This window comes from Osmerus mordax, chromosome 1, assembly GCF_038355195.1.
Source record: "Osmerus mordax isolate fOsmMor3 chromosome 1, fOsmMor3.pri, whole genome shotgun sequence".
NCBI lineage: Eukaryota > Metazoa > Chordata > Actinopteri > Osmeriformes > Osmeridae > Osmerus > Osmerus mordax.
Window position 1 is genome coordinate 15,803,198 of NC_090050.1, and position 140,546 is coordinate 15,943,743.

The 140,546-nt window shown below is 45.5% G+C and overlaps 9 protein-coding genes across 12 annotated transcripts; 6 read left to right on the plus strand and 3 right to left on the minus strand.

Annotated features, from left to right (window-relative positions):
* Positions 1–40,704: 40,704 nt before the first annotated feature.
* LOC136954553 (calcium-binding protein P-like) lies at positions 40,705–43,196 on the minus strand. The gene is made up of 3 exons (XM_067248440.1): positions 43,130–43,196; positions 42,935–43,031; positions 40,705–41,185 (listed from the first exon to the last, which is right to left on the minus strand). The coding sequence occupies exons 1-3, from the start codon at positions 43,194–43,196 to the stop codon at positions 40,705–40,707; spliced, it is 645 nt and encodes a 214-aa protein (XP_067104541.1).
* Positions 43,197–44,105: 909 nt separating this feature from the next.
* On the plus strand, positions 44,106–63,696 carry iqsec1b (IQ motif and Sec7 domain ArfGEF 1b). Of its 2 annotated transcripts, XM_067232427.1 has the most exons (15): positions 44,106–44,252; positions 48,175–48,433; positions 48,836–50,112; positions 50,860–51,021; positions 51,838–51,960; positions 52,641–52,807; positions 53,181–53,320; positions 54,369–54,398; positions 54,526–54,651; positions 54,774–54,873; positions 55,086–55,247; positions 55,614–55,784; positions 56,994–57,043; positions 58,267–59,695; positions 61,345–63,696. In XM_067232427.1, exons 1-14 carry the CDS (start codon positions 44,188–44,190, stop codon positions 58,819–58,821), a joined length of 3,387 nt encoding a protein of 1,128 aa, XP_067088528.1. In that variant the 5' UTR covers positions 44,106–44,187; the 3' UTR covers positions 58,822–59,695; positions 61,345–63,696. The 2 variants fall into 2 exon arrangements, with proteins under 2 accessions (XP_067088528.1, XP_067088538.1); XM_067232437.1 differs by lacking the exons at positions 56,994–57,043; positions 61,345–63,696 and having other exon boundaries at positions 58,267–58,400.
* A 659-nt stretch (positions 63,697–64,355) lies between these two features.
* acad9 (acyl-CoA dehydrogenase family, member 9) lies at positions 64,356–69,814 on the plus strand. Its single transcript, XM_067244204.1, has 18 exons — positions 64,356–64,599; positions 64,793–64,886; positions 65,011–65,112; positions 65,192–65,298; positions 65,379–65,479; positions 65,685–65,763; positions 65,902–66,076; positions 66,193–66,266; positions 66,376–66,451; positions 66,542–66,612; positions 66,708–66,827; positions 66,907–67,035; positions 67,188–67,267; positions 67,360–67,486; positions 67,619–67,696; positions 68,211–68,339; positions 68,719–68,791; positions 69,067–69,814. Exons 1-18 carry the CDS (start codon positions 64,417–64,419, stop codon positions 69,165–69,167), a joined length of 1,899 nt encoding a protein of 632 aa, XP_067100305.1. The 5' UTR covers positions 64,356–64,416; the 3' UTR covers positions 69,168–69,814.
* Positions 69,815–79,892: 10,078 nt separating this feature from the next.
* On the plus strand, positions 79,893–90,190 carry efcc1 (EF-hand and coiled-coil domain containing 1). Its single transcript, XM_067242491.1, has 8 exons — positions 79,893–80,579; positions 80,739–81,178; positions 87,340–87,482; positions 87,596–87,731; positions 87,938–88,103; positions 88,671–88,829; positions 89,086–89,155; positions 89,353–90,190. Exons 1-8 carry the CDS (start codon positions 79,893–79,895, stop codon positions 89,478–89,480), a joined length of 1,929 nt encoding a protein of 642 aa, XP_067098592.1. The 3' UTR covers positions 89,481–90,190.
* A 407-nt stretch (positions 90,191–90,597) lies between these two features.
* On the plus strand, positions 90,598–94,361 carry ap5b1 (adaptor related protein complex 5 subunit beta 1). The gene is made up of 3 exons (XM_067242516.1): positions 90,598–90,925; positions 91,044–91,817; positions 91,941–94,361. The coding sequence occupies exons 1-3, from the start codon at positions 90,785–90,787 to the stop codon at positions 93,879–93,881; spliced, it is 2,856 nt and encodes a 951-aa protein (XP_067098617.1). The 5' UTR covers positions 90,598–90,784; the 3' UTR covers positions 93,882–94,361.
* A 236-nt stretch (positions 94,362–94,597) lies between these two features.
* On the minus strand, positions 94,598–96,442 carry c1h1orf50 (chromosome 1 C1orf50 homolog). Its single transcript, XM_067242517.1, has 5 exons — positions 96,306–96,442; positions 95,935–96,050; positions 95,768–95,854; positions 95,503–95,634; positions 94,598–95,164 (listed from the first exon to the last, which is right to left on the minus strand). The coding sequence occupies exons 1-5, from the start codon at positions 96,352–96,354 to the stop codon at positions 94,979–94,981; spliced, it is 570 nt and encodes a 189-aa protein (XP_067098618.1). The 5' UTR covers positions 96,355–96,442; the 3' UTR covers positions 94,598–94,978.
* Positions 96,443–97,175: 733 nt separating this feature from the next.
* On the plus strand, positions 97,176–102,772 carry p3h1 (prolyl 3-hydroxylase 1). 2 transcript variants are annotated; one of them, XM_067236475.1, is made up of 15 exons: positions 97,176–97,634; positions 98,421–98,573; positions 98,705–98,894; positions 99,190–99,321; positions 99,420–99,559; positions 99,680–99,769; positions 99,857–99,909; positions 100,057–100,178; positions 100,261–100,388; positions 100,467–100,562; positions 100,739–100,889; positions 101,053–101,170; positions 101,268–101,343; positions 101,465–101,605; positions 101,732–102,772. In XM_067236475.1, exons 1-15 carry the CDS (start codon positions 97,176–97,178, stop codon positions 102,359–102,361), a joined length of 2,679 nt encoding a protein of 892 aa, XP_067092576.1. In that variant the 3' UTR covers positions 102,362–102,772. The 2 variants fall into 2 exon arrangements, with proteins under 2 accessions (XP_067092576.1, XP_067092584.1); XM_067236483.1 differs by having other exon boundaries at positions 97,199–97,634; positions 101,053–101,179.
* A 9,233-nt stretch (positions 102,773–112,005) lies between these two features.
* On the plus strand, positions 112,006–121,323 carry cldn19 (claudin 19). Of its 2 annotated transcripts, none has more exons than XM_067238977.1 (5): positions 112,006–112,832; positions 116,931–117,095; positions 117,607–117,691; positions 117,770–117,916; positions 120,371–121,323. In XM_067238977.1, the coding sequence occupies exons 1-5, from the start codon at positions 112,610–112,612 to the stop codon at positions 120,405–120,407; spliced, it is 657 nt and encodes a 218-aa protein (XP_067095078.1). In that variant the 5' UTR covers positions 112,006–112,609; the 3' UTR covers positions 120,408–121,323. The 2 variants fall into 2 exon arrangements, with proteins under 2 accessions (XP_067095078.1, XP_067095076.1); XM_067238975.1 differs by having other exon boundaries at positions 120,931–121,323.
* Positions 121,324–122,967: 1,644 nt separating this feature from the next.
* LOC136954883 (claudin-16-like) lies at positions 122,968–124,822 on the minus strand. The gene is made up of 5 exons (XM_067248441.1): positions 124,754–124,822; positions 123,950–124,085; positions 123,594–123,755; positions 123,293–123,375; positions 122,968–123,201 (listed from the first exon to the last, which is right to left on the minus strand). The coding sequence occupies exons 1-5, from the start codon at positions 124,787–124,789 to the stop codon at positions 122,968–122,970; spliced, it is 651 nt and encodes a 216-aa protein (XP_067104542.1). The 5' UTR covers positions 124,790–124,822.
* Positions 124,823–140,546: the final 15,724 nt, after the last annotated feature.

Sequence of the window (140,546 nt, forward strand, 5' to 3'; positions counted from 1 at the left end):
TCTCTCCCACTCACTGTGGCATCCCCAGGGATTCAGGGGCTTGCAGCCCTCCAGTACCAGGGAACGCGCCCCAAACCGCCATACGACCAGGTTGGGGAGGGACACTTTAACCTGATTCCCGCTCCCCACTGTTGCGACTCGTTTGCCAATCAGCACCCCGCTCCTCAAAAGCTGGGCCGACCAGGCTCAGAGGGGAGGAGAGTCTTGAGCCAGAGGGAGACGAGAGAGAGAGAGAGAGATACAGAGAGAGAGAGAGAGATACAGAGAGAGAGAGAGAGAGAGAGAGAGAGAGAGAGAGAGAGAGAGAGAGTGTTGAAGAAAGTGTCCACAAGAGAGAGAGAGAGAGAGAGAGAGAGAGAGAGAGAGAGAGAGAGAGAGAGAGAGAGAAAGAGAGAGAGAGAGAGAGAGAAGGCGAGAGCCAAGAAACGGCACAAATCCCATTCGCTGATAAAGTAAAGGATTGTTTCTTGTGCCTCACACACAGGCATGATAAGAGTTTTTATTCAGTGTTATTATTGGTGAAATTAAACGTGCGTGACTGCACCTTTTACCGTGTTCAGCACATTATACACACACACACACACACACAAAGGTGCAGATGTGGATGTACCTCACTTACACCCATCGGAAAAGATCTCATTGCTTTGCAGTATAATGTAGCCTACAGTATATTTTCAATAACAAGACGGTAAACAACCATATTGATTTCACCTTCCCTGTAAGGTTGTGGAGGTTAGTCCTTGCTAGCTTCCAATCAGGACTTATAATTAGCTAATGACAACTAGCTCGTTGCATTGTGCTTGTTACAGACACTCTTTCAGATAGCCTTATAATAGAGGTGCTCTTTCTCATCATCTTCCCCATGCTGTGATTGCTGTTGACCAAACAGGAAAAGATAATCAAGCATTGGCATGAGGGCAACGCTGTGAGTGGATTGGTGGCTCTGCATGTATTCATTCAGGATCCATGCTGATCCATACAGGCACCTGGGATTCAGGGAGCAGTCACTCAACTCAAACCCCTTCCTAATTGTCTACCAGAGGCAAGGCTGTGTTTCCTGGTTACAAGAGAGCTTCTCCTGAACTCACCATATAGGGTTTAGTTGAGAGGATGTACTTCATCATCAGTATATGTCACTGTATACACTTCATTCTATTCAATAACATCTCATGAGAAGATATGTTGCTGACTGTGCATGGTAACAAGTCTGGGCGATTCGTTAGAATGTAGCACAGTTTTAGGCTGAAAGTGCTCCTGAGGAACACCAGACATGTGACGCCTTCACTGCCCTTTTGGGATATTTGATCAGTTGTGTAGCCATGGTTACTGCGGAGACATCTTGGAGTGGTTTTAGTGCTTAAAGATGCAGCTGTGTAATAAAGTTCAGCAGAAATAGAGGCTTTTATAAATGTATCAATAAAATAGTGCGTTGATACAGTACATCTTAATCTGTGTTTTATATGGGATGTGACTCGCATCCAACACATACACAATGTGTATATTTGAATGTATTAAGTGGATACTGGTGTTTTATATTTCTAGTACAGCTCCACATCACCCACAGCTGCCACTAACCAGTCAGCTTGGCAGAAACAGAGGTACTGACTGATGCTCGTCTACACCCACCACACACAGTAGACCAAGCCGGGCCTGCATTCCAGCTCCAGCCGCACACACATACACACATACACACATACACATACACACACACACACACACAGATATATACACCACACATTTTTAATGTTTCTGTTGGCCAAGTCCTTCTCCTCTCCGTTCTGTGATTCTTGTTTTCATTCGCTGAACTTCCTCCCCTGCTTACTCTGGCCCAGTTTACTTCCTCTTACTTTGTTGATGATTTTTTCCGTGATTTGGCTTAGTCAGCCTCTACTAATAACTGACTATACCACATTCATTTAAATAACGGGACAGACGGGTTCACAGAAGGCATGACAGACTTTAGTAAATGAAATGATTTGCCGTGACAGTATTTTTTAGATCCATTTGAGAACCTTTTCAACAAATGCAACCAGATCCACAGGGGCAAAGTTGATATCAGAATAGAGGAGCAGGGGAAATGGCAGGCCTCATTATTTTCTGTTGTCCCCAAGTGCATGAATTTAAAGGTCACTTTCAAAATTCAGAGACGCGGCAAGTGAATTGCGCGTGAGGTTGGGATGCGCCTGGCTTGGGTCGACCTTTTCCATCAAATAGTATACAGAATCATGAGTTCCTTTAAAGATCTCTTTGACGGGTTGCAGTAGGAAGCGTTCCGCGCAGCCCACGGGACCCAGCCTTCAGAGGTGCGCATGCAGCCGTCAGCATGCAGTACAGTACGGCACAGAGACGCCAGGGGGAGAGGGGGAGAGGGAGGGGTGCACATGAGTAACATCACAACCACCCTGACAGGCAGGAGCATCAGCGCAGCGCACAAAGACACATGCCTGCTCCATAGACCCAGACAAGAGAGGAAGCAGCGTGTCTGACCCATGTGGGGGGATGGGAAGCTCTGTGTGGTGTGTGTGTGTGTTGTGTGTGTGTGTGTGTGTGTTGTGTTTGTGTCGTGTGTGTATGTGACTCTATCCATGTCATTCCCCAAAAATGTGGGTGAGCATCACCTAAAAAAATCTTCTGATCACTGACCACACTCTCTACTGCATGGGAGTCTTGGATAATATGTCCATATATCCAGTCTGGCCACTATGAGAAATGACTCGTCACACCTGTTTGTCCTCGCCACGTGAAGTTAAGGCCCTGTTTCCAAGGCAACCAGTCTGGTACGTAGCATGTTCAGTCACATACCTAGAACATGGGTGAATACTTATTTATTAAGGTATCTTAATGAATGCTTGAGAATTTCAAGTGGAAATTCCTTTCTTTATTCCTGTACACAAACCCTGGTGTATAATTCTTATACAGGGTTCTTAAGTTGATTAGGCTTGCAGGAATGAGGAGATGGAATACCATCTCAACTATTTGGTTTACTGATGGACCTATTGTACTGCGTATTTTTGAGTTGGGACAAATTGTACTTCAAACTGCAATGAGTTTCACATACATGTGAGATAGAATGTTCTTGTTTATTGGTTTGTGATGTATTGTGTATTTGACTCCAGGCTATGGCCATCTAATTCGATATGTGAGTCAAGGTACGTGAGTGTGTCCATTTGTTAGTGCAGCTGCCAGTGTTTGTCTCAACAGCCCACACCCAATCTGCCTGTGTGTGTGTGTGTGTGTGTGTGTGTGTGGGAGGCCCATGGCAATAAGTAGTAGAGTGGAACAGACCACCACTGTGAGCTGAGAGGGCATCTTGGTATTTATAGCATATTCTGGTGTCACATCTTGTTTACTGTGCCCCTGGCCCCAACGTTCACCACACTGTTGATGAGTGAGGTCATCTCCGCCAGGGTCCATGGCTGAGGAACTGGAATCTACAAAGGCCTTTGTTCTCCCTGTTTCCTGTCCTGTCTGCACACGCTCCGTAGAAGGCTGTGAGCGCGTCCGCTGGGGGCTGAGGGATGGTGGGTGGAGAGCCACACACAGCCTCAGTCCAGATTGATGGGCAGGTTGTGTTAGCGAGTGAGCGATGATGATTCCCTTCTCGAGCAAGGCCACACGCCTGCCAGAGGAGCCAAGGCCAAATTGGATTAGGTCCCATCTAGATTAAGTTGTTCGTGCTGTTGACCTCAGGAATTGTTCAATTGTTATTCAATTCCAAGCCACACAGTCCTCTTGGCTTATACCTATACACATCAGACAGCTGTCCTGTTCCAATCATGTTCCATGTAACCTCACTGATCATGTACATCTCCCTATCATCCAGGCTACTTTCATAATTTGTGGTGACTGTTTCTCCACAACATCTAGATGTGAACCATAACTAGGAGGCCTTCCAGAGATGTGGTTATTTCCAGTCAGTAGGAACAGTGGGAATTATGGTTGACCTAGGTTATTGCTCTTTCTTTGTTCATTTAGTAGTGACTGTTTCCAGTCACATTTTGACTGCGGTGGAATGGAGATAACTATAATTAACTCTAATGATAATGGAGCCGTTTGCAGTTTCGATTAGAATCATTGTAATCATCATTACATTGTTGTCTGGCTGTGACATGGCATTAATAGGATGTGGTGACAGTGTAGTACATACGGGCTGTGATGGCAGAACACTCCAGTCCTGACAGGGAAGAGGAGCTTCTGAAACAGAGCCCTTGAAACATGCACAACCTCCTGACTACAGATCTGATGCTGCTGGTTGACAGCACAGTATTGCTACTGCCGTGATCAATGGTCAACCAATTGGAAATAATTGGATACAATCTATCATCATGTGTTGTGGCTCTAGCGTAAACCATTGCTTTTACAGAATGTTTTGAGAGTGCTTCTATAGCATGATCCACTGAGGAATTTGCTGTATACATTGTCTCTGTGCAATAGGTTGGAATGAAGTTTGTACATGCTTTGGACCCTTCACAATCTACACAATCTGATCAGATAGAAATGTGATTCACATTCACGGGATATTGATTTGAGCCTTTCTTCAACAAGGGTTTTCCTTTGGGACACGTGTTGTGTTTAATGCAAGGACAGTGCCCTCTGCTGGTGATATTGCTGATCTCTGCTATTTCCTGGCCATCACCAGCTTCCTCTCGTCTGTTCTCACACCCTCAGAGGAACTGGCAGCAGCAGATCACCAGATCTCACCAGGCCATTTCTAAGCACGTTACAAGTTCATTCAAAGCCTTTTTTCAGTGTTTTTTGGAAAGCATTTATCTTTTTTTTCCCTGCGAAATAGAAACAACAATCAGTCTACTTGTGTACTTTTAGTAACCCTAGCTTGACTGTCAAGCTTTGTGGAAGTAACACATCCTTTCACATTGTCCATGGTGGATGTTTGAAAAGGTAAATGTCCAGATCGAAGACCACATGAGGTGGCAGCCAGATGGGGGAGACAGTGACCATCAAGACTGAAGGACAACATTTTAGGGTTAGGGTAAAAAATAGCAGCAAACTAGAGACACCAACGCAAGTGCTTTACCATTGCCTGGTGTATCTGTATCTATCCTCTCACACTCTCCCTCTCCTCTTTCTCTCTGTCTCTCTCTTTCTCTCTCTCTCTCTCTCTCTCTCTCTCTCTCTCTCTCTCTCTCTCTCTCTCTCTCTCTCTCTCTCTCTCTCTCTCTCTAATGCTAGCCCATTATTCATACACACAGTAGCCCTCATCCTGTGGAAAGCACTTGTGTTGGAAACAGATAGAGAAGTGAGACATGCATCCTAATGGCCAAATGCTGAGCTCGGCATCTCTGCTGGCTGTATCTAATGCCAACCCAAGATTTGTGCTGTGCCACCTGTAATGACCTGGTCTAAATTTGAAGTCGAGATACGTGTTCTCTTGTTGGTTTGCAAAGCAGTTCATCAGTAGTCCTGTCCTCAATTTACCAGAATGAACTTCATCATCATCTTCATCATGATCTTTATAAACCACTTCCTATTTGAAATTTTTTACACGGCTACCTGTCATGCTGTGAAAGTTTGTTTGTAAGGCTGTGAAAAAGTAGAATCATATCACAACAACTAACTGGTAATAACCTTTCCAATGAAGTGTAATCACGATGCTCTCCACCATATTGCAACTGTCTGTAATCCAATACGCAGCGCTCGCTAAGCTGGTTATGAAATGTGCTGTTAGACTTCCTCAGCCTGGGGATTAGGAGTGGATAGAAACCCCCAGCCTGGGAGAGGCCAACATGTCCTGCATGCACCAGCTCACACGAGCACAGCTCAATCCAGGGCAAAGCCCTGAAGGGTCTCCCTCTTACCTGCAATGAAATGGAGACTTGATTGGCAGTGTTACACCCCCCCCCCCCCCCCCCCCCGTGTGTGTGTGTGTTTGTTTGCGTGTGCGATATGTTCCTTTGGGACTTCCTCTGGGAGGGAAATGAATCAAACCTATCTTATGGATGGACGGGACGAGTGGTTCAGAAGTAAGTCATCAAAATGACGAGCATGCCTCCGCCATGTCTCCCTGGCTCCCCGAGGCCCTGAGCAGACTAACATCTTCCTGCTGGCTCAGCTCTGTTCCTGTACACTGTGAGAGGAGGGCGCTCAGGGCCCACAGTGTTACAACGTTGAAGAGACCTCTGCTGAATGTTTCACACCCCATAGGCAGACAGCCTACACTTTTACCTGTCACTGTTGTCGTGTCTTCACCTGTCACCAGTGTGTTTGTGAGGCGTGCGTACATGCATAACATTGCCTTGGAGTCCCTGAGTGAGTGTGGAGCTGTTGTGCTACGGTATTATTTTAAAACCTTGCCGTAATATACCCATTCCACAAAGCTGGGTCCAGAAACCCTTCTTACTTGCGGAAATATACAGTACATCCTGAAGCAGCCTGCAATAGCTTTGGTCTTGTAATTCTGTCAGTCGAAGACATGGCTCCCAAACCTGTGTATCCATGTCATGTCGGCTAGAGGAAGCCCATTGTTTTCCGTGGATCCTAACAGAAAAGAGGATTCCCATCCTACTGGGTTAAACGATGTAGCCAGGGCTACCATGTTCCTGAGTGGTAACTTCCTGTTACCCTCAATTATCCTGTGTGTAGGTGACAGCTGCTACCTATATCTGTCTCCTATGACTGACAAGCTCCTAAGGTAAGTCTGCTAGCAGACTCTGTAGCTGCCCCCCTAGACTACTGGCAAACTCAAGAGCTTCAGTTGCCACTGCCTCTCTGACCAATCCCTTAATTAATTTTACATCTGCTTACTAAAACCCTATTAGAGTGTTTGCCAGAATGGCTCATTGGAGTCAGGCGGTCGCTGCCAGCTACTATCCCAATTTAATTCCGTTTCATACCTGCCCATTTATTTGCACAATTGAGTGTATTTGCAGTACAGGGCTCATCCCAGCAGGCTGTGAGGAGCAGGAGGAGCAGGAGGGATGTGATCTCCCAGCAGCCCTTGGAGGAGCCTCGGACCTGCCCGCCACACAGACCGCTGTTACCATAGCTACCAACAGACCAATCCCCTCCTAGCTCTTAAAGAGCATACTACTGCGAACAGATTAGAGGTGCGGAGCACAGCTCCCGGGACTGACAGATAATCCCTAGGATGGCATGGCCAACTCCCTCAGCATGTCCCTGATTGTGAATACACGTACACACAAACACACACACATGCACAAACACAAATGCGGACAGAGCGGCTGAATGCAGGCATGTCTTGGAGAAGACAGTTGGTCTATGAACAAGCTCGGTGCGTTGAAGGGTGAGCAGGCTCCCTGTACAAGCTTCTTTCCCACTTGGCTCCAGCTAATGAGATGTGTGACGCTGGTGACATCACAGGCTGCTGTTTGCCTGCCGCCCCTCGGTGACCAAGCCTGAACGAGCATGTCAAGCCAGTGTGTGAGCGAGAGTGTGTGAGAGTGACAGAGAGAGTTTGACTGCGTGTTAGACTGAGTGCTTCGCTCTTCTGCTCTGCCTCTTCTCCTCTGACCGACTCAACTAAAAAGCCCCGTGCTCTACCATGGCTCAGAGATGCTGGCACTAGTGAGTACCTGTCTAAATGTTTCTTGACTGAGGTTGTAGGTGCAGTGGGACCTTATTTTGTGTTGAGAAGTGTCAATGCTCAGTTGGAAGGAAACCGCCGATGAACATATTCAAAGTGTTTGAGTGATGGTGTGTGAAAAAGTGTTCAATACTTTCCTTCCAGATGCAGGACTGTCACACAGTGTTTCTCTAATCCCTCATCTGTTATTTGATCAAACAAGTCATCTCAGAAACCGTACACAAGTGAGCCTTTGGTAGCAAGAAAACTTCAAACTGTACAAAATATGCATTTGATATAAAATATTATCCAGAAATCTGTCCTCGGAGGAGGCAAACAGCTTCCACAGGGAGTTCTTTCTCTCCTCATACCTACGCAGACACACAGACAGAGATAGGTGGATAGGGCTTGCGTAGTAGTGATGACGTCACACCAGGTCTATTTTTAGAAGCTTTGTGAGGCAGTGTTTTCTAGCTAGAACAATTTAATTGCTTTTAATTGCTTTCTCCAACTCTTACTTACGGCTCAGTTTAGAGACCGCAATCTCAGACTAACACACACAAATCCTGTCATACCCAGTATGCGTAAATATCTTTTCTGTCATGAAGGATAACTAAGAGGGTAACGCATCAGGTGTTTATTTTCTGCTTTGAATAGTGGTTCCTTTTCTCCCGGTGTCTGAGGGAGGAGAGCTGCTCCAGGGGGAACTCAGCCACCTCAGCCCATCTGGCTCCGGTCACATCAGCCTTCAACAGGCTTTTAATTTCCTGTTTATGTTATTGGACAGTCAATTGAGCCACCGAAAAAGTCCTATCATTGTTTGCCTTGAGTCTGCTTCGGTGCCTGTAAAGAGGGAGAGAACCCACGCCACTAGGGGACTGCAGTCATCCCAGCAGGCTGGTCATGTGGCCCTGGTTTAAGGTCCCTGTCAAAGGAGAACTTCCTACTGACAACCCATGCCGTCCTCCCCGTGCTCCCCGGAGCTGCTCCACACAACAGATGACACGCCACCGTGTTTATTTCCAGTTTTTTTTTTCTTCTGTCTGGTTGGTTTGTTGATGAGTACAGTAGCAGGCATGTTTGTAGGGGAAAGGCAGGAGCTAGCTTGTGTGGTTGACAGTGATGTATTGTGGCACTTGGCTCTTACATGTAGCAGGAGGGAACACATACGGGCCTTCTAGAGAGGGGAGATGAACAGCGTTGAAGTCCCCTTGAGGGAACGATTGGATGAACACCCCATTCAAACTGGCTCCTGGTGTTACTGCTACCTGTTAGTTCACACACGGTGCATGTCAAGGTGCTCCCCAGCCATGGAGAAGTCATAGGCTTGTCTCCACCTGCTGCACACAGGGCCACCCATTCCCTCTCCGTGTGATGACCGTCTGAAGTCCTTGTTCTACGTCTATGCAAAAAGAAGATGCTGATATCATTTGATACCCTCAACACTTTGTGGATCTAAACAATGTAACAGAAGTGTCATGCTAGTGTGTGGATAACCCATGGCCCCATGAGAGGCATACTGTTGTAATCGTGTGACAACATACTGCGTGTGTTAGATGAGGTGATGAAGCAATTAATGGAAAGCGGCTCATTTGAGGTTAGTACTAAACGATTCTATTTAAATGGGTGTTAATTGAGCAACTAAGCAGTTTGATGATATGTGGCCCTCTGGTTTATATATTTGATTAGTCTCATATTTTACATGTTGTGGTTGTCTATAACGTGTCTTGAATGAATGAATTGCGTATTTTAGGCATGTGTATGGTGTGTATGTGTGTGTGTGCTTTACATGTAAGTACTATCTCAGCCTGGGGTTAGGTTCCTAACCAGGCAGAAATTACCTTTGTGGAAGTGTAGTCCAGAACCAAGATTCAGGTTACTTTATATGTGTACCTCTAGGTAGATTTGGTCTAACACGGCTCTGGTCTAACATATTTAGTATGAACACACAGACTTACGTTCAGGTAAATACCGTCACTGAAAAGCATCCTTTGCCTTGTCTACTGTTGCATGTTATCACAATGACAAATCAGTCAAGAGATGTCCTCCAGCTTCTTTATAATTCATGAACAAATCACTAAAATATTTAGGAACCCCCAACAGTTAAAGTTTAATGCATTGTTCGCATGGTTGGATGGCACAGCTTGCCTTTGACAGTGTTTTACATCTTTAAAGGCAACTCAAGAAGTCTTGGCAGGCAGCTTAACTCCTTATTTTAGACTCTTTGTTAAAGAGTAAATAACTCTTGAATATCACTACCTACACAAGGTATACATTAAAAGTTCAACAATGAATGTTTTATTTGAACATAATCTGAAAACACCAGTATCAGAACCTGTAACAACGCTGTAAAAACAACTAATGATAAACTAATATCTAATCAATACAGTAGTAGTGAAGTGTGTGTGAACCTTTTCATTCATCACTTCACAAATAGAATGGCATACCGGTAGTGGTTCACAGGACCATAGCTGTGTTTACAAACTAAGCCTTGGTAATTAACAGCAAATATGCATGAATGTGAACCTCTGCAGATGATTAAGAGTAAAGTAACTTTACATAAGTGTTTTCATCATGTGTGTAAACAAGCCATAAATAGCACAGGTTTTGCGTTCGCTCCCCTCTTCCCTCACTGATTGTGGTTAATTGATTTAATTATAAAGTATTCACTCAGGGCAGTGGAGGCTGGGTTTGTGTGAGAGTATAAACTAATGCAAGGGGTTTTCAGATCAAAGACTGCCCTGCCATCAATAGTCAGACAGCATGGTGCAAATAGGCTGGCAGAGGCACAGACAGACATGCTGGCTGACAGGCAGGCAGACAGACAGACAGACATGCTGGCTGACAGGCAGGCAGACAGACAGACAGACATGCTGGCTGACAGGCAGGCAGGCAGACAGACATGCTGGCTGACAGGCAGGCAGACAGACAGACAGACATGCTGGCTGACAGGCAGGCAGGCAGACAGACATGCTGGCTGACAGGCAGGCAGACAGACATGCTGGCTGACAGGCAGGCAGGCAGACAGACAGACAGACTTGCAAGCTGACAGGCAGGCAAGAAGACACATGGACAGACACGCAGACATGCAGAAAGACTGACAGGCAGGTAGGCAGGCAGACATGCAGAAAGGCAGACAGTCAAGCCCAAGGCCAGGAAAACAGGCTGGAAGACAGACACACCGACACATTGACACACCGACACACCGACAGACAGATAGGCAGACAGGCAGACAGGCAGGCAGAATTGCGTCCACATGAAACCCCCAACACACCTCTCATCATCACAATCACTCTTGTCTCGGTCTTTAGCTGCCACTCAAAGTCCCCCTCTCTCATCCCTGGCGTAATATGAGGGGAATAATGTGATGGGCTTTGACATTTATTACACCTCACACCAACACCACTGTCACACTGTACACACCCTGGCTCCCCTGTAGTCCTCTAACAGAGAGTCCTCTAATGCGATCATCCTCCTTTCCTATACAAATCCATGAATCCCCCATTCCAATCCAGCATGTCTTATTTCATGCCTAATTAAATGAGCATGGGTTTGATGACACATCCCAGAGACTGGTTCCCTAATGCTTATGTTCATTGTGTGTGTTTGGACCCAGACCTGCTTGCGACATGGCTAGAATATGTTTGGGGCTTGGCTGGGACATGCTAACTCCCCTCGCCATTCTGCTGCTTCTTAATGTTGCTCTCTATACATTACTGTAATGTCAGTCTGGCTCACTCAGAGAGACTCAGTGTCTCTGTGGCTACTCTGGAATGCCACTGTACTCAATGGAGAGATATAGAAAGAGAGAGAGAGAGAGAGAGAGAGAGAGAGTAGCACAATGGATTCATCATTGGATTTTGACACTGTACAGTAACTAGTAGAGGCAACGTAACCCAATTTTCAGCTTACTGTAGAAGACGTGTGTCATATTTATGAAGCCGGCTCTCAAAAATGTGAAATGTATGTAGATCAATGATTGTTCTGGAAGAAGAAAAGTGCTGCGGGGCTGCTAATTGGCTGTGGGATGATTTCCTCTGCGGAGCGATGAGATTAGGTGGTCCTGTGGGATCCTGGTGCTCTTACTGGGCTGTATTACTGAGACTCCCAGAGTGGGCCAGCCTCCAGGACACTGGCCCTGCCCACCCAGGCCACGCACTTGGCTGACTCAGGCCTCCGGTGAAGAAGTGCAGTGCAGTATATGGGCATCTTGCTCTGCACTTTTTTTCTGGCTGCGGTCCCAACCTCCGATGGTAATGGCACTCATGAAGATGATTGATGCTGCGCTCATGTTGATTCCCGTACATTTGCGTGTCAGCAAAAGCCACTATGCTTTCATGTTTCTGTAATTACAGTACTGGAGCTCTCACAGAGAGAAAAATATTTAAAAAATACAAGGAAAATGCCTTTCAACCCGTTTGGCAACATTATGAATCTTGCTTATCCCCCTGCTCTATGGAGTGCCTGAGTTTGAGCACATAACACTGTCAGACGTCTGCGCCTCACTGCTTGACCTAAATTGAATATCATCTCTTTTTTTCTCTCTTGAAGTGCCAGCTCCTAAAGGCCCTCTCCCAGAGTCCAGCAGCAGTCAAGAGATCAGTCCTTGAACATCATGAATGCAGTGACATTTGATTTACCTTTCATCTTGTTGTGGCATCATCTAATTCACCTACTCCTCACGAGTACTTCAAAGCAGCGATCAGTCCACTGAGCCTCTTGTGTTCTGCTCTGCCAGGGGAATAAAGAACACGTTACAGTAGGCCTCAGCTCTGCTTCAATACTACACTTGTGGGTGTCTTTTCACTGCTGACAACACTGTATCTATCCACCATCTTCCACAGTCACATCTGAAAAGTTAGCATCTTTGTAGCCTTTTCTTACCTGGTTCAAGTCCTTTCAGAACATTCTGGTGAACAATGCATGTGATTCCAGCTCATTCAGAGCTATTGATCAGTATGGTTACTTGTGGTGTGATTGTGTATGTATGTTGGGCTGCAGGGCAGAATCCACTAGAGGGTGCACAGCTCTAAGGCATCTGTAATGGGTTACCCTGGCTTTGGTCAAGCATCACATGACTTTCGAAGCTGTAGCTCCTGACAGGGAATACATGGTAGACCTAGAGATGTCCCGACATCACTGCTAGAGCTGTGATCAAAAATTGAGTTGACATGAGTTGACATTATTTACAGTTGACTGAACTGCAGCCTATTGGCACACTGTACAGATGAAACTATGAGGCTCTTTCCACATTGTTTTGACCGAATTAAGCTCAGAGGAAGTTGCTGCAGAGAAGCATTGTTCAAGCTGAGATGGAGATAAGGGAGCTGATGGAAAGAGAGCGATTAGAACATTAGTAGAAATGTCCTGAAAACCACCGAAGAGGTTCACTGCTCCCAGCAGTTCAAAGACATCCAACTAATTACTATCTTGGGAGTCAGAAACATGCCACAACGGGTCACCACTTTGGCGATATTGTTTTGTCTCTTTGCATAATGTTGTAGTATTGGAGGAGATGTCCGAATATTTACAGTAAATGACGGTAAATCAACAGACTCCACTCGGTGTGCCAATGAGTGGTAAATGTTTTAGGTGTGGCTGTTATCATCCATGCCGCTCATATCTGACCTTTCTCTACATCTTTTTACTTGCCCAGATCTATTAGAAGGGCTTATTGGTTACCACAGGAAGCTAGCCTGAGGAGCTTTAGTCTGCAGCCCTACAGAGCTGCAGTGCCCTGGTCTGGAAGAGACTTAGGCTGTGGTCTCCCACTCTGCAGGTGACAGATAGCCATTACTCACTGTCTTGTCTAAGCCAAGTGAGGACACACTAGGCTGATTCTCATCACTCCATCCTGGACCTCAGCTGGCCCCACATGCCCACACAATAGCTGCAATTACAAGGGAAGCAGTCTCCAAGGTTCAGGCGGACTCTGGGGGGCCGTTAGGGCCGTCCTGGGCTGCTCCCTTTCTTTCTTTTTTGGCTTCCTTGGTATCCTTGCTCGAGGGGAAGATAACCAGTCTGCCCTGCCGCTATCACTTGCTACAGAGGCTATTCTCAGTGGGGAATTAGCAGAGCCTCCTCAATTGGGCGAGATGGCAACACGCTGCTATCTGACAGTAAACACAATATGAAACAGCAGTCCCAGTAATGAACACAGAGGAGAGAAGGGGAGGGAGGGAAGGTGTTGCCCTGAGAGGGTTGTCTGCTTCCCTACTGGGTCTCAATCAGGCCTGTCTGTCTCTAAAAGCTTGTCATCGACCTAGAGCAACATCACAATAGACCCACATGTTCTTTTGCTTGAAGACACATTGCAAATGTTTCAACGGGGGTGTACTCAATTAGTCTGACTCTTGAAAGAACTTGTCGATTGTATGAAGGTCATATTAGTGTACGGTCATTATAATGAGGATAAACTGGATTATATAACCTGTTATGACTCCTGCATCAGCAAAGTCCTGTGGCGATGGGATGGGGCTTTGTTTGTGCAGCTGGAGAATGTAAACAGGCTTGATGTTTCTGAAAATAAGCATTTTGGTACCCTATGCGTTAAAAACCAGAAAATTCTCTTGAAACATGAAACGGGTTGGGCTCTGTGTGTGTGTGTGTTGTGAGGATAAGGGATGTCTAATGTGATCATGTGGTGTACAAGTCTTGTCTGATCCAGTTTTCCCACTGGCATTATACGCAGGCTTAACAATCTGAAAAAAACCAGACATTCTAGCTCTGTTCCTATTTTGAGTTGTGTAAATGTACCTTTTAAAATTTGAAATTACTTTTACCTTGACTAAAGAAACATTTTGTATTCGGTGTAACAAGGGTTATGGATGTTACACAGAATGAAAAGAGAGAAGAAAAGTCTACAAAACCGGTCTCATCAATCTTCAAAGGGATGAGCCCCCACCATTCTAGCAGTTGTTCACACTTTTCCCCCACATCTTTTTGTCCCAGACTTGCATGACTGCTGAAAGCGGCTCTCATCTCGTATTGATAGCTGTAAATAGTGGACTTGGGGTGAAGCCATTCTCTGAAATTGCTAAGCAGCGGTCAAACAGCTCAGCAGGGGCTTAGATAAATGTTGCTGACTGAATCTATTTCACTGCTCTTACAATATCATCCAGTCTCTCTTCCTGGAGCTCCGCGCTGCGTTCTGTAGTGAAGTCGGCCTGTATGACCTGTGCTTGAAAGACCTGTGCTACTCAGACACAGAGAAGGTGGATATCAACTCCATGCTTCCTTTTCCTGTTGAACTTCGGACGCGTTGGTTGAGTCATCATATTGCATAGTGCTTCCCCTCAGTTTCCCCACTCTCACCCCAGCTCTGGGTCTGGTTCAACAGTCCTAGGCTATTGGCTTCTCTCAGTAAAACAGTGTGTCGATTTGTTTAGAACGAGAGCTTCCACCATGCTATTGAGTGGTGGCTAAAAGGCTCCCCGCTCTGTGGCGCCTACCCAGGTGGTGACTGCACTTTCTCTACACTCATTAACATAGCTCCCCCCTCCAGCTCGTTTAGTGGGAGGCCACAGCTGGGTACTTCCAGTGCTGCACCTGGGGTACTATCATGGTGCAGGCTGGCCGAGGCAGGAGATGGAGCACTCGTCCCAATAAGATGTTATCAAATTCTAGTCTGGATAGCCAGTAATACTCTTGCCTATGTCTGATTGCCAAGCTTAGCTCCAGAGGAGTGTGGACATATTATTGTTCATTGTTTTGACAGAGGAGTGAGTATAATACTGTCTGACAAGCATAGTAATCTTCCTGTTAGGTCTGAGGCATTGGCTGTGATGTCTGTAATGGGCTGGTTCATCGCTAAAAGGGGGGTCAAACACTATCCCAGTTAAAAGGGCTTGGGATGGAAGCTCCTTTGTCTATCTTCCTTCTGTACAATCCCATTCTGTTTTTCCATTTCAGTCCCCAATCTTCCTGTAGATTGCCAGAGAGGTGTACCCTGGGTAAAGAAGTGATCAGGCATTGATCGCCCCTCTATGCTTTCTGGAATAGGAAAGCAGACCCCCAGCCCTGGACTGCACATGATGAATTTGGCAGCTCCATCTGTTCAATAGTCCTTGGCCTAGCCCCCCTAAAGAGGATCCCCCCTCCCCCCAGACTGTCAGAGAGACAAAGGAAAGTGTTTACAGGGCTCCTTATTAAGGCAGAGGGACTATGTGGCCCACCTCATGCTCGTGTCTGTTATAGTCCTAAACAAATAAAAGATGGTATACATTTAACTGCCTGCTACAAAATTGCAAATTGATGAAGTGCCAACTAACTCTCACACTTTTAGCCAACCCTAACCGTTGTGGACAATATTAGCTTTTACTGAGAGATGCCTGAGAGACTATCAGGGAAGTATCACAACATCTACCATGCCTTACAGCTCTCTGCCATAAATAAGGGCTAAAGTTTAATTGGCGCATTTAGCATTTGTTTTAAGGCTTTAAATCCAGTACTGGTTCATACTAACCCGATTTAAGTGCATTAAGACAAAATCCTGAGATTTAGAGAAAAAATATATTAAAAAATGACTGAATTGACGAATACAATGACACAGTAATGGAAGCCTTATTTCCTGCCTTGTTCTTATGCAGCGTCCAAGGAGCTACATTTTTTCTCCCCATCAAAGACAAAACGAGTAGGAAGAAGATTCTTCAATTTTTTCTATTCACACAATGTCCTCATAGTATCGCCACCCCTCTCCTCCTCCCCCCCTTCCTCTATGCCAGTGAACATTAGGTACCATGGCTAGACTCTGGGTCAACATGTCCCAGGATGCTGTTGACAGAGACAGTGTCAGTGGTGGATGGTGGAAGAGGCTAAAACACCATGATATTAACACTGATATTAAGCATTCTACTGACATATACCGTACTCTGCCATTACCAATTTGTTAATAAAAAGGTCTGTGTATTTAATACTGCTTTGTTTGTCTACAAATGACTGTTTTAGCTCACTCAATGGTAAGTTCAATTGCTTAGTGGAGAGGCTATTTTTCCATGGCCCTTGTTCAATCGCTGAGTTCATCAAGTTATGCTAATGTGGGGAGCACTCTGAATGGATTCTGTTTGGATAAACTGATTAGCTGACACTGAAATGCAGACAACATTGTTGAGGGGTTACTCCACACCACGGCCATGGCACTCTGTTCTTTTCGTCATATCATGTCTCTCTCAGTTCCTCTCAGTCCCTGCTCCCAAACCAATCACCAACGGTCATCAAGGTCCTATTTGTATTTTTTTTTTCAGTTTGAGTTGCCTCAGCAACCAGTCTGGGCACTGTATGCATTATAGTGAAGTGGTTGGGTGTGTGAGTGTGTATGTGTCTGTGTGTGTGTGTGTGTGTGTGTGTGGGGGGGGGGGTGCGGTGCGGTGCAGGGAGGTGGTTGGGTGTGTGTGAAGGGGGAGTGTGTGGCGGTGTGAGGCGGGCCCCTCTGGTGAACTGCCCACCCCACTGTGCACCATGTGCTGCTGGTGATTAGCGTCTCTCTAGGCGGGCCTGGCTGGCAAAGACTGTGCGGCATCTGATAAAACATAATTGATACAGCCATGGTGGGAGGCCTTTGTGTGCTTTGTCATCTCAGTGAGGCGTGCCGTGGCTGGACCTTGTCTTTGTGGCTGATTAGACAATGGAAGCAGCTGTAACTCAGCTCAGAGCAGCACATGGACAGAAGAGCCTCCTCATCTGTGGACGGACTGACTGAGACTTGTGATAGAGTGAGTTTGGAGGAGCAGGACGAGGAGAAGAAAAGAGCCCGGCCTGGACAGAAGAGGAGGGTGAAGTTTGTGGGGGAGGATTGGTCCTCTAAGCCTCCAGCGCTCTTTCTCTTAAACACACACCCCGTGCCTGGAGCAGCAGAGCAGCCCGCTGACTCGCTCGCGGGCTGACGGCTGCTGTGTGACATCTCTATCAGAGACACCCAGGAAGCTAAGGTGTGACAGACAGAGGACACCTGGAGTCTGGTAACATCCTGGTTAGGAGAGCAACACACCTGCACCAGGAGACCGGACGCTAGCTCAGCTCCCTCTACCATGTGGCTGACTGGCAGACACATGCCCTGACATGGGACTGTGCCATGTGGGGGTGTTTCAGTTAACCCTTCCACATCCTTAACAGAGCAACGGACATACTGTAAACACAGGAGCTCTGATGAATGCCAGCTTTATTATCTCTGGAAGGACCATCATTCCTTTATGGAGCTTTTAACCCATGATCTTTGAAGTCTCTGAGTCCATTAGGAACAATGTTGAAGTTCAAAGCCTTTTGTTTGGATTACTGGCAGTTTCTTTGTCTGCAGCCTTTGACTGGCTTTTACAGAAGGTAAGGCCAAAAATCACCCTCCTACATGACAGTGTTCAATGTTATGAGGAATTCACTCTACACATCTAGCCTGTGGGCTTTTTTCCTCACAATTTCACAACTTTTACTTTTAACTTGTATTCATTTAGCAGACGCTTTTATCCAAAGCGATACAACTGAGCAGGACTGCATGCATGTACATGCTGTAACTGTGTGTCGGGACATTAAGGAGATGACAGTATTTCACAGTCAACTGAGGCAGCTTGACATGACACATATTGTTGGACTAGCCAAGTTTGAATGGACTTGCCAAAGGGACATAACTTAGTAACTTTGATGGAGCTTCCAATCAGTGTCACTCACTGTCCAGTCAGAGGCCCACCCAGTCCCTGTCCGGAACCACGCTGCAGCAGGGCTGAGAGGGGGACAGGGATGGTGTGTCAGCAGGGTCCACCCATCTGAATAGGGGTTTTATTGTGTTACTGTGACCTGATAAGAGACATCAGCTCACTTTATCCCCTCTATTGTGTGTGAGCTCACAGCCGTGAGGCCGGGCTGCATGTGCCCTCCCCCCTCCCTTACAGGATGTCTCTGGGGTTCTAGGGTGTTCTCCTTCTCACACCACTGGTCCACACTCATCCTCTCTATTCATATTCCCAACTGGAATACAATACAATACATAGCTAATTAATTATGTATTGGATGTGTTTTTTTGGGGGGGTGGATGCAGCAGCAACTGCAATTAAATCAGTTGTTGTTCAAATTTGCTCTGGTGAAATGCTAGAGGGAGCTGGCGCATAAAGAACTTAAAATTGCATAGCTTGTTACATCTCAGTTGGTTAGAAAATCAACTGCGTTCATAATCGTGTTATGCATCTATGCACTTGAACTTTGTTTTCATCATGACAATGAACCCATCTGTGGTTTGTCACACAATGTCGTACTTATTTGCTCAATAAATTATCCTAGTGTTAAAGGCCTGAGTTGACAGTAATGTCTATTGTTGTGAGGGCTGGTGAGATGCCCTGGGTGTGGAGGTAGGTGGGCTTTGAAGCAGTGAGTGAAGAAGCTCTTATGGTGTGTTGACATAGAAGCTGTTAGGAGCCCTACTGCCTTCTTGTCACTGGACATATTTCCCTCTCCTTGTGTTTCTCCACCTCCGCTTCATCCACTTTCCTCAGGCCCACCTGACCTAAGACACCAACACACTGTATATGATCACAGTGATGGCTGGGAGCATGATAGCGTCTAAAGGCTTTTTTTTACGGACAATCCCTCTGATCACAAGAGTTTATGCATGCTGTATACAGTCAGTGTGATTAAAGCCTTCCTATCGGATGTTAACAGACAGGCTCTTTGACCCGTCACACTTTAATGTGCACTCAAGGAGTGTGCCCATAGGATTTCAGAGAAGCCATCTGAAGTCATGGAGCATGTTGTTGGTTTTCCTTTGAGCTGCCCTGGTGGGTGGAGCCCGACTCTTCAGAAGTCCCTGACCAATCACAGAGAGAGCTGGTTAGGCTCAACACCCACTTACCCATCTAATGGGAGTGGCTTTAATACAATTTCTTTTATGAGAGAATGCATCACTTTCCATACAGCAGTGCAGAGATGACCTTGCATTTAGAGGAGTGTCTTACATTGGGTGAAATGCAATGTTGCAGTTATAAGGCTTACCTATATTTAATAAGGTGCTAATTGCATTCATGTTCAGCTGTAGTCCAGCAAAGGCCTGTAAATCTGTTTGCCTATTGGGTACACAGAAACACACACACGCACACAATTTCCTCTCTCAGGATGGCTCCAGTTTCATTCACACTCATAGCTGGAGGCTGTTTATTGTGTTAGCTTGTTCTAGGGATTGTAGTGGCAGACATGTCTAGTAGCAGACAGTTTGATCCCAGTCACTCTCTCTATAAATCCTTATCTTCCTGAGATGAAATGGAACCACCCTTGTTTAAGAGTGCCTTTTCTGGGGGTGCCAGTCATCCCTGCGATCCTAATTCTTTACAATCTCTTATCATTGAGGACACATTGTTAGCTGTCCAGCACACTGTTGGCACCTTTATTTTCTTGTCTCTATTTTGTTGTTATTCTTGTTATGTACACCATGTTTATATATAAGCCCTTATTATCTGTGGTATTAGGATATGTGGCCGGTTCTACGTGGTCACAAACTTTTTTAGGAAAATACATTTTCCTATTTTCCACATTGCACACAATCATGTCAGGAGTGGAATGTGGAATGAATGACGTGTGTGTGTGTGTGTGTGTGTGCCAGGCTGGCAGCTGCTCCGAGAAAGGCCACAAAGTCTGACCGTGAGGGGAAATAGACATCTATTCTTAAATGTCTAAAATAATAAAGGCCGGCATCCGTTAGAAGCATGCCAGTGGCTTTGCATAACCATGTGTCAGCAAACCCATAGCATGTTATACCTTGCTTTATAGTTCACTTAACTTCAAGCAATCAGTCAAGCTACACAGTGGTATCATGGTTGGTAAAAAGCAGGACCAGTTCCTATGCAAGCATTGTTTGGTCCCTCAGTAAAAAAGCCCCTGGCAAGCCATGAAATATACATTAAACACTGAAGAAGAAACTGGATCTGTCATCTAAAATGTTATCAGTGGGCAGTATATGACCTCATGGCCTCCTACTGTATCTTATAGATGAAAGGCACCTCTCTCTCCTTCCTGTCACACTGACAACCTTGGTGGGCCTCACTGTATCGCAAATGAAAACATGAAAACATAAAACGTTCATATGGCCTGACCTTGCTAGAGGCTGGCCATCACGGTGGGCTCCATGAGAGCTGACTTGGGTTCAGGCTGAAGATGAGGTTGTATTTCCTGTGTGTTTGAGAACATGGTGGAGCAAGCCGTGCGGCTGCCCAGTAACTGGCAGGATGGTCACTTCCCCTGGGGTCTCCAGGGACATCTGTCGTGCCTGCAGGGGGATCTGGACAAATAATGAGAGAACAGACAGCTCCTGATGTTCTCCGCATCCTCCAGGGCATCCTTCTGCCCTCCTTCCCTCCTTCCTTCCTTCCTTCCTTCCCTCCCTCCCTCCCTCCCTCCCTCCCTCCCTCCCTCCCTCCCTCCCTCCCTCCCTCCCTCCCTCCCTCCCTCCCTCCCTCCCTCCCTCCCTCCCTCCCTCCCTCCCTCCCTCCCTCTCTCCCTCCCTCCCTCCCTCCCTCCCTCCCTCCTTCCTCCCATCTCTGAGGAGGTGTCCCCTGCTTGGATGAGAACCTGGCCTACGTTGGCATAGTACACACAGAGGCTCAAAGCTCAGTGGACGATGGAAGAGAGACCTGTAGGCGATGCAGCTGTTCCCAGTTCTAGGCCCTGAAGACTGCTTCAGAGCCCAGCACATCATGCACACATACACACACGCAAATTGCAGGCTTTGAAGTGAACTTGGAATTTGCATTTTCACTTAATGCAAAATTCATAATTCGTTTTCCATGGGATATTCCTTGTTTGATTTTAAGTGGTTGAGAAGCTATGCTTTAACTGTGGGGTTCTCTGTATCCACTAGTGAAATGTTATGTCTCAAAACAGTTGGTTTTGAGGTGCATGGTTTTTAAATTCCTCTCCAGTAAGTACTGTATCATGTATCTTCTCTCAACAAAGCAATATAATAAAACATGAAAGGTTCTCGGTTTGGTGGTAATATTGTTCGAAGCCCCCGCCCTCTTCTTTAGCCAAAGGCAATATTTTGTGTGTTTATCAGTTCACATGCCTCTTATCATCATTTTACATTTGGAAATAGTCTGCTCTTTTCTTCTTCCCCTCTCTATTATTGTATTCCAGACTCTTTTTCTCAAACCCGTTCCTTGATTGTGACCTGTCAGCTACTGAGTGTGTCCCTGGTCTGGGGGAGTACAATACTTTCAGACCCACAGTGAGATAACTGTTGCGCAGATTCCATAGTTTTTTTTCACAGCCATTTTGGTGAGGCTGATTATGACTATGGGTCGCATATGGGATTTGTCCCCTTGCCTGTGTTCCATGGGTAGACTTGTCACTGATTTCTAGAAAATGGGACAAACAAGCTGGCCAACCTGTAGTCTAGTGGAGATCCCCAGTCCAGCATGTCTAGATGATTTAGTATGTATTGTAGCCAGAAGAGGGCTGGAGAAAGTGATACGCTACAGAGTCAGGGGTTGCAGTGGGCTGCTGGAATGCGACCATGTGCTAGCATTACAGGAGCAAACTGAGGAGTGTGGAGTCTCTGTGTAGTCCACTTAGCAGCTGGCCTTACTTGGTAATGCTGGATCAGACTAGGCTGGGCTCTCTGAGGGGAACAGTTTAGTCTGGCTGCTCAGACTTTGCTACACAGAACACACGGGTGGCTGCTGTAACCCAAACCCCGGGAGAGAGAACTAGTCATTTTTCCACAGAAGTCTGGAAAAAAAGTGGAGTGGGATGTTTGGTGCTCAAGTAAAGGGAGAGAGTAGTGGCACGGTTGGATGTTGGTAGAGGGATCATCTGTCCTGTCATGCTTGCCGTTTTACATTGTGTTCTTCTGGCCTACTCATAGTTTTTATTTCTCAAAAACAAGTCTGAAGTCTTCAGCCAAGCAATGTCTGTGCCATGTGGAATCTAATGTGGAAGTACTGCATTTCAGTGCGGACGATAAGGTAGGAGATCTTGTTACAGGAGTGCTACTGGGAAACCCATCAGACAGTGCTGGTCCACGCAGGCACAGCCAGGGAAGGGTCCTCTTCTCTCTTACGCTGTGTGACACACCTGTGCCAGAGGTCTATTGCTCTCACATGGACCACCACACCGTTTCGAAAGTCAGGTTTATTTTATTATAATTTAATTTTTGAGATTGGATGGTCCACAGTTATAGACTTTCTATAATTGTATTAATATGGATTGATGACAGTTTACACATAGTGTATAAATATTCTGGTAACTTGTATCAAGAAAATACATAGAATACTAATCAGAGACTAATTTGGATTTGGCAGATACTGCCTTGACAGTTTATTTCACAATGCTAATCACCTTCAGTATTGCTTGGTTTGTTTATTCAAGTATAACCTCTTTTCTTAGTTGAGCTGCAAAGCAAGCCTGCCTGGGCTGGTGTATCACAGAGTTACCATTAGATAAGCAGCAGAATAGGAGTTAAAGCAGTAATGGTCCTAACTAGTCATTTCAGTACACCAAGGTTCAAATTAGTGGCCAGGGAGGCTAGAGCTGTCTTAGTCAGCACCAGCCAATTGCAACCCAACATTTTAAAGGTCTGTAATTTAAATCTTTGAGGTTAGCCAACCGCAGTTATGGTTTGGGTTTTCATACAGAACTGTTCCTCTCTCGTACCAAGTCAAACCGTCATTTTATTGAATTTCTGATTCTGTTTTGGTATTTTTCCATCTCTGTTAATTTCCCATGAAGCCCACAGTTCCATGTTTTCCTCTCTAGTTCCATCTTGTATTTGAGGCATGTTGTCAATCCCCAGAGCCAGCACACTCATGGGAAGTCACACACATCCTCACACTGACTCACATGTGCCTTTACATAGTCTCTTTAATGTCGAGACTCACATGCAAACCACAAGGCCAGGGTATTAGAAATGTCTAAATTCGGTAAGGCTATAGTGAGCAGAAACTACAGGTATGAGTTGCTGCCAAGTCTGCTGTGTAGCATTGGAATCACGTGACCTTTGAACTGTAGTGCAGCCTCTCATTTAGGACCGGCTGATAGCAGTCTACTGTCCTCCCAGGCTGCTCCACACACCTTTTTACACTGTTTGTTTGAAATCCCAAAATGGCCCCTTTGATGTTCTTTCTTTTCTACAGAAAAGATAGTCTGTTCAGTTCTCCTAGCCACAGGCGTGTCTCTCCTGGGACGGGACATTCCTGAAAAGTCAACAGTCATACCTCTGAATGTTTCAAATGGTTTTACATCCTGTGTCATGTTCTGCTGTAACCAGCTGTGGTTTTGGTTTGGTAGTAATACTTGTCTGAATGTGTGCTCTATGTGGTTGTGTGTGTGTAAGTCCCCTGCTAAGTACACTCCCTGTTCAGCCCTTCAGTAGTATGTTGGGAGCAGCTGCTGGGAAACAGACAATCTGCTTCACTTGAACCATTTGTAATACATTCTCTTTAAAGGGCCGTCTATGCCTAGCTGGGTATGTCTTTGATAGTGCTTGGTAAGAAACATTTTCAAAGGCTGTTTCCAAAGCTTCCAGGCACTTTAAAAAGACAGCAGTGAAACAGTAGAGCCCAGGGAACTTGATCTGGCCATTTCAAATGCAGGCCAAGGAAGCCGAGGGTATTATTAATTTACTCAGAGACACACAGTGGAGCCAGCCGCCACTGGAGGTGGCCTGTCTGTCTGCGTCCTGCTCTGACGGACGTCTCCCTGAGGAGGGGAATCGTATCTCTGCCGCTCACGGCACGACGCTGGCTTCTCGCGCAGGACCTTAACGAGTCTCCCAGACGCAAGCCACTTCCTGCCCGCCAGACACACTGCTAGGGGAGCAGAGAGGAGTCAACCGTGAGCCCACAACAGACCTTCGCCGTGTCTTCCACGAAGACCCCCTGGCCGACATTCTCCGTTTGCTTCAGTTGACTCTGGAGGCAGACCTAGGCTTGAAAGGTAAAGTCGTTTGGCTCAGCACACCCCGTCCCCTCTAAACTGAGTGGTGTCAGTGGGTCGGATGTTCATGGTTGTCTTGGTCCATGGAGCCGTAAATAGAGGAGTGGAGTCGTGGTGGTTGGCCTGACAGGACTGGACGCTCTTCTGTTTTAGCGGCCGCAATGACTCAGGAGAAAACGTGTTTCCGCTCCTGCTCCAGCACAGGAGAGACAGAGTGAGAGAGAGACAGAGAGAGAGAGAGAGAGAGAGAGAGAGAGAGAGAGAGAGAGAGAGAGAGAGAGAGAGAGAGAGAGAGAGAGAGAGAGAGAGAGAGAGAGAGAGAGAGAGAGAGAGAGCATATGACAGGTCCCTGAGGTAAACAGGAGGTAGTCAGTGTTTACTACACAACACAGCTTTACTGAAATAGCAAGTAGCAGAATAGCAGTGCCTGACAAGCCATCCAGACTGGCCACTGGTTTCCACCGAACTGTGGGTGAGTAAGGCTTTCTGTCTGTCTAATACAGAGATAGTCAGCTTGGCTCTCTGGGAGAAGGAGTTATACAAGGAGGGTTCCTACCCAGGATTGAGGTTATATTTAGCCTCAACATACCAGGTCCCCCCAGTCATGTGGAACACTGTTTTCCTGGTTCGGAGAATATTGCTGTGTTCTCTCTCTCTTTCTCTTTCTCTCTTTCTCTCTCTTGCTCTGGTTGGGCTGTACGTCAAGAAAGTTGTTATCTGTGTTGAATTGATTCAGAAGTGGTGTCCTTTAGCAGTTGCTTTCTTATGCCATTCCCAAGGAATGTCACGCTTTGGTCTTAACTATGTCTGGAATTCTTTTCATCATAATTGAGCTTGTGTCTTCTGGTCTCTTGGTTGTGCTGTGTTATGTAAAGGCTAATCCGTCTCAACTGCTTGTCTCCTGAATGATGGAAACAGCAGTGCATGTAGGTCTTTTGGGAGTATTTTGTATACAGCTGCCTCTACAACACTCCTGAGATGTTTCATTGGATGTCTTCCTGTCTTGTTTTCTCAGTTAATTGAAGTAAATAATAGGCTGGTAGCATTCTCCTGCTGTAAGTTGCAGCTTGGACACTGTGATAGTGTCGTAATTAACCATGTTATTACAATAAAAAAAATTCTGATTATTGTTTTCCATTTGAAATGGATGGTATTTCTTGAGATTGTCCGAGCTAAAGAAAATAGCATGTAGGATCCATTAGTAGGTCCTAAGTACAGCAGTCGTATTGGCTTCATTATCTCTGTTCAAATGGGAGTTTGATGGTCTGGATAACCATAACATATTATGTTTCAATTGTTGAGTTAGATATAAATTCTCACTTAAACAATAATAGCTATAGATAAGATTCTAATGAACGTAATCTCACATAATAATTAATGAATGTTACTTTAATAGATAATTTCACGACTGCAAAGAGAGCTCTACTATAAGTTTGATTTAACTTTAATGGTATGTGCTGTAATAGGCTCCTATCCAGCCCAATGGGGCCCCTGTGTCATGGCCTTGACTTTGAATGGCACAGTGATGGCCGGTCAGAGCTGCCTCTCTGCTCGGTGGTCAGAGACCTCTTCACCACCTGGCCTCTTCTCCATCTCCATCTTTTATGCATTTCCAATGAGCGCTGGCAAGCTCCCCAGCTCATCCAACATTCATGGCCAATGTGACCCCAGTGTTGAGAGAGGGCAGGTCAGTGTGTGGGCCCCACCAGAGCCTGCAGGGCAGCTCCACCAGGGCTAGCCTGCCATGTGGCATCCACAGTGGGCTGACACCACTCTGAGACTGTTAACAGCCATGCGCCACCAGCTAATGAGAGGCTGATAGAGTTGAGCCTGGATGCTTTTCTCTCACACTTTTCTTCTTTTTAAAGGGTTTTAAAACGAAAAACCTGTCATTCCTCTCGGCTTATCTGAAGTAAGACTTCCCAGCGTGTCAAATGAAAGTCCATTACTTTCTCGGCAGGGAGCAAGGTCTCTGCCACCTTAACACATTTTTAAAGGGCCCCATGGCAGCAGTGGGAGGGAGCCCTCTTTATTTCCTGTCTAGTTTATGTAAACCATTCGAATACAGAACATGTGAGAATCCCCAGATGGACATGGGACTGAGGATGCTGGGGTTCTATGCACCACAGAGCAGTACTAACAGCTGCCTGCCTGGCCACATGCTGCTATGTCATTCATCATTACAGCTGTATTATTGCCCCCAAACCACACCTAATTGAGTATTGTTTCATATTTTGGGCACAATCTACTAAAAACACACAGATGGACGGAAAGATATAATAAAGCAGAAACAAGTGTTTATAGACTCATGTAGATTATTGGTTATTATCATACATTGTTCAATGATTGGAATATTATGGACATCATGCACAACTTTACACAGAAGTATCCTTTTCAGGAAAGTGCAAACAGCACACAGAGGAATCCCTCATGCAGCAGAGTCCGGGCCAGCCTTGGGTGGAGTGGTGTGTGTCATAATTCTGATGGGTTTAAAAGTTGAAGCTTTTTCTCATCAAACGCGCCATCTGGAAACCCTGATCTACATCCCTAAAAACTGTCTTCCCAAATGCAGTGTGGCTGAACAAACATGTAACGATGTAGCCAATCACGGAACACAACAGCAGCCCCGCTGTTGCAAAACACCTCCTGCAGCTTTCTGCTCTGGGAACAATTCCACTGACTTGATTCTTTTTACTGCATTATTTCCACAGTTTTTGACTACATTTGTGTTTTCAAATCTGAGCTGTAAAATAGAGTGGAGCAGAGTCTGTGGTTCAGTGCCATTCATCCAATCATCGACATGACGACATGGTCTCAATTGTAATAATAACCATCATGTTAAGCTTCTCTTCTGTGTGGATTATGATATGGAGAATGATCATAATGAAACATTTTATTCATAGTGCACCTTTAATTGGCAATGCAATCTTAGTTTTTTTTCAGTTTTCTTTAAAGAGAGAAAAGTAGAGGTTAGTGAACTATCCTGGACCCCCCTCTCTGCTGTCGTCCCTGTGTCCCTCAGCCCTCCGGGCTGGGCTGCCTGGCACCCACACACCTGCCTCCAGCTCTTTACTATTCATGACTGGAGACTGCCAGGGAAGCCAGCGATCAATTCTTCTCTGAACAGAGTGAACAGGCCCAATCAATCTCAAGCTCATTTGCAATTCCCCTTTGTTAACACACTCTTTTATTGCGATCATCATAATTATTCACATAGCTCTGTTTGACAGGTGATGGAGGCTGTGTGTTCATTTAAAGCTAGATTAACTCCTTGTTTTCTGACTGTTTGACCTCCAACCTCACTGGTCAAACAGGGCTCCTGGCCAGGGACAAACACTGTGGGACTGTGTTTGTTGTAAAATCCTCCCTCACCAAATAACCTCTAGTTCCTATGTATTTATCAATGTTTCTATCTTCCTCCCTCTCTCTCTGTCTCTCGCTCGCTCTCTGTTACTTTGTTTTCTGGCATTGTGTTTAACATAAAACTGTGCAAATATCCCCTAACCGTGCCATTAACACTAATAAGAGACCCTCTCAGGATTGTTTTTGCCCTCCTCTTATATCATCTCTCTGTCTCCCTTTGTGTGTCTCTCTCTGTCTGTCCGTCTCTTTCCGTGTAATGTGCAAACTATCTCTGTCTCTATGGCCTTGTCTCTGTCTCTTTATCTGTCTGTCTTCTGTTGCTGTTTCTCTCTCTCTCTCTTTCTCTCTCTCCCCCTTGGATCAATCAGCAAGTGAGGACGGTGCAGATGGTGCCTGTGTGGTGATTGGGTAAGGGACATTTAGGGAGGTAGTCTGTGGGGGAGGTGTGGCTATGTGTGTGTGTGTGTGTGTGAGAGAGAGAGAGAGAGAGAGAGAGAGAGAGAGAGAGAGAGAGAGAGAGAGAGAGAGAGAGAGCATATGCTTGTGGAAGAGAGAGTGAGTGAGTGAATGAGAGAGAGAGAGAGAGAGAGAGAGAGAGAGAGAGAGAGAGAGAGAGAGAGAGAGAGAGAGAGAGAGAGAGAGAGAGAGAGAGAGAGAGAGAAAGGAGGGATTGAGGAGGAGAAGAGGACGACATGGCCTGGGCAGCTGGTGGACCTCAGCTCCTGGTGGTAATGAAAAGGGTGTGGTCCCCACACACCAATCTATCTTCCCCAGCCATAATGACAAGGATTTTAACATCTAATTAGCTTTTAATGTTAGTATGGCGAAGTTTATAGAGAATTTGGTATCATAGATAGAGATTTGTGGCACAGTTATTAGTTGTGGGCATATGAGGCTGTATATGAGTAGGAAGGAGTTTCAGGGATGGATGAAGAGGATGTTGGGTGTGCCAGCAGTGCAGCCCATAGATTTTCCCCTGTTGGATAGATGGACCAGGAGGACTTATGTGATCTCATCAGAGAGATAGGCCACATAAAAAATGCATTGCAGATTGTTCATTCAAGTGAGCTGATAATAGGTGTCAAGAAGATAATGGAGGTAGTCGTCATTTTATATCCCTTGGCGCAATGTCATTTTAGAGCCGCTTTGTTGCAAGGGAACAATGAACTGTTCATTTGTTCTTTTTTTTGTTGCAAAGCTCATAAGAATTGCTGTCAGAGCTATTGGCAATCGGTCTGCTATCAGTCTCATTGCCTAATCCCTTTTTTAGAAGTTCGTATAATTGAAAGAGACCTTCCAAAAATGAGCTCTGGAAATTCATCTCTATGACTTGGCTTTGAAGCTTTAGTTGTTGTCCTGGCATGCCACTAGAGCAATTGACAATTTCATAGATCTACAGTCTCCTACAGTACACCTTGAAGCACTGTGTCTGTTTCGGGTGGTTTCATCTCAAACTTTAAAATTCAAGATGAAAGAAAAGATATATATGGCTTATTTTTGTTGCATGACAAACAGTATCTGAAGCATACATACACCCTTTATCTATCTATCATGTCCTCCAGACATACCCAGGGAAACAGACTCTCTGTTGTCCACTTCCAATGTTAGGACCCAGGCAGCAGAACCACTGAATCCCCCCCATGGCTGATCTGTGTTGGCTCCAGCCAGTTCTGAGCAAGGGGACTGTTCCCCTGGCCTCTGCTTATCAGAGAAAAGAAGAAGAGTCACACCGTGCCACTCACAGCAGGAGGGAGGTCCCACGAAATTGGCTATTGCACGATGGATAGGCAGAGAGATGGCAGGGTGGTAGTGTTGTGTCAGCAGGGCGGTGGGGGGGGGGGGGGGGGGGGGTGTACCTCTTTCTGGCTTGTAAACAGTTGTTAAAGCCAGTACTCGCTTGATCTAGCGTAAACAAACAGTCGGTAGTGGCAGGCAGGGCGGAGCAGCTCATCCAGGGCAGGGTGGTCTACTGGGGGCTCTCGCAGAGCAGGTACCCGCCTGGCACGCTCTCATCTATGCCATGCTTCATTACCTTGGATGCCAGCTCTGGTAGCCATCAAAGCTCCACTCAGCCCCTCCAGTGCATGTGCTGCCGTGTGTCCTGGATGAGTAGGGGAGCCACAGCACAGCTCACTGCTCCTGCAGACCTACTAGGGAGCATATGTTTAAGTGTTTAGAGCGGGGCGGCCAAGAGGCCTCATTTTTCCAAGTGGAAGACTCCCAGCAGCGGAGAGGCAGCGGTGAGGCAGCAGAGAGGCAGCGGCGAGTCAGGAAAGAGTCGAATCTCACGGAGCAGAGGAGCTGTCAGCGAGCAATTACAAAGGCCACATTTCGGTTTTCCACGGTGATTGTGCTCTACTGGCATGTGCGAAAGACGCTCTCAGACTGTAACGCTTGGAGCCAGTATTTCTTACCTGCAACACTACCCTCTGATCAGTGAGAGGCCCAAAGAGATAAAGGGAAAAAAGGCTTTTGAATTCTTTGAATCAGGACTTGAGTCAGTGGCGTTGTGAGACTGAGGACGGAGGCTGGAGTCTTATTTCTTTTGTCTGGACTGGTAAACACGGTGACAGGCTGTCAGGAGTCTGAGTGGAACACTCCTGTTTGGCTGTGTGGGATCCAGTCATCAGGCAGACGTGTCGTCAGAAGGCCAGCCAGCTAGGAGTTCTCTCTAATGAGCTCCCCGGAGTGGCCAGCCTGAGCGAGACACCTCAACTCTCCCTCCATCGCTCGCTCCCTCTCTCACATGTTCCCACTTTAATTGGTAAGAGAAGAGAGATTGACGATTTACAGGAGACTATTACTTTGTCAAAAATCCCTCCCTGCCTCATCTGTGAGTTAGCTTATCACCCTAATTAGGCACTTGGATTGTTGGCTCGTTCCAAGAAATAGATATCAGTATTGTAGATCTTAAAGATATGGGTAGAGCAGTCCAAACCAATTTCCATTTGGTCTTTTTAGCCAACGCTTGGGTCATGAATTCTGAAAGAGTTTGTCATCAAAGATGGACTAGCTGCGCTGTCAACATGGTCAACATCGAACAGGAGAGCAAAGAAAAGAAATAGTGCTCATGGCTCCCTCTACTGGTCTTTTTCCGTCCGAGCAGGACTGCTCAGCCCTCCCTGATGTCGCCAGGGTCTTAGCAGGGGTCAGAACAGGGAAGGACACAGCTGAGCCCCCCTTGACCCCCACAGCCCCCCATGCCCACAAAACAGACAGGAAGTGACTGGGATCAAGGTAACATTTCAGCCCAATGATCATGGATCAAGCTCACCATTGTCTGATGTTGTGGTTGATTGTAGAGGACCAAGCGTGAGGTCTGTGCTGGTGTCAGGAAACAGGAAGGGATGTACTGTGATGCCTTGTATGGACTCACACAGAGCAATCACGCTCAGATGTGAGCCTACCGTACTCTCTGCTCTGTGTGCAGCAGTCTGCCTCATCTTTTGCGATACAGTCATTGATCGTATTGGCACACTAAGATTCAGATGGACATTCAGATTAACTTTGATATCTGCTTTTACTAACCAGAGGCAGTAAGGCATTATTTTTTTATAGTTTTATGCTTTTCTTGTGGATCTCAAACAATGTAAAAACCAAACCAGCAACCTTTTCGTCTCAGCTTGAATTCCTCAACAGTGCATCATGTGGCCTTACGGTGTCTGAGACTGGAGGCCATCTCTGTGATGGTGTCTTAGACTGCATCATCACAGAACATTGTGAGTGTGTGATCACGTTTCACGGCGAGGCGCTGTGTTCCGTGTTGAGGCAGATATGAGGCGAGGCTGCTTCTCCTGCATCCTCCCCCACCTGGCCAGCTCCTACTGAGGCACTGCGCTACTCCTCCCACCTTGCCTCTCTCCAGTACCTCAGTGAACATCTCACCCCCAGGCTCACTTGTCCGTTCCGTCCGGCGGGACTCCAGTGTTCAAGGATGAATACCCACGGGTGTGAAGAGACTCTTTAAAGTTGAAAGTGAAATTCCTCCATCTGCTGTTGGGTTGGAAGGATGATATGTCACTGGTGTTTGTGTGTGTTGTGTGTGTGTGTGTGTGTGTGTGTGTGTGTGTGTGTGTGTGTGTGTGTGTGTGTGTGTGTGTGTGTGTGTGTCTGTCTGTCTGTCAGACAGTACGTGGAGAACAAGGAAGGGCTTTGGGGAAAGCTTTTAACCATCTGATATTTTTATAACCCAAGCTGAATTTGAGCTAATCGGGGACACCACCTGTCAGAAGAGGCCACTAGTGGGAAATCCCATTAGGTCTAATCCCAGCTGGCTTGGAACAGAGTAGAATACACACCACTCTCCCCTGGCATTTCCTGCGCTGCTTGATTCCGTCTTGTCGTGCGAACACCACTCAGTGCCAGGGTGGTCTGGCCCCAATCCGCTTCCTCCTCCCACTGGAAGGACACCTCTCTTGGATATTCATGCCTCTCCATGCCAGCTGCAAACTGCAACCGCAGCAGTAAGTTTTGGATCGTTGCTTATATGGGAAGAGGACAGCACTTCTGTTGCGACTCATGCAAGTCTTTAGGATTCGAAAAAGGAGTTGGTTTCTGCTGTTCTGTAATGTGTTGCCTCATGAGTTGGGGAGTAGCGAAGCTGACATGCCAAGCCTTGTGTTTATGTAGACTTATATAAGTGGGTGGTCAGACCATGTGTCAGTGTGTCTGCTGTAATGCTGCTTCTGGCTCTGTGGAGCTCTGCGAGGCGAGGAAATAACAAACCCTGACCTTGCAGCACTGCAATAGAGGCCAGGGACATGGCTCCCCCTGTCACACACACAAAAACACACACACGCACACACAGCACACATGCGAAACGGGATATGCACAGACTTCATCGCCAGACCCCCCCAGCTCAGGCTCCCAGTGCAACACAGAGGGGGAGGGCTGGAGAGGGGCGGAGAGAGGCAGAGAGGGGAGGGGCTGAGGCGCGTGTGGAGAGGGTGACAGGGGGAGGGAGAGAAGCTCAAGAGAACAAGTCAAAGTGAAAGAGAGAGACAGCGACGCAGGGAGAGATGCCGAGAGGAGGCGGGGGAGCCAGAGGGCCCAACCCACCGTACTGACGCCGGAGGTGAATCTCCTCTGCTCCTCTGACAGGAGCTGTTTGGGCCAGACTGCCCGCAGGACTTCTCTGCGCTTTGTTGTTGTGGTTTTAGTGTGGCTGCACAGAGCACTTCTGGGGCACGTTCCCGGGCAGATACAGTTCTACCTGAATGCTACTTCTTGTGGTGTGTCTGGCTGTCCGGAACGGGAATAGTACTAGAGGTAGGTGTGTGTGTGTGAGCGTGTGTGTGTGTGTGTGTGCTCCTGCTGCATTGGTCTGCGTTTAAACCCGATGTCTTAGCAAGTGTCTGGCAGAGAGATCTGCAGCAGCTGCAGAGAGCTGCCCACCCCGGGGCTGTCTCTCTCTCTATCTATCTCTCTATCTATCTCTACCCCCCCTCCCTCTTTCTCTCTTTCCCCTCTCTCTGCCTCTCTTCTTTAGTCTGATGTCATACTCATACCTACTGATGTAGCAATGCTGGAGGACACCCAGTAGTTTTTGCCAAGTAAGCTGAACAGACCCATATAACCTTAACCACCACTGGTGTCGTTGTACCTCCTCGTCTCTGTTAGAAGAGGGGTTGCTCTCTCTATCTCTTCTTTGTCCCCTCGCTGTCTCTATGTCCTCACAGTGGCTTGGCAGGGAGGGTCATCGATTTTGTGCTGATGGTTGACAAGGTCTTCAGTCCGTGGATGACTGTGGATGAGTGCTCAGAGGGAGGCAGCCTGGGTGACTGATCTCTTGAACAGAACCTGACAATCAGCATCACATCTAGCTGCTCGCTTCCAGTCTGGACATATTCAGCTGGGGATGCAAATCAGACACAGCGCCTATCTTTTTAGTTGATGTCTCACATTCATGACTGAGCCAATGTGATATATCTGATCTTGATAGACATGTTTTGCTAACCAAGGTCAGACCTGTTTTTTGGCTCCCAGTCTAGTCCTTGGGGGAAGGATTTGCCAGATTATGGAGCATTAATCTGTTTGGTATCAGATAATGCAACTATAATGAAATCCTCTGTGATTGGGATTCTGGACAGATTCAACGGACTTGTTTCCTGTTCACAAAGACACCTTGGTAATGTCTCTACATAATACATTCATGTGTAGTCAGCCATTCAGTTATCTACAGTATCATGAAGTATGACATATTTATCATATCTGTTTTTATGCAGTATTAGCTGGCTGCAAGCTCGGCAAGCCTTACATTTCTTTATAGGAAGTGCACCTCCCTTCACTCTTTATATTAACCGTACAGCATGCAAATAGGCTGTTTCAATGAGAAAATAAATCCTGTACTGTATGTCTTGAATAAACAATGATACCACACCATCTGAAGCACTGAAAATGAATGTTCAGAATAGTGGGTTAGGGGCTCTGAGTAAACGAATGATGACTCATCAGTGTTCTAGTTTAAAGGCAGCATGACTGTGCTGTGTGTGCATTCTGAGCACAAGGCTCCCCTTTTGTGTAATTGTCATTATCACAGCCTGACAGGAGAGGAGAGTAGATTGGGGAGAAGTGGAGAGGAGAAAAGAGGAGAGGAAAGGAGGCAAGAGGAGTGGAGACGAGAGGAGTACATAAGAGAAATAAGGCTAATTGGAGCTCCATTGAGCTGACGAGTGTGGAAGTCCACAGACAGTGACTCATCATGAAATTGCATTTGAGGTGTTCGTTAACGCTGCCCTTGCATTGGTTGTGTCAGCAAATTGTGCAACTTGGAGAATAGGAGCTGATTAGCTGATCGACTACATCTACAGTAAATGTATGTGTCTCTCGCCACGAGCGGTTTGATTCAGATGTTGGTGTTTCAAGGTGTTTCAGCCCATCCCAGGTGAAGACTGGCGTCTTCTGCTGTGGCCATAGTGAGCTTCTGTCCTCCCCTCCTAGCATTGTGAAAGCAGCCTGACACACACCTGCTGTTGTGGATGTGGACGTGTTGTCATTATGAGGATCATGCCTAAAGGGATCCACCATGCAGAGACCAGCTCAGGGGCTTCGTGAAGGCGGGCTAGGACATTTGTTTACCCCTTCCAGGCTCGGCCTATCAGGGGCTGAGGATCGAATTGGTGTCAACAGGTTGCCATAGTCACACCCAACATGTGTCTGGAAAAGCTGTTTGGGGTTATTTTGCTCCCTTCTTACAGAAATGTGTTTATCACTGCCGTAATTACAGCTCCGAGCACAACAACATCTACTCCACACTGTGGAGGAAATGGGATTGCCTATGTGCTTTTGGAGATCACAAGCAGTAGATCAGAGTGAATGATGGGAGGCTGTTTCTTTCCACATACATAAGACAGTGTCAGTTCCAAGCTGCTGTCACATGATGTTGTGGAGGAGAGCTATGAGGAACGGGAGAGAGCGGCTCCTGGCTGAAGGTGTGGAGACGGACAGGTGGCTGACGTTTACTTCTGTCTGGGAGGGACCTAATCAACGTGAAACAACCTCGTTGGAGTCTCTTCCAGAGGCACTATTTTAGTGTGGCTGCTGGGAAGAATAGTAACTAAGACAACAGCCAGACAGATATTGACTATAACTCAAAATGTTTGTCGTCATGTTTCCGTGATTGAAAGATACGTTGAACTTATTCATCCGTGTGTTGTCATTTCTACATGAGGCTGATTCTCACAGTGGACTTCCTGCTTCTTGAACTTTTCCAAGAAAAATGGAATGTTGAGCTGGTTCTTTCCCCTAGACTGGATGGAAAAGATAACTCTACCAACAGGGAGTGTGTATGTGTGTGTGCGTGCAGGCTTCCAGTGAAAAGTAATTACCTTACAACTCATTCACCTCAATGATGGTAAATACTTCACCTTACATTACCGTTCCCTGAGAGGAGCCTGCAGTGTTTGTGGACGGGGTATGTCAGGGTAATCTTGTGGAAGGTAGCAGCTCAGGTTAACAGGGTTTACATGCCAGGTCTGGGAGCGTGCTCACTTGTTTTCTTTGAGTCAGTCCAGGACAACTATAGAGCTAGCCTGAGGCAGGGCGTGCAGTCCAGTGGGTGTGATTTACAGCACCACTCGTGAACTGGGGTTTGTGAGGTTGCACAGGGAGGCTGTAGAAGTGGGCTTCAGTATGTTTATGTGAACTCTGACAGGCGACATCAAGTCCAAAAGTCTACTGCAGTATTCTGGATCTTTTCCTGCTTTGATTGGGATGAACAGTCACTGGTGGAATGATACAGAGCCCAGTCACATGAGCTGGGAATATATCAAGAGACTGGAGAAATAGCGGGCTTTAAAAGTGCTTTCTTGACATTGATAGCCAGTACTAACAATGTGTTTCCTTTTTCTTGAATATTTTTAGCTGACTGACATTTTACTAGAACGGAAAGTTTCCCTGATTTAACTGTGTTTCCAGAACATGAATCTCAGGCATCCCCCTAGCCATGCTGAGACAGTGTTTCCTGTGTCTCCCAGGTCTACTCAGTAATTACTCAGAAAGGAAGAGAGTAGGATAGTTGTGATGCTGTACCAGACTTCCAGTTCTTCTCTGAACATTTATCGATTATGCTTAAGATTATCGTTTAGGCTTATACTCTATTTGAAAATAGGAGTGTGTGGCGTCTCAAACCTGTTACACCCTGTTGAGAGGCAATTGTAAACTTCAGTGGTAACCATTATTTGAGCAATGTGCCAGCATGACTGGCATGTTTGAACAGTGCTCCGCTTGTCAGCTTTGATTTGTCTTGTTACTGAGGTGAAAAGGGAGCCTTTACAGCAGGGCAGGATATCCTTGACAGGCTTGCAAATGCCTGACACTACAACTTGCCCAGACAGAAGACAGCACGTACGGCCTGGACAGTCTTGCTCTGTTTAGGCAGCCGGCAGGGGAAACAGGGGTCACCTCTGAAGAGCTCTGCCCATAGGGAGGTGTCCTGTGTCCTGGGGCTGTCAGGCTCAGAGAGGAAGTCAGCCAAACACCTCTTCACGCCTCCTCCTCCTTTCACCTTGTTTGTCTTTAGGCTAAAGATCCAGCAATACTGAGTCAGACCTTTCAGAATCGGCCAGACACATTAATGTCATTTTCCTGAGAAGCTGCTGTAACCACATATTCACTGAGTTGTAAGGAACATAACCATTGCCAAGGACAAAACATCTTTGTGGATGCTGCTGTGCATGTTGTTCTAATCTACCTCTCCATATTACCATGTTGTTTACACATGTTGCTATGCACAAGACATAGGTCTTGCGTGTTTGTGAACCTTGTAAAAATGTACATTGACAATTCCCAGATGGGTTTAACAATTAGTGTAATTACAAATGTTCTTGATACTCAGAGAAAGAACTTGAACAAATTGATCGTAAACGTAAAACTCAAGACTGCTTTTACAGGCTTTTGTTCTCGATTTCCACCTCATTTTGCTTAGCATGGTTTAAGAAGCCCTTCTTTATATCACGCTATTATATTTGATGAAAAGAGACTCTACATATGAGCATTAAAAGAGCAGTGGTGAACTGCTCCTCAGATCAACATCTAGATAAAGGTCACTTAACTGAAGCCATTAGAAGCCTCCCTGTTTCTGCTATGACAAGGCTATTTACATCATTAGTCTGCATGTGTTAACCATCATAAATTAATGAAAAAGTATGTGTCTGGTTGCCATTTTGTGTATTTTTATAAGCTGTTACCAAGCGGAGACCATCAATGTTGCACGGTATGATCTTTGATGTACAGCCCATTACAGAGTCCATTATAGTTAAGTAATAGATAGTTTAGGGTGTAATCATTCTCTCTCTCTCCCTCCCCTCTCTCTCACTCTCTCTGTCTTTGAAAAACAACTGTGAGACTGAAGGTGTGCAACCATTTATTTGACTTTCATCTGGCCTGTCCCCACACAGTATCTTCTACTCTGGAAGATAAATTAAACATGGCCTCTGTTACTGTTTCTCTCTCACAACTCAGAGGAGGCCAATGCAATTCAAATGTGCCCATAAGCAGCTTTTGCTACTAGCTGTACTTTATGGTTGACAGTTAAGAAACTTAAATTAATTAGATTAAAGTTGACATTCAGAAAACACCTTTAGCCTTTCATCCTATTTATGTCACTCTTACAGCCCTCTCTGGCACACTGAGCTATTTCTGTTCCTTCTTCATATATATAGCTGGCTGGGTCGTGGGGAGTTCCCATGTTTTAAGCACTTCTCCATTTTGCCTACACATAATTTGCTCTTCTCACACAGAAGGAGATGGGTGCTTTACACTTGGTAATAGGCTAGTTACAGTATAATGGAAATATTCAGTTTCAGTATTGGTAAGGGCTTTTGTTGAAATCAAATGTTTCAGGCTATATGCTTTACCTCTAGCCACATAGTCAATCTAGTCTTACTCTATGAGAAGAGGGTGCTATTACTGGAAAAATTACCTAAAATTGTTCTTATTCAGCAACAGTAATCAAGTGTGTCACCAGCCACTCCCTTCGTCTGACAGTGTGGGCTTGTGACATCATTCGAGCACGGAGAAGTTCTCCTTTTTAGAGTTTCACTCTGTCCTGAGAGGAGGTGAGAGCCCCACAGCAAGACAGGCAGGAGAAAGGCTGTCTTTATACCAGGTGCCAAGGTCAACAGTGCCCAGCGCTGGTGCAGACGGCAGGACCAGGAACTGTTCAATAGCCTCAGTGTGTGTGCCATGTGGCATACACACTAATACAGGGCCAGAGGTAGAGAGAGGTAGAGAAAGAGAGAGAGAGAGAGAGAGAGAGAGAGAGAGAGAGAGAGAGAGAGAGAGAGAGAGAGAGAGAGAGAGAGACAGGGTAGTGCCCACTGCCCACTCTGAAAAATCCTGAAAGATCCTCTCACAGTGCAGTAGTGTTTGATGAGAGGTGCTCTATGGAACCAGACTGGACTCTCTGTCCTGGAGAACTGATCTGAACAGTAGGTCTGCTGCTAGCGCTGCTGTGACGGAGTTCACATATTCCTCTACGGTAGGTCCAGAGCTCACTTATCTTCTCCTATTACGTACCATACTCTTGAAGTGTGTGTATGTACAGTATGTGTGTATGTTTGTATATATTATTTGCTAAACATTTTTCTCAGACAACAAATTTCCACATAACAGCTTGGTACTTTTTAGTCATAACGTAATCATTACTTTTCTTTCGAGAATCTTAGGGACTTTCCGCTCAAATTTAATAAAGTGTCGACTAACTCCCTTTGGATTGTCTGTATAGCTATTTGGCAGACCACAGTCACTGCCATGGATCACATCCCCTTGAAACCATAAGGGGTCGCAGACCAATCCATATCACGTCAGTTTCTTTAAGCCCTTAGCTCAGGAGGCTTTCATCCCTCTCTGATGGCTGGGATGGAGATTGGACTGCGGAGGGCACTACCCATCAGTCTGTGTGGCAGAGGCAGTGGAGCATCCCACTGTGTGTCAGCGATGAGTGATGAAGACAGAGAGAGAGAGAGAGAGAGAGAGAGAGAGAGAGCGAGCGAGAGAGAGAGAGAGAGAGAGAGAGAGAGAGAGAGAGAGAGAGAGAGAGAGAGAGAGAGAGAGAGAGTTTAGCTCCATTCATTTGAATTTCCCTGCTCGTCCAAAGTGATGGCTGGTCCTGGATCACATGTCAGACAGCTGACAGTGCTGGGGGCGGGGGTGTGATGTGGACCTTACTTATACCACCACATTCTGGAGCCCTGCCTTCCTTGAGTCATCCTCATCCTATATAGCTCCTCTACCAGTCCACAGAGCATCCAGGGTGACCCCGACACTGGCTGGCTGGCTGCTGGGTGGGTTTCAGTTATTCGATTATGCTGTCCCTTCTTTTTGTTTACGAGGTTCTATCTATCCTGGGGTTTGCTGCAGCCAGAGCCAGCTGTGCTCAACCCTCCAGTATGAGCTGGCCACAGTCCGTCCCCCCGTCCCCCCCACACACACACGCACACACACGCACACACACACACACACACACAGATTGAGACAGTGTCTGAGCACGCTCTGTACGGCTGCTGTTCCAGTGACAGCAGGGTGTTCATGTGCACACTGGAGCAGCTCTCTGGCGCTGTCTGGACTACCAGATGCTCTTCACACCACACTGATTGTTGGCATTACCGGCACTTAATAACAACTTGCAAGTCATTGTCAGTTCTTTGACTGCCGAGACTTTTGTGGTAATAGTCCTTTGTTTTCAGCAGCAGAGGTGTGGTAGTCAGGTGATATTGAGTGGTACTGGAATGCCTTGGTGTGGTTTAACTGAAAAGTCATGTTCAGACTGTGTCTTGGGTCTGTCTGATAACCGTGACAGACTGGGGATTTCTAATGTGTTTTAATGTGTCTTCCTGCGTTCTCAGTAGGCTGTTGCTAACTGCTCAGTCTGAACTAAACAAACATGGAAGATTGAATGATGATGAATCTACTTTACTCTGCTTCGCTACCCAAATGATGTCCTATTTAACTACCTCTGTGTTGTGACTTCTACTGAATGTCTAAATGTACTGGGTGGATTATACTTATTGTACAACAAGGTTCTTATTGTGATGTTTTGGGTTTATGGCATTGGGACTGTACGCTACCAGAGTTTAGAGAAGACAGATCTGAATTATGATGTGTGGATTGTCACGTCCTGTGGCTTAGTGGAGATAGCTGGAGGAACTAGACTTAAGGCCGAGGGGCAGTACTAGTAGAAGATAAATATTAAAAGAAATATGCCATATGGTCATCAACAACAGCATATCAAGGCTTATCTTTTCTATTTTGCAGGATAATTGGTAATCTTGTGTGTGTGAGTCTACATATAGGCATGCGGGCTGTTTGCGTGTTAGTATGTGTATAATGTAATAAGTGGGGTGTACAGTATGTCTGTCGTGAGGTCAGCTGTCTCCACCAGTCAGTTATTACACTAGTGTTCATTCCCTGTCCTGGTGGCAGGCTGGCAGTGAAGGACAGGGGCAGGGAGGAGGATAGGGAGGCTGGCCCAGTCTGGCTGGGGAGGAGGATAGGGAGGCTGGCCCAGTCTGGCTGGGGAGGAGGATAGGGAGGCTGGCCCAGTCTGGCTGGGGAGGAGGATAGGGAGGCTGGCCCAGTCTGGCTGGGGAGGAGGATTGGGAGGCTGGCCCAGTCTGGATGGGGAGGAGGATAGGGAGGCTGGCCCAGTCTGGCTGGGGAGGAGGATAGGGAGGCTGGCCCAGTCTGGCTGGGGAGGAGGATAGGGAGGCTGGCCCAGTCTGGCTGGGGAGGAGGATAGGGAGGCTGGCCCAGTCTGGATGGGGAGGAGGATAGGGAGGCTGGCCCAGTCTGGCTGGGGAGGAGGATAGGGAGGCTGGCCCAGTCTGGCTGGGCTGCTCAGCCCACACGTGGGTGGGATCCCAGGGCTCAGGGATTAGGGGACTGGAAAGGAGCCAAACAGATTTACATGGCATGGCCCGAGAGCTGGTCATACGTCAAGCATTGGCCAAGCGTAAGGTGTGGGTGGAAAAAGAGGAACTCAACTATTTTTTCCATGACCAAATAATAAAAATAGAAAATAAACTCTGTAAACAGGAAATTTTTTCTATCTGGAAATATTGCAAATGTGCTGTAGTGTTGCTGGCGCCTAACGATAACAGTTTAAAGATTGTGTAAACACACAGGTCTCCATGCTGTAGGGGTTCGGAAAACAACATTTATGACTACAATAAATGCTCTGCCAAATGTTCATTTGTTCGTACGCTTGGAGAGCAATTAATAAAGTCTGTAGTATTTTGTTGACAATTACGAACTATATGTTCTGTAAACATGATGGAGTTGAACACAAAGCACTTTAACATACTCCATATACTACAGGTACATGGAGTACTTTTTACGTTGAACCAGGGGTTATTGAGTAGGTTGCTTTATAGATCTTCTACAGAGATGCCCTGCATGGCAAAAGCATTTGTGTTCTGGTGTTTGTAATCAGCATTATGGTTGTTTTCAGACATCTGCAGCACAGGTCCTCCAAACACATTTGTCTCAGTCCCTCTGACTCAGACGGGGCAGATTACTTACCAAGCAGAGCAGAAAATGAAATGCCTGTCAATGCAGCTATTTTGGTCAACACTCCAAAAAAACAGCAGTTTCCTGGAAACGGTGGAAGGCTTCTCTATCAGCCTGAGAGGAGAGGATGTAGAGGGAGGCGCTCCTATTGGTCAGCACTGACTTCTGACCTCACTCCCCCAGTGGAGAGCTGTCACTCTCCCTGCAGCAGCTGGGATGAATGGATGGAGGGATGGATGAGGGGAAGGATGGATGAAGAGATTAGTACAAGGACACAGATGGAGAGAGAGTGCGTGAAAGCCAGTCAGTCTGCTTTTTATATGCCACCCTGTTGGGGATTCAGACAGTGTGTGACATGTGTGTCAGAAACACAGTCTCTTAAAGGGCTGTGTGGTGGTGGGGTTTCTTGAGGAAGACCAGTTTGACTTTCAAAGCAACTGCCAAGACTGTTTCAGTGTCCCTAATATACACCCAATAAACTATTCTTGTAATTCTGATTGTTTTACACTATATGTTGTAATTAGAGGCAAATCAGCTGGGAAATATGACACATGTACCGACTGTACCTCAAAATACCATCTTAGCTATGATCTGTCTTATCTTTCAAGGGACAAAAACCATGACAGACTGCACGATGAAGTCGTAGAAAGGTGACCTGAAATAGACGCTTCCTTACTTCTCTCTGTTCCTCTGTAAATATAGAAACACAGCACCCTGTAGGAATACAGTTGTCTCTGAAGCCACTACAAAACAAATCAGCTGTCTTATAATCACTTAATACGTCTAGGCTTTACTGACGTCACACCACTCCTAAAGGATTGCGGTGTTGACAGAGAGGAGCAGTGCTAACAAAACCCTGAGCGAGATCCCTCTGACAGACATCCACCAGCCAGCTGCCTGCATGCCTCCGTCTCTCTGCACCCTGAGACAGATGTGGAGCGTGCCGCCGCGAGCCGCCTCTCAGGCTCACCTCCACTCCTCCGCGAGGGGGCTGCCTCTCAGGCTCACCTCCACTCCTCCGCGAGGGGGCTGCCTCTCAGGCTCACCTCCACTCCTCCGCGAGGGGGCTGCCTCTCAGGCTCACCTCCACTCCTCCGCGAGGGGGCTGCCTCTCAGGCTCACCTCCACTCCTCCTCGAGGGTGCCGCCTCTCAGGCTCACCTCCACTCCTCCGCGAGGGGGCTGCCTCTCAGGCTCACCTCCACTCCTCCGCGAGGGGGCTGCACAGGGAGAGGTTAGGGGTTGAGTTTTGTCTCCCCAGGGAGAGAGGCTTAGCTCCCCAAGTAATTGCAGACAGGCACCACCTGTCTGCAATTACTTGCAGACAGGTTCAGACGGATGTGGAGTGCTCCACTCCCTGTCAACTCCCCCCAGAAGGGAGCCATTTTGCATATCTTTTTTAATGTTCTGCCATGATGGGCCATATGAGGTACATTCTGGCCCGGCTCCATGCACAGTTATAGCCAAGCTTTCACAGTATGATAGCATCTCCACTCTAGCGGACCTACGCCCATTGTTTTGGTAATGATGTCATTATGTGGAAATGCGTAAACCCCAAGCCACCCTCTTGATGGGCGGAAATGGGGGGAGGGTCAATCTAAATATCAGCACGCAGAGATTGTAGAGATCCGACTGACGATGGCCGTGTGTTCATTTTCAAGTCACATTATCTGCAGCTGTCGCATGATGGAACGTCATTTTTGTTCAAATGACTCAATATTTTGACTTTTCTCTTCAGTCTCCCTGCTATAGCTGTGTTTGTGATGGAACATCTGGCCAGCATATCCAGTATGTATCTCAGCTCAGGTCTGTGGTGTTGCGGAGCCCATGTGGCTGGGCCCCGCAGTGGGGACCCTGGTCTCAGGTTTCTGTGGTGGGACTTCCACGGCCGCAGGAATGGCAGCTGAAGTGTTAAACAAGAGAGGGGCTGCCTCCCACTTACTCCCAACCGCCCGCATCCTCCCAGCTACTAATAACCCGCCTTGCTTGGCAAAAGCTTCCCACTCACATTCCTGTGGGTCCTGGAGTCCCTTGTCCAGCCCTGTGACCCTGTCTCCACTGGCAGCACGCACCCCGCTCCGAGCTCAGAACCTCCTCATCCTGGGTCATCACCTACGCTGCCAGACGACCCAATTTCCTTCTGGAAGAATTCCTTCCCTCTCTTTCTGGGCAGCACGCCCCTCCGAGCCGGCTCAGAGAGGAGGGCCAGGAGGAGGAGGAGAGGGAGTCTACAGAAGGAGAGGAGAGCCTTCACTGCTGGGCTGAGCTGGAGGAGTCGTGTTGGGAGCGGTGCTGTTCTGGGGCTGGGTCTGGGCTTGGGATGGAGCTTCAGTGATCTGCTCATGCTGGTCATGCTGTAGAAGTTCAGACAGGAAAATGTGGTGTTTACATTGTGCGTCAGACAGGAGTCAATCCTTGCTGGAGCTGGAACTAAACAGCGGGTAAGCAGTGTGTGTGTATGTGTGCGGTACATGTGTGTGTCTGCTTGTGGGGAATACACAATGAATTTTTTCCAGACAGGCATGGAGCGTGCCTGTGGATGTGTGATGTACAGCAAATATCAGGTCCTTACTGAGGCCCTGCTGCCAAAGTGCCTGAGACCAATAGAAATAAGGAACCAAGGACATTTTCCAATAACCTTTATTAGATATTAAATTCCATTTATTAAAAAGTGGGTAGCGCCCGGACGCAGCGTGTGATGAAATTATAAAGAGGGAGCTTTGTGTAAACAAAGGGGGCTTTATTTATGATGCCTTAGCTTTTCCTGCTCCATCAGTAGGCTGCAAGTTGATTTTCCTGCTGCGTGCTGCGCATGTCAATGCAGCTTAGTCACATTTAACTGTTCATTTATTAATACGCTCTAACTCACACTTAATCAACTCATTTGTGAGAGTAATTAACTTGTGAAAGGTTCGATGGTGTAGCAGGTGGAAAACATTCAATGTGGATAGTGACAAACATCAGTAAATCAATGGAAACAGCCTGAGTGTCTGTGTGTTTCTGTGTGTCTGTGTGCATGTGTGTGGGTGTGTGTGCACGCATGTGTGTGCATGTGAGTGTATGTGTTTATGTTTTTCGTAGACAAACCCAGTTTTAGCCCTGCCATTTCCTGTCAGATGATTTACTGTAATCCACTAGTTCAGATTTGGTCTCTGATTTAAACCGTCTTCAGCATGACCCTTATCTGCTAATTTCCATTGGAATTGCTCTAATATCATTAGTGACTATTTATGGCTTTTAACAGAAAGATAAAGTTATAAATCAGTAGTAATGCACAACTGACATCATTTGACAAACATGATCCATTCAGTGCAAGTTCTTCGTCATGTCATGGTGGTTTGATATCTGACATACATAAGTATCGACTGTACACTGCCGACTTTGATAAAGACAGCCTTGACAGTAGTGCACACCGATACCTTACAGGGGGACAAACCCCTCTCTCCTGAGTCAGAGAGAGAGAGACAGAGAGAGAGAGTGGGTGTGGAGGGGGTGAGGTCAAGCACAGTAAGGCGTGCAGTAGAAGAAACAGCTGTGCTATCACGGGGACATCTTCAGTAAAAAGGCACGATAACCCCCTGCCTCCTTCCAGGTGCCAGCCAGACGCTCATCCCCCTCAATGTCTGAAAGGCCTTCATCTGAATCCCGACCTTAGACCTCAATACTCTTTCTTTCCTCATTCAATTTCATATAAAACACCCAGAAGAAACCCTTCTGCCTCTGAATATTCTAATGACAGTGGTATCTGACCAGCCTATTCACTCTCCTTTGCCCCTTTTTCTGCATTTAAATGGGATTTTAGAACGTTATTAATTTTCAAGAGGCTTCATGGCTGCTTGGCTCTAGAGAGGTGATGGGTCCCCCGAGCTCTCTCTCTCCCCCCCTCTCTCTCTCTCCCCCTCTCTCTCTCCCCCTCTCTCTCTCTCTCTCCCCGTCTGTCTGTCTCTGTTGAGATTGATTCTATCTGCCAGCCAAGGAGAGTGACTACATTCGTAACGGCATCTTCAACAACAGAATGTGACAACCAGCATGGTTTAAACAGGGCCCCGTCAGACAGCCCACAGCGCTTCAAGGCTCTCCATCTCTTAACATGTGTCTTACGGTAAGGTAGAATAACGCACAGTGGCTCCAACAACAGAAGCAGCAGCCAGCAGGAAAGGAAATGAAGGACAGTGGGGCCAAAACCAGCCTGATGTGCTGCCGGGCTTCAACAGTCACTAGCTCCATTCACACCGTGAAGATTCCCCATCTCCTCTACTGACACTATTATAGCTCGGTCTCCTGTCCAATTAAGAACCCTCTTTCTTCCTCATTAGACACATTTATCTTCAGTTCCTTGGTGTAGTTGGTCTAATGGGTTCTGCTTGGGTTGTGAGCGCCTTGCTGAGGGCTCCTGGAGATGGGTCAAAGGTGTGCCCTCATGCCAGGTCCTGTCTGTTTCCCTGGGACATCTGACTTCTTCTCGATCGGCCCTTTTCTTTCTCTGTGGTTCAGTGGAGAAACACCTTACTCACCTACCACATCTAATAACTTAAGCTCTATTGCATAACAAAAGCTGGGATAGAAAAGAAAGCTGGCGCTAACTCTAATTCTGGCTTGCGTAATGCTCCATAATGAGGTTTTATTAACACTTTCATTTACTACGCATAGCATTTACAACAACATAAGAACTAGAGGTCAAACCATAACATGACCTGCAGGCTTCTGATTTACTGGCGGACATAAAACCTTCCTATTACACTTTTTTATTCAGCTTTTATTATCTAACCTTGACACACAGTGAAACAGTATTGTTTTGCAAGGTGAGTTGTGAGATGTTGTTTCCATCCATCATTTAGGCAGCCTGTGGAAGAAGTCTCTCTACTAATAATAGGTTTCTGCAGAGAACGGTGAAGCATAGAAACTGAATAGAAAATAACTCATCAAAATCATCCTCGAAAACAACTCTGGCCCAGAGCTAAGATAGTGAACTGTCAGGAATAATACTTAAAATCCCACTGTGACCTCACGTCTGTCGTTGGAGGTAAGTTAACCTGACATAATGTTGTCATGTTAATGTTGTACTTTACAGACTAGTATTCAGAAGACAAAGTCTGTGATGCAAGGAATCCTAACTGACACCTGGGAACCTAACCTAACTGACAACAGCAAGCACTGCCCTGGGACCAGCTTCCTATTTGCTGACTCGTGTCATTATTACACATTGGTGCATTTCATAGTTGAACAGCACTGTCCATCATACTGATGATCATTGTGATTTCTCACAGTTTTTTTCTTGTGATAACCCACTCACTGCACGCCACACAGAATGGCATTCTGGGATTTGTCTTTTTGTTTTGTGATTAGGCAACGGCTTTATCCCTTTTAGCTGCAGTACACAAGCCTCTCACAAACACTGAGCCCTTAAGTCCTGGACCGTTTGGTTGAAACCCTGTGGGAATCATGCGACATATTTTCTGGCCAAGGGTCCGTTTTTTGTAGTTTTGTTAGATCTCAACATGGTACACAGCATTTACTGAGGCACGAACAGAGGACTGAATATGCTGTCAAAGCACTAACCTCAAGAATTCCGGAACATGTTAGAACAAGCCCTGACCTTACCTGGCAGGAAACACACATTGTTGTTGTTTGATAAAGACCATATGTTGATGGCCCTGTGGATCAGGTACATAGACAGAGCAGATCCAGATGCATAAACAAAACAGTTTGGCTAGATGGCTAGATGGCTGTTACTGGAGGTCCCCACCCAACTTGACACATGGTTCATTCCTTAAAAGGAGTTTATTATTGAATTGCCTAAAAGCACCTCTACTCAGAGCCACACTGTCCCAGGCAGAGCTCGGAAGCATGCTGGTGCAGCGGAACAGCTCCACCAGCTGATTTATGGATCTGTGCGGCGCTGCGTTTGGAGATTTACAGCTTGATGGAGATTTAGCAATGATCAACATGTCTCCTGTAGTGTTAGAAAGCCTAAATACAGATGTTTTATACGCTATTACAGCGCCCTGAAATGAATAAGGCTCAACTGATCCTTGAATCGGTGTACACGTTTGATGTGAGCGTTCGGAGAGTGTGTTCGAGGAGGATCTTGTGTGTGTGTGCGTGCGGCTCGAGTCGTTCATACTGGTCCTATAATTGTCCTCGGCCCCTTTATACCTGTGTACGGTGCTAAAGTTCACCCTGTGTACCACGTGCCTAGCTAAGAAACAATACTGCAACAACAGCTTGGACTTTGACTCAAGCAGGCTGGCCGATCAACGTAAACACTATCTTCACGGCACTGTAGTAAGCCATGCTGGCGCTCTGCGAGGTGTGTGTGCAGTGGGGTCTGATGTAGCGTGTTCTGTCGGTTTCTCGTTGCAGTGTGGAAGGCGACGCGCCCGGCATCGAGGCGGCCAGCTCTCTGGAGAGCAGCGCGGTCTACGGTCGCCCTCCGGTCAGCCACGGCCTCGGCCCTGACCACTTCAACGCCCACTTGTACGGACAAATCCAGCGGCCACGCAGGCCCAAGCTCCAGCACTCGCAGTCCATCCTCCGCAAGCAGGCCGAGGAGGAGGCCATCAAACGCTCTCGCTCGCTCTCCGAGAGCTATGAGCTCTCCTCAGACCTCCAGGACAAGCAGGTAGGACAGGGCTTCTTTGTTCTTTGATAGCGTGGGTTTTTACACTGACGAGTCAGTTTATCCAATTAAACTCGGTTACACTCGCCTGACTTTGATTCATTGAGACCTTTTTATGCACCCTATTGTTCACGAACTAATGATTGATATTCTGAATAGCATCCTTACAATCCAATCCTTAACTCCAAATCATAGCTTTGATTCGCAGCAAAACTGTGAATACGTGGTTTAACACACATCTCCTTGAGAAGAATTGTATCTCCTTTCATTGTATTCTATAACAGATCCTGTATTTATCAGAGTATCACCCACTGTCAGGAACATAGAGGGAGACTAAAAAGCATTAGTCATGGCTTGTAATACTTAAGTGTGGTATTCTCATCACATCTGTCTGCTGTCTCTTAGGTGGAGATGCTAGAGCGCAAGTATGGGGGCCGTTTTATAACCCGCCATGCAGCGCGCACCATCCAGACCGCCTTCCGCCAGTATCAGATGAACAAGAACTTTGAACGTCTCAGAAGTTCTATGTCCGAGAACCGTATGTCCAGACGAATCGTCTTGTCCAATATGAGAATGCAGTTTTCCTTTGAAGGACCTGAAAAAGTCCACAGCTCTTACTTTGAGGGAAAGCAGGTCTCCCTGACAGACGACGGCTCTAAGATTGGCGCGCTCGTGCAGTCAGAGTGTGGTGACATGGGAGTACCTGCCATCATGAAGTCACCCGCAGCCCAGAATGACTTCACAGACGCCATTACAGAACTTGAGGATGCCTTCTCCAGACAGGTCAAGTCTCTGGCAGAGTCTATAGACGACGCCCTGAACTGTCGCAGCCTGCACGGGGACGATAGCCTACCGGAGCCTGCCAGGGGCCTTCCCGACATGGAGAGGGAGGTGACCTACAAGGTCAAACCGTCCCACAGCTCCTCCGAGCACCGCAAGCTGGACGAGATGACGGCCTCGTACAGCGACGTGACCCTCTACATCGACGAGGAGGAGCTGTCCCCGCCCCTCCCGCTGTCCCAGTCTGCCGACCGGCCCTCCAGCACCGAGTCGGAGCTGCGGCTGCGCTCGCTCAACTCCTCCCAGGACTACTGGTCTCTGGCCCACAAGGACGACAAGGGCGACACGGACACCAGCTGCCGCAGCACGCCCTCTCTGGAGGGCCAGGAGCAGAGGCTGCGGGTGGACCACCTGCCCCTGCTCACCATCGAGCCGCCCAGCGACAGCTCCGTGGACCTGAGCGACCGCTCCGACCGCAGCTCCCTGAAGAGGCAGAGCGCGTACGAGCGCAGCGCCGGCAGCCAGCAGGCCAGCCCCAAGCACATCAGCCACGTCCTGCCGTCTCGGGGGCCGTCCCGGGACGAGGAGGCGGCGGCGGGGGCGCCGCGCCACCGCCACCGCCAGCTGGAGAGCCACCTGGCCATCAACGGCACGGCCAACCGGCAGAGCAAGTCCGAGTCGGACTTCTCCGACGGCGACAATGACAGCATCAACAGCACGTCCAACTCCAACGACACGATCAACTGCAGCTCCGAGTCGTCGTCCCGGGACAGCCTGCGGGAGCAGACCCTGAGCAAGCAGACCTACCACAAAGAGACCCGCAACAGCTGGGACTCGCCCGCCTTCAGCAACGACGTCATCCGCAAGAGGCACTACAGGATCGGCCTCAACCTCTTCAACAAGTAGGTGCCGCGCTGCTCTCGGAGCGCCACTCGCGCCCCCCTCCTCACACACAGAGCGCCACTCGCGCCCCCCTCCTCACACACAGAGCACCACTCGCGCCCCCCTCCTCACACACAAAGCGCCACTCGCGCCCCCCTCCTCACACACAGAGCGCCACTCGCGCCCCCCTCCTCACACACAGAGCACCACACTAAGTCTACGGCCCAGTGCTTTACTGGCATACCTATGACAATCTGCAATCAGGGCTCGCGATCAACTCTCTGCGAAAGACTGGGAAAGATTAAAGACCAAATTGTTTTATCGTATTTATTTAACGATTGAGCAGGGCTCGCTGAGTTGGACCCTTCCACAGAGTACAGATTAAAGGCATGTCTTAATGAGAGCCCCCTGCATTAAATGTCCTTTTTCTCAGAAGACATGGATGTCGTTAAATAGCACCTTAATTTTTGTTACACAGAGAATTGTATAATATGTGATAACAGTGATTAACGAGTAAGCTCTCTCTTTCTGCCATGCAATTTAGTTTAATCTTCTTCAGATTGTGGATTTGATTTTATGTTGTAGAGGACCACATTCATTGTAATCATTTGTGCTTGGCTTTGCCAGAATCCAGGCAGTCGCCTACCCCTCCCCCACCCCAAATCCTGTTGCTCCTCTGACACACATTTCTAAGAAGGCATCGTTTTAGCAGAGTAATGAATTTGGCAGAAAGTCAACCCCTTCTCCTCTCCTCCCTGTGTCTGTAGGAAACCAGAGAAGGGCGTCCAGTATCTGATTGAGCGAGGGTTTGTTCCGGACACACCTGTGGGTGTGGCTCACTTCCTGCTGCAGAGGAAAGGGCTGAGCCGGCAGATGATTGGAGAGTTCCTGGGAAACAGACAGAAGCAGTTCAACAGAGATGTCCTTGAGTGAGTTGGACTATAATCTATATGCAGCCACAACAAAGAAGAGTACAGAACAGCATGTTATTTATATCTAAAAACCAACCCTGTGTATTATGATTTGTTTAGTCCATGATCTGACTAAACAAACAGCTCTATATTGATATTTCCTTCTGCAGACAATTGAAAGTAGAGATGCTGCTTATAAGTGTGTTTTTCTATGAATAACTTTATCTTCGTGATGTAGCTGGTGAGTCATTCCTGTTATTTCAGTACATAGTCATGGCTCAAATGCTTAAGCAGACACGATCTGCACAAAGAGAATTGATCTGTGTCCAGCACCTCTGCCAGAATTCAAGTAGTCCTGAGCACTTGACCTCGCTGAGGGTTACTGATGGGTCTTCTGCGGCCTTAGTCCTGGCCACTGAGGCTTTGAGTCAGAACACTCTCCAGCAGAATCTATCAAGATTCTGGGAGGATAACACCAGACATGTTTCCTCCGGTTCAATTTGACAGGAATTTTAAAGGGTTCTTTTTCTCGCATCTGTAGATCCGAGCGAGATCTCATCTTTTCTGGAGAGTCGATGCTATCTACGCATCAAAGTCGGCATCGCTGTAACCCACTTATGCCTCGATTGAGTTTAAATGAGATTTTTAGGACTTTACTGTAGCATATTATCACACTGCCAGGAGAAATGTCTCTGTGTGTAGGTGTGTGTCTATACGTCTATTTGTGTGCAACACTATGCTTGTTCCTGTTTTTTCCACTGAGCCTGTGTGTGTGTGTGCGTGTGTTCCTGTGTGTGTACGCGTGCGTGTGTATGTACGTGTGTGTGTGTCCAGCTGTGTAGTTGATGAGATGGACTTCTCAGCCATGGAGCTGGACGAGGCCCTGAGGAAGTTCCAAGCTCATATCAGGGTTCAGGGGGAGGCCCAGAAGGTGGAGCGCCTCATAGAAGCATACAGGTAAGACTAAAGGCATCTCTTGCAGGCCCAGAGTATGTTCTTACAGTCCTGTGGGTTGAATCCATCGAACGATTGGGGAAAACCATCATAGACCCGCAGCAAACTGAGACACTGCTGTTGTTGGCCCTGATTGAATTAATCTCCTAACGACCTAAAAATCATTCTCATGCCCAGAGAGTATGTACTTCGATCTGTGCTGAGTAAGAACAACTTTGCATCAGTAAACACAGCAGTGGCTGATGCATTACAAAGATGTGATGATACAAGTCGAGTTATTGGGTGCAGCCTGTGCCCATCAGTAATATGATCATGGACTCACTGAACGGTAGGTTATATTATTTTCCAGTCGACTGCCTGAGGGCCGGAACCTGTGTTTTGAGACAGAGAAAAACTCCTCAGCCAGTTGGCTAAGATATGAGGAAGGTCATCCTAATGACCACAGACCGCACTGTTGCCCAATATCAATATTGACACCCCTGCGTATAAGAGGAACCAATGGCTCAGGGCAGATATTGATTTACTTGTGGTTGTTCTGATACTGATGCTGTGTGTGGTTTAATGGTCACCATCTGTTCTCAAAGAAAGTGTGTAGATATTTGTGTCATGTTGCTGCTTTTAATAGAATTATCTTCCTCTCTCTATCTATCTCTTTCTCTCTTTCCCTCTTTCTCTCCTCCCAGCCAGCGCTACTGCATCTGTAACCCTGGTGTGGTGCGCCAGTTCAGGAACCCAGACACTATCTTCATCCTGGCCTTCGCTATCATCCTCCTCAACACAGACATGTACAGCCCCAACGTCAAACCAGAGAGGAAGATGAAGCTGGAGGACTTTGTCAAAAATCTCAGAGGTAGAGTAGCTCCTATCACTTCCCAGTTCTGTCAGACAGACCAAGGAGATAGTTGTAGTTGCACTCCCTTCAAATTTAGCATGTGCATCCATGAGTCATGGTTCCCCATTGCAATTTAGGCAATTTATTTTACAACTCGTTTAGTTTCCCTCAATAAAAATAGATTTTGAAGCTTGAGCAGGAGTTCACAGCATGACTAATGAAATTATCTGCCAATTTAAGTAGTTTAAATTGTAAATCGCTCAAAAATCTCTTTGTATAAACATGATGCCACCCCTTTCTCTCTCTCTCTTCCTCTCTCTCACCCTCTCCCCCTCTCTCTCTCTCTCTCTCTCTCTCCCTCTCCCTCTCTGCCTCTCTCTCTCTCTCTCAGGAGTGGATGACGGGGAGGACATCCCTAGAGAGATGCTGATTGGGATCTATGAGAGGATCCGTAAACGAGAGCTAAAGACCAACGAAGACCACGTCTCTCAGGTCCAAAAGGTGGAAAAGCTCATTGTGGGGAAAAAGCCGGTACGTGTGTTCCTACAGTACAGTACAGTGCAGTGCAGTACAGTGCAGTGCAGTGCAGTGCAGTGCAGTGCAGTGCAGTGCAGTACAGTACAGCATGACTGCCTCCACTCCTGCTGCCCTGCCCACTCAGTCCACACAGACACATTCTGAGTTTACACAGCCCACGCTGCAAGGACCGGAGCAACCTATCAACCTATCAGGACCTGTCAAACATGGAAAGGGCTTGCATTATTCATATCTAACTGTCTAAATAAGGAACATCAGAGAGGGGTTTTAACAGAACAGGCTTTTCTAGTTGGAATTTTACTCATGACAGGAGGCCTTTATGCTGGGTGATTCCATTTGTATCTCTGACCCTTAGCATTAGCCCAGAGAAGAAGTGTGCAGAGGTACTTTCCTGTAAATACAGACATGCTGCATGATGAGTAAAACTATCCAGTTGTAAATATCACACAAACAGAGATAAATTGCACGGTGGGTTGTTTACTTTCTATTCCTGTCTTCCTCTCCTCACTCTTTACGTTCTCCCATCGCTTTCATTCTCTATCTCTCGGTCGCTTTCTTTTTCTGTCTACTCATCATCATAATGATTGTGACTTTTCCTTACTGGCGCCGATAATGGCTGCCTCGGTAGGCCCTTCCTGCCAAAGTAAATTCCTTGTCTGTGCAAACTTTCATGGCGAATAAAAACCCATTTGGATTCTGATTCTGAGATGCAAAATATAAGGGGGGGGGGGGGGGGGGGGGCAGCCTGATTCAGACCCAGGCACACAGAGATACTAATTATCCAATGGTGCACATGTACACAAACACTGAGGGATATATAGAGGGTGTGGCAGTGCTGGCTGCTCTGACACAAAAGGTTTCAAAATGTGCAGTGTCAAAGCAAGCCCAATCAGGAAAAGAGCTCAACGGGAACATCGATAAAAACAATAGGTCAAATACCAAGGCAGGAATACATGTCTTTGGACACCGGAGACAATGGTAGACAATAGTAAATGAATCTCTCTCTCTCTTTGTCCCTTACTCTCTGGTTCTCATGTTTTAGATTGGTTCTTTGCACCATGGTCTAGGATGTGTGAGTATTGCTTTTACTTTTCATAAACATACATAGAAAATACCTAATAGGTTTGGCACTTCTAATATGCAGTTATATACAGTATAGACAGTATATCAAAAGTTGACTGGTGTGTTTGGGCCTGCAGGTGCTGTCCTTACCTCACCGGAGGCTGGTGTGTTACTGCAGACTCTTTGAAGTTCCCGACCCCAACAAGCCTCAAAAGCTCGGTCTGCACCAGAGAGAGATCTTCCTCTTTAACGACCTGCTGGTGGTATGTCTCCAGCTGATTTACCGGGAGATAACGGTCTGCTCTGAAGTGTGATGCAGAACGCTCAGGATTGATATTTCATACAAACCTAGATTTTCCATCATGCACTTTTCATTCCTGCCCAGGTCACAAAGATATTTCAGAAGAAGAAGAACTCCGTGACGTACAGCTTCAGACAGTCTTTCTCTCTGTATGGGATGCAGGTGCTGCTGTTTGAGAATCAGTGTAGGTTGAACCGAGGTGTCTCCACTTGACTCTGCACTTGTTAACCGTCATTCTACATGAATTAGTGACCCCATCACTGTTGGCTCCTTCTCATGATCACATGGCCTGTCCCACTCCCCAGATTGGTTAACATGGTCCCTGTAGTAACAATGGCTGTTAAGAAATAGGAGAATAGCAGTGAGATGTCTGGAACCTGTACTGTTTTTTCTCAGATTATCCCAATGGAGTGCGTCTGACATCAGCCATCCCTGGAGCGGACGTCAAAGTCCTCATCAACTTCAACGCCCCCAACCCCCAGGACCGCAAGAAGTTCACAGATGACCTGCGCGAGTCCATTGCTGAGATCCAAGAGATGGAGAAGTACCGAATAGAGTGTGAGCTGACCTCCCTCACTAGGCGCATCATTCAGACATGACAGTAGAAAGACTAAAGTAGAAAAGTACAAGGAAATACACAAAATGTGATAGATTGTAGTGGTAAACACATTCAAGTGGTAAAGAATGTTTAAAATGTCCTGGTTCTGGTCCTGGTCCTGTTCGTGACCTGTGTGTGCTGTCCTAATCGTGACCTGTGTGTGCTGTCCTGGTCGTGACCTGTGTGTGCTGTCCTGGTCGTGACCTGTGTGTGCTGTCCTGGTCGTGACCTGTGTGTGCTGTCCTGGTCGTGACCTGTGTGTGCTGTCCTGGTCGTGATCTGTGTGTGCTGTCCTGGTCGTGACCTGTGTGTGCTGTCCTGTGCAGCGGAGCTGGAGAAGCAGAAGGGGGTGGTGAGGCCCAGCCTGTCGCAGAGCTCTGGTCTGAAGAAGGAGGCGGGCAACCTGAGCCGTGGCAGCCTGGACGACACTTACGCCATGGGGGAGGGGCTGAAGAGGAGCGCCCTCAGCAGCTCCCTGCGCGACCTCTCGGACGCAGGTGAGGTCAGGGGACCAGACCAACTTAGAGCCCTACATTTGCATATAGCACCGTGTAGTCCTCATCCCCTCTGTAGTGATAGGAAACCGTGAGCTAGGTTCTGGCATGATGTTATTCTCACTGAGAGCTGGGAGCATTGTTCAGGTGTGCAGGTGTGAACACCTTCTTCAGGTCTGTTTTGTCCCATAGCCACTGCAGGTGACCAGCCAGGCAACAGGTCTGTCCTTAAGTTACCTCAGCAGCATCTGTAATACAGAGAGGAGTTCAGCAGTGGAGAGCTTCCTGTATGTATGGAGCTCAAGGAGAGATGAATGTTTTCACTAATGGACCTTGGTGTAATTTACTAGGCGCTATTGACTGCTAACCCTGGTCGTGGCAGCAAGGGGAAGAGAAGGCATTATGTAGTTGCTGGAGATAAATGACCATGTCTCTGAGGGCTGGGAGGGGCTTGTTGACCCCAGCAGCCAGGCTCCACAGTGGAGCCACAGCCCCTGACTGGGAGTCAGTCAGACGCACTCCACGGCCTGAGGATACATCTGATGAAGGAACACTCTCCCCTCCTTGCCTTTTCTTCTGTGTTCCAATCAAAACAAATGGTTCTTTTACGTGGGCATTGTCAGCACTAATTTCTCTTGTTTTTCTCTAGTTGTTCTGGCATTTTCAGTTTCTTAACTTTCACAATGACGTGTCTTTGAACGAAAGAAGTTGGGGTTGGAGTTGCCGGTGAATTATTCACTCTGAACTGTTGGGAGGCTTATCTAGAACAACTGTTTGTGTTTCTTGTCATCTGGTACTCCACACATTGCACAAGATCGATACTTATTCATCTTTAGGGAGGGCAATTTGGTTCCTTCTAAGAAATGGCCTTGTTTGAACAGATTGTTTCTCCAAGTTCATTGGATTGACCTATTCTGCAAGGCCAGATCTCTGTTGGAACCATAGAAACGTCCTGCCAGTCCTGACTCATGGTGCTCTGTACAGAGGTCAACCTTGGATGTAGCCCGTGGCCTAGCTGAGTACAGCACTAGTGCACCGCCCTCCCTGTTCCCTGCCTCAACCTCTTCCCCCTCCTCCCCCGTAGAGCTGCAGATAGCTGGCTGTGTGTTGCCGCTCTCCTCCAGAGCACTAGAATAGGCGGAAGGGTCTAGATCCCCCTCTAGATCTCCCAGGTGTGTTGACGTGTCTAATCTGTCTGCATGTCCTGGGCAGGCAAGCGGGGCCGCCGCAGCAGTGCAGGATCTCTAGACAGCAATATGGAAGTAAGTTGGAACCAACCCATGTGTAGCTGCTCTCTGTCATGTTGTGCATTTTGAAACGCAATTCTTACTTTGACTTTTTCCCCCCCGCACCATGTTACTTTGCGGCATTTATTTTTGTTGGTGGTGTTTGGTGTTTTATGATCACCTGCCTGTGTCGGTCGCTGTGCATGCATGGCTGTCTGGAAGGGAAGGCATTAGATTGCCCTCTTAACGTCCACTGGAGCAGCATGTCGGGACTAATACGACTAACTCCCCGGACACTGGGCTCATGGTGGACCTCCATTATACCGGTTTCTTTTGTCGTTTTTAGTCATTTTTCTTCATTCTGGTGTTCACTGGTTGGGGTGCTTTATTTAACTCATTATTTGCTCTGTTTACTTGAGAGCACAATGGCAGTGAAGCTGTGTTAAGAGCCTATGTTACTCAAGTTCATGAAGTTTAAGGGATCATGTCTGAAATATCTGTTGAACTCCCCATTCCCCCCCACATGCCTGAGCCTCCTTTCCTCTCTTTTCCTCTCTTCTCCCATCCCACTTTCACCAGAATGACCAGAAATCCTTATTTATCAGGTTACAGACAAAAACATAGCTCAGAACAGAAATAAGGATGTATAATAAACATCAGGTTTCTCTCACTAGTGTTCAATAACAACCAAGGTGGAGATTGAAGATCAAACCAAGGTGTTTTATTAGAGCCCGTTGAGCCAAGGCTGTACTTTATGAGTTACAGATATTGTTTGTCAATGTTCTCTTATCAAATCACAAAGCTAGGCCCTTCTGACATGAAATTTAATTATCAGGATTCAATTTTGACCATCATATTTGTTCATATTTCCACTAAAACGGAAGCACTGCATCCATTAATCTTGCTGAATGTCAACTGTGAATGGTGTACCTTCTGTTCCAGCTTCTGCATGTTTTGCATGACCTGCTTCATTCCTTTGAAACACACTGGTAACTGGTAGCATCGATTTTCTATTTCTGTGAACTGTGCCTCTTTTCTGAGTATTGTATTCTGTATACTGTATGTGAAAAATGAGCTACAGGCTTTTAGGGACAAACGAGTTTGTGTGTGTGGGTGTGTGTGTGTGTGTTTGTGTGTGTGTGTGTGTGTGTGTGTGTTTGTGTGTGTGTGTGTGGGTGTGTGTGTGTGTGTTTGTGTGTATGCGTGTGTGTCAGTGCAGACTGGAGGATTTGTGATCTCACTGTGTGTGTCTTCCGCAGGGCTCCATCATTAGCAGTCCCCACATGAGGCGGAGAGCCACCTCCAGCCGGGACTGTCCCTCTCGCGGCCAGCAGTCCCTCCCCAACTCCTCCTCGCTACTGGGATCCATCTTCGGCTCCAAGAGGGGGAAGTCTCCGAGCCCCTCGCCCCAGCCCCAGCACCCCACACTCATCTCCCACACCCCCCACCCATCCAACCTTCACCACACTGCCCGGGTGGAGACAGAAACCCAGGCCCAGATGCACCCCCATCACGCCCAGTTCTGCCACGTGCAGCAGAACCCCCCGCCCTATCACCACCACCACCACTACCACCCCCCTGCCCACGTGCAGCACCCACCCCACCAGTATCACCCCCCTGCCCCCCACGGCCAGCAGGCCTCCTACCCCCCTCACTCCACTCATCCCCACCCACAGCATGGCCACGCAGGCCACTCCCCTCACCCACCTCACCCCCAGCACCCCTCCTCACACCACCATGGCCAGCCTGCAGCCCCCTCCCCGGCCCCCAGCAGCACAAAGCCCAAACACAGTGGCATCAGCACAGTGGTTTGAGCTGAAGGACATCAGCGGGCTGCGGGGCTGTTCTTAGCTGGGAAGGTGCTCTCCCTGCTGGAGTAGAAAAGCAACAACAGAAGGCACCTTGACTGAACTCTCCTTCCTCTCACAAACCCTTGAGTAGAAGGTGACTGGGCATGTCTGATGTCCTCCTCCAGGGTATGGGAGAGGTCTCTAGAACCGGACTGGTCCTGTGTCTCATTCTCCTCACAACTGTTTGTTAAGCAGTAGATTGCCAGAACAACTCTGTCTCACCTAGGTGGCTCCTTTAGTGACTCTACTTACCAACACTTGTGTTACTCATCCTTCAAAGAACAGTGAAGCATGCAAAAAGGCCATGGCTACTTTTTCCAATGACTGGGCAACCTAATAGCATTATCAAATAACTGGCTTAGTAGCATTTTCAGAGGCAAATTATGCTTCTCAACAGTTATGTCTATTAAGGTAAACTATTTGACTCAATGGAACAGTAACTAAAACAACACCGGTAGACAGCGAAGTCTGTCACAAAAGTAGTTCCAGTAGTTAATGTAGCTGTAGCTTACAGTCCACTGTGATATCCATTAGCTGTCATAATTGTGCCAATTATCCAAGCATTTACTAATTTACAGTAGTCACAAGATTTGCTTTGTCTATAGCGTGAATATAGTATTTTGTAAATTAATGATAATGATATTAGCAGCAGTTATTGTTATAGACCAAAACAGTCTGAGACATCAACTAAAATCTCAGTGTAATACTCTTACTTAGGTGACATACTGTAGTTTTACTGTTATGAAACCTATCCAAGTGTTTCAGTTGGAATTGATCTGGTTGCCTTTGTATTAGAACTCTGCAGTGGTTCTATCATTTCCTTCACTGCAGATGTACAGTTAGGTCCATAAGTATTTTGACATTGACACAATTTTCATCATTTTGGCTCTGTATACCACCACAATGGATTTGAAATGAAACAATCAAGATGTGCTTTAAGTGCAGACTTTCAGCTTTAATTTCAGGGTATTTACATCCAAATCAGGTGAACGGTGTAGGAATTACAACAAATTTTATATGTGCCCCCCCCCCTTTTTAAGGGACCAAAAATAATTGGACAAACTAACATAATCATAAATCTAATTGTCACTTTTAATACTTGGTTGCAAATCCTTTGCAGTCAATGACAGCCTGAAGTCTGGAACCCATAGACATCACCAGACGCTGGGTTTCGTCCCTGGTGATGCTCTGCCAGGCCTCTACTGCAACTGTCTTCAGTTCCTGCTTGTTCTTGGGGCATTTTCCCTTCAGTTTTGTCTTTAGCAAGTGAAATGCATGCTCAATTGGATTTAGGTCAGGTGATTGACTTGGCCATTGCAGAACATTCCACTTCTTTGCCTCTTTGGTTCTTTCGCAGTATGCTTCGGGTCATTGTCCATCTGCACTGTGAAGCGCCGTCCTATGAGTTCTGAAGCATTTGGCTGAATCTGAGCAGATAATATTGCCTGAAACACTTCAGAATTCATCCTACTGATTTTGTCAGCAGTCACATCATCGATAAATACAAGGGAACCAGTTCCATTGGCAGCCATACATGCCCACGCCATAACACTACCTCCACCATGCTTCACTGATGAGGTGGTATGCTTTGGATCATGAGCAGTTCCTTCCCTTCTCCATACTCTTCTCTTCCCATCATTCTGGTACAAGTTGATCTTGGTCTCATCTGTCCATAGGATGTTGTTCCAGAACTGTACAGGCTCTTTTAGATGTTTTTTGGCAAACTCTAATCTGGTCTTCCTGTTTTTGAGACTCACCAATGGTTTACATCTTGTGGTGAACCCTCTGTATTTACTCTGGTGAAGTCTTCTCTTAATTGTTGACTTTGACACAGATACGCTTACCTCCTGGAGAGTGTTCTTGATCTGGCCAACTGTTGTGAAGGGGTTTTTCTTCACCAGGGAAATAATTCTTCTGTCATACACCACAGTTGTTTTCCGTGGTCTTCCGGGTCTTTTGGTGTTGCTGAGCTCACCAGTGCGTTCTTTATTTTTAAGAATGTACCAAACAGTTGATTTGGCCACACCTAATGTTTTTGCCATATCTCTGATAGGTTTGTTTTGATTTTTCAGCCTAACAATGGCTTGCTTCACTGATGGTGACAGCTCTTTGGACTTCATATTGAGAGTTGACAGCAACAGATTCCAAACACAAATACCATACTTGAAATGAACTCTAGACCTTTTATCTGCTCCTTGTCAATGAAATAACGAACTCCCTTTATGAGGGAATAACATACACCTGGCCATGGAACAGCTGATCAGCCAATTGTTCAAATACTTTTGGTAGGGGGGGGCCACATATAAAATGTATTGTAATTCCTACACCGTTCACCTGATTTGGACGTAAATACCCTGAAATTAAAGCTGAAAGTCTGCACTTAAAGCACATCTTGATTGTTTAATTTCAAATCCATTGTGGTGGTATACAGAGCCAAAATGATGAAAATTGTGTCAATGTCCAAATACTTATGGACCTAACTGTAAGTGTACCTGCTCAGAGTGGGGCATGTGTTGGCCTGGGCCAGGGAGCCGAGCCTGGCTCTGGAGCTCCTGAGGAGACATGGAGCTCCTCCCACTGGGCCTGGCTGCTTGTCCATCGTTGTTTAATTTTTTAAACTATTTTTTTAGAGAATAATAAAACAATAATGAATACTATACAGGTCACTGAAATGGGGCTACGCTGGTGTGCTTCTGCCAGATGTATTTAAGGAAGAGCTTGTTTTGCTCTGAAGACTATTCTTTTTCAGGAGTTCCTGTCGTAGAAAGAGAAGGAGCACATCAACTAGAACCCAGCAACATGACTGTCGCAGTGTCTCGTACGATGCTGGAGCTCTCAGCTGGCTGAGTGTGCTCAGTCCTTCAGTGGTTTCAGTGTGTCTCCTTAACAATGGGACAGTTGTATCGTGTTGCTTCTTCTGTCTACGCAGCGTGTTCTACCAGGACCTCCCTGGACAGCACATACATAGGTATGATTTGGTGATGGCGATAGCCTCCTCTAGCCTCACCATGGGCCACATACAACAGGGCTCCTCTTTTTATACAGTACCATATCACCACCATTCTTACTGTACTTGTTATGGGCTGACAGACACTCTCTCTATGCCCGTCAGTGTGTCATATCTGTTGTGTCACTGGAAGGTGAGGCGTGAGGATGAAGTACTCTTCATTGTAGAGAGGTTTCTTCTATGTCGTGCTGTTTTGAAAGGGATTGACACAGCACTTATCATACATAGCTTGTTTTATCAGTGGAATGAGTCTGTATTGAGAGTTAGATCTGCAGCTAAGATGAAGAGATTTTTTACTCATTGTATGTGCAATATGTATGTACGTACTATTTTGTAATAGAGCGATTACAGTCAAGTGGTTGTTCTGTTTTTGTTTTGTTTAGTTCATATGATTGTGTTAGTTGTGTTTCCCATGGTCTTTATTATTTTTCAGTGATTTCTGTCTCAGTGACGCTCAAGTCTCCCCATTGTTCAGAAGGTACTGTATTTGCCTTCCTGCAGTGACGAAGAATGTCAAGAACATAATCTTGCATGTAACATTGTATTTTGAGACTATTTTCTAAATATTATGTATTCCCAAACTATATCAGTGTTACAGTTGACAATTGTTGAAATTGAATGGTAACATATTTAAAGTGCATCGACTTCATCTAATACAGCAACAGTAGTAATTGAAGTCTTTTATGTACAGTAGCTATGTTGCACCAGGGGATAATCAATTTGATGACTTGACCAAGGTAGCTTACATACTATCTACATATGGTAATTAAAAGCAGCAGTCTTGTTTAATGGAAGCTTTATTTGCCAACATTTTGAGTTAACAATCAACAACAAATTGTGTTATGTCTAGATTTGATATGACATAATGTGTACAGTATCGTCATAGGGAATCAGTGGTTTACAATGTACTACTTAACAAAACATCCAGAATTACTTGTATTATCACATACAATACTTATATTTTTGATAAATTCACAGCCTTGGCCAGAAACTTGCACATTAAAGTAGTCTAGGGATCTCCGCATTGCGACATACAGAGGAATTGTCCATGTCACACTTTTGAAAGGTCATTTAGTAGATTGAAACAGGCTTAATATCAAAATGGCTTCGATTCTAAAAGTTACTCATCTTCCCTTCACTTAGTTGGCAAAATGATCTATGGTAAAACCTTTCAAGAAATCGTAGACTATTCATTGCATGCACACATACTGTTTCAAATGTTATTATGTCATTTTTTTTACTGGTTAATGTTTGTTTAGATTTAGTAATGATGCTTCTTTTCCCTACAGTTTAAACTGTCGTTATACTCAAGCATTTATTTCATCCCCATCCCAGCTGTGAAGATATGACTGTAGTATGCTGCTAAATGTATATAACAAACACGTCGGAGTCAATTTAAGGAAACCATATATCTAAAGGCAATTACATAAAGGGAAGGAATGTGATGGGGTGGGATTGCCTCAAACAGGAGGTGATCATTTGTACATAGTCTGTAAATGATTAGTACTCAATGTCTACAGTTACATTGAAGGTGCATTCCTACAGCCTTCAAGAGATCCATCAACTGCTTTATTTTGCCTCTAACTGTATCGAATTGTGATAGGATCTAGATCTTAACAGCAGACTGTTACATAACTATCACTGCTTCTCTTTCTGTCCTGAGACACTTCTGTTTTCTTACACTCACAGACCATTTTATAACTTAAAGGGAAGAGAGGAGAGCTTTCATTTTAATATGCATTGTTTTTAAGTAGATGAAGAGACCTTATTGATGTAAAACTATTACTGTGACCATGTTGAGAACGCAAAATAAAACAATATACTGTTAAGTCCATGATGTGTTTATCTGTTATTGTCTTATGTTGGGGAAAATCTGGCAATTTTCACAGCTTGTGTGTTTGTTTGTGGGGGGGGGGGGGGGGGGGAGGGGTATACAACTTTAAAGAACATAGCAACTCTATCTATCATAACATTGTCATGAAGTTATTACTTGAGAAATTTGAGGGTTTCATTACCCTTGTTTTTGCAGTCCACTCTCAAAGACAGGTGTTGTGAGTGACTGTGTGCCTCTTTTGTCTGTCTGGCCCTTGAGTTTACGGACTAAATATAGATCTCTGCTGGGAGGGGCATGACCTCATTGTAAGCAGGCCTGCTTGCTGTGTCATCATGAAGGGATTGGCAGAGAGGGTACGGTCATTGACGGTTTTATAACAGTGGACAGACGATTAAAAAAATAAATAGCCTAAAAACCGTTAGGCCTACTATAGAAAACTGGACTACGGTGGAAGAAAATGTTTGTTCGTGTTTAGCCCCAATTCAATTGTATGCTCGCACATTGTGTTATGTCAATATGATATTTTACGTTCCATACCAAATACAAATACTGCCACCAAGTGGTATGAAATAACAGTTGCATGGACCGGCACTTTATTTAACATGTAATTACGTCATATACGTGCGACAGAATGAGGGGAAAGGTCTCCGGATACTTATGTATATCCATTTTCAGAAACTAGCCACTGAAGGGTAGATGAGGGCACACTTTTAGAACAATGAATATCAACAGACTTATCATTCTTTCCAAATCTGTCAAATTTGGAAAGAGTTTGCTTACATCTAATGCACGGCATACTGGAAAACATATCACCTTGTGGTTGCGTCCTCATCGAACCTTCAAAACAAATGCAAGGAATCTTGCCTACGCAAAGGACCTGTTCCTTGGAAAAGTAAATAAAGTAAGAGAACATCTTTGCTAATATTTTTTGTTGTCTCATGTGTACCTGTTGTTTTATAGCTAGCTCGCTAAGTTAAACTGGATTTCAAACAGTGTCATACATGTGATATTTTCTCGGAGGGTTATCACAAACCCTGCGACTTCACTGAAAGGAGAGGTTGTCAAAGTGATCTCAATCAGACAATCTCTTTCAGGAAGAGGTGTTCCCGTATCCAGAGATAGGAAATGAAGAATTGGAGGAGATGAATATGTTTGTTGCACCAGTAGAGAAGTTCTTCAACGAGCAAGGTAAGAGAAAAATGTAAATGTCATCAAGTCAAATTGATGTATCTCACGTTGTGAACATTAGGTCTTAACGACAGAACATGATTACCCTATGATTAATGCAAAATATACTTTTTTTCTTTCTTAGTTGATTCAAAGAGAATTGATCATGAAGCCAAGATTCCACCAGAGACCTTGAATGGGTTGAAAGAGCTTGGGTTGTTTGGGATCCAGGTGCCAGAGGAATATGGTAGGTCATACTGTGAGCATGAGATTGCCATCCTCTTTCCTCACCTTTCAGTGAAGTCACCATAGCGGTGTGTTTCCAGGGGGACTTGGCCTGTCCAACACCATGTATGCTCGCCTCGGAGAGATCATCTCCTTGGATGGCTCCATTGCTGTAACACTAGCAGCCCATCAAGCCATTGGTCTTAAGGTGAACCCGAATGTGCAGTATTATCTTTTCATCACCTTATAATGAGACAGTGAATTCGTAATATTTTGGTTGTTTGTTAGGGGATCCTGATTGCAGGGAGTGAAGAACAAAAGGCTAAATATCTGCCCAAACTGGCCTCAGGAGAGCATGTGGCAGCCTTCTGTCTCACTGAACCTGGAAGGTAAGGCTTGGTACCACCGTGGGATCTCATCGTTACAAATGTCTACTCCTTTGGTTCAACTCCACTCCTTCATTAAGACTGGCTATGGCTTTGAACAGACAGCTTGAGTAATAATGGTGCTGTATCTACTAGCATTGTTACTGCAGTGACAACATAATATCTTGAATTTGATCAGAAATAATATCATGGTGCTTTGTAATTTCAGTGGAAGTGATGCTGCCTCTATACAAACCCGTGGCACTCTGTCTGAAGATGGGACACATTACCTTATCAGTGGTTCCAAGGTGAGGGAAATGAATGCCTGGAGTTGAATCCATGATATATCAGGTTTATTGTTGTGGTTTGCATTGATATCTGCTTTGGTTTGCATGGATTGTACATGGTAATAAAGAGAAAGGGTATATTGCTTGATTTGTGTTCAGATTTGGATATCTAACGGGGGAATGGCAGATGTGATGACCGTTTTCGCAAGGACAGAGGTGGTGGACAAGGATGGTGTAAAGAAGGACAAGATCTCCGCCTTCATTGTGGAGAGGGCCTTTGGAGGGATCACCAGTGGCAAGCCGGAAGACAAACTAGGCATCCGTGGATCCAACAGTAAGACTAATTGGTTAAAAGGACAATTCACTTGTGATATTTCCTCATGAACACTATTTGCTGGGACAGATTGGGTCCCTTTGACTGTCGTCTAACTCTTGTGCTCTTCCTCCCAGCGTGCGAAGTGTCCTTTGACAGCACCCCAGTGCCAGTGGAGAATGTTATAGGAGAAGTTGGAGCTGGATTTAAGGTCACTTTACACGGCCTCTCTGTATCACTTACCAAGTACAGTATTTTAGTATCATGATGATGTCCGACTAAACATTTCCTTTTTGTTTCTATGTGTTCTGTTGTTGCAGGTAGCAATGAATATCCTGAATTCGGGCAGGTTCAGTATGGGCAGTGCAGGTGCTGGAATGATAAAGAAGCTGATAGGTAAGACCACTGTTCCCTGAGTACAGGGATGATGAGGTTGGAAATCTATGGACTTTTGGGACTGTTCTGATTTGATTCTTCCCCTTGCAGAGTTGACGGCAGAGTATGCTGGTACAAGGAAGCAGTTTAACAAGAAACTGAGTGAATTTGGAATGATTCAAGTAAGGAGGGATGGAATCAGGATTATGTGTTGCCCAAATTGAATCATATGAGATAACTAGTGTATGAAATGTTTCTGTCATGTTCCTTGCTATAGGAGAAGTTTGCAGTGATGGCCCAGAATGCCTTTGTGATGGAGAGCATGGCCTACCTGACAGCAGGCATGATGGATCGGCCTGGGGTTCCAGACTGTTCTCTGGAGGCTGCCATGGTCAAGGTGAGACAGATACCACAAGGGCTTCCATCGTGTTATCTTAGAGTTGCCTCCTGGTCAACGTGTGTGTGTGTGTGTGCAGGTGTTCAGCTCGGAAGGGGGCTGGGTGTGTGTGAGTGAGGCTCTACAGGTACTGGGAGGCCTGGGATACACCAAGAACTACCCATACGAGCGATATCTGAGGGATTGTCGTATCCTGCTCATCTTTGAGGTATCACGTTGGACTGCACAATGATTTCATACTTCTGACTAGTAATATTATAAGAGACCACTAGAGGGCATGTTCAACTCGACCAAGAACCAAGCTGTGATTTCAGCTTATTCTGAGAATGGATTTTAATATGATGTTCTGTCCTTTCTCAGGGGACCAATGAGATCTTGAGGATGTACATTGCTCTCACTGGGATGCAGTATGCTGGCAAAATCCTGACCGGGAAAATCAAGTGAGCGTTGAATTCTCCTTGTTTGGAAGACTTGCTTTGGAGACCACTCCAGATGCACTCCTTCACACCCACTGTGTCTGTTCTGCCCCTAGAGAGCTGAAGAAGGGCAATGTTGGTGTGGTTGCGGATATGGTGGGGAAGAGGCTGAGAGAGTTTGCAAACATGCCCAGGGACATGGGCCTTACTGGGGCTGATGGAGTGGTGCACCCCAGTCTTACGGTACACTGCCCACCTGTGTCAATACTTCAGACAATTACGTTACAGAGACTGTGTTTGAACTTTTGATTTAGTTTGAGCTGTTTCTAGAAGCTGTGTTCTGAGAGCTTGGCTGGGTTTTTTCCTTCCTCACAGGAAAGTACAAAGAAGCTTGAACAAAGCGTTATGTTTTTTGGTAACACAGTGGAGAGCTTACTATACAGATACGGGAAGGTAAAGTATTGTTATTTACTTCTTGGTCATACACTTGTATAGCTAGCATTTTTTGACATATTTTTGGGACAAATCTATAAATGAATCCCTCTCAAATATTTAGAATTTCATTAGACAAATGTAGCAGGAACATGAAAGTGTACGTTGTTCCCATAGTGACTGCAGACCTAATTATTCTAAGCCAGTTTAGTACAGTTGGGACCTCTTCTCAACTCCCTCTTTTCCTGTTGGGCTGAGGTAATGTTCATGTGCTGAACAGCTGGACCTAGGTAGGGCCTGTTCCCTAAATGAGTTTCTATTTGGCCATGCTATTGTAATCAGCCCTCCACTGGAGCAGCAATAAACCACTTGCAAACGCTGCAGATTTCGGAATGCTCAATAATGTTCACTAATTCGGTGGTATCTGTGGAAATATCTGTGGACTTGAAAATACTGGTAAGAGTATTGTAGTGCAAGACAGCATACTGTTAATGGGTTAGGGTCAAATGTGCTGTGTGTGTGTTTATGGTGTCAGACTCTAGTTGACGAGCAGCTGGTCCTGAAGCGTGTTGCAGACATCCTCATCAACTTGTACGCCATGACAGCCGTTCTGTCCAGAACCAGCCGCTCCATTAGGATTGGCCTGAAGAACCACGACCACGAGGTACAGGACCACACACACACACCTGGCACCCACAGCGGCACTGTCTCTACTTGGACAGACTCTCCACCACAGTGTACCAGCATGAAGCTGTTGCTCCAACTACTGCACTCTAGACTCAACTGTTCACATTCTAGTTTGTGAGGTACAGGCTGACACAGGACACCTGTACAGTTGTAACTGGATGACAGTCATGCCAGCCAGCCAGCAGGCTGGCCCTCCCACTATTGTGGAATTATTTCATTTTACTGAGATGTGAGACAACAGAAAATGGTTCAAGATAAATGCCAGGATTGGTTTGAAATCAAAAAAACTCATACCTGCTGGTCAATGCTCTTGTCATTTGGAAGAACTTGAAATAAATTGTTTTCTATTTTTCTAGGTTCTGCTCACAAACACTTTCTGCACAGAAGCTTTTCACAAAAACAATTACTTGATGTTCCAGCTCCAGAAAAGTAAGTACAGCACACAATGGTTATTGAAAACAACCCTGTGCAGGTTTTATATGCTAGGTCTTCAGTACCGAACACTTGCATATGCTGCAGAATGTATCCATTGACCCCACAAACCATTAAGTCAAACTTCTGTGTGTGTGTGTGTGTGTGTGTGTGTTTGTGTGATTTCCACACTGCACAAGTCACTTTAATTACTGTGACATGGTGTAGAAAGAACATATTTCAGATGTTTTTCTGCATCACACTAATTCCGCTTGTTTGCCTGTGGGTTGTAGATAGTCCAGAGAACAACGATGCCAACATCAAGAAGATAGCTCAGGCTGTTCTGGAGCAGAGGGCATACATCTGCTCTCACCCTCTGGACAGAACCTTCTGAGGCCTCACCCAGGAGCTCCCTGGCTCCGCCCCCTGTCTTCTGATTGGGTGGAGTGGGAAGCCAGTATTGCACTAATCCAGTTGTGCACGTGCCCTAACTCAGTTGTATACGAAATATATGTAATGTTAATTAAATTATGTATATAACATGTATTACATCCATGATTTTCTCATTGTTCTAAGAATTTTACTGACAATGGAGAGGTGGAAATAACTTGTATAATATATTGGGGTGAACACATGTTGAACACAGTGTTGTTCAAAGCTTTTTATCCTGAGTACTGAGATACTGATCTTGCACATGCCTTTACGTGATTGTGGAAGTGGACAGGAAGTGGATGTTCCTCAGTGGACATGCAGGGTGACATCCTTGTGGGTTCTGGTCTCTACGATGTTGCTGCTGTTCTGGGGCAGGACAGGTGTGGACAGTGCTCTGCTGCTGGGGGCTGCTTTCTGGAAGAGATGCACACCCTTCTCTTCCTCGGTTAGGCCCACAATTGCCCTCTTGTGCTGGAAAGTGTGTGGCCTCCAGAACTCTCTGCAATAATCAACAAGAAAAATAAATCGTACTTTTATATGAACAACTATTCTCCTTCTCTGTTGCGTTTATTTTGTGGGTGTCTTTCATAATAAAGCTTGCCAACTTGCCTGAAGTGGAACTTGCTGTACTGGGAATTGTGTCTTGGTATCATATTGTTATCCTGCATCAGGCTTTGGTCCTGTAAAAGCCCAGGAGCGAATGCGATGTTGGTCTTCCTCTCTGAAGACGGAGGTCTCTGAACCACAGACAGTGAAGGCACAGGCTGCAACAAACACAGACTCACTCAGTCCAAGCTCCAACCTCAGATTTATCTCAATTACTCACCTGACTTAACAATTGTAATGTAATAATCTATTTAGATATATCTCTACATGATGACTTACTTGACTGAAATGTTCCGAGCCTTACCTTGAGGGCCATTCCTGGCTTTCTGAGGGAGTACTTCATGGGCCCATCCTTCAGCAGGTTCTGGAGCTTGGCTGGGAGCTGCCCTGGAGCTCCACCCATGTAGCACCTGAACTCTGGGACCCGCCTGCCAGACACGGTACTGCCGCCTGGGAGCACCTTCCTCCGCCACCTGGAGTACTGCGACCAGGCTGCCTGCTGCTGCTCCTGCTGAAGCCTCTCTCCTGGAGGGGGACACACAGGTCTGTATGAGAAGGTCACCCCACGGGTCTTGCTGAGAGACACACTGTCAAGCTTGAACTGCCCTCATAAATGTACCCTGGAACTAGAACTGTGGTTTAGTCCTTGTCCTGTATAGAGAAGTTCTCACCAGCCAGGTGGATAGAGACAGGGGTACTGAAGTCCTGATCAGTCTGGGTGTAGATCTGAAAGTCCTGGTGGCGCTCCCTCCAGGGCCATCTGTCCCGTGCCAGCGTGGGCCTCAGAGTGTTCTCATGCAGGATGTTTTCCCTCCAGGGCTGGGGGTGAAGGCCAGTATCAGCCTACAGTATTATCTTTAATATAGTCTTACTAGTGTTCTCTAAACCATCAAATCAATAGGATTTTTTTTTTAATATAACATAATGTGTGAGTGTATGGTCATGTACGTTTAGTGCACCATTTTTACATTGAAACCCCTAACTGTTGTAAAAGTTTGCCAATTCAGCGTTTTGTGAAAGTAGGACGAAATAGAAGAAAATGAAGAGCATGCCAAAACTACTGTTCAAAAACGATCAATCCAGTAAGCATTAAGCATTTCACATTATGTGTAACCCTATCCATTAAGCTCAGTGGATCTTCATGGAAGAGAAGCCCAAAAGTAAACACCAGTAAAAACCCAATCTCTTTGCCCCAATGCTGAGGAATGCCCATAAAATATGGCATTTTCATTCTGCTGGGATGTGGGTGAAACCTGACTCTGTGGGTGATGGAGCTCAACTCCTGCCCGTGACATCACCTTTCTCAGTGCCTCCACACGAGCCTCGTCGGGATGTCGTGGGTGCTCGTTGGACTCGATGCTGCTCTTGAAGCCCGGGTATATGAAGCCATCGTAAGTGCGCCAGGCCGACCTGGACCTGGCGTCTGAGGTTGTCATCTCAGACTTCACATCTCTGGGATCCACTGTGGCTGTGTGGTAATGCTGGCTGTAGGTGAACCTCCGAGTTGGTTCCTATCCAGAGGGGTGAACAGAGACATTTGACATCATCTTCTGTTTCGATTCCTCCTCTAGACCAGGGAGTTAGCATGGCGTTACCACAAACCTACTTACCTTGGCCATCTCCTTGCGCAGCAGTTCCCTAGCCTGCTCAGTTGAGTTCATGGTCTGGATACTGTAGTTGTGGGCTGCACTGTCTTTAGCCTGCTCAGCAACTAATACTGCTACCTTTGGCTTCTTTACTTGAAGACTGGCTTGTTGCACCTCCTCAATGTTAGCCTGAAATACATTTGGTTTATTGAATGACATACAGTATTTCCTGATCTAAAAACCTCATGCATATCTTCTGTGGACCCACCAACCTGGATGAAGTCTTTGGTCTGACTGAGCAGCTGCTTGTCGGCAACGTCTTGTTTCCATTGAATGTAGCGTGAGTTGTAGGTGCTGAGGGGTCTGCGTGTGTTCTCAGAGGCATGCATGGGGGAGAACTCAGGCTGCTTTTGGGTCTTTGCCATCAGCCTTTGCTCCCATTTCCCAGGAACTATTCCAAATTCCTTGCTCATGCTGAGAACCATCTCGGCTGAGGGGAACAGGTTGTTCCTCACCACATCTTTCAGCTTCCGCAGTTTACACAGGACGCTTAATCTAAACAGTGATGGACACTTTAAGTGAAGTTCTACTCCTTTTTTAGCAATATATTAGCAGCTAGACATGACAATGACCTGTAAATATATCTCTTATCTCTATCGGTATTTTATTTCTGTAAACATTGCTGTCAGGCTCCTAGATTACATAATAGTGCAGGTCACAGAGGTTAACTGATGGTACTATCTTAGAAGACAGATGAGTTATGGTTATGAGCTAATACCGTGACATGGCTTGGAAGCAGGTATGGGGGACCATGTCTCTGACATAGACCAGAGGCTGTCTCATGATGGCCTCCAGTGGCTCGTGGAGGTGAACGGGTCTCAGACTGATGTCCAGGGTGTCATACAGGCGTTTGGAGAAGCTCAGATCTGAGTTGTAGAGAACCATCACCTGTTCCTCTTCACTCCCCATCAGCCTGCAACATATCACAGCAACCTCAAGTTCCACATAGGAATGTGACCTCTACAATTCAACCCAATAAACAACACAGCTGACAACTGTTAAGAGTGTCTTTGTGGTCTTACTTTATAGGGACTGTTTTCCAGAGCCTTTTGATGGCTTTATGCTTTAGACCTTCAAGGACAAAAAGGTGTATCTGCTTATCCAGCATATGGAATCCAGTAACAGTGTCCAGATCAACACTCCCCCTCTCCGGGGCTGTCATTTTGTAACTGGAAAGGATTCGTTCAATGGTCTCGTTTGACTGGGAGTCCAGCTGGAAAGCTGCCGCGTTGATCTTTTGAATCTCTGACCTCAGCTTGGCCACGACAGACACGTTGTTGTATCTGAAGATGTAAATGATGCGACCAAACGGGGAATATAGCGCTCCGTCGCTGCCGCTCTCCATGTTGAAAGGGCACGCTATTTCAACCTGCACTTTGAGCTGGGAGTTGGCATCTAAGTAATGCCCCATTGGCATGGCGTGATCTGGGGCTCCTTCAACCACGCCTGGCATGGCCGTCAATTTCTTCTCCCACTCATTCCTCTCACTTCCCAGCAGCTGTGGTGGACGGCAGCATTCGATAGGTATGTTGAGCTTCACACATCTCTGGCCATGGAGCAGGCCAGACAGGTTCAGCCTGGCTACGCCGTATGGGTTGTACTGCTTGGCCTTTGCCCTCAAGGGGTTGTAGGTTGTGCGTTTGCCACTGACCAGGATCACACTGCTCAGTTTGTCATCATTGGGCTCGGTACCAAATAGGGCGGGACCGGAGGAAGGCTTCTCCACCTTCCTGTCCCGGTCGTGGACCTCTATCTCCAGCGGAGGGCCTTGGAGGAACTCCTGCAGCTCCCCAGGGCTCAGCAGGCCTGTTAGAATCACATTGACGTCTTTGAAGTAGATGTTAGAGCGGTGTTCTCTGCCTTTAGACCTGTGCACTTTCAAGTTGTGGAACCTGTACTGGCAATACACTGGAAGACACTTCTCCTATGGAAAGAGAACAACATGTGATCTTATAAACATTTATATTGTTTATAAACGTCACTACTGGAAATGTATAATCAAATGTAGCTATTTGAGTGCATTATGTAAGTACTGTAATTACTGTAATTGAGTTGTGTTGTGGGTGCAGTACCTCCAAGACTTGGAAGGGGACAGGAGTGGAGGGCAGGGAGGAAGCAGACAGGATGGTGATGACCAGTGGGTTGAGCTGAGCTTTCAGGTCCTCTGAGATTAGTGGCCTGTCCACAGTTATGTTGCACAGGCCCTCATACACCCCCGACGAACAGGTGACCAGGCAATCAGTCAGCGACCTGTCTCCTAACATTATATATAAAGGGGACTGAAAATCATGTAAACATATACTATAACAATATCTATAGGTATGCCATGTAAATGATATTATTGAAATAACTTATTTCAGTTAACAAGCATAATTGGGTGTGCTCAAGCCTTCGGCGAGAGCACAACCTTTGTTCTCTCACATATATATTATTATTTTTATTTCTTTTTGCCCCCCTAAAACTCAGTCAATATTTGGCCTACATAGACAACGTAGGTGTCAAAAGTTTCGTCTTGGTAGCGATTGAGTTGCTTCTATTGGAATTTACGTTCCGTTGCATGGTTTAAGCTTAAGTTACGTTTTTGTGGCGAAAAGTGAAGCTAACGGTGGCTAATTTGCTAGCCACAGTCACTGACGTTACTAACGTCACTGCGTCACTAACGTCACGAAAACACGCGTGACTACCTTTGCCAGAACATTCGTTTAGCATCTGTTAACTTGGGGGATAGCTAGGCTAACTATAGCTTTACTGCAAGGCAGCTGCAGAAACGCCACAAGAAAAGAGGCCAGGGTGATAACTATTTACTCATTTTACTTTGTGATATGACACACAATTGTGATGTGTAATGTACAATATAAGCTGATATTATTAAGGAAGTACATCTACTTTCGGAAACAGTAGTCTACTATTTCACTGAAGTATTAGCATCATGACATTAGCCTGTGTTGCCCGGGCAACACATACTACAGTGGTCTATGATGTAGCGTTATCTGTTTTCAATCGTTAAAATAAACATTCCTCACATATACATTTTCGTTGTAGGATTTATTCTGACATTAGAAAACGATTTGTTGGTGAAATTACCATTACCTGTGGTTTCAAACCAGTGTAGCTCACTGCAACGCTGTAGCTTACGCGAGACACACTACTGTACAAAAACATCTACACTAAACAGCTGTTTAGGAAGTCAAACGGCGACAGAACATGTTCGGTACTCCCCTTACTTAAATCAAAAGTCTATCTAACTACTAACCTGAACTTCATTGCCACAGCCTAAACGTTGTCAATCTGTTCATGAAAATAATTAATTTCAGCTTAAACCGTACAACGGAACGTTAAATCCAATTCAACCAACGCAATCGCTACCAAGACGAACACAGTAGTAGTCTAGTACTGTACCGTAGTAGTACAATTTACCGGGGCAGCTTCTCCACACAGGGCTATATCGCATTTTGCGTTGTTACTGACAATGATCGCTACCACTGAGCTTTTTATGAATGAGCGATTTTCCACTAAATAAATGTCAAGCTTATTTACGTTTTGGGGGGCATATTTTCAGTTAGCAGATGGTACTGTTTGAATCGCGATTCCATCTTCTACTGCCGGGTAACGTCGTAGAATAATCTTCAAAGGGGGTTCTTTATTAATGAATGAATGCAATGAGTAGGCTAAATGCCTGAAAATATCATGAGAAGGGAAAAACTTAAAATGACGTTTAAGTCATAGAGATTAGGTCAATTTTTACACCGGTCTGCCCAATTTATTCGTTTTGTTTCAACGATGAGGCTGCCTCTTGCAGGGGAAATGAGAAGACATCTATTTCATTCTACACTTCACTCGTATTTTCAGTTGTAAATGAGCAGCAAAAAAAAAATGCTTTTAAATCTATGTCATCTTTATAAATAATAAGTATGCATTTTTATATAAAATATACAGAAATATCAGTTGTAAAAATGTCATTCAAAAACGGACCCCTGTGCAACCGACGCAAGCAAGCACACCCTACAATTTCCCCAGAAATTGTACCCTCTCTAGTTCTATCTCTTAGAACCCCATAATTTAGTACTGTCTGACAAACATTCTCATGTTCTAAACAAATAATGATGGGGTTGGGTAATGGAGAGCCAACTGTGAAATCTCTGTCCCAGCAAAGTTTCTATGTGTAATTTGTCTGGGTCCAGTTTATAGAAGAAAAAAACAAGAATTTCCCCAAATTAAGGCTTTCATCAGGGTCTCCCACTGTGCCTGTTAGAGGAACACATCAAATGCAGTAAGATGCCTTATGCTGGTGCCATACAATAACCAATTAAAGAGCTGAGCAGCGTGGCCCCTCCCAGGTAGCAGCGGAACCCCCAACAGTTACCGTGCCATAATAAACAGGAAACAGTGCCTTCACAACACACTGAACAAAGCTGAGCTACCGTTGACCAACATTTAAAATGCTTGCTGACATTTTTTGCAACTGGCCCTATGTTTCTTGACAGCAACCACTTGTGCAGGGTTAATTGGACTACATTTTAATTGGTCAAAAAAAGGGAAATCATTATAGATTGTTTGACAGTTTACCTGTCAGTAGATGAAGAAGACTGAGCTCCACCAAGGCTGATCCGTTCTTCTGGATGTTCTCCAGATAAGCAGCATTGTCCTGAGTGGGTTTCTGAGGAACCTTCTTTCTGAAAACCGCCAGGTTCTTGTCTTTCACTGAGCTGCTATTCACAGCAGCTGAGACAAATTGATGAAAGCATGGTTTGATGAGTGCCATATTGTATAGTATGAATACATTAAACTCACTCCTCAGTTCTATACAGACTCCCAGCAGCATCAAATTACTTTGAGGCATGGCTATACATGGTTGTTAAAGTGAAGGTGTTCACTTGGACGTTTACTGTGTACTTCTGAGGAACCAAGATTGAGTCTAGTGTGGCATATTGAGTGCAGAAGCAATATGAAAAAGTGATACCATCACACGATAGCAACGACAACATAGTCCTCACATTGAGAGGTTGGGGTTGTCAATGTACAAAACAGATATTAAAAGGGATTTATTGCACTGGAATTATTTTGAGAAAAGACGATTCACCTGTTGCACAGTTCATCTCAGAGAAGTTCTTAAAATCTATTGATGTTGCATCTCCACGTCCCTTAGAAGATAATCTGGTCCTTGGGTTCTCCTTCTCAAAGACAGATCTCAGCTTATACACTATCTGCTTAACACCACCTTCAAATTGACAGGAGTTCATCAGTTGAGGATTTCATCTGAGAAATCAGAAAGTCTGAGGATTTCATCCACAAGAAAAACTGGATTTCACACTATACTTCTGAAACTTATATTTAGATTTTCAAATGAAATCTGAATCTAAGCAGCGATAGACAAAGATGAATGGGACTCAGTTGGGCTGTCAGTATAATGATCTCCTGAAGACAGAAGAACCAACCACATCACCATACCAGATGTGTAACAGGATTACCGTATCTCGCCGCCTCACAGTCTGGGGTAGCCCCTGCCATCACAGATTCCACACAAGAAACTCATTAGCACATTCTCACATTACACAACAATCGTAATGAAGACATAGGAAACGGAACATCCTTTAATCAAACCACAATGTAAGGCAAGGCTGAAAGGAGTAACATCTGATTACTATTGTTTTCGGTCTGTCATCCATTAACAGAGGACATAATCCAATAATAGAGGATTAGTTCAAATAACTCTTAATAGTAATGTCATGGCAAGATAGATATATGGCTGTCAAATTTCCTACCTAAATGATCGGTCTCCTCCCCACTCCTGGTCTGTGGCAGTCTGAAGGCTTTGGGTCGGTCATTTCTGGCTTTGGTAGACACTCTGTCCTTTGTGTCCCAAACTCTAAATGTGACCTTGTGGGACGCTAGTTTAATCAGTAGCTCTCGAGTGACTCTGACTTTGACAGACTGAGACCAGCCCAGCCACACCTGTTCTCCCTCATGCCATGGCTTTAACACCTGCAGAACAAACACATGCAAATGAGGCCCTCCAAAATAGTTTAGACAGTGTTTTCAGTCTACAAAAGTCATTGAATTCCCACAGGAATAGTTAACAGAGGTAGCTGGATAAGTGGAGTTTTGTTTTCCAATGAGCAGGATTACATTCCCATACGAAATCAGTGTCTGTGTGTTGTGAAGTGTAGGATGAGCAAACACAAACCCTTCAAACACAGACATGGTATTTAGATAGGTTTCCATCTGACATTCTAAACCCTCTCTTGTCTTAGTACAGTGACCTTTAGTCCTTCATACATACTTAAGGCAAGTGGAACACAGCCAGACAGTAAGCTGGCCTTCGTTTACAACACTGTTATAAAGCCACAATGTAGTGGTCTACTGTATCATTATCCCTTTTTTTGCACTGCATGTAATCACATCTGCTTGCCACCTTTGCTTCATTGTCGATGTAGATTTTAGCTGCAAGCCCAAACATCACAAGGTCCACTTTGGTTGGCTCTGGATCATCTGGTAGCAAGTTATATTCTATGTGATAGTAGCCTTGAGCTTTGGGAGCCTCAAAAACGCCACTGGACAACACTTTCTTTGGCCTCTTCTTTTCCTTTTCAATAGCAACATGATCCTCATCCTCTCCTACAACAGGAAGCAGCTAAATATGAGATCTGTACAATATAGGTGACATCCATCACAGAATAATGTATCAGTTCAATAATGTATCAAACAGTTCAATTACATTTAAATTTGCATGTTTTTTTTAAGCTAAGGATTTACATAATAAAATGACTTACCTTTTGGAATAGCTATAACAATGCTAATTTTCCATGTGACATTATGTGAATCATCTCTGACTTGCTGTGTGGATTTATCATGATGTGAATTTGACAGTGAATTCTGTATGCCTTGGTCCATATGTTGCACTTCACTTTGGGAATCCAACTGGTCATTTTCTGTGTCACTGTCACGGACTCCATTGTCAGGATAAACTCCAGTGTCAAACTCGGGTGAGTGACAATGTATAGATTCTCTGCTGCTTCCCTTTGAGTCTGAGAACTCACATACTTCTTTGGCTTCCATTAAGAGTGTGTCTATTGGAAACATTTACATAGAACATCGGTACTAGTCTGACAAGAGGAGCATATAGTCTTACAGAAAATACAAAACAAAAAACTAGTTTTTACTAAATAGCCATAACTACTTTAAACCTTCCATACAGATAAGTATACTATTCAGTACTGTACATGCATAATTCGAAGATTTTAAAATACATTTTAAAACTTCCTTTAAACTTTAAAACACATTCCTACCGTTTGTTTTCTGTTCGATACACGTGCTGCTTTGAAAGTGCCAACAGCAGTGTTACAGGCTAACAGATTTTCTGGAAAATGGACAGGTAAAGTTTACTTTGAATCATCCTTCCACAAAACCGTGAATTTAAAGCTACTTCCGCGGCATTAAATAGTTCTATTTGACTTTCAGAGCTAAAAAGACAAGTGTGTTTTGTGCATCAGGACCTCAGTTTACCCCATAACATAAATAAAGTTAAATCAACTGGGTTAGGCTTGTTTAGACTATTTTGCAAATAACTTGTCACCAAATGAACTGGCACATTGCATCTCGTCGCCTTGGCAACCAGCGTCACAATGTAGGGCATGGTGGTAACTCTAACTTCCTATAAAAAACTAACAGTAGTCAGTTGTTTAATAGTGTTAAGCTTGCTGAGTACGTGTCGGTCATTTATTGATATTTTTGCTCTTTCAATAAAGTTGAAAAAGTAAGAAAAAAAAACAGTAGTCAACTGACACAAAAGTTGCTATTGTTTATTACAATGGAATTAAATACGTTGAAGAAGTTATGATACAACAATGGAGTGCAACAATTAATGTTATGTCACAAACGCTTTTTTTTTTTACTTACAATTTTAATTACTTTTTTTCACACCCTTTGGATTAAAGAATGCTCAGGACTGGCTCTTGACGAACACAATAATAAGAGACTTGTAGCCTAATGCAGTTAATTATCTATTTTGGGCATAACTTTACGGGCATAACCTTACAGGCATAACCTCACCGGCATAACCTTACGTTCGACCTACCGTCTACATATTTTGCATAGCCTATATTCTTATTTTATCATGCAGTTGAGGCTGTAACAAATGTCTAAATATAATATTCAATTGTCAATAAATATTTAGATTGAACTCGATTTATACTTTTACGAAAAAAGGTCAATAATGTCCTTTTAATGGGAAAGAATTTGGGGGGCAGTGCTAAACATGACTTCAAAGAAACGCCCCATGTTCATAGAACCACTTAGATACATTCTCAAAGTGAGTGGTCAGAAAAAGCAGGCTTTGGCGTGGGATGCATCAAGTGCTAGTAGACACCCAGTTTTATCATCCAAACACAGTTTAAAGAATATCGTAGGCTACATGCAGAGTTGATAAACAAATAAATATGGATAATGCCGATACAAACGATCCATACAGCCGACCCGCGCGCAGGACACAATGGATAGTAAGTACTTTGGCTTACCATTATGGATTGGATCGAGGAGTCGAGAACGAAATAATAGTTTTGGCCACAGGGTTGGATCAGTATTTGCAGGAGATTTTCCATCATATGGACTGTCAAGGAGACGGCAAAATTCCTGTAGAGGACTTTAATATTTTATGTAAAATCTTAGGACTGAACAAAGACTCAAATTCGGAGGAATGTGCTGGTATATTGGACAATTTGCCAAACGAGTTTACTTTTAGACAATTTCATGCAAAACTATGTGGATACTTCAGCACTAAAGCAGGGTGCCAATACGATAATGGAAGATTACTCGTTGGGAAGGAGAGCGAGCATATAGAAACGCAGATCCGTCTCAGGAGTCCTTTGAGGAGGAGAGAAAGATTATTTTCTGTGGGCGTCGGTGGACGAAGGGGCCGAGGGTCTTCTCCTACCTCGGAAAGACATGCATCGGGTTGCAAACAACTGGGGTCGTGCCCACGGGAATGTTACGAGGAAATAGTGGCACTTGAAGAAGCTGAAGACAGGATAACCAAACTGGAGGAGGAAAATGCAAGTCTCAGAGAATTAGTTGAGGACATGCGTGCAGCTCTTCAGAGCAGTGATGCCCGGTCGTTGGCCTTACAGGTAAGCGTAAATGATTCAATGGAACAAATAGGCTATAGAGTTCACGTCGCTGTCTGCCAGGTACGCTACAGAACGATTTCCTTAGCATCAGCAGTTTTTATTACGTGTTTAATCACTCACTCTGTTCATGCAAGTGACCATATTTATATTTTGTCACAGGTGGGACTTTGGAAAAGTCACTCTAAACACAAACCAGAAGCTGGCTGTTTCATTGTCCACCAGAAACAAACTGCTCAGAAAAAAAGCATGTACGGTTGCACTAAAACCAGCAGATATGACAGCCAGAAGAGCCTGAATAGTTACCTCCACGAGGTAGAGTTGATCTGCAGCTCTCAGGATGGCCAGATTGAGGAGGCCATGCTGTGTAACCAGAAACTGGTGCAGGAGCTGCGGAGCTCCAGGGAGACTGTGGCTGCCCTGGAGGACTGTAACAAGTCCTTGAAGCAGGAGCAAGTGGACATGAGGAGAAAGGTGGAAGAGGCCAGACAGGCAGTGCTCAGTGGCCTGGGCAAGGTGAAGGAGCTGGAGGCCAAAGCAAGCCATGTCCCAGTACTCCAGCAACATGTTCAGCAGATAGAGTCTGAGCTCCTCTACTACAGGTAAAACTGCCCCAGTACTTAAGAGGTCATGAGAGAAAAATTCCATTATTCAAATGCATGATAACAATCCATGATGATGAGGATATGTTACTGTGGTATTTCAGGAGAAAAGCAAGCCTGACCGCTTGTTTTTCTTGAAAGGAATACTGCACAGTGATACTACACAACAAAGGCATATTAAATCTAACATCCTTGGCGTTAAATAAACATGTAGCTCACACCATATGCGGTTTTACCTCTGATAATGTTATGCCTTATGAAAAATAAGATATTGTTTTGGTAACACATTGCATCATAGAGCTCTTAGTGGTTAAAGTCAACCATAATGAATTTTGAAATCTCCATGAATAAAATGACTCCCTATTTACAATTGGCTCCATGCCTGGAAAACTCTACCATGCTATTTAAGTAGTTAACTATTCTTGATGTGGTTTGGTATTCTGATTTTCAGCCTTGTTTTGTTTGGGTTGGTTTAACAGACAATGTGTGTGGTAAGTTGGTCCTGTTTGTGTGCTGCTACTGTTGGGAATTATTAACTTTGAAGAAAGGCCCAACTTATTTGTTCATAATTGCACTGGAAAACACAAAGCCTTGTGTCATGAAAGTTTATTGTGTCTGTCCTTCGTGTTTTGGTCTTGTCTGTTTAATCCTGTCATTAATAATGGCAGAATTGGTATACTGTGTAGATGACTGTGTAAATAGCATGTGACAAGATTCAGAGAAGATTCGTTCTTCATATGCAGGTCTTAAAGACACTCAGAAAACTAAACACAAACGCAAAAAACGGGCTTCTTCTTTAGCTAATGGCACACTGAAACATGTTTTGCAAACACAGTACCACTTTGTAACCGTAAACTTACAAATCTGTGCAAACTTTTAAGGCTGTGCCAATAAGTCTTTATAAGCCCCCGTCTATGGATACTCTTCAGCCAAATAATTTATTCAGTTCCACAATAGGCTCAACTCTCCATTGAGCTAGGACCTAAGCAGGCTGAATGTTCCCATCAATCTGCAGAATACTCTGCCTGCTCAATAATAGACCAACTCACCCTCAGATGGAGCCTAGCAACAAGTCTCCATGAATACTCTCACCAAAGTATTGCTCATTGAAACCCTATTGACAGAATGTGTCAGATATTCTACTCATTGTTTGTCGCCTTGTTCACAGCTCTCAGAGCATGTCGTTGTCTTTTTGAAAGTATGCCAGATCAGGATACAGGATATTGACTCTTAAGTGGACGAGACTGAGGTTTAGAGACAATGAAGCGCAACTAGATGGCACGGATATACCAGCAAGCTGACAAAATCAGCTGGATAGCTTTCACATATTCAGGAGCACACAAATACTGTATGTATTTGTCACTCATATTATTCCCATCTGTTATTTTACTCCATCCACTTGAGTTGTCTGACACTTTACCTGTCATGGACAGGGTTTGTGCAATCTGCCTTTGATTTTCGCTCCTTTCCCACCCGCATCAAATAATGTGTTTGAGTTTCATGTGTACTCAACTGTATTTCAAACAGCAGTTATCTGGAACTTGATAGGGTAATCCGTTTTTAAATAAGCCACATACTGAATTGGCTGCAGTATTTCATATCAGATGTCCAATTTGTGGTACATGATTGGTGCAGTGATGTGTTGCCAAATCGTACCAAAGTGACACTAGCTGCTTTGGATGGTAATACTAGGATTAACTTTTGGGATGCTGTCAGAGAATAGTTAATCACACAGGTTCCACATTCCTTGAGAATAACTGTAAACAGTGTCAACTGCTGAGGGGAGTTTCGTCATGACATACTGCATGCACGTTAGTTGTTGAAAAATGTTGCACTACTACAGCATACTGGATCTGCACTCAAGTTTTCCATGACTGGATGAATTGGAACAGACTTGAAGTCAATGCGGTCTGTAGTCTGAAACTCAAGAAGTGTGAGTCCTATGGCATAAGGTTTAGATCATATGCTAAAAGAGAGCAGAGGGATTCATCTGGGAGGGAGGGAGCCACCCCATCAACAGAGGAATTGGTGGGAACAGGAATTAACTGCTCAGTGTATTACCATGAAAAATGAGAGAGCCAACCGAGTGTAACTTTTAGCTCTGGGTCTTTCTAAACTCCAAAAGGTAGTGAGGATCTAAATCAGTCAGTTCAGCCTATAGAGTGCTGTGGACCAGACCCAGAGACAATGGGGAGCATAGCCAGAGGAACAAAAAGAAAAGAAGGCGGAGGAAAACCCACCATCTGGAGGAAGAAGCAAACACTCAAGTGTTTGTTCATGGAGCGGAGGACATGTTTTTCAAGGCTCACATGAGAGGAACAGAGTCATCCATCTTTTCCCTCCTCTTTGTCTGTGGTTCAACATTCTAGTATGATCCGGAGTGGAAATCCCAAATCACTCCTGGACTATGACAACAACACTGGCACAAGTCTTTTGTCTTGTGTTATTGTCTAAGGTTTTGCCTCCATTTGTGTCTTGGAAGTTCCATAACCATGCCCTTGATATTTTCTGGTACTCTTTACTCTTTTAGTACCGAGCATATTTAAACACACTCTGTGTAGAAGCGACATGTACATATGTGTGTGCCTCTAACCCTTGGCCCTAAGATGCTGGGCTCCGGGGAGCCATGATCTGCAGGGCTTTTTATGCTCTCTACGTGGCGCCTGGGAGAGCAGGAGAAAGGAGGGCCCAGTGGGTCATTTATCTGCCTTCATGTGAGAAAAGCAACACTTGGAAGAGCAGGTGCTGCCATTGCATTCCTGCTCCTTAAATAATACGGGCAGGACTCACTCAAGGGATGTCTGCAACCAAGGGCATTATCTTGCCTTTGTGTTGTTCTTGAACAGTCCTCAAAAACCACACAGCCAAGTGGTCTCCCTTTCAGTTTGGAACCGTTCCCTCCTCTCCTCCCTTCCTCTGGCTTGGAGTTATTCTGACTGTGCAGACATCAGCACTAATACATCATACACAAGAGATTTCTTATATAACATATAACATTACTGCCTTCCACCCTTGTGGATTTTTCCTTTTATGTGTTTTCCTTCACTCATAATTCATCAACACTTGTAACTCTAGAGGTTTGTTTGCACCTTACTTGCTGGCTAGAAATGTAGGGTCTCGAATCCCAAATCTAGATTAAGGCTACTCACACAACTGCAAAGCAAATTTTCCACTGAATGTGCAATTCAGCCCAGAACCAAGTTTTATGTTTCTCAAGAAACCACCCAATATGATAAATCTGACCATGTATCAACAGACTTTTTGTATTTCAGTGGATTAGATGTATCACAGGTTTTCCAAACAAACCCCCTCACATAAACACGTCTTTCTCAGCCATAATATTAGGCCCCCTGCTAAGAGAGCACGATACATCAATCTCAGGTCTGCTGCCTGCCCTCACTTGTAACCTCTGTGGACAGAAGACATGGCCACTCACACTGACGGATAACACCTGAAGAAAGAGAGACATTTCTGCCGAGTGGGGGATGGGAATTTGAGGTCTGAGCAAGGATGGAAGTTCACATCGGCCCTCCCTGTGATAAACACAGGAAGTTCTCTAGTGTCCTGACTCTAACCATAAACAGCTGAACTCCCCCTGGCCTGTAAGCACTGGTCCAGTGTTTTATAAATACGTTTGGATGCAGAATAATTAAATAATAAATAATCCAACCACTATCTTTGCAATGTGCAGCTACTTAGCAATGATTGGCTTAAGGTAAACAGACTATGGCTGTAACAGCTAAATGCCTTTCCTTGATAGTAAATGTAAGATCTAGACAAACATGTCTCTGCATCTTACAGACAGCATGGTTGAACAGTGCAATTCAGGAAATGTTAGATTAATTATCCAATGCTTCACTAATCCAGTAGCCCTGGAATAAGAAATGGTACTCTATTTCAAAAGCCATACCTTTGAAGCCTTTCTCAGGTTTCCTTTAATAGTTTTGTTTATAACTCTGCTTTGAATCTCCAGATTCCAATAATCAAGAACATCAGAAGTATGTCATAGTGAATCAATTTCCACCAGTTTTTTCCTTTAAAGTCAATCACCCTCCACAACGAAGGAACGGGAAAATACCTCCTGTCTTTTGGGGCTGTTTCAGAACACAATGCTTGATAGGTAGGTTTAGAAAAAGCTTGCAAAGTAGAGTTTGCATTGATGTGAACCGCTAAACTATCCCATATGGGTTGTACGATGTTGCTTCCTATTTATGGCTGTTATTGCCAACAGCGTACAGTATGTGCCCCCAGCGTACAGTATGTACCCCCAGCGTACAGTATGTGCCCCCAGCGTACAGTATGTACCCCCAGCGTACAGTATGTGCCCCCAGCGTACAGTATGTGCCCTCAGCGTACAGTATGTGCCCCCAGTGTACAGTATGTACCCCCAGCGTACAGTATGTACCACAAGTGATGGAAAAGTGAGCTCATGGTCTTATATCTAGGGTTGCTTTTTGTATTTTATTTGGATTCCGAATTTCTCTTTAATTTCTCACTCATATGCTGCGTCTTGCTGACTTGTAAAACGATAAAAACATGTCTCCTTTACTGCACTCCAAAACCCCTGCTGCTGCTTTTCCATCATACGCTGGTGGGGGATTAGTTCCCAGTCCATGTCATAGAGCAAGACGGCCAGGCTGTCTACAGTATGTCTCTTGGATCCCACAGTCAAACCACCATCCAGGATGTCTGGCCTGCTCTCAGGTGTCTGGAGAGCTTCACACACTCTCTGCAACTTCAATTCCAGCTCTACTTCTGAGCTCTTTCTCACTACGTACAATGTATACATTTAATTATGGAACTACCTGATGAAGATGACTCCTCAAATAGCATTACTCACATACACAATCATAATCCCACTCAACTAACCTAGCCCATGGTCTTGGCCTGACATCCAGAAAATCCATTATTTTTCCCTCAAAGGGGTACTGACTGTTTGTACAAGCACTTTGTGTCTGCAACCAGACAAAGCTGGCACCATTTTTCTCCCCCATGTCAAAAGCCAGAGCCAGAGGCTTCATGTATATGTCCGTGTAGTGTTCACAAGAGCCTGGCCACAGCTCCGCTCTAACGGCTACTCTGTCAATTAAAGTGCAATTAGTCACACCAGGCTCAGAGTTTGAAAAGGCCCTCGGCTCGCTCATTCCTGAGACCCAGGGTATCCATGACAACCAGCTAGGATCTGTGTTTGTGTGCCCCAGCATCCTCTTCCCTAGGCAGCTGGGGGTCCTCAAGGGCTTGAGTCTACTCCGACAGCTACCTTGACTGTGGCCCCACATTTCAAATGTATCAACCCCTTCTGATTGGTTGTGGAAAGCAGACCTTACACTGCACACAATTCCTTCCTGTGTTTTGTACCTAGAAAGCTGTTATTCCCTCTAGTCTATATGCTGTTGCAGTGTTATGTCATTGGTCTAATGGTGTGCCTCGTGCCAGCAGGATATAAGCATGAGTGCTTCTGGACAGATTTTTTCACAGAGCCAAGCTGAAAAGCTTTTTCTAGATTTTTTCCCCCGCGCAAGACATTGTCATCTGGAAACACTTATTCAGTGTTTCACGAATGCCCCTATCGGATTTCTTACAACACAAAGACCAGACAGCAGAGGAAAGCAGAAAAATTCACGTGATAACAAAATGATTGATCTACATCAACTGCATTCTTACAACAGTTTAAAAATGTAAACTTTGACTACAAAGACACGCATGACTTTAATCAATATGTTTTTTGTCTAGGTTACAAGTGATGTTTCAACTTCATTATGATGTACAATATTTTATACTTATGACTTGACTGTCTTAATTCCATGTCTCCTCCTTAATGCCATCACCATCATTTTATTCTGCTCAGAACTTGTAGTCAAACTTTTGGAAACTTGAGGGGTAATTCTCACACTGTCCCACTTTACTGTGAAAATGTCTTAAAGCTTTCAGTGCTCTAAAGATGCTGTGCCTGGCTTCAATTACTTAATTTAGAGAACTATATCACACAGCCCCCAATAAAATGATCTTGGCGGTTGCAGATGTTACACACTCATGTTTGTAGTAAGTCTTATGTCTCATGTTACACATGCACGTTTTAAAGTCAGACTGTGCTTGGATAGGGTAGAAATAGAATGCATTCTGAATGGATTTGCAGAAACAACATGCTTATTTTTCTCCAGATCTGAGTTGTCCAAACTACAAATCCCATGCAGCACCAGGGCAAGGCAGCAGGTCACGGGCAGACCAGGACAGGAATTCTGCCTGGACTCCCAGCATGACCGGCGGTCTCCTACAGGGCGAGCGGAGACCACACTAGACAACAGTAAGGCATACTGCTCCTTATTCCTTACAGCCTAAACCATCTTATTAAATCTCAGAGTTTTATCTAGTGATGCTGGCCTCTGTATCCTGATGATTTGTGTTGTGTTGTGACAGTGGAGGAGCAACTGTTCCGCTCTGTGGAGGGCCAGGCGGCGTCAGACGAGGAGGAGGACAAGTGGACAGGAGAGCAACAGAGACAGGTGGACGAGGTGAAGAGGATTCTCACCAGGCTGTCCTGCTGTGGGGACAGGTACAGCACACCAGCTCTGACTCCACCTCCCCAAACCAACCCTGCCTCTCACACCTGCAGCGTGCACACAGCCGCACAGGCACAAGTTGGCCTAACTGAGCCTACACGTTTAACGAGTGTAATAACAGGATGGAAATGGGGCTTAATTTGACCTGTTGGGTTTCAGAGGGAGGTTTTAACGAATGGGTTCCCCTGGTTTTCACCAGGTGTGAAGATAAGGCGGTGAAGAAGCTACTGTCCCACTTTGGAGGCTCCAGAAGCGAGGAGAGCCGCAGTGCTGTGGTGGAGCTCCTGGAGAAAGTCACCAGGCTGAACAAGCAGCTGGAGCTCAAGGAAAGTCAGGCTTGCAAGGCTGAGCTCGACATGGACCAGGTAAAGAACACCGATGACCACCATCACTACTGCACTTCCTGATACAGCTGGAGAAATAATGGTTCTTTGGATTATGTTTTGTCTCCCTATATATATATAGTCATTTTGGGGCTCTGGTCATGGTGTAAAGTTGGATTAGAGAGGACTGGTATAAGTTGTTATGAGAGTGCAGGGCTTCAAAGTCAAACCACAGTGAGTGGCACAGCCCAGCGCCCAGCCGGCAGCAGTGGTCACAGCGCCACCCTGTGTGTGCAGCTGTTTCTCACTGAGCTGACCACAAAAATACCCTCTAGCCCTACATGGCACTTTGGAATATCGTAAATAAACCCTCTGGATACAGCTGAGTAGCAGCTCACCAAACAGCAACATGTACAGACGGGGAGGGGACCATGACGTCGTGGGTTTTTTGTATTTTCAAAATGTTCAGCCGCTCAGCTAAACAAACCTATGAGCGAGAGGGCTTATTTACATGGAGGCCTGGCCTTAGTCTGCGTGTGGGGAGAGACCTGTTCTGTGGTCGTGGTTATGACCTGACAACAAGCCTGTTTTTGTCTCTGTGTGTCCCAGATGAAGGACTCTCTGGTGCAGGAGCTACAGCAGAAGGCCGAGGAAGCAGAGATGCTCCAGATGGAGCTGCAGATGCTGGAGACGGAGAGAGTGCGACTGTCCCTTGTCGAGGAGAAACTGGTGGATGTTCTACAGCTCCTGCAGCAGCTCAGGGACCTGGTCAGTCAGACCCTGGGGGCCTATTATGCACCAGCAGACTTCTTTGTTTATAATCAATCAGCAGTTGTATAGAAAAGGTGTTACCTATTTGTGACTTGGTGAAACATTACTATTGCTGAACCATGTGGTGTTCTCTCAATTAAAAGGTGTTAGAGTAGCTGATAGTGTTTCCCTTTCGCTTCTAGATTTTTTTTCCTTGTTATTACATAGCCTGTTGCTAGCGTGGCAGCCAGTAAAAAGCGTTCTCTGGTTTCAGAATGTGTCCCGGAGGTCTCTTGGGAAGATCTTGCTAAGCACTTTGGAGTCCTGTAGCGATCCTCAACATGGTAAGAAACACCACTTTAAACAGCTTTACAGTGAATCAGTAAACTACATATGGTCGCTGTGTGAAACATGATAATGAAGAATTACAAAAGACCCCCAAGTTGTAAAGTTAAAAATAGGTTTCAATTAGATTTTCTTATGGATAGGCTTGCATGTAATGTAATTATCTATATATTCACATCTGTTACCTATTATTTAGGGAAAGCCCACATACTGGAGGTTCTCAACGCTCTGTATCATGAGCTGGCTGCCTGTGAGATTCTGTCTTCTGGAGCACCACAGGAACAAACTAGCCAGTCCCTCAACGCTCTGGTCATCTCCTGTTGATCAAGCTTGCCACCTGCTGGACAGAATATAACTAAGCTCAAAGGAATCATACTGCTTTCCATGTTACCTAAACTATATTTTAACCTTTGTGGTCATGAAACAATGTACATAATGTATTATACACTTAGCTAGCTCTTATTTTCCTCAAGTCTTTATCTGTCAAAATGGTTAGACTTAGAAGATACATTGTCTGTGAGCTACACATGCACTTCAGTTAGTCTTTCATAACTTCTTTATGTTCTCCTTGTCAACATAAGATATTTTATGTGACTGCATTAACATGGTAATCATGTACATGTCTTTTTACAAAATATATTTCAATAACAATGTTATACATTTGCATTATGCATCTTTATTTTCTTAACCTATTCTGGGAAGGGTGGGGGTCAGTTGCTGGAGGTTTTAACTAGGGCATTACCTTCACAATGGTGCTATCCAGTCTGTCCAATCCCACAGTCACTCATCCACACCAGCATGCAAGCTTATTTTCAGTGTGTGCCATTTGATTGTACTCAGCGTTAAAAAGTGAACATTAATTCTTAATGTAATATTGCTTATATGTTTCAAACATAGTGAATATAAGCGCTTTTGACAAATTTGCCTTACAAAGGCTCCTCTTCAAAGATGTTGTGGGAGTATGATTTATTTTCATACATCTGATGTTCTTCTGGACAAACACTCAATCTTGAGTTTCCTTTGTGGTCAATAAAGTGAACGAAATAGAATTGAATCGTAACGTGATGACTTCTACTTGTGTTATATTGTGTTATATTAACAAGATGTGGGACAGTAATACAAGACACTTCAATAGATAATAGCCTAGGAGTTTTATTTTTTCATTAAGTATTCCTTTGGTTTCCAATCTTTGCATTTATAAAGTACGATATCGTTAAAGTCCTGACTGAGTAAGAAGAAATCACTATACAAATGGCACGCTAGGACAAATCAGATTTGCCATTTATTTGCAGGCTGGGCATGTTCCTTCACAATTTCAAAGGAGGCGCCTACACACTCCTAAACAATAGGTGGCGGTAATGCTCCTCATAGTCTACATCTTGGTTGCAATGTACCATTGGATTTAGAAGAAGAAGGTCCATAATGTTGGGATAGTACCGTATGTAAAAACAGAATTGTTGTTTGCTTTTTAAAGAGATATATTTATTTGGGTATGATCCATGTTACAATGTCAGTTAAAGGTGCTCCGTTCGAAGACAAAATACAACATGTATTTAAAGTTCTGAGTGGTTGATAAAGTCGGGATTACATCACCAGTCACTCACTGTTGACAATCTAGCTTGCTAACCATGGCGGCGAATAACTGGCCAGAGAAAATCGTCGCGTTCTTACGCAGTCCGTCTGAGTTTTTGTCCTGCACGACGCCGGAGGCTTTCCTAGCCGAGTTATTGCGCGAGCTGAGAGACGACAGAGCCAGTGACAATGTCAAGGTAAAACATTTAACATCCATATTTAAAAGGGACATAAATTTAGCCTTCCTGCTTTGCTATTCAGGCAGCTTACTAAATATCACGACATTTCAAAAGCATCATTTCCCCTTCTTCTCAGATCCTCCTGCTGTCTCCACTGTGTGAGCACCCTATGCTGTTATGCCCTTCAGTCACAGTGGGTGAGGAAACAGCTCTGGAGCTAATGTCAGTGTTGTCCTATTGTTCGCCCAAGGCTCTTTCACTCCGCTGCAACCTCCTCCTAACCTTAACTTCAGTGCTCCTCTGCTCTTCGTGTGTGAGTACACACTCTCGCGCCTCTCAAGACTTCCTTGACCTCCTCCTTGAGACAGTCCAAGACACTAATGACCACAGAAGTGGGGCAGTGGTACGCCCCCTTCGGGCAACAGCCTGTGACTGCCTCAGGGAGCTGGAGGCCTGCTGCCCAGGTTTGCTGTCCCAACATCTGGAACTCCTGAGTGGTCTGAGGCAACAGGAAAACTCGAGGCTTCACCAGGCCTATTCTTGGCTCCATGCTCTGGGGCTGAGGAATGCTGTGTATCTGCTCACCCAGCAGGCAGGAGCCGGCGCTGGGGAGCTGAAAGCTGTGCTAGGGGGGAATGAGGGTCTCGTGTTGGAAGGTTCCCACACGGACATAGCCCTTTTTTCCCCTCTCACTCTTAGTCCCACTGGCAGGGCCCCTTCCCTGCAGACCGGCCCAGACTGTAAGGAGCTACGGTCTCTGCTCTCCTCGCTTCTAGAGGAGTCCTACCTTCTCACGCCCCTGGCCCAGGCTACACTGCTGAGAGGACTGGTAGAGGTTGTTTCCATGGTGCCGGCTGTTTCCCCAGTGATCTTTAAAGCTCAGCTGCTCCGTCTTCTAGGCACGTCTGAGGTGAGTCGTGAGTCTTTGGAACATGCCAGAACGTCAACACTTGCGACATACTATTCAGATTCAATCATCAGAATATCGTCATGCTGTGTAATCTAATCCTTATCTCCTCCCATCTTCTTGCAGGTGTGCCTACTCCATGCTACTCTGCTGATGAAGGCTGCTTTCACAGATAGCTTGTTCAGTTCTGAGGACGAGGCCTTCCTTCTCAAGCGCCTCGTGGGTTTATCCCAACACCCCCTCATAAGCACACCTGAGAAGCTCTTCTACATGGACTGCATCCTGCACTTTCCAGAGAACCGTCCAATCAGCAGTGGGGATTGGGATGACAGCCTGCCTGTGCTACTGACCCCTCGACTAGCTGCAGCCCTGGTGCCAACGGTGTTCAATGACAGCTCCAGCATGTTGGCCAGACTCAACCTGCTCTCCCTGGTCTACTTGGAGGAAGGAGAGGACGGCGATGGAGAGGGAGGGAGGGGCCTTGCCTACCTGTACGACCACCTGACATCGCTCCTCCGCATTGTGGAGAACCACGGCAGCAGGGAGATGGTGGTGACCTTCTTCCGAGCCTCCCTCCTCTTCCTCCTCCACTTCTCTCACGTGGCGCGCCACTGTGAGAACCTGACCCAGAGACTATGTAGGCTGTACCTCGGACACACCCGGCTGGCCCCACACCTCATCAACCTGGTTGACCGTGCCCAGGAGAGGCTGGAGGAGTCGGACTGGGCCGTGGCTCTCCTCAGGGCTCTGCAGCAAGCCATCACCGAGGCCCCACTGGCTGTGCTCACCCTGCAAACCCTCCGCTGGCACCTCAAGGTGCTGGGACGTGTGGCAGAGGAAGGGGACGTCCCTCAGAAGAGCACCCTTAGCTTCCTGCTCAGTGTCGTCACGTCCCCCACTTTGTGCGTGGGCGGGGATTGGCGTTTAGGGAACGGCCTGCTAGGTGTGTGTCGGCGTCTGCTCTTGCACCCCAGCTTGGATATCCTCCTCAACCCACTGGCTGACCTCCTGCAGCACCTCACCTGTCACTACGGCGACACGGACATCCAGGACCACGCGCGTCTGTACTACACCCTGCTGACCACCCTCTCCAAGGAGAAGCTGGGGGCCGTGTTAGGGCAGGGGCCGGCTCAGGGCGGCCTGCAGGCCAAGGTACGCTCACTTTCTGCAATCATGTCTGAGAGTGAGGAGCTGACTAGCGGTCTGACCGTGCACAGAACACAACTAACCCTGCTGAGGCTGGTCAAGATGGACAACCACCTAAAACCAGAGAGAGAAATGAAGCCCACGCCCAACGAAGAACCACAGCGTGACCTGACCCAAGATCTAGTTTTAGGGGAGATGCAGGAGTACAGAGCCCAGTTCCAGAACGGTGCCTTTGCCTCTGAGATCATCCTAGAATACCAGCTGACCTACACCGGAGTTCACGACCCGAGATTTGATCAGCTCTTCAGCATACACCTGCACTTCGACCTCACGGACCCGCACTACGAGGATGTGAGTGACATCAGTGTTCCGTGCCTGTTCAGAGAGCGGAAGCCTCCGGTGGTGAGGCTGAGACTGAGGCCCAGGAGGCCGTACCCCACCACCTTGAAAGCCAGCGCTGTCTTTACCACCCAGGATGGGCTCTCCTGGCGCACTGCCCTTGCAGACCTTCAGGTTACCTTCCCTCAATTATTTCTGCCCCTGTCTGCCCCCCTGGGGTGGGGAGAAGAACACAGGTATAGGCTCTTCGAGGTCATGTGGAAGGAAATGAGCTCTAGGGATTCAGAGACGGATTTAGCTGACAATGCTTCAAGCCTCTTCTGCTGTGAACTGAGTGACTCATCCTTAGTTCTGATGATAGAGAAGCACTTTCAGCCATTTGTGATCTCAGAAGTGTCTGAGAAAGATCCAGGGAAGAGCAAAGTGCTTTTCTTCCTCCCGCCCAAGTCTCATGTTCTTTTGAAAATCAGCATGGAGGAGGACGCTGTGCAGATCAGTATCGCTACAGACAACTGGAAACTTTTGCCTTTCATTAACTCTTACCTACAGATGATTACCAGAGAGCAGCAGCCTGCAGCTTGACGGGCAAGCAGATCTGTACGGTATAGTAGGTGTTTTAAATGGAAATAACTCACTTTTAACTGTTTTTGTGTTTTCACAGTGCCTTTCTGGTCCAAATTGTAATGTCTTTAACTCCTGCTTTAAAAAAATGTCATGCTAAAACTTGTTGAAATCATGTTTTGTCCATGTATGTATCTTATCGATTTAGAAAATCACTTGTTGCATTCCAAAATGTTGTATTGCACTATTGGAACACATTTGTACATTTATGGTAGGAAATATTGACACTTTTAATCGAATCATGTGTATTTTTGAAGTTACAATCTGCATTCATGAAATGTAGTATGGAATGTTAGTTGATCAAACATTTCCACATGGATGTAACAATTTGGAATCGAGAACTTCAAATCAACATCTGAAGTTTATGTGCCTGTTTAAATTAGGATTTGTCCATGTTTGTTCGAATATAGATTGTCATTTGTCTTCCAAATAAAGTCAGAAAAGTTCAACAATTTTTCTCCTAGCTGTTCCTTTTATGTCAGCATATTGGGCATCAATAAGCTGACAACTAATAATGGACTTTGTTGTTTTTTCTCTGCACAAGCACTAAGTGTCGAGTCCTCTGGAGAAATATAATACCTTCATGATGACTAAAGGCCAATGTCTGCTATAAGCCCATGGAAAGTGTGCTTACTTCACAATGCAAGGCTGGTTAATATACCGTTTAAGCAAGCCTGTAACTTTAAGACACTTAATTGTATTTTATTATTCCTTTCAAACTGTCAGAATAATACCAATCTTGGTTACCACCTTGAAGATTCCTTGTTCATTAAAACAAAAAAGGTAAAATAACTACAAACATAACTTAAGATTAAAGGCTTAAGAAAGTTTGCATTTGCAAATATTCCAGTTCAGTAAAGACAGAAAACCACATACCATAATTGAAACATGTCATTAAATCATGTTGGTGCCAGTGGGATATATTCCAAACAAAGCCAATGATTCTGAGGTAGCCCAGTAATCAAAACCTTGAATTGAATTAAGACCTTAACAGCCACCCTGGGTGGCCACAAACAGCTGCTCCAGTTCCAGTCTGATCCAGCTCCCTATGTTATCCTTCATTTAGTCAGGCCCTCAAAGTTAAGCTCTGAGCAGGGTGGCAAGGCTGCCTGCTGGCTGAGGAGTTTGTCCATAATGCCCATCTCTGCGTCCCTCTTCTGCACCTCCTCCAGTGGGGTCCAGGACATGTCGTACTGAAGCTTGTACGCAGCGATAAACTTGTGAGGGCAACTGGAGCCCCATTCCTAAAAATGAGTTGATAGTTGGTTAAATATTGATCACTCAAATCTTTGAACACATCCATGTTCTCATGGTTGTGCTAGCTACCAGTCAGCTCTGACGAGAACTGGCTCTGTTTTCACCAGGTGGACATAGTTATCTCAACTCAGGGTCACATGCAGACTTTGGACATCCAATTCTTTTAACTCAAAACATATTGTGCAGTGCATGTGTCTGCCACGTTGTAGTGTCTTTCTTCTCACTACAGAGAGCTTATGTACTAAAGCGCTTTACAAATGACAATAATGCATAAAAAAGTTCCTACATTCCTAGTTTATTTTTCTTTATGGTTTATATTACTTACCTGTGGGGAGAGGATGGAGAAGTATTTCTGTCCTGACGGGCGCTCGTAAAGGTAATACATGTTCCCTGGCTTTTTTACAACATTACATGCAGCGTGATGGAGCTCAGCATCCTTCTTAGCGTCTTCTAAAACCTACAAAGAGAGACAGTTCAGCCAGGACCTAGTACAGTAAATACACCCCATGCCTCATAAATCTGTGATGTAAAATCATATTCTGCTCATTCACATTTACCTTATAGGAAACGTTTTAATTTGTCAGGCTTACCTTCCTCGCCTGTTCCTGCAGGTATCTAATCTGATCCGCAATGACAGTTAACCTGTTGCAAGCATTAGCTTTGACAAAATCGTCTCCCTACAAAAAATAAATAAAGAGCATGTTATGACCATGTTTGTATGTGAGTGTAACTTTCTAATACTAATTTATGGGCCTACCTTCTGTACTTGGGTTGCCAGGTCAACCAGATCCATAGGGTCCCCCACCCTGTGGGTCTGGTAAGAGCTGACCAAAGACAGACCATTTGGGTTTGCAGTGTTTTCCACTAACGTCACTGAAAACACACAGAGATACTTTGTTACATGATATCTGGGTTCATTCGAAATAGAACTGCGCTGAATACGTTAGGTTCTAGCCTAATCAGTGTGTTTAAACTAGCCTGTCACCACATGTCCTATCCATTATTGTTTGGCAGAGCGGCTACTAAAAATATATTGTGTGAATGAGGAAATATTAATCAACAGATGTGAAATTAATGTTGAGTCTACTGGCATAGTTCAGGCAATGGAGAGATTTCAAGTAGGCTTACCTTTGGTTGGTTTGTCGGGTTGGTTAGGTAGGGTTACTGTTTTATCCATTTTGCTTTGTTGTTAGGATTCTACAATGATGCACGCTACCCTTTCACTTATGTATTAACACATTTTGTAACCACTGCTTACCTAAGAGTGAAATCAGCCAGTCTTAAAAGGGGAGGTTCAGGGTCTTTCGTCTATTCCAGTCTGTTATTGTACGTCATAGTTTTGCCTTTGTGAAATTAGCACAAATAACATTCTGACATGACAAATATTGATTCTACAATTAAAAATGAATATATAAAATAATATATATGCATACGTATGTACCAAATCAGCTATATATTTCTATATAATTCGTGCCAATAAAGCATTTATTCTACGGCTTTCTCATTGGCCACGTCAAACGACAGACGAGTTGCGCAACAGCCAGTCGCATAATTGTAGTCATATATTTAGCCTACAATTTGAGTTGGGAAGGGATTTATGTAATTTCAATTCACTATGAAATTATGAAGTTACGTAACATTCAAACGTTTCATCAATGTGACCAAACATCGGCGTATTATCTCATGTGCTATGGTGATTTGGACTAATACGGTGCATGCAAAGCCTAGACAAGGAACAGTTAATCGTTCTAGTCATTATCCTTCATTCTATGTATTTTCGTTTAAAGTGCTAATATTGTTTACCTGGTTGGTTTAGGCTGCGTCTAGTCATAGCCTTCTCTGAGCATGCATATAGCATAGCAACTGCCCAATACAGCCTCTTACACTCAAACTCCACCTCCAGAAAACTTTGCAGCCCCCGGCCAAACTTTCAGCCCCATTCTCAACCGACTTCTCAATTCCAGACCACCATCTCATGTAGGGGGCCCATTTTCTAGAATGGAGTGCCGTTTAATGTTTTTAAGTGCTTTCCTCATCCCATTTTGCATGTCCGACGTGCAACTGAGTAGTAATATTATCCTGGAGCCATATGATATTCTATTTGATACAGCGGTGGAAGCATATTATAAGGGGGACTGGATGACGGTTATCCTTAATATGGAGAGGGCGCTTCGGAACAAGGCTGCTATACGAAGGGTGAGGGCACATTGTCGGATAACCTGTGCCAACCAGAGCGCATTTGGTGAACCCCTGCCCGGCTTTGGGGTTCCGATACCTGGTGCTGGCTCTGTGGAAGACCTTGGATTCTTCCAGAAAATTTTGAAAAGGGCCGACTGTGTTCATTCCTGCGAAAGTGAAAAGATTGGGCCATCTACTGTCCACAAAGTCAGCGAAGATGTGGAACTTGAATTTAGAAAGAGGACCCCTTACAATTACCTCCAAGTCGCATATTTCAAGGTAAATCAGCAGCCACAGTCATCCATTGTTTTGAATGAAATGGATGCAGAGAAAACTATTTAATTGCATGCCTTGGGAAATGAGTAGGCTACTATTTGCAATTAACTTTGACCACAACACCATGTTTATGAACGTTAAATCTACGTTATAAAGAATGCTTTTGAATGAGGCCATAAACAGGTCTACTTTCGGCTTCCTTGCACAAGTCTTATCTTACATTTTGCAGGCTATAATTTCATTCAAACCTCTCCCTGCAGGCTACAGTAAGTAGCTTAGTCTACTTCCCCAACCCCCAAGACAAGGCAGCCCGTGCCACGTCTTTAGGTGGAGTCTTGCATGGCAGTCGGAAATTTGGGGAGTCATTTAAAGCCATAGCGCCTTCTTGGCCAAGTTGAAAACTAGAAATTACATAACAACAATGTTGTTGTTGCTAACAATGTATTTACTATTGTCAATATAGACAAGTTTAGATTGAAAGCATCACATAATGTCAAACAGTGAACAACCTTTGCTTTGGCATAGTGTTAATAAAGCCTAACAGCCTAATAACTAATTAATATGCTCAACACCCTGTGCAGTGTTGGCTACCCTTGCCTTAAAGTGGGATAAAGTTGGCTGAAAGTTGGTGCATTTTAACATAGGTCCCGGCAAGATGACAAATGACACCTAGGTTCCAGTACAGATGTGTATGTATTGCAGACAATGCTGTGTGGGTATTTTTGTGTACCCTTTTAAGGGTTCACAACTTAATAGCTTCATAATGAAACCTTACTGTGGTCTGTGTAGATCAATAAACTGGATAAGGCAGTGGCAGCAGCAAACACGTTTTTCTTGGCCAACCCGGACCACATGGAGATGAGACAGAACCTGGACTACTACAGGATGATGGCAGGGGTACAGGAGGAGGACTTCAAAGACCTTGAGGCCAGGCCTCACATGGTGAGATATATACCAATCAGCACAGGCTCACCCCAGAGCCCCAAACTTAATGGGACTCCTGATCCCACCAGTCTTTACTTTGTGGATCAATAACAGTGTATGACGCTCCTGACCTACTGATGTGCTCTTAGGCAGAGTTCCTTGAGGGGAAGCGGGTCTACAGCGCCGACACGTTTGCTCCAGCCATCGACCACTTTGAGGCGGCCGTAGAGGAGTACTTCATCGCTGACAAGGAGTGTCGAGTGCTGTGCGAGGGTGCCTACGACTACGACGGTTATAACTACATGGAGTACAGCTCCGACCTGTTCCAGTCCATGACAGGTACGACAGGAAGTAGAATTAGGATAAGGGACAGTAGGGATCAAAACAACAGAAAGTTCTAGTTAATCTCATCAGTACAGATAAAGGAAAGGAGATGAGGGGAGGAGCACAACACCAATACAGGATTTCTTGGTGATGAGAACAGAGAAGAAGAACAGAGCCAGCTCTAGGATCTCATGAACACATTACTGCCACCTCCTGGTAGAAGGTTGTGTGCGCGTCTCGTCAACTGGATGTGTGTTATTTCCCTGTGGACTGACCCATAGACTGTATGGTTGTGTTGTGTGTACTTTAGAGCACTACATGCAGGTGCTGAACTGTCAGCAGCGCTGTTCTGTAGAGCTAGCCACCACGGCCGGCAGAGATAAACCCTTTGAGGATTTCCTCCCCTCCCACTTCAACTACCTCCAGTTCTCCTACTACAACAGTAAGTCTCAACAGTGGGACACTTTCATCATCAACAACCTGCCGCTAAAAGGAATATCATTGTGAGTGCAAACAATTGCTCGTTCCACCTTCACTCAGGTGAGAAGTATGCAGAGGCTATAGAGTGTGCTAAGACTTTCCTGCTGTTCCACCCTGAGGATGAGGTGATGAACCAGAACCTGGCATACTACTCTGCCGTGCTGGGGGAGGACAAGGCAGCCACCCTCTCTGCCAAACAGGTACTGCCCACACACAAACACACTCGACAACTGTTATAGACAGGGCCTGAGCCCCGTGCCTTTACCCTAACCACCTGTTTGTGTGTGTCCGTGAACATGCATCTGTCTGTCCGTCATTAGGTGGTGAAACGGCACATCCAACAGTCCCTACTGGAGAAAGAGCTGCTGTACTTTGGCTATGAAGTATTTGGAATCACTTTTGTTGACCCGGTGGGTAAACCTGTCCTACATATTCATTCATAAAGGTATGATTTCAGATTTGACTCTTACTCAGTTTTACTCTCAAAACTCTTTTAGGATGCATGGACCCCTGCTGAGGTCATGCCCTTGAAACTGAGGGAGAAGCAGAAGTAAGATGGTCAATCAAAGCATGTGTCTTTGATGGCCCCTGTTGATTTGATGTATACACACATTGTATTTGTACTGTATCCTATTGTGCTCCAGATTCTATACATAGATACAATGTGCTGTTGGTTGAAACTCTCCATCTCTCCCAGGGCAGACAAGGAGACAGCTGCGAGGATCACAGAGGAGATTGGTAATCTGATGAAGGAGATTGAGACTCTCGTGGATGAGAAGAACAAGGACTCAACAGACCTGGCCAAGATTATACAAGAAGGTGCGAACCGTTTCGGGAAGACGTGTCATAGCTGCTCGATGGCGAGGGACTGTCAATCACATTCTCTCCTGACTGTCCTCAGGTGGCCCGCTGCTGTACGATGACATCAAAGTGACCATGGTCTCCAAGCAGCTGAACGGGTCTCAGCGCGTGCTGCTGGATGGAGTCATCACAGAGGACGAGTGCAGAGAGCTCCATCGTCTATCTAACGTAAGATACCACTACAGGCTGCAGGGTTTGTGTGTCTGACGGGTGTGTTGATATTGTGTGTGTGTGTGTGTGTTCCAGGCGGCAGCGCTGAAAGGTGACGGGTACAGGGGCCGTCCCTCCCCCCACACTCCCAGTGAGATGTTCCAGGGGGTCACTGTCCTCAAGGCTCTGAAGGTGAGAAAACACTGAACACCGACCCCCTAACCAGCACGAATACCTTAACCATAGTCTTAACCCTAACCCCATGGACCCCGCTAGTCTAGCACCACTCTCAGTTGGCCATCAGAAAGCAATCTGTACATTTGTACATAACTGCTGTCTGCCGGGCTGGCTGTCATCATGCCATTCAGCTAGGGCAGGAGGGCAAGGTGCCCCTGAAGAGTGCCCGCCTGTTTTTTGACCTGAGTGAGAAGGTGCGTCAGATCCTGGAATCCTACTTCCGCCTGGACAGCGCTCTCTACTTCTCCTACTCCCACCTGGTGTGCCGCTCCGCTATTGACGGTAAGCCAGGGAGCTACGGTGGCCCTAAGGGGTTCATAAAACACGCAAAGAGCCCTTATAGAACTGTGGGTTATCACATTTAGAGCACACCCAAGTTGTTTTATGTGCCTACTATGCTAGGTTTGGTAACAGCCAGATGTTTGTGTGTTATTTGGTCATGCAGAGAAGCAGGAAGACCGGGAAGAACTGAGTCATCCAGTCCATGTAGACAACTGCCTACTGATCTCAGAGCTCAACGAATGCATCAAAGAGCCCCCTGCGTACACACACCGAGACTACAGGTACCTACAGTATGTATACCGATGCATACACACACATATATACACACAGATACACACCCTCAATTTCACATGAACACTCTCCTATTTCCCCTCGTAGTGCCATTCTCTACCTGAATGATGACTTTGAAGGAGGAGACTTCATCTTCACTCAGCTGGATGCCAAAACTGTCACTGTAAGTCGAGCGGTTTGCGGAAAGGTTGTTATGAAGCAGCTAGATGACTTCTCATTGTGAATTTGAAATGAATATCAGTTAATCCATTTCCTGTGTTGTCTGTGGTTGTCTGTGGCCACAGGCAGAGGTGCGTCCCCAGTGTGGCCGTGTGATTGGCTTCGAGGCAGGAAAGGAGAATCCCCATGGTGTTAGAGCAGTCACCAAGGGCCAGCGCTGTGCTGTGGCCCTCTGGTTCACTCTGGACCCCATCCACCAGGAAAAGGTACAGACATTGTGAACAACACTGTGATTTTGACCTGATACATTTACTGGTTTATCTTGAAATATTTGTGCCGTATGTGTTCATAAGTACTAAATGCTTTAAAAATCTTCCCTTTTTCATCTACAGGAGAGAATCCAAGCTCAGGAACTGCTGAAGATGTTTTCCAGTCCTGTAGATGCAGAGTTTATGGGAACAGTGACTCCAGACAAGGTGGAAGACACTAAATTAGCAGCCCAATCTGAGAGCTCAGAGCCACAGGCCACAGCTGCTGACCAGGCCACACCCATAGTCCACGACCAGCCAGAGCAAGAACAGGGGGGGAAATTGGACAACAAACCAGATGAGCAGAAGCCTCATGGAACTGAAGACTCACATACTGAAAAAACAGCTGATAAACCAGTGGACAAGCCAGAGGAGAAAACAGTTAAAGAGGAAGAAAAAGCCAAAGTGAAGGTCACAAGCAAAACGAAAGCCAAACCATCCTCTGCATCAAAGCCTAAAGCTGCAGCTAAAACAACAGCCAAAGTAGGAAAAGAAGCAAAGCCCAAATTGTCTGACAAGACAAAGGCAGCTAAACCTGCAGCAAAAACAAACAGCACACAGGCTGTCAAAACGAAACCCAAGCAGGTGGACAAAAAGGAGCAGAAGCCGAAAGCAAAGAAGACAGAGAAATCCTCTGTCAAAAAGGACCCCAAGGTCCCTAAAACTGATCTCAAACCAGAGTCCGACTCACAGAAAAACAAAGTAGAGCTGTGATCCGAGCAGCACATGTGACTGTTACAATGAGTGGTACATTTGTTTTACCTTTGGAATATGTTCTGAAGGTGTACTCTGTGGATTTATTTCTAGTTGTTTTCTAAGAAACCATAAGTTGTTGATAATAAAAGCCATACATGGACTGCAGTATCATGGCTTGCATGGTCACAAAAGTGCCTTCAGTGAGGAACCATCTTTCAATGGCAATCACGTCTATCACAGACTCCTAGACAATCACAGTTTTTTATATTTTTTCATGTCTTCAGCAGTGTTTGTTTATGAAATGCTTGAAATGTACAGTTAGTACAATTTTCTTCCTGTTTCAGGAATTAATACAATTGTTATGATCCCCACTCTGGAAAATAATACAAAAAACATACATCTTCATCTAAATAAAAGCCCTGTTTTTAACTTCTTGTTCTTGTTTTGACATTCTGTGCAATACCCCAAAGTATCCCTGGGTGGCACCATGGAGCCACATTAACCTTCCAGCTTCAGACACACACATCCGGCACTGCTGTCCTGAGAAAAAAGAAAAAGATTGCTACTTATTTGCTACAGAGTAAGTGACTTGTACATGTAATGGATGTTCAGTTTGTTAAGTATTCAAACTTAAATGGACCTCAAATACTCTGATGAAAGGACTTTCATAGGGGAAGTCAGGTGGCTTAGCGGTTAGGGAGTCAGGCTAGTAATCTGAAGGTTACCGGTTCGATTCTGGCTGTGCCAATGATGTTGTGTCCTTGGGCAAGGCACTTCATCCTACTTGCCTCAGGGGGAATGTCCCTGTACTTACTGTAAGTCGCTCGGGACAAGAGCGTCTGCTAAATGACTAAATGTAATGTGACGGCTCAACATATTGTCTGTTACATACCATTCTTAGTTTATTTGACGTTAGTGTGTGTGTAGTTAAATGCTTGTCTTGTATTCTCGAGGGAGTTTTAATTTGGTATCCTGTTTATATCAGATAGCTGCTCCACCCAGAAACTATACTTTAGCTTCACCAGACCCATCTTCAGCTGAGAGGATCTATTAGTATTTTTTTGGCTGTAGAACATTTGGATCTCTACAGCGAGGTTTTCTGCCCTGTGTGCTTCTCTGTTGTCCTCAGCTCAGAGTCTGTGGGTGCGTCTGTGTAGGTTTAGCTTGTGAGTGAAGTCATGCCTAGTGTGAAGCCATCTACACACACTACACTACACACACACACACAGCCTTGCCATTTCCTCAGCACATGTAACAGTCATCACCCAGCTCAGCTCCCCCGACTGAAACATCCAAGTTATTCAGAACCACATGGGAGGAGGCCTTCCACACTCCCATCCATGCCCTGCATATAGAGTCCATGTAGCCTAGCGTACAGTATGTGTATGTGAGTGTCTTCTGCATGCATATATTTTACGTCAACCGCTTTGTGAAACATTCCTTCAACTCTGTGCAAACACCGCAAAGGGAACTAACATGAAGCCTTGTCTGTCAGCTGCATGTACTTAGCACACATACGCTTACTCACACACCAAATCAACAAGGTTTAACCCAATAGGGTCTACGTCTACAAAATGGACCCCGACTGATGTTGATGAGGATGGTGCAGAGGTTTAAGTTAAGTTGCGGTGTCCTCTCGCTAGAATACAGTTTGCACTGCCATTCTGTCAGTGTGTGTGTGTGTGTGTGTGTGTGTGTGTGTGTGTGTGTGTGTGTGTGATTGAATGTCCGTGTATCAAGAATATGTGTGCATGTCTGTGTGTCTTTGTCTGTGTGTTTCTCTCTGTGCTTTCTTTGTGTCTCACTGTGGTCTGGTTAGTGTGGTTCTGGGCCAGCGAGGGAACACAGATTACTTTGTGTTCCTGTGTGTTCGTGGTGTATAGGTTCCACCATTGTTCTAGAGGGAGAGAGTGGGAGAGAGAGAGAGAGAAAGGGAAGAAGAAAGAAGGAGAGAAAAAGGAGCGGATGGTGAGTGATAGACTACAGTAGCCCAAACAGAGAGTGGTACGGATATCTCTGAATGTCACCTTCTCCACAAACACACTGTTGAATGTACCTGCTAGACAAGGCCAAGGGAAATTGTTCTTTGGTCAACTTCCAGCATACACCTACCTGTATGTGTCCGAGTGTGTGTTTATGCGTGCCAATGCTATGTCCGGGAGCACACACCTTATACCCCATGACAAGGCCACACTTGGAGATGGTGGTTGTTGGTTGCCGTGGCAGCTGGGTGGGCATGGAAACGGTGGTGTCAGTGGGGGGCTTGTCCCAGCAGGATGCAGCACTCAAATTAACTGTCACTCTGGGACTCTGAGAAGAGGAGAATAAAACAGCATTCTAACAAGCTCTGACACGGCCTCCCTCAGCCTGCCCCCCTGGCATACACTACTCTACTGAAAGGAAACTTTTCATTGTCGACTTTTTGGCTGTGAGGCCTACTTCAGGATCAGCCTTTTCCTTATTTCGTAGAAAGGTAGTGCAGCGCTGACCTTGGCTTCAGGTCTTCCGCTAATGTGTCTTTTTTATCCACGGTTTGAACTGTTGGCAGCCAAATGAAATATAGGGGTTTAATAGAGCATAAATATGTGAAAAATCTGCTTGTTTCTGTGCTTAAATAATAATTTAATTAAACATATGTTTTGAAAACACATTTTAGCTGACAATGAGTGTGTGTTTGTGAGTGTTGGTGTGACCTGAGCCTCAAACTGTTTCTGGAAACTGTAGGCAGTTACCATCAAAGACCAGGGGGCACCCATCAGTCAGACCATGCTGTTCCATGTCCATACTTTCCCTGTTCAGCCTCTTGTCTAAACCAGCCTTGTGCCTGCAGGACAGAGCAGCTGATTGTTGGGCTAGCTGTTCTGACGGATGCCTGGCCTATGACTTCAACTCTGCCATGAACCATCTCCTTATTCCCCTAAGACTGGGATCACAGCCGTGCTGGCCAGGGGATGGAACCAGTTTAGAGAAGCTGGGGATGAAGAGGCTGGAGGCTGGGGGCTGGAGGCTGAGGGATGGAGGGTATACCAGTGTAGTCAATGTAATCCTGGCCAGTGTAGTCTTTGAGGATGGGGCTCCACTGGACATGCTAGACAACAGCATGTTATAGGACTTAAATTGGTTTTAGACTGGGTAAGACAGGAGAAGGGTTTAAATTCAAGTACATTTCTTTTCACAAGAACTGGCATGCAATGCATGCATACACAAAACAATGAATGTATCTTTATTTGGAAAGGAACTATAAAACACTTTAGGTGCTTTATGCCAGTCATTTGACAGCAGTGAAAAGAAAAATATATATATTTGCACAGTCGCTCAAATTCAAGGACCCTTCTTTCTTGATTTCCTAGATACGTGCATCTTATCACCCTGAAATTTTTAATTTTTGAAATCACACCAGTAAAAGCATGTTTAAAGCTGTTTGTATTTAAACATTTCCTACAGGTCAATAAAGCCTATCTTATTTTAAATTGTCAACAAACAGTAAAATATGAATTTAAATAAGGACACTGCAAAGGATAAAAGACAGAACAACATAATAATGCTATTGTGAACCTATTTGCTGTTGAGAGGGACAGTGCAAAGTACTTTTTGGGGAATGACTCTACTCTGTGAGGGTGTTTTGGGGAGGTTAAGTGCCTGTGTGATATACTGAGCCTCATTCCAGGAATAAGCCCACATAGGCCTAGTGCTAAAACAGGACAAAGTACCCATACGCCTCTAGGAGAGCAGCCCTGATTCCAAGGGCCTCTTTGTTCTGTCAAATGAAGATGTCACTGCTTGTTGTCATGGTGACAGTGGGCAGAGCGGTGCTCACAACCACCCAGCTACAGAAAGACAGATGCAAGGAAAATGGTGGAAAGAAAAAGGAGAAGAGTTGGTAGGGTGGAGGGTGCAGAAGAAAAAGGAGTGTGAGGGAGAGGAGAGAAAAGGACGCGGCAGAGATGAGACCAGAGGTGTTTGTGTGAACTCAGCTCTGTGGGAAGGAGAGAGCCGGCGTCTCAGACAGCGTCTACTTGACACATTTTTGGAATTACAGCCAACAAAAAGGCTGGAGATAGTGTGAGAAAGTCAGACTCACAGTTATCTTGTGCCTACACGATCAGACAGATTGACAGACTCTTGTGTCATTGATACATGTCATTTGAGAACAGGGAAACAAAGAAGTCAAATTGACATGCTTTTACATGAATAAAAAACGTTTTGATAACCTCAATGGAACTCAATACTAATTCTGTAGTCTGTTGTATCTGAAATGTTTGGATGTTTAATGTTTGCTGGAAGACACCTATCTGATGTGTGCAGCTGCAGAGTAGACTGTTTAATACAGGTAGACCTAGTCTTATGTTTTCTTTGATTATTAGTCATGAAGTTGTGTCTATATAGTAGAACTGTAGCTTACATGTGATCCTGTGCAGCCCTCTGAGAGAGCACTACTGGATTTGAAATCCTATATTTGTTCTGGATCTCAAGTCCGGGTCACCTTGCTGGGGTCATGACCTCTGCTGTTTACATCCAACACGAGTGTGAAATCCTTGCACCGGGATTGGTGGATCTTTGTGAGAGGGCATGGTTCAGGTAGATGACACGTACATGAATATGGACACAGAAGAACATTTGAGTTGGGGCTCGGGGGTTAGGGGTAGTGTTATGATGTGGGGAGGAGAGAGCGAGATGGTGGGGTGGAGTGTGAGAAGGGTGTGGAAGGGGAGGAGGAGAAGTATAAATGTTTTAGTTTGCGAGAGTGAGGCGCACGATGGGAGGCTGGGTTCAGGAGCATGGTGAGGGGGATCAGTGGGTAAAGGGCTAAAGGGATCGGGCCTGAGCAGGGATGGCTCTGGGGTAGAGTAGGTGAGGCCTAGAGGCAGCCCAGTGTTTGGTTAAGACCAGATGGCTGGAGCGTTAGGAGCCCCTGGTCTGTGTGCTCTGTGCTGGCTGCCGAGGGCCGTGAGGAATGCTTGTCTTTTCTTTGCTCTCTGGCTGAGTGGAGCTTCAGAGGGTTGCTGTATAACGCTGGATTAGATTCTACATTCCCTCTTTAATCTCTCCTTTCTCCCCGCTCAGCTGGTCACCCTCAGGCCTCTACCCTCCACCTCCCCGCCCGCCTGTTGATGTTGTACTCGTCACACACACATGCACGGGTGCGTATTTATGCACACACACACACACAGTCTCACGCACAAACACACACACGGACCTGCTCTGCACCTCAGCTCCACTCTAGCCATTTGACTAATTATAAAAACTGCTTTCAAAAGAAACACTTGCTTATCGCAAGCAGAAATGGATTGTTCAAATTACTTGATTTTTGATGTGCAAGTACCTCCAAGACTCCCCCTCTGTACCCGAGGTGCTCCCACATAGTCCCACTAGCCCCCGGCTCTCTGTGTGCCAGGTGGACCCTCTCCAGGGGGTGTAGAGGGGCTGCTCTGAAGAGCGCCCCTCCAGACTAGAGAGGCTTTTCTGGGTAAAAGGAAGGCCCTGGAGCCTTTGCTGTGGGCCACAATAGCTCCATCCGGCTCAGGACAAATGCACCTCAACTCCCCTAATAGAGGAGCTCTATTAGAGGACATTTCCTCTCCCATCTACTGCCACTGAAAGAACCCTTCCTCTCTCCTCTTCTTTCCTCCTCTCCCTTTTCTCCCCTCACTTCGCCATGTGCCCCAGAGAGGCCAGAACCGCGCATTACTCTCAGGAATACTGGGGCAGGAATATAGAGTATGAGGTGCTTTGCGGTAATTAGTTGCAATGGGCAATGGTACATGTGCTGGGAACTGGATGAGTGAGGTGAAGAGAGGAATGAAGGAAAAGGGGGAGAATAAATAAAGGAGGGTAGAACGGTCGGAACTGAAGAAGGACAAGATTGTTAATGAGACGTACTGTAGAGGGAGGAGGAGGATGTAACAGTAATGGGAGGTAGGAAGGAGAGAGAAGGAGCAAGAGAAGGAGAGGAAAAGAGCGGTGGTGGGAACAGCACCGGGGTCTTTCCCACATCAGGGGCCACCTCAGAGTGAAGCTGCTTGCGGCTAGATCCAAAATAACTACAGGCAGCCATTTCTTGTTTCACGTTTGGTGGCATATGAAATGTATTTTCTCACTGTAGACACAGAAGGTTTACTAAAGAACCAAGTCAAGAACTGAGAATAGTTATCTCACATCACAGAGAATACATGACTGGGTGTCCATTCTAGTGTGAACAACTATGTGGCACCAGAGCCCCCTGGGAGGTCCTGTGTCGTTGGGAACTCTCGTCTCTCGTTAGCCACTACACGACTCTGGTCTTTGATCAGCTCAGCTGACTCCTAAGCTCAGCTTAGTACTGGAGGGGTCTGGAAAATCTGGGGAGAAGGTGAGGGGAAGGGAGAGAGGGATGGGAAGACGGAGTGAGGTAGGGAGACAGTGGGATGGGGAGAGGGAGGAAGAGGTGAGAGGAGGAAAGAGACGGACGTGTCGAGAGTGTGAGAGTTGAGAGAGCCTACCCAAGAGGTAGAAGAAAGGATGGATGACTAAAGGGCATACAACCACACCTCCGCTTACGTGCAATCTGTCATGAAGTCCATGCCCGGCTCCCGGCTCATACTAGGTCTAGAAGAACTAATAGAGGGCAGTCTATGAAAGTTAGCCACATCTTCGGAGCTTAAATGTTTGTCAGCTAAATTAATAAATGCACATGTATTGTGAATGCACAATTTTTAAAGGCAACAGTGTAGAATGGTTCTGAAAAACGTCGACCGTTTGAAACACAGAGCTTTGCTTATGTATATCTAGCTAAACAGCGAACAGCACTGCTTGACTCTTGAACCAAATTCAAACAGAGAAAAAGGCAACATTACCAAGACAATTAGGACATCAATGAATGAGAAATGCATGACTAATGACTCAGGTCATCTCCTGTAGATGTCTGTGTGAGGCCTGAAGCTCCAGTCAGCACTCCACACTCTGCAAAGCGAGGGGGACCTCTGTTCAATTCCTCAATGAGCCGAGCCAACAGTCTCCTCAGAGCCACTTGAACTTGGCCACTCAGCCGCAGCTCCACCAGAGCACTTCTCTGGACCTCACTCATGCATTATTCACCTCTGCTTGATTACCATTCATCCTAATGTGAGTTCCTGCTCTCATCCACAGTCTGTAGAAAACACTAGCCAAGATTCCAAGGAATAAAACAGCTTAAGTATTTGTTGAAATGTACAAATTGTGATGTGTGTCATTGCATCCCAGTTGAAAACTGTGAAATATGGACCAAACTATCTACATTTATCTTTGGTGCTGAAGAGTTAGTAGAACTTCCACTGTGACAGAGCTTGATCCAGCTCAGCTAGTCCATCACCCTGAAACTCCTGAGCTGCTAACAGTCACCGGACAGACAACAAGATTGGACGGGTCGGCAATGCTACATTAATCCACCCCTATGATGTTTACATGTACACACACACCTTGCAATGACCCTGACAACAGACTAATCTGATAAAGGAGAAATGCGTAAAGTCTGTGTCTGACTGTGCTAACCTCATTTTGTGGTTTCCTGTGTGTGTGTGAATGTTTTCCAATTCCATACTGTTTCATTTAAGAGAACTAAACCTCCAATACATATTCTTAAGAGGAAAGGCGCCGCATCAATCTTTGGATACAGTATCATTATACATCCATGATGGCCTATAGTGAGTTGTTCATCTGATGGTATTGCTTTGTTATGTGTTTGCCTAATTGCTTCCAAATTCGCCAAAATTCATCCAATAGAAAAAAGCAGTGCATAATTCACCCAGCAGCCGTCAGCTTGTCCCCCCCCTCTTTTTTCTTTTCCCTTTCATCTCTATCTTTCCACGTTCTCTCCATTTCCCGAGCTCAGCTGACCCCCGTGATCTGACCACATATTCCCCCAACATCCCTCTGCTAATTAGACACCAGTGAACCTGACCACAGAACACTGGTTACCATGGACACCGGCCTATCCTGGAGGGTCAAGGGTAGAGAAGGGGTGCAGAGGGGGGAGGGGTGAGCAGGGGGTTTAGCTCTATAGGAGAAACTACAGTAAGGCTGGTCAACCATTAACACTACTGATCAGATAGTCGGTCTCCATATATGGATCACAGTTGATCTTCTGACAACGGTCCTTATATGGAGGTTCAAAGACATGGTGTGGAATAAGCGAGATCACATAGATGTTCAGGCTGTGTGTTTTGATGATAAGAGGTGAGAGCTGGGAGGAAAGGGGGGAGGGGAAGAGGTAGAGGTGAAAGAGGCTGCTGGGTTGGGGTGAGCTGAGCTGGAGAAATGTATGGAGGAGTAAGGGAAAAAAGAAACAGGTAGAGAAGAGAATGGAGATTTGTGTTTCCATCCCAGTCCCCCTTATCCGTACGGCCCAGTGACCTGTACTGACACGTAAACATGGAGCGAAACACAGAGGGGGGGTTCTGGGGGGGCTAGAATGTGGGGGGGTTGGATTTTTTTTAATCTGCGTGTGTGTTTGCAAGATTGAATGTGTATATTGGTCAAAAGCGCTGCTCTTCACGATTTAAGAGGTTACTTCCACATTAGCCCATTACAACCAATCCAATGAGGACAGAGCGAGGGTGAGTGTACTTTTTAAAGATGTATTTTGGTGTGGATGCACTACCTGTGTATGTGAGGAGGAGATGTGAGATGTCTCTTAGTGATGTGAAAAAACGGTTGCTCCCCTGACAGCATGTTTCACGGCAATCTAATTGGTTGTGCTGAATTATTGGGTTAGACTGAAGCAAATTGAGGCAAACTGAATCAGGTCCAAAGAGGAAGAGGGGATCCTGTGGGAAACGTTTAGCCAGAAGGACTAGAGAGATAGCGACTTGCGATTAGACAGTCTTGCCCCTCTTGCAAACTAACTGTATATAGAAAGCAGTACCCCTCCTCTCTCGCTTCCCCTCTCTTTCTCTTTCTTTATCTTCTACTTGACCTGTTCAGGTTACCATGGTGATGTAGACCTTTGGTTGGTCAGCCCATCATTTCCAGAGTGGTTGTCTGGGTTTGACACGTCCTTTTGTCTCTGCCTTTGTTCAATTGCTGATTTACAGTTGTTTGTTGCGCTTTACAGCCATGTCCAGTCATGAGGTAGCCTTTACTTAGTCAACAGGAGCATATGCTATACGAGAGAGCCACCAACAAAAACTACTGTGTGAAAAGTTATACTTTGAAATTGTTTATTTGCAATGATAAAGACTTTCTGGTGTTGACAATAGTCCCAAAGTCCAGTTATATTTTAATGTAAGACTGTCATGATTTTGGATTTCTTCGTTTGTGGTGGGATATGATGCTTAGGGTTCTCTCATGACCTGTTTTGCCTCTCTCTCTCTCTCTCTCTCTCTCTCTCTCTCTCTCTCTCTCTCTCTCTCTCTCTCTCTCTCTCTCTCTCTCCTCTCCCTCTCTCTCCCTCTCTCTCTCTTCGTTCTCTCTCTCTCTCTCTTTGTTTTTTCTCCATCCCTCTCCCCCTCTATTTCTTCTACCCCACCCCACCCCTGTCCTCTGTCCCTTTTCCCCCCTCTCCCATCCCAGTGGGTGTTTCTAGATCCCTGAGCTACCCAATCACAGTGCAGTGACCTATCCACTCTATGCCCTGCCTGTCGGGGGCTTTTTGTGTTTGTGAAGTTTTTCTCTTTTTTCCTCTTATCCCTCGTTCAGCGGCAGGAGCTCAGAGCAGACGGAGAAAGTGTGGAGGAAGAAGAAAGAGAGAGTGAGTGAAAGGCAGGAGAAGCCATGCAGAGTGATAGGCAATCTAGCAAGATAGCCTGACGATTAGACCAGAGACAACCAGGACCCAGCATCGTACCCACAGCCAGCAGGCCAAGCCCAGCCCCGGACACACACCATCAACTGTGTGAGAGAGAAGAACACAGGGATACTCTCAGTTGAGAGAGAACGCAGAAAAACTAAGAGAGAGAGAGAGAGAGAGAGAGAGAGAGAGAGAGAGAGAGAGAGAGAAGGGAAACACAAAGGAGAAATAAGGAGAACACCAAAATAGCTAATCACATAACTTCTTGGGACTTACATTTTTTCCTTGGAACCAACAGAGAACTCCTGTGCTTTTCCAGTGCCTATCTGTGCGTGGAAGCAGTGCGCTTCAATATAGCAACAGGTGTTACTGAAGAGGACTGCATTGTCAAGAGAGGACTGAAACAAGAGGATTCTATTCTGATTCAAATAGACAGCTCGATACTGTAACAAGAAGACCAGTTCAAAGAGGGAGAAAGTTGGAGAAAACCCCAGAGGAAGAGAAGGAAGACAAAGCACTACAGGATGGCAAACTCAGGTTTTCAGCTCCTGGGCTACTTCCTGGCACTGGGTGGGTGGATAGGCATCATCTCCACCACGGCTATGCCTCAGTGGAAGCAGTCGTCGTATGCGGGCGATGCCATCATCACAGCTGTGGGTCTGTACGAGGGGCTGTGGATGAGCTGTGCCTCCCAGAGTACAGGACAGGTGCAGTGCAAGGTGTTTGACTCCATGCTGTCTCTGGATGGTGAGTAGCACAGCACGGGGGCTCTGGAGTCCTGTTACATTGAACCCTTTCTGTCTTTTGTCGGTTGGTCTTCCATCCTCTCTACCTTGGTCTGTCACCCACCCATGTTGGTATTCCTGTTGACATTCTCAAATATAGGCTATGCTACTGATTACTACAGTATTTCAATGAGCTCATTACTTTCTGAGTTGCTTCTTTGTGGAAGGGTTCTACAGGAGATGGTCAGACAGCCTTTAGATCAAACAAGATATGCGCCAGTGATTGCTGGGATGTTTTGTGTGTTTGGCACTGTATTCATTCCCAGCACACACAGTTTTTACAAAGTACAGTAGGGGTCTTTCAACAAGTTAACTTGGAATTGTCATATCCATTAGACTGAATCTTCAGTGTGAGTTAGAAATGGAATGCAAAAACAATCCCATAATTCCCTCCTCTGTCTGCGTCACATTAAAATCAGAGGCATAAATCAGATTCAAACTGCTGCTCTGGGCGTGTTTAATTGAAGGATTTCTTTCAACTCACAAACATCATTAATAAGAAAGGGGGGAGAGGGAGCGCGAAAGACAGACAGAGAGACAGAGAGAGAGAGAAAGAAAGAAAAAGAGAGGAATGTGGGGTTCAGACATAAATTAGCCTTGAATATAATGCTGCTGTCATCTCCAATCTGTTTAGTGAGAACTACTGACTCATAATTAATGACACACAGATTATATGCATCCAGAGGGCTATTGTCTTCTGAAACAAGCTCATGTTGGTTTCTAATGAAAGTCTGACTGGTGGGGGGATTTGGTCAGGAGTCATTTAGACAAACTGTTTTTCTTTGTGGTTTTCTAATGAACACTGATGACCATATTAATCCCAGTGACGCATAAAACCCCAAAACAACAAACTCTGCACTTTGCAAATGTTTGCCGACTGTGCAATCCATGATATCAAAACATTTTCTGTGGCTTTTTCTTTGAGGGGTGTGCTGGATCTGGGGTCTCCTCTGGCTCATCCACTAATAAGAACAGCTGTATTGTCCTTGACGATGAATAGGGCTTGTTTAGAAATGAAAAGCCCAGTGTTGAGCAAAACACCAGAGATATTCTCAGAATGCACTCTGTCTTCCCCACACACGCGTATTGTTCCTCTGTAGATTGCTAACATATCCAGAGTGTGTACACAGAATAAAGCAACCACCAAACAGAGCAGAACATAACCCTAAGTACAGATTATTCTGAAAGGGTATCCTCTGAAGTTACAAACAAGGAAATCAACCCAAAACAGTGACCACAAAGCAATCAGTTATGGTGACTTAAACATGATTTGGCTTTCTGAAGGAAATTATTCTCTTTCCATCTATTAAAACACGGCTAAGCCGAACCGTGTTTTACCAGTGGGTCAGGATCTTTCTCAGGTGGTGGACGTGTTTGGAGAGAAGGTTGGAGGGTGGTTCTCCTGTCAGGTGGGGAACCGGTGAACACTCAGTGTCCTGCGGCATACTGTGTTCATCTAACTGGCAGGTTCTAAATGCGTCTCTGGGCCGGGTCAGCCCCTGCAGGTGGGCCTTCATTACCTCTCCTTTCTCCCTGGCTTCACAGCATCACAAGCATGTGATGAGGCCTGATTGCTCACCAGACTGTGCTGTACTGGACGGACGCAGCCAGCCAATGTGCTGGAAAACACTGACTGTGTTTGAGGCTGCTTGGGTGGATACGTCCAAACTCATGTCTCCTTGTCGTGAGTGTTGGGTCCTGGACGTGTCGTTTCTGCGTGGTGGGGAAGGTGAAGCAGACCTGAGAGAGGACATGGACACAGGCTGGCCAGTGGTGCTGAAGGGACAGTTCTACTCCATGTTCCAGTTCAAACGTAGCATCAGAGTGGGATAGTGGCGGTACTGACAAGCTCGCAGTTCTCTGACCTCAGTACTGATCAATGAGAGACTTGTAGAATGACCCTGCCGACATGCTGAGGACCAGGATGTCATGGAATTGTGTGATGTCACTGTACAGAGTCATTCTGTCTTGATGCAAACTTCCAGTTAGACATGTGGCTCATTCATTGTTACCATATATTTATGGGACCTCAGTGTGTCATGTCGATGCATTGAGGCCTTGTCTTGGTGCATTCACTTTCAAAACTACAGAAGGACTTTATCCACTGTGCTGTAAATGAGTTCACATTAAAAGTTTTGCTTACTCACTTTCCATCATGGAATGTTTGGTGGTAGACCGTCTCCAGTGTCAAACCCCCCACCCCATACATCCTCCCCCTCCTCACCTCCTCTGCTCCCCCAGTGGCCTGTTCTTCTGTTTCCAAGGGTGAGGTCACCAGTGGGGATAGTAGCAGAGATGTACTGGCCTGTGGATGGACAGGCCGCCTCCTACTGACACCTATTGTTACTTTCTGTGGGCCTGGGCTCAGACTCAGAGCCCAGCTTTGAGGGGCACACTGTGAGGACGTATGTTTCAGCCCTCCGGTAGTTACTAGTGTCACACCAGTTTATCCCTTTTGGGACAGAAAACGAGAAATAACTTTTTGTGAGTTTTACAACAATGGAACATGTCCACACACACACACACACACATAGCTTGTAACTGGCACTGCCAACCTTGGCAAAGATTAGAGAAGAGTGGGAGAGACAACCCGCCCTCCAGCCCACTCATAGATCCCCTTTCTCTATTCTCCCTTTGTTTTTCTTTCTGCCTATATCACGTGCACATGCAGACACACATACACACTTGACTCTGTTCATCAGGGTGGTGCGATTTAGGGCAGTCCAAACTCTCCACATGCTTAAGAAGTTGGAAGAATAGACATAATGGATGAAAGAAAATAAGATAAAACCTCTTTCTCTTAAAAACCATTCAAATCCCTTCATCAAAGGGACCCCTTCTACTCATAAATCTAACTTCAAAAACGCTCTCCTACCCCTTTCCCATCACAACAGATCCTGAGATGGAACTTTATTACCAAACTATGAATGCCCGTGTGTATTAAAGTCACAATGATAGATGCCTACTTATATTTGCTAGACAGATCTTTGTTCATTAGGTGTTTTAATAAATGTTTTGGGGGAGATTTGCTACTTTTGGGTTAAATTAAGATGTCACTATTAATACATTTCCTATTATTGGACATTGTTTTGGTTATTTTTACTGTACAAACTTTGTCACGATGTAGAAGCTCTGTTCCAGTATTAGTGTTTCTGTTGTCCGGGCTGCTGTGTTTCAGGCAGCGCTGTCTGATCGCCGTGGCGACAGCCCCAGGAAAACAATCCTGCTTTGTGACAAAGCCACACTAATCCCACTGTGTGAAACATGTACAAATGGCCCTCCTACGGCTTGTGTGTAAAAGAAAGAGAGTTGTGTGTTTAATCTCCTCCTACAATATGTATGTGTCTGTATGTGTGTGTATGTGTCTGTATGTGTCTGTATGTGTCTGTATGTGTCTGTATGTGTCTGTATGTGTCTGTATGTGTAAATATGTAAAATGTCCCTCCCCTCCCACTAACCCACTGTGTGGGTTATCCATGGAATTCATTGTGGTGACACCACTGTGGAATGATCCATCACGATCAGGAGAAGGTCTGGAGTAACAGGAGAGCCACACTAGTAGCATTTATCACCCGTGTCTAGGGCCAGGTGACCTCCAGGCTGTGGCTGCAACAACCCCACTATGGGACAGTGGTGGAGCGTTGATTTTCCATGGACATCTTCCATCAGTGTCCAATACTATTGATGTGGTTAACCACCACGAGATGGGCCTTCCATATCCTCTGGTGTACACTGTAACAGCGTCCATATGTCTATGTCGAGTCTACAGTTCATGCAGTGTTTCTGTAGAAGGAAATCCTTTTTGACCTCCTCTTGCCATTAGTTCATTTAGAATGGACCTTTGACTCAAGTTTAATTTCTCCTTATTGCACATCCTTCCTCTCTATTCCCTCTATTTCCACCCCCTGTAATCTCTTGCTTATCTGTGCTCCCCTCCTCGTCCTCCTGCGCTCTCTCTCTCTCTCTCTCTCGCTCTCTCTCTCTCTCTCTCTCTCTCTCTCTCTCTCTCTCTCTCTCTCTCTCTCTCTCTCTCTCTCTCTCTCTCTCTCTCTCTCTCCAGTGCACATCCAGACGTGCCGAGCGCTGATGGTGGTATCAGTGCTGCTGGGCTTCATCAGCATCATCGTGAGCGTGGTGGGGATGAAGTGCACCAAGGTGGGAGACAACAACCCCTCCACCAAGACCCGCATCGCCGTCTCTGGGGGAGCGCTGTTCCTGCTCGCAGGTGAGACCGCTGTCAGGTGCTGCTACATTACTGTGACTCAAAGACCCAGTCTGCCTCACAAGGTGGCCGCCACTAGACATGCTTCTGAACAGCATAGCACATTATGTTTTGTCTTTCCTTCTATTATCCTTTTTATCTGTCCAATCTGAACTTGCTTAGAAAAACAGGCTCATATCTGGCATTCCTCTGACCAGAGACTCTCACCAGGGGTTGTCTGGGTAATTAGTGGCCCCTGCTGTAAACAGGAAGTGGGGTTTTTGGACACATTAGCTGCTGAACTCAGACGTAATTATTTCTGAGAAAGAAAAGCAGCATCCTCAGAATCATTAGAAAGTGTTTGTTTGTGTGTGTGTGTGTGTGTGTGTACGTGTGCTTTTGGGTGTCCACACTTTTTGTGTGTGAAGAAAGGTAGCTCTGAAAAATGTAGCATGTGTGAAATGTGTAAGAAAAACAATTGGGTATGTGTAATTGCATTGACAGCCTCTCACTTTCTCTCTCTAAATCTCGGCAGGTCTGTGCACGCTGGTCTCTGTATCCTGGTATGCCACTCAGGTGTCCTATCAGTTCTTCAACCCAAACACACCCCTCAACGCCAGGTAAATACACACCCAGACAACAATCATCAGGAGCAGCAAAGTCAAAGCATTCTTCTCATCCCATCTTTCCCTGTGCAGGTATGAGTTTGGGTCTGCTCTGTTTGTGGGATGGGCGGCGGCCAGTCTGACGGTACTTGGCGGCTCTTTCCTGTGCTGCTCCTGCTCTAACGAGGATAGACGAGGGCAGCAATACTACCGCCAATCACAGCCTTCCACAGCAAGGGAGTACGTGTAAACCCCGCCCTCTTCCAGCAGCCACCCAAACAGGGAGTAGAGGACACGCTTGGCTCCACCCTTTTACCCTGATATCACGTGTTTAAAGCTTGACTATTACACAAACATACACACACACACACACACACACACACATTGTCCATCAAGCGTTTTTAAGAAGTTAGAAACTCTTAAGAAAACATTTCTTCTTATGATTGTGCAGAATTATTCATAACTTATTCACGAGAAGAAAAATATCATTGACAAGATTGGGATCTTGCTCGATTATTTTTTATAGCTTTTCTTATGGATGGAAACTTTCATGTGCCTTAAAAACACGAGTTATTCTATTGGATTTTGACAGCTGCTTGAATCTGACCCTAAAACAATATATCCAGCTGCATGCTTGCTCTGTTTTTACACTTTATAAGAGATGCGACAAACCAAACAAATCACTACAAACAGTGGCTTGTACAAAATAGTGTCTGTGTATTTGCACGGTATATAAAAAGACTAACATTCAAGCAAAAGCTATTAAACCTGGACCCGGGGCATCCTAAGTTATTGTTCATTAAAGAGCAAAAGAGGGTTACCAATAGTTAAGCTTGTCTGATATGAACTCCTTATCCACTTAGAATGGCTCAGATTAATGTGGTTTGATTACAGTATATTTATGGGTGTAATCAATAAGTGATTAAACTTGTGAAAACCGACCAAATTTAGCAACACAGCACATGTGAAAGCATTAAAGAGAATCAAGCTTTTGTGTTTCCAAACAGCCCGTCCTGTGCTTCCTGGTTGGAGCTTCATGTGTGGAGCTTTCATGTTTCCAACTGTGGAGCTGTGCCTTTAACAGAGACAGAACTGCAGTATCAGGCCTTTCATAGTCTACTGGTGCAGCTCTATGTGGCCTGGCCTCTTGCCACACCATAGAAACACACAGCATAAATCACCACCTCGCTGACAGACAGGGGCTCCACTCCTTCTGTGGGAAACACAGAGCTTACTCATCCCTAAACATCCTTACCCCCAAACACATCGCTCAACCAGGGAACACAGAAAAGTAAATAGGTTAATAACAGTACAGTACAGTCATTTATTTCAATGATCACTGGGATGTACTGTAAATTCACAGAGGGAAGTTGGTTATGATACAGGTGCCTTATGACAAAGCTCAATGAATGGAACTTAAATGCAGGAGTGGGATTGTGAAAGGTTTGTCTCTGTCCGGGAGGTGGTGGTGCCGTGAGGACAGGATGCATGGTGAAAGCTAACGACCATCTAATCTTTCAGTTTTACTGAGAGATGTGACCATCATCGCACTTTTCATCATGCTCCATTCACAACATTCATGCTGAAGTGTGCACAGTGGCGACAGTCTTATCTATAGTCAGCGAAGGTGAATATCTTCATTGGTTGAACTTTAAATTTCTTAATCTAGCACTGTAAGGTCAGTTTACATAGAACTGATGACCAGTTATTTAGTTCAATTATATTCAATATCCTCCTGTTACCATGCGCTACAATGACAGTTAAGGTAAATGTAGCAATTTTACGTGTTTAAGTGTCGAATTAAAAAGGGTTGAAGAATACAGTTTAAAATAATAAGCTAAAAGGTACAACTGAACAGGCACAGGACTATTGTTGCAAAACCTCCGCACTCCAGTGCCTGTAGAAAGGATGTGATCCTTCCAACAACCCTTCATTCAGACAGAAAGAGTTCCTCATTCTTCTGGGCAGACAACCCATTCACATATTCTCAGAATACTTTCCTGTTCCCCATTTTTTGGTCATTTGGACCCTATTCTTAGTAATGTCTTTGTGAGTGGAGCATTCCATTATACCTTGTGAGGGGGTAGGTAGATTTGAAGGACTTTAATGAATGGGGGGAGTCAAGCCGACTGTCAACAGCAGATGTGCTTTGAGGACCGTTATTCAACCGAACTCGTGGCCCAACCCCTAGAAAGCTTACCCCAAGATAACAAGTGAAATAGCAGTGTTCTGTATCTCCTCTGAACATAAATACACATACCACACACACAATTGATTCCAGACACAATTTCCTGCCATGATAGTAAACACAACAAATTGTTTAATCGTTTATGTGCTACCATTCACCAGATTACCATTGCTTTGCTCCCCATCACTAGCTTGATTTGCAGCAAATATCTTCACGGGGTCACTTTCCATTGAGCTTAATGAATGCCATGCAAACTATTCACACAAATAACACTGCAATGACATGAAGCAAAAATGTATCTCCACACGCTAACAACCTAGCATGTAGCTTGAACTTCTAATTTGCTTGCACTGCACATTCCTACTGCAGCACTTACCATCAGGCTCTCATTCACTCAGTAACACCTCAGAGTTGTTGTGAGAGTCAGTGAGGACTTGATGTGTCTGTCCCCTCCTCTTTGTTAATTCTGTTCTTCTCTGCCTGTCTTCTTGTCTCCTTTAATTCAGGGCAGAGTTGTTGAGTGAGACTAGTTTTCCTGACTGACCAACCCCCCGCCTTTTTTCGAGGACTGTTCGAGTTCCGATCACTGTCTTCCCTTTCCTTGTTTCTTCCTAGGTCCAACCTTTGGACCCCTGTCTCTCTGCTAAAGCACATGTCGCTGCCCCCCCCAACCCAATCCTAAACATGTCTGCTACACCTTATTAGTGTCTCACATTAAAGTTTGGGAAAGCAAAGCTTGCTGCCTGCCGTTTTTCTTACCCACTGAGCCTGTTTGTAAATATGGACTATTAAAGGTTAAGTATAGTTAGGTGGCCCTACACTCTCCCTTTAAGAAAGGAGGTGGGCTCACCTATGACCTGTGAACCCTCTACTAGAAACTCCATCTTGTTCTTCTATCTTTAATTTACTTAGTGCTAAGTGTCAGTTTAAAATTCTCAAATTCTCTGCTTCACTGATATCCTATGATTTCTGGGTTTTGTGAATATGCATTTTTGTTTTGTTTTTGTTATCTGTAAATACAACTGTACATTTACTGAAATATGTTTTTTTCCCTTTTAAATTGCAGACCAAATGTTAAAAGTACCCCACCAGAGAAAAGGGAGCAGTACTTGTAGTATGGGAGAGTCCTCTGCCTTACCATGGTTTAGATCTGGCAACAGACAAGATGTTCTCATTGAGAAAGAAAACCAGACACTCCACTAGACAGAAACTCCCAGTCCCAAACCATGAAAAGATACATATTCACAGATGTTTTGAATTAGTATTACAGCTTTTGTAAAGAAAGAATTATGAAATACAAACATCTTTCATTCTTTTCTCTTTTTTTGTAACTGCCTCGAGTTGTACAGAAGTCAATTTCTTGGTGAAGTGTTATGCAACATGCTTGATGCTTGAAACAGTAATACTTGTATCACTCTATAGACAGTGTTGTTGATAAATTGTTGGAGATACAAATGGATATCTTGTATCTTGTCTGTGTTTTCTCTGGGGGACAGTCATTCAGGGTATGCTCTATAACATGTTAAAGTGCCCAGGGTATATGTCACCTACAGTCTTTCTACTACATATATAATGATCTACTACAGTGCCTTATAACACACGTGTGTGTGCACATGTATGTTTTTGACAATTGTACATTCCATAGTGTCACAAAGCCTGAGTGTATTATAAAAGTTCCCCCTTTTGACAAATGTATCTGTACTCCTCTATCTCTTGCCCTAAATGTATTGTTTATACCAGCTATTGCCAGATATCTGTACACTTTTGCAGTACTGTATGCCTCTTTGACCAACCAAGTGAGATCCCTCAATCTCCCACACTGATGTCAGATGCCACTCTTTCTAGAAGTTGTGTACGTAGCCCGGATTGAGGATTTATCATATATACGTGCATTCTGTTTAGGTCAGTGCCTGCGTGATTTGAATGAGCAAAGTGTTGTACTGTTGATTCTGAGGGTTGTACTGTACAGTGTCTTCAGTACAGTTCCTGTACCAAGGCACAGACAGATTGCTTAGTGTGACTGGTTCAAATGTCTATTTTGTTGCTTACATGTATTTACCATGCATTTTCTGTATCTAATATTCATCACGGTTATGTTATGTTATCATCTCCTTTAAAGTATACTCCTGTTTGTTTCTTTTAGAATAAAGTAAACTGAGAAAAATAATATATTGATGAATCTCGAGGAAAGCGGTGGTTCAAATAAGCTGGTTGGAGGTCCCACATCATCACAGCCACACATGAACGCAAGCGCGTGTATACAAACACAGACAGAGAAAAAGGGAGGGTAGTCATCAGGGGTGTGTGGATTAGACTTTCAACGTTATGTTGCACCTCCATTCCCAACCCTTTCCTGCCTCCACCCCCTCGCCCTTTGAAATACCTCTCCTGCTCCCTGTTGTTCAATAATTGCAGACAGTTGAATTCCAGTTCTGCTTCAGCAGATCTGGACTAGAGTAAAAGTCTTAGCCTGGCATGTGAGAGAAGGAGAGAAACAGTCCAGATGTAAGCACAGGAGTGTGGGTCAGTGGGAGAGGAGAACGGATGTGAAATCTCACACAACCATGAGATGTGCAGAAAGACTAGTTGACCATGACTCATGTCAAAGGTTTCATTTTTAATGACCAGACTTGCATGAAGTTCTATGATGTTCCATGAAGCCACATCTAAAGATACTTCAAATTACATCAGGTGACCAAGAACAATTATTGTGGATTAAAACAGCAGACATCCCCTTTTCTCATACTCAATATTAGATCCCCTAAAGCCTAAAGCCATCAATGTAGGACTGACGGGTTGCATTTGTGTAGCACACACATCTCAAACCAACCCTTTGAGCACTAAACGTTGGACTGATACTTATATAGTGTACTGTACTGTAGGTTTTTACAGGGATGATAGTCACATAAACAAAGACTTTAAGTCAAACTGTACCCTGCCATTTTTTTCGCTATATTAATAAAACACATCACGTTTCTGATAGCGTGAGACTCTAATTAAATGAGGATTGTGTGTGACAGTCTAGACAGAAAAGACTAGAAGCTTTATTGATTCACTTTGATACTTAAATAAGTTAGCTCAAAGAATGACACTGATTCAATATTTATATGTAGGTCCTTTCACCAGGGGACCGTGGTTGGGTGTTGGTTGGAGTACGGCTTAGGCCCTTTTGTGCTGTCCGTGGAACCAGGTTCATCCCAATGACATCTCTCCTCTGAGACGCAGGTCTGATGGTCAGTATGGTGGTTGCTGAGGTCAAAATGCAGGCCACGCCTCCCACTCCCAGCCAATAGGACAGGCCCAATTCGTAAGTTATCCCTGGTATACCAAAAGCCACCTATTGGAGAGTGGTGCAGAGGAATGGAGAGTTCCTGAGAGACATAGTGAGGACTGCTGGATCAGAATGTGTCCTCAGACACCATACCCACCTCCTGCCTGTATCTGATGAAGGTATCCACGGCAAACCACAGCAGTCCTGCTGTTCCACACACCCCTGAAGGGAACAACATGTCTGCTCAAAACAACCCAAGGTATTTGGAGGTTATTGAACACACGCCCAAACCGAAACATGTGGGCAGTGGTGCAAAGATATGTGTAAAGCTTAATATGATTTTAATGTAACTCAGCTGTCAGCATTTAGGAATGACTACACCACCAAACTAGTAAACAACTTGAGTGGAGTTGAGCTTATTATTGAGTATGAGTTGGGGGTTGAGCTGTAATACTCACCTCCAACCAGTAAGAGGGCACCAGAGGCCCTCATCAATCTTCTCTTGTGGATAGAGTCACTGATTAACCTGGTGCACATCAGGCTAGGTGCCAGGAGGAGGTTAGAGATGGCTGACACTCCACATATTAACACCAATGCAACCCTCATAGATAAGATATTAGCTGCGAACAAGGTAAAAAAAAAAGACGAAACGTAAGTACTATTTAAACTCTAATCAATCACCAAGTTAAATAGGTTAAGCCTGTCTAATGTGTTTGGTTGCAGTAGCAGTAACTCAGGGTGTGTTCTAGTACATAGAAAATGGGTTCTAGAAAATAATCAACAGAAGAATGATAGTTGCTCGGCATGGCTTAACCTGGCTGGTGTTCCAGGTAGGACAGAGTGACATCACAGGTCCACATCCCAGCTACGTTGTCACGGATGCACTCTCCCCACAGTCCTCTACAGCGATAACTCAGGTCCACCGAGGAGAGAGGATCCTTAGCACCGCGCTGACACACACACATACACACTGTATGAGGATGTGTGGAGACTGCAGACTGGTGGCTACTGCTGTTCACTGCCCAAAACAAACTGCTACAGTTAAAGGGATGTGTGTGTGTGTGTGATCAGTGGTGGTGTTGTGGAAGAAATTGGGATTTCCTGTGTGCTTACATTATTCACTAATCAATAGAACTAGTCATTGGATACTAGTTAGTACGTTCTCATGTAAGCTTGCTATTAATAAGAGTATATTGTGTCTATGTGTCAGGGTTAATAGATGTTCGGGGTCAGGAGAAAGTACTGGCTAAACGTTCCTTGTCATGACTACAAGGAGAGCTCCAACTATGAACTCTCTAGTCTGAGAGTTGTCATGTGTTGGGAGCAGTGAATCTCTTTCTCTGAGACTGTTGTAACGTCATTACTGCCTGACTGTCACAATCTATGTTCACATTCTTGTGCCCTATAAAAGATGGTCCTCCGGCTTTCAGAGCTGGGAGAGACATGATAAAGAGACCTAAGCCTGGTGTTGTGTTGTCATTTATTGTCAGAGGTCTGGTTTTCTCTCCCAATTCTCTCTGCAGATTGATAAATACTTATTAAAATCCAGAACTCAACTGAACTTAGTCACTCAGTTTATGAAGAGACAGACAAAACACTTTCTTCATCAGTGTCCTACCCTCCAACAGTCAGAGAGAGCTGCAGACAGCAGCATGGCCAGAGAAGTGATCCCCAGAAGCAGAGCCAGCACCTCAGTTCCAGCCCTGCTCATGTCCCTGGTCCCTGGTCCCTGGTCCCTGGTCCTGTACCAGCCACACATTTCCTCTAGACGATACACACATGCACACACATGAATACTCAGGAAAGGCTTAAATGAAAGAGATGAAATAGAAGTATTCAGATTTACAAAATTGCTATTAAACGTTATGATATTTTACAGTAAAGTCATTATAAACTGAGAGAAGCTTATTGTACCTTTTTATTTGGGGTGGAAGTCTAATCCAAACGTCGGTTTATCCACATGAGATATACTCCTTGTGTCGTTCTCTGAAATCCCTGTTATACCAACAGTGTGTGTGTGTGTGTGTGTGTGCATATTACAGTGTTTTTTTGATTAGATTTTTTGGTGTTGAAGGTTAAAGTTGAGTGAGTCACAAGGCATTATCCATGCATGACCTTCTCAGGAACAGGAATTAGTGTGTACTTCCATCCTGTTCTGTTCTGTGGTCTCTCCTCTGTGGTGCCTCCCCTCCCCTTCCCCCCTCAATTAGAATGATGACTTTGACTTAAACTTTCCATCATCAAATAAAGAAAATACATAGACAGAATTTTCCCTTTACAACATTCCATTTAAGAATGTTCAAACATGGTGAGATAATCTTTAAATTGAGATGATCAGATAACACGAAACAGTGCATTAAAACACATCAGAGAAAAAGACAGAGGGAGAGAGAGAGAGAGAGAGAGAGAGAGAGAGAGAGATACAGTCTGAGTAGAGATGTTATGATTGATCACCACTGAATTATTAAAACGTCATCTCTGCCTGTGGACAGTGTGTGTTCCTCCCTCGGCCTGACGGGGGCAGTATTTGTTTTCAGAAGCCCACAGACCAATTACTGGTCTTCTTCACAGTGACTTAGTTCATGTGCATTTTATGTGATATTCATCCACTATCACAGAACTGGTAGGCCAGGAAGCGAAATACCAAATGCCAATTCTAAAGTTGATTGCATTAGGTATGATATGTCTTAATGGTTTCTCTCATTACTAAAGATTTGGACTCCTGTCTAATGGACCCATGTGCAAGGCAGCTCACCGGCTGAGCTCGGAAATTAGAAAATGACACTGTTAATACGCAGTGTGAGCTTTCACTAACAGGGTGCTGCCTATACTGGTTACCTAGAGCAACCAGCCGCGTGTCTGTGTGTGCATGTGTGTGTGTGTGTCTGTGTGTGCATGTGTGTGTGTGTGTGTGTGTGTGTGTGTGCAGGTGTGCATGTGTGTGTCTGTCTGTGTGTGTGTGTGTGTGTTCACAGGCATTTTAGCTACAGCTATATTGGTTTCTTTTTAAGTACACTGACTGTGTGGGGTTATTGCCATACTTACTTCTGTATGAATTGTTTGAATGTTAGGAGCAGAATAGATATGTGAAAGGATCTCTGTATAGTTTTGAATTGAACAAAGTCAGGGATTGATTATGTTTGATCTAAGACACACAACAACACATCTCCACAGAGCACACACTCTGGTTCTCTGCTGGCTGTCTTCAGGACAGACAGACTGCTGCGTAGCAGTGTGTGGATGTGTTTGTGCACTTGAGCATTGTGCACTTGGACAATGCCTTTATAGGAAGTTTGTTTTGTTTTGAGAATGCCCCAACCCCCTGTCCACCCCCTACTGCTGAATGCACTTGAGCCACACTGAAGCAACAATCACAACTATCCAACATTTAAGCACCAACCTCTCTCTCTCTCTTTCATACACTCAAACACACACACACATTCACACGCATGAAGAACTCCCATAGATACATGCACACACACATACACACACACACACACACATACACACACACGCACACACACACACACACACCCACACACAGACAGTCGGTAATGTGCTTAGAAACTATCGTCAGCTGTAGCCAAGTCCAGCAGCTGACAGCTGGAGGTACCTTGTGTATTTGTGTGTGTGTGTGTCCGTGTGTTTGTGTGTGTCTGTGCCTGTGCCTATGTATCTGTGTCTTTGACATTTTGTATTGAAATCAAAGCTGTCATTGGCTTGGTGATCCCTTTACTGTGCACCTGGCCAATGCTCTTTTCAGCTCTGACACACTCATATGCAAACACACATACGTACACAAACATTTACGTAGTATATCCACACACCCATTCTTAATCGAATCTGTGTTCTTTCTATCTCAATAATACAGCTGCCTAATTCGCTCTGACAACTTGGCCGTCTCAATTCCACCCAGCTTCTTCCAGAATACCTCTCTATGTCTCTAATTAGGTCCAATCAGTCCAAGTGATATTTATCGATTCAACTCATCTCTCTTTGTCACTTGCTTTCCACCCCCCCCCCCCCCCCCCTTTGTGTGCAATGTCTCCTTTGCTCTCTCGCTCTCTCTGTGTCTCTCCTTCTCTCTCTCTCTCTCTCTTTACACACTCTCGCTCTCTCTGTTCTGTGTGAAGGAGACTGTGTTCTCTCTTTTGCTAATTTTAGCATCAGTAAAATAATTATGATTGATGCAGGTGTCTCTCTCTTGCCTCAAAGCCTAAAATGGATAAAACAAAAAGAGCCTGGAAGCTAATTAGCGTGCAAGGATGAGTGAGGAGAGGCCCTTATCAGTCAGGTATCAGCCCGCCTGGCCCACAGGTTTAAACATCATATGAGATATCTTCGTTAATTCCAAAAGGAGTCAGAGACAAACTTTCTAATTTTCCTAGTCAATTGATGTGCTATATTTTTCTCCCTCCGGTTATCTTTTTTACAGACACAGCCTTTAGGAATGCATCAGGAATGTCTAATGTACTGATTCATCTGCTGGAACTTTGTGTCGTGTTCAGAATCTAAGTCTCCATATGGGAGTCAGGGCATTAATATCAGACCATGCCATTGAAGATAGAACTGCCTGGAATGACATTGAAGCTCAATGTTCATGGGGTCCTCCTACTCTTTGATTGTGGACTGGAGAGATAAAGACAAATGTACTCTGAAGGAAAGCAATTCTTCTCTGCTTTGAAGACAGAACCAAGCACAGACTAACGTGAAAACATTATTCGAGTATTTAGACAACTAGAGTGAGACTTCTTAACTTGTTTCTACAACAGGGGAGAACTCCAGCTCTTCTCTTGGTCTTGGATTGAAAGTGTGGAGATATTCCACATGGTCCTCTGCCCTCTCTATAACCCCTGCTCTTGGTTAAAAACAAACTCTTGCTCTTTGATCTATCTTTCTCATCCCTCTCCCCACCCACCCTCTCTCTCTCTCTCTCTCTCTCTCTCTCTGTCTCTCTCTTTCTCTCTCTCTCTCTCTCTCTCTCTCTCTCTCTCTGTCTCTCTGTCTCTCTGTCTCTCTCTCTCTCTCTCTCTCTCTCTCTCTCTCTCTCTCTCTCTCTCTTACTGTTCTCTGTAGTTTGTGTACTGAGTGTTTGGGTAGCTGCAGACTGACAGACTGGGCTTTGATCTAGTCAAAACCCTGGGGGCGTCTCACCGCAGGCCCCTCTCTATGCACAAACACCTAATACACACATACACGCACATTAACACATAGACACCCTTACCCAAAGAGGAAGCATATTGTGTGTGTGTGTGAGATAGAGAGAGAGAGAGAGAGAGAGAGAGAGAGAGAGAGAGAGAGAGAGAGAGAGAGAGAGAGAGAGAGAGAGAGAGAGAGAGAGAGAGAGAGAGAGAGTTGTCCAATCTATGGCCATACTTTACGTATTAATTTTCACATTGAGTCCAGAGGTGAAGGCGTTGGTGATTGAAACTTCAGCCATGTCCAGGTTAATGGGTTTGGAGGGGAAAGGGCAGGCTCCCTGTCATGTCTGTGGCTTGTCAAGACTGGCAGCATCTGCTCCCTGGCCTTCTGTCAGATGGACATGGCAGTCTGAGTGGGCACCCTGCTACGATGATTAGTGCTTCCATAGTCGTGTTTGAGTGTGCGGGCGCTTGCATAAGTGTGTAGTATAGAGAGATTTTAAGTGGTTAAATAGGCTGTTCGGATGCCCATGTCTTGACCCCAGAATTAGAGTGGGCAGAGAAAAGTGTTTGTGTACGAGTCTCTGTGTGTTTGTGTGTGTGTGTGTGTGTGTGCGTGTGTGCGCCATGTGTGTTTAAATTAGGTGCAGAAGGTTGGCACTTGAGTCCATTAAGGCTATCCTTGCTATGTTAATGATGTGCGCTTGGATGATTCCATCTGCATCCTCCTCTTCGCTCCCCATCTAAGCTGAGCTCTTCTGCTGCGGAGTCATCCCTGGCTGGAGAGGTCACTCAGCTCTAAACACAACCAATTACCTCATCTGGAAACATCAGGAGTCACAGACAGCCATCTGTTATTTCATTAATACATCAACATACGTTTCTTAATAAACACTCCATCCGCTGTGTGTCTTAGATACATCAAGATCTCAAGTCCAAACAGCAAATCATCTTTTACAGTGGGCATTTCAGAAGGTTAACGTCCATCCAGCGAATGGTCCAACTCTGGCTTTGTAGAACTGTCATGGAAGCTACCTTGTGTACTGTCAGGGTTCCAGACCTCGCAGACTTATGGGGCCTCAGTGATTCTGAAACCCAGTGAACCATCCCCCTCCTCCTCTTCATGAAGAGCTGGAAGGAGCCCTGGATCTGATACAGGGGCTGGTTTCCTGCAGAGAGAGGCAGGCTCCATGAGGTCCGACCGGGTGATTTTCCTGCTCAGTCAGTTCCAGGGAGCCCAGCCAGATGGGAGAGAGCCAGTGTGTTTTCCAGAAGGAGAAGAGCAGGTGCCTGTGTTTCCCGCTGAAATAACAGAGTCCTCTCCCCAACAATTACAAGCAGTTCTGCAGAGAAGCTTTGTTTGCAAACAACCAGAGACTAATGGAAGGGTGTCGCAGCCAAGCAGTTGCAGATGTGAGACCATCCATTGTATTATCTTTAGAGGACCCTTTGGACATTCGTCAAATCGCATATTGTTCAACCAATGTCCATAGCTCACAATGTGGTCACAATGGTCCAGTTGCAACGGTAAGATTAGAGGCAGCGTTTTGACATCAGCTTCATTCAGCGGCATGCATCCCTCTACGGACCACTGAGCTGAGGTTTGTGTCGTCAGACCTCATGAGCCTTGTTGAATTGCTGACGGTGGGTGTGGAAACTTTAGATGCTGGACTCTAGACCACAGCTCCCAGAGAGAAGCGTTTGCCGGGGGATGGATGGTTCCCATGACTCCTGGGAGGCCTCCATCTGCCACGTTCTGGCCCCAGTATTCCTCAGATGGAGGGAGAGAGATAGAGAGGCTGAAGAAAAAAGCGAGACACAGACATGGATGGAGAACGGGTCAGAACAAAATGGCAACAGCATCGTGCAGGTGTTCAGTGGTGAGGCCCTCCAAAGCAGAATCAGAAGCATTGTATTTTACAGAAGTATGTGTCATGTGTCTACTTGCCCTTATGTTTCAACAACAGACTGGAGGCTTGTAGTTGGATATTCATTCACCTATGTCCAATTTACCACACTCCTACAGCTGTGTGTTTCAAATAATGCATAGTATTTACATATGCAATGTAACAGCTTTCCGATAGAATCAGGTCACTATTGATTGAGGCAGAGATTTATCCTGTTAGCCTAATCTTAACTGATCTTGGCTCCCACTGTATATTTCAGTGTATAGAGAGATCGGTGTATTGACACTGCCTCGGCTGGAAACATCCCTGCAGGTGGCCTTGACTTCATTACAGTTCAGACATCTGACTGACAACTCAATGCACTTAATACTCATCCCTCAAACACACACACACAGACACACACACACACACACACACTACATTCACAAATGTTCAGAGTCAGAAACTCCAAAAGGAGCACATTTTATCCACTTGTGAAGTTCAAAGTTCCTTGGAAAAGTCAAAGGAAGATGTAGGGGGGAGATAATCAGATAATCCAGTTCTCAGGCCTGCTCTCTGTTTCTGAATCACTCAGACCAGACATCGAGTACACCTTCCATAAAAAGGTCTCTTGCTCATTACAGGAACTATGTATGTGATGGCAGTTGTAGCAAATTTAGCATCTCTGCCAGCACATTTTGATATTACTTTTTTAACACAGAGGAGTTCTTTAACTGCAGTGTCAGATTCTCACCAAATGCAGTGTCATGATGTGCTGCAGAGTGTTAGAGTTTAATGAGGCGAATGTGTTGTCATAGTCCATGGTCTGTTCTCCACCATACTAGCAGTCTTCTCTCATGTTACAGTACTTACCCTCACATCACAGACCAGCACTGGTATTACCTGAACTTTATACACCTGCATTTATCAGATTTTCTCTCAGAATCTGTATTGTGTACTTGTCACAGGTCACATACAACTGGTTTGTGAAGGATAAACTAATGACTTAATTTGTGGCACAGTAGGATCATTACTATTCTGTTCAGAAAGGCTGACGATTTTCACATTTATGGTATAAAAGCCCTGCGTGTTCCCCTGGTCCACCTGCCCAAGGGACGCCACCAGAGGGGCCCAGCGCAAGCCACGTCCCCTGGAGGTCACAGGTCACACTATTGAAGTGAGAATCAATGGTGGAATCCCCCGTGGCCCAGAGAGTACAAGAAAGGGAGGGAACGTTTCAAACAAATAAATAGCTGGTTGTTCAAGGTGCCCTCTCCACTTCACAAACGTGGATTGATCTCTCTGGCTGAACCCAGAGGAGGACGGAGAGAGCGAGGACGGAGAGAGCGAGGACGGAGGAGAGACTTGATAAGGCTCCTGGTTTTTAGGTGGGAGCTACTTTTTCACCCCAGCCAGGTTTGTCCTGTGTGCCACGCTGCCAGAGAAGCAGGAGTCTGAGCAGACTTCAGACAGCAGGGCTGCCCACACTCAGCTGTCCAGGAGTTATCTAGCCCACACAGGAAAACTTCCTGTACGCCACAGCAGGATGTTACAACAACACCAGCTCTTTTTAAATTGTCATGAAAGGGAATTCAAACCCAATGACTAAAGGGTCAAACGTGCATTTACATATACACGAGGTAGATAAGAAAAGACATAGTTTACATTCCATGTTCTGTAGGTAATGTGTCAAAAACGCTCTTATCTACCGTGCAAATTGCTTTCGGTGAAAATCCCATTCCAAACCCATTGTTCCTGCTCCACTACCCTCCCCCTACCCCCTAAAGTTGTGTCAGGATGACATTTTCGAACCAGACATCTACCTGGGTTGATCCCACCTGTGATGAAGCTCTCTCCTGGAGGAGGCGGTCTGTGATGTTCAGAGGGAGGCCTGCGGAGGATGCATATGTAGATGAGCCTCCTGGCAGAGTGGGGACCTGAGGGACCTGGCTCTGTAGACAGTCCTCCTCTCCTGTCCAGCGAAGGCCAGATAAATGTCAGGCAGAACAAAGACCCTCCGTCTCATTTCCCCTCTCTCTCAAATGGCCGCTGCTCGCCCCGTTCACTCCAAATTGCTTTCAGAGGTAATCCGCTCCCTCAGCTGAGAGGCTGGCCAGAGGGGTTGTGGGAAGATTGTTATTATTATGACTATTTCTGCCATTAACTACTGGCAGTGGCCAAGGTGACTGTCCAGCCCTCCTCTGTCCTCTGTCCTGCGGAAGCCAGATCTGTCTGAAATACTGGACACTTGACTGACACTCCAAACACTGGTACAACATTGGATGTGTAAGGATTCCTGCTAACGTTTCCAAGTTCAAGTTATGATATCGGCACATGTCGGCACTTGTGTGATGAAGTATTGCTACATGGCAAGTACTGAAATGTTTTGTGAACTCTATGTCACCCCAGAATGTCTTTGCATGCCTGGCTGTCTGCCTGCCTGGCTGTCTTCCTGCCTGGCTGTCTGCCTGCCTGGCTGTCTTCCTGCCTGCCTGTCTTCCTGCCTGGCTGTCTGCCTGCCTGCCTGTCTCTGTCTCTGCCTCAGAGGCCCAAGGATGTCTGTCTACTTCAGTCTCTTCTTCATTCCTCTGAGGAGACGCTGAATTAGTCTTATTATCACCGCCTCTGTAACGGATACAGAGAGGAAGGTTCTATCCCCCCGAGAGCATGTGCATGTATGTATGTGTGTTTTATGCTAATGTGTACTTGTTAGTGTATCTTTTATGAATTTCAACAGCTGTATAGGGCAGCTGCCTTCAGGGCTGCATTCGGCAAGGGCGCCTTTCCTTCCTCTTGCTGACAACATTCTCATTCCCTTCACTCACTTTTACACTTACCCTCTCACATACACAAACTCACAGGGCCAATTTTAATTACTATACAGTCTTTACAATTTCGAATGCATGCAAATTAATTCTCATGGAAGGCAGTGAATGTGTGTGTCCGTATGTCACATGGGTGTTTGTTTGTGGGTGAGAATGTGGGAGATGTGAAGAGGTGTTTTGAAGAAAACAAAGACAATTTCATCCTTCGCCCCAGGTTGCAGTCTGACAGAAAACAGAAGCATGAGAATCATGAAAAAGCTACTTGTTTTACTGATGGGACACATTAGCTGTGGGCAATGAATGCTCAGAGTCCACACTACAAGCTCTCTGATCTCTCTCCTGCACACTCAGCACACTGCTCTGCCCTGTTTGGTCTGTGAGAAGTTTATAATGCTGCCCATTCATAAGGCCCGCAGACTGGAGCCTCCTTCCTCACCCAGGCCCAGTGACAGAGTCGTGGCCCCTTGATGGTGCTTTCAGAGGCAGGTCCTAAAGCAGCTGCTGTGTGGCCCGATGCTGGTGCTGATGTTGATGGTGCTCTGATGGCGACAGGATGACAGCCTCATTTGTAGCCCTGGGGTCCAGGGATAACGAGAAAGAGAGAGAGAAAGGGGGAGAGATAGTGAGAGAGAAAGAGAGAGAGAGAAATAGAGGGAGCACAGAGGCAGCCTATGTCCCATGTGTTCTAGTTGCTACAGCAATATATATTTATATATTAACTTTACATGACTATATCTTGTATTTGGCACATCAAATCTTGCCCATCCATTTCATTAGCTATAATAAGGACCACTGTCTCTCTTTTAGAGCATCACAATCTCAGTTAATGTGACTCAAACACACTCAAAGTGTGGCTAAGTGCCCATAGTAGCTTGGAACTGTCAGACAGGACGCTGTGAACCACTCTTGTCACAATGATGGCTGGATCGAGGCACAATTACCAGGAAAATACACTTCTCTGGGAATCTTTCCAGTGAAGGGGTGACAGGCCATATTCAAGAACAGAGGCAAGCATCTGAGAGATAGTGCAGTGAGGTTTAGAATAGGTAAGCTTGCTGTTTTGGTATTGGTAATCTTTTCAGTCCCTAATGGCCACATAGAATTATCCCAATCCATAGAGGAAAGTCTCTCAGGATTCTGTCAGAATTGATCAGACACTGACATGTAGAGTATTATATAAATCTGTTTCAATTTCAGGTAAAAGACAGAAGAGTAATGCCACATTGACCTGATAATGTATCTACCTTGTTTTTCTGTTGTGCTCCTGGTCTCGAGGGAGTTTATTAGGACTTTCTGGATTCAGATGAGGTACTGGCAGGCTCCAAAAACAAAGCAATCAAACAACTGCCCTCGGACTAAAGCTACAACAGGCCACAAACGTGTAAAGAAACTTGCAGCTACATGCAGCCTACAGTCCTCCAAATAAACAAAGGCTTCTCTTCTGCTTTTTATAGACACAACACAACACAATCATAGTGGATAGCTAGTGTGAAGAATTCCAGTCATAACCATACAGTAGTCTGTCACTTGGTAACAAACGAGCACTGTGCTATTAATGAGTTGGGTACTGTGAGGTCAAAACAGAGTGATAGGCTAATCTCACTTTGGTTTCAAACAGGGAGCTGTGTGGCAGTGGACTCAACTACTCCTAGGCTTCACACATCCATACACACAGACGCCACTCCCACCCTGATGCAGACATGCACACACACATACAGATGAAGCTGTCTCTCCTTTTCTGGCCTGTCTCAAAGCCCTTGGCGCTGCTTGTTTACCCTTCACTGTGGCAGCTGATGTGTGTGTGTGTGTGTCGATCTGAAAAGGGAGATATTGCGTGTCAAGTGCTCTCCAGGGCAAAACTATCATTTCTGAGTGTTATCACACCATCCTACTACCCAGGGGCTGGCAGTCGTCCTCTCTCTGTCACACAAACACAAACACATGCACACAAACACTCACACAAACTTCCATGCACCAAAAGAGCTGGAAAAAGAGTTAGCCCGGTGAGGCGTGCAGTCAGAGGAGAGGAGGAGAGAGCAGTAGGGTCTGGTGGAACACCAACATTGTCCAACGGGTGAAACAGGTCTGCCTCTCCTGTTGACAGAGATCCAGTCATATGTATGCAGCTCGACAGTAGATACTGTGTGCTGCCTCAGTTGAAAGAAGATGATGAGAAACCCCATCGATGGTGCACTCCTGGTAGATGACTCAACATTCAGCAGGACTGTGAAACAATAACAACGGCAAAAGCAGGTGACGTCTTTGTCCTGGTCGGTGAGAGTTGGTCCTCGAGTAAAATGACGTGCTTCTGATGTGCGAGAGTTGGGGATGGATTCCACTCTCCCTCCTCCTCTGAGGGGGAACAGTGAGAAACGAAGCCAGTATCCGGAGGAGAGCATCTGACAGGAAAGTCTTCCTGATTAGCACCACGTTATCAGCACAACAGTCTTGCCATTGTTCTATAGTGAGAGGGCCTAATCCTGCTCTTAGCAGTCCAGAGCCGGCTGCAGCTATCCTGGGTTTTTCTCCTGGCAGATTCCTGGGCTTGAAGTGTTTGCCCTTCGCACGTCCACAAATTTCTCTGTCTGTCAGCGTCTAGCCAGAGACTGGAGGGCGGGAACCACTGTTCTCTCTTTGAAACTTCGTACTCACACTCGGAATGACAGGAGCTTGTTGGGCCAGCCTTCCAAACGCTTACGTATATTGTGTACTGAATTTCTCATAAGAGAACAGTCCGTTTTTGTGTTGAAACAATGTGAAGCCTCCTGGAGAAAAAAAAACTCCCACTCAACCTAAGATTACTACTGAGAAGCACAGATGACACTGTTTGTCCATGGGCTACAGTATTTAGTGTGTGTGTGCGTGTCTGTATGCGTGTGTGTTTGTACTCGTGTGAATGTGTGTGTACGCGTGCATGCATGTGTGTGTGCGCAGTCGGGCTTGTGTGTGTGCAGCAGATGTCTCTGTTTGAGATGTCCTTGAAATGCCTCCATGACCGCCAATTAGGAGTTCGCTTATATGCCCATCTTAGGGCTGACTCAATTAGCACCTCAGTATGACCTGTTATAGCCTGTTATGGACCTTTATGACCTGCTATGTCAGGCTATGTCTGTTTCTGCCCACCCCTGTCTTCGTGGGGTCAAACCACTGACAGCTATTACTAAGCTCATATTGTTCTGCTGTTCCACCTGCTTTGCTGTGGAAATTCTGGGTTTTAACCAAACCCCTTGTGGATCTCTTTCTAGGATCTGTATGAGCAGTTACATCACATAAACTAAAATGGTACCAATACACTGTCACTTCCTGATCCTCCTTATCTGATCCAGGGGTTTTCATGGGTGATCGGGTGCAGAGTGGCAAACACGCAAATAGTTTTGAATGCAAACTTTTTTTAAGAGATTGGGTAAGGAAGACTGACCCTGTTGTGACACACCTGTTTACTCTCTAGACTGCAGGTAAATGAGTCCTTGTTTAATTTCAATGGCATGTCCTATCCTCCATGTCACTGTTCATTAGATTACTATGTGTGTAAAGTCTTTTGGCTGAGAATGTGTGTGTGTGTGTGTGTGTGCTACTCTACTCGTTTCATTACCTTCTATGTTTCATTTATGATTGCTCTCCCCTTCTCTCCCCCTCTCTCCCCTGCTCTGGGTTGTTCTGAAGCACACCTCAGTCACGGAATGAGACAGCAACCACTCACGCCAGACACAGCTCCACACACACAGCCAGACCCACCACACCACATGGATGTCAGTGCATACATTTTTTATTGCTGAGACACTGCCTGTTACTTCTCCTGGTAAAGTTTGAGACAGGTGCAAAAAGGAGGAGAACCTATTGAGTGAGAAAAGGTAGAGGAGGAGACAGCCGAGAGGGGACTGTCACGACCAGTGTGTCTGTCCTCCGTGAGAGGGAACCAGGATGGCTCTGTGTGTGCGTGCGGCGCGTCCCTTAAGACGCACCAGGCTAGTATGTCGTGTCTGAGACCAAACACACACACACACTGTACACACATTTAACATTTGTTCATTTAAATATTCTTTACAATTTGCCAAAGCTAATGACTGTCAGAGTGAGAAGAAAGTTCATATTGTATTATAGTATAGATAGTAATATGATAAATATTACTTTTTTCTTCTACTAAATATTTAAAATTTGTCCCACATACCTAAACACCCATGGGTTATTAGATCATCAATCTATTTTTATTGTCAAATCCAAAATGAAATGGATCTGGTGGGAGGGGTATATTGATAGTGGGGCGTAGCAAGTTTTAGTGGTGCTTTTCTACAGTTTTTTTCAGGATGAGGAGAATCCTGCTGATGTTGGTCATTTCATTTTTGCAAACGATTAGTCCATCATTTACATATTCACTCTGGGAGAGGAGAACACGTTCCCCAGCACTCTCCTCTTCATCAATATGCATTGACTGAGGGAAGCATAGTTGCTAGCACTGCTTAGCTCCGGGCTGTGGTAGAAACAGCCTTACCTAGGACTGTATACTATTTTAGTTTAATGTATGAATAATATGCACAAACCTTTTAACACTGGATTTTATTATGATACATTTGTATTAATTCAAAGATATGAAAGGAATGGGTTGATAAGGTCTTATTATGGTATGATTCCTCCCTCCAGCTGGAGAGCTGGAGGTTAGCTCTGCATCTGGGTGATATCCTATTCCCAGTCCATAATGAACAGTGGTTTCTATCATCATCATTGTGCGAATATAAAAAAACCTCTTTCTTTCTCTCTCTTTCTCCAGTTTCTCAAATGTGGCCACCCAGCATCATGTTCTCAAACTGCCAATGGTCAACTGTTTATTGTTGTATTGATGTTTCTTTCTTCGTGGCACACAGTGTGTGTGTGTGTGTGTGTGTGTGTGTGTGTGTGTGTGTGTGTGTGTGTGTGTGGGTGTGTGTGTGTGTGTGTGTGTGTGTGTGTGTGTGTGGGGGGGGGGGGTACATCCTTTTGGATGGTTTCCTCCTCCTCTCCTAATACAACAGCAGGGGTGCTATTGCATGCTGTGAACACCAACTATTGGCAAGATCTCTGGTTAAACTGGGACATTCCACACAGGCACACAAAAACACATACACACAGAAACAGGCTCTTCCATCAAAACACAAACATGCGCTCACACACAAACACACACACACATACACACGCACAGCAACATGAATGTAAAACAGATCCGGTTTCATTTAGAGGGATGACAGAGTTTCTATATTTGACTTCTACATGATAGTGCCTTCCCACCTGAATGTAAAGGACCATCTACCTTCAGCAACACAAGTTTGAGATGGGAAGTTTAAACCGAATTTTAGTTTATCATCTGTGACATGCTCTTAAAGTATCTAATATGCGTGCATTTTTAATTTTCTCTTAACTGCAGTGCAAACCTTCTACCCACACCTCATTGATGTATCAAAGCCAGCATGAAATCCTTATATGTATTTCCTTGCATTAAATTGTTTCCAGTATTTACTTCATGAGTTATAGCCCTTGTTTGGTAATACATATTTGTCCAAGACTTACATAAGCCTCTTTTTGTACATCTTTTCATGGTTACCCACAGTGCTTGTCCCTAATTCCTCCAGTGCCCCTCTCCTCGCCTGTCCCTCCTCCCTCCAACACTTCCTCTCAGCCAGTTAGTGAGACATGCATGCACTGCTGATAGAGAATCTGCTTTCTGATTAAGCCCCGTAAAGTTGAATCAGCGGTCAGGATGTGTGCACGTGTATGTACAATGTATGTGTGCGTGCGTGTGTGTTGATGTCCTTTCTTTTTAACTCCTTCGATTTGTCCTCGCTGCCACACCCTTACTCACCTCACCTCTCCTCGCTGCCACACCCTTACTCACCTCACCTCTCCTCGCTGCCACACCCTTACTCACCTCACCTCTCCTCGCTGCCACACCCTTACTCACCTCACCTCTCCTCGCTGCCACACCCTTACTCACCTCACCTCTCCTCACTGCCACACCCTTACTCACCTCACCTCTCCTCACTGCCACACCCTTACTCACCTCACCTCTCCTCGCTGCCACACCCTTACTCACCTCACCTCTCCTCGCTGCCACACCCTTACTCACCTCACCTCTCCTCGCTGCCACACCCTTACTCACCTCACCTCTCCTCGCTGCCACACCCTTACTCACCTCACCTCTCCTCACTGCCACACCCTTACTCACCTCACCTCTCCTCGCTGCCACACCCTTACTCACCTCACCTCTCCTCGCTGCCACACCCTTACTCACCTCACCTCTCCTCGCTGCCACACCCTTACTCACCTCACCTCACCTCTCCTCGCTGCCACACCCTTACTCACCTCACCTCTCCTCACTGCCACACCCTTACTCACCTCACCTCTCCTCGCTGCCACACCCTTACTCACCTCTCCTCGCTGCCACACCCTTACTCACCTCACCTCTCCTCACTGCCACACCCTTACTCACCTCTCCTCGCTGACACACCCTTACTCACCTCTCCTCGCTGACACACCCTTACTCACCTCTCCTCGCTCTTTTTCTCTGTTGCTATTCTCATCCTAAATATCATCCACCTCCACTTTTTCATCTCCATGTTCCTACCGCTGCCCTCTTTCTCTTCTCCATTCTGCTCACCCCCCCCACCCTCTCTCTCTCTCTCTGATTCAGAAAATGCCCCATGGCTCTACTGAGCTAAGCCCATTTATCATCATCATTATCATCGTGTTAATTCTAGAGTCTTATCTCCCTAAATAAAGAGAGTGGTTTGTCTCTGCTTACAGATATCTCCAGGGCAATGAATGCAGCATATATAGCACTAGCTTGCGCCAACCCTGCTTAACAGAGAGATGAGCTGATTTAAGTTAGCCTAGCATAGCTTGCGTCAGCCCCTTGCCAGCTAACAGAGGCATCCATGGAAAGGCTGTAATGGGAAACATCAAAGCCAGCATTTCTCCCCTGATGTAAAACTGGGTGCACACAGCGGGCACACGTGCAAACACACACACCAAAAGACACAAGCACACAAGCACACACACACTTATGAACACATGCACAGTACACTCACAGCTGGGTGCACATCGCGGTCATGAGGGGAGAGGTGGCTTCTCATAACTACACAACATTTACATTTATGTTAATGGTTTGCTCATTAAACAGGAGTACCAGCCGGTGTTGTTAGTTGGAGTTGTATCCTGGCTGCAGGTGGAGACAGGGCCACTCCAGAGAAGGTCAGGGAACTAGGTCAGTCTCAGAGGACCTCGCACACTCAGCTCAATCTGCTTTTTACCATTGATTTCTCTATCGCTGTCTCTCTCGCCGTCCCACTCTCTCTCTCTCTCTCTCTCTCTCTCTCTCTCTCTCTCTCTCTCTCTCTCTCTCTCTCTCACTCTCTAGCGTTGTCTCACACACACACACACACACACACAAATGAACGCATACCCATAATACACACAAATTGATTTCTTGCTATTGTCCGTGTTAACACTGATGTGAGGGATGTGTTTGATGTAGAGCACATAGGAGCTCGTCATTGATGTTTCTGCTGTAGTGACACCACATCATTACACTG

What these genes read in the sequence shown, in the direction of transcription:
- LOC136954553 (XM_067248440.1), bottom strand. Translation starts at nt 43,196, where the DNA reads ATGGCTCCCTTCTGGGGGGAGTTGACAGGGAGTGGAGCACTCCACATC. An exon ending in CCGTCTGAACCTGTCTGCAA is followed by an intron (nt 43,032 to 43,129) that starts GTAATTGCAGAC and finishes CTCCCTGTGCAG; the next exon opens with CCCCCTCGCGGAGGAGTGGA. An exon ending in ACCCTCGAGGAGGAGTGGAG is followed by an intron (nt 41,186 to 42,934) that starts GTGAGCCTGAGA and finishes GCTCCTTTCCAG; the next exon opens with TCCCCTAATCCCTGAGCCCT.
- iqsec1b (XM_067232427.1), top strand. Translation starts at nt 44,188, where the DNA reads ATGTGGTGTTTACATTGTGCGTCAGACAGGAGTCAATCCTTGCTGGAG. An exon ending in GGCCTCAACCTCTTCAACAA is followed by an intron (nt 50,113 to 50,859) that starts GTAGGTGCCGCG and finishes CTGTGTCTGTAG; the next exon opens with GAAACCAGAGAAGGGCGTCC. An exon ending in TGCACCATGGTCTAGGATGT is followed by an intron (nt 54,399 to 54,525) that starts GTGAGTATTGCT and finishes TTGGGCCTGCAG; the next exon opens with GTGCTGTCCTTACCTCACCG.
- acad9 (XM_067244204.1), top strand. Translation starts at nt 64,417, where the DNA reads ATGAATATCAACAGACTTATCATTCTTTCCAAATCTGTCAAATTTGGA. An exon ending in AAGTTGGAGCTGGATTTAAG is followed by an intron (nt 66,267 to 66,375) that starts GTCACTTTACAC and finishes CTGTTGTTGCAG; the next exon opens with GTAGCAATGAATATCCTGAA. An exon ending in GATGTTCCAGCTCCAGAAAA is followed by an intron (nt 68,792 to 69,066) that starts GTAAGTACAGCA and finishes TGTGGGTTGTAG; the next exon opens with ATAGTCCAGAGAACAACGAT.
- efcc1 (XM_067242491.1), top strand. Translation starts at nt 79,893, where the DNA reads ATGGATAATGCCGATACAAACGATCCATACAGCCGACCCGCGCGCAGG. An exon ending in GGAGACCACACTAGACAACA is followed by an intron (nt 87,483 to 87,595) that starts GTAAGGCATACT and finishes GTGTTGTGACAG; the next exon opens with TGGAGGAGCAACTGTTCCGC. An exon ending in CTGTAGCGATCCTCAACATG is followed by an intron (nt 89,156 to 89,352) that starts GTAAGAAACACC and finishes CCTATTATTTAG; the next exon opens with GGAAAGCCCACATACTGGAG.
- ap5b1 (XM_067242516.1), top strand. Translation starts at nt 90,785, where the DNA reads ATGGCGGCGAATAACTGGCCAGAGAAAATCGTCGCGTTCTTACGCAGT. An exon ending in GAGCCAGTGACAATGTCAAG is followed by an intron (nt 90,926 to 91,043) that starts GTAAAACATTTA and finishes CCTTCTTCTCAG; the next exon opens with ATCCTCCTGCTGTCTCCACT. An exon ending in GTCTTCTAGGCACGTCTGAG is followed by an intron (nt 91,818 to 91,940) that starts GTGAGTCGTGAG and finishes ATCTTCTTGCAG; the next exon opens with GTGTGCCTACTCCATGCTAC.
- c1h1orf50 (XM_067242517.1), bottom strand. Translation starts at nt 96,354, where the DNA reads ATGGATAAAACAGTAACCCTACCTAACCAACCCGACAAACCAACCAAA. An exon ending in TGCAGGAACAGGCGAGGAAG is followed by an intron (nt 95,635 to 95,767) that starts GTAAGCCTGACA and finishes CTCTCTTTGTAG; the next exon opens with GTTTTAGAAGACGCTAAGAA. An exon ending in TCTCCATCCTCTCCCCACAG is followed by an intron (nt 95,165 to 95,502) that starts GTAAGTAATATA and finishes ACTCATTTTTAG; the next exon opens with GAATGGGGCTCCAGTTGCCC.
- p3h1 (XM_067236475.1), top strand. Translation starts at nt 97,176, where the DNA reads ATGGAGTGCCGTTTAATGTTTTTAAGTGCTTTCCTCATCCCATTTTGC. An exon ending in CCTGTTCCAGTCCATGACAG is followed by an intron (nt 98,895 to 99,189) that starts GTACGACAGGAA and finishes TGTGTACTTTAG; the next exon opens with AGCACTACATGCAGGTGCTG. An exon ending in GTGCCGCTCCGCTATTGACG is followed by an intron (nt 100,890 to 101,052) that starts GTAAGCCAGGGA and finishes TTGGTCATGCAG; the next exon opens with AGAAGCAGGAAGACCGGGAA.
- cldn19 (XM_067238975.1), top strand. Translation starts at nt 112,610, where the DNA reads ATGGCAAACTCAGGTTTTCAGCTCCTGGGCTACTTCCTGGCACTGGGT. An exon ending in CTCCATGCTGTCTCTGGATG is followed by an intron (nt 112,833 to 116,930) that starts GTGAGTAGCACA and finishes CTCTCTCTCCAG; the next exon opens with TGCACATCCAGACGTGCCGA. An exon ending in CAGCCTTCCACAGCAAGGGA is followed by an intron (nt 117,917 to 120,930) that starts GTACGTGTAAAC and finishes TTTAAATTGCAG; the next exon opens with ACCAAATGTTAAAAGTACCC.
- LOC136954883 (XM_067248441.1), bottom strand. Translation starts at nt 124,789, where the DNA reads ATGCTGCTGTCTGCAGCTCTCTCTGACTGTTGGAGG. An exon ending in CTACCTGGAACACCAGCCAG is followed by an intron (nt 123,756 to 123,949) that starts GTTAAGCCATGC and finishes CCTTGTTCGCAG; the next exon opens with CTAATATCTTATCTATGAGG. An exon ending in TCATCAGATACAGGCAGGAG is followed by an intron (nt 123,202 to 123,292) that starts GTGGGTATGGTG and finishes ACTCTCCAATAG; the next exon opens with GTGGCTTTTGGTATACCAGG.